This window comes from Ailuropoda melanoleuca, chromosome 6 (assembly GCF_002007445.2).
Source record: "Ailuropoda melanoleuca isolate Jingjing chromosome 6, ASM200744v2, whole genome shotgun sequence".
NCBI lineage: Eukaryota > Metazoa > Chordata > Mammalia > Carnivora > Ursidae > Ailuropoda > Ailuropoda melanoleuca.
Window position 1 is genome coordinate 31,129,264 of NC_048223.1, and position 144,179 is coordinate 31,273,442.

At 42.5% G+C, this 144,179-nt stretch overlaps 2 protein-coding genes across 4 annotated transcripts in view; one reads left to right on the top strand and one right to left on the bottom strand.

The window, feature by feature from the left end:
* Positions 1 to 16,654: 16,654 nt before the first annotated feature.
* Positions 16,655 to 107,777, top strand: TGFBR2 (transforming growth factor beta receptor 2). 3 transcript variants are annotated; one of them, XM_034662118.1, is made up of 8 exons: positions 16,655 to 17,029; positions 41,483 to 41,949; positions 53,481 to 53,649; positions 58,430 to 58,620; positions 85,506 to 86,305; positions 87,977 to 88,118; positions 102,204 to 102,331; positions 105,062 to 107,777. In XM_034662118.1, the coding sequence occupies exons 2-8, from the start codon at positions 41,796 to 41,798 to the stop codon at positions 105,239 to 105,241; spliced, it is 1,764 nt and encodes a 587-aa protein (XP_034518009.1). In that variant the 5' UTR covers positions 16,655 to 17,029; positions 41,483 to 41,795; the 3' UTR covers positions 105,242 to 107,777. The 3 variants fall into 3 exon arrangements, with proteins under 3 accessions (XP_034518009.1, XP_034518010.1, XP_034518012.1); XM_034662119.1 differs by lacking the exon at positions 41,483 to 41,949; XM_034662121.1 differs by lacking the exons at positions 16,655 to 17,029; positions 41,483 to 41,949 and adding an exon at positions 46,197 to 47,273.
* A 28,393-nt stretch (positions 107,778 to 136,170) lies between these two features.
* GADL1 (glutamate decarboxylase like 1) overlaps positions 136,171 to 144,179 on the bottom strand; it is a 142,989-nt gene continuing 134,980 nt past the window's right edge. The window contains exon 14 of the mRNA XM_034661767.1: positions 136,171 to 137,184. Within this exon, the coding sequence (XP_034517658.1) occupies positions 137,011 to 137,184 (174 nt within the window). The 3' untranslated portion in view covers positions 136,171 to 137,010. The remainder of the gene's footprint in view (positions 137,185 to 144,179) is intronic.

Genomic DNA, 144,179 nt, shown 5'->3' on the forward strand with positions numbered 1-144,179 from the left:
TCTCCCAACAAATCCCTAATTTTTTGAAAGGCAGATCCCCCAAATAAACTGAATTTAAGTCTTCTTGAACTCTTTGTAAGATCTCCCCAGAAATTGTTGCCAGGTTTCAGTAATTCCTTCAACAAATACAATACCAATATCTTAAATCTTCAAATTTCCGCCTTCATCAGGAAAAATAAACCTCATAATTACACATGCATGTGTGTGGATATGTGTGTGGGTATGTGTATACATGCTTAGAGGCAAAAGAATAGATTTCCTCACAAAAATTTTATTTCTGCGAGAAAGAACAGAGCTCCGAGGATTATTGGATTTAAGTTTCCACAATGGATAGGAGGGTCATGATTTTAAAACCCCAGCCCTAACTGCAATGAAATGCTGATCTTGTTTCTCTTTGTTATGTAGGATTTGTATTTATGCCCAAATCATGATTTGACAGATACCCAAAGGGAAATTAATTGTACAGAGATAAAAATTTCATTTTTCTCTTTTTTAGGTTAATATTCACACTTCACTTCCTAAAATTCTTAAATGGTTTATAGCCAAGCAATACAAAATTAGATATAGAATTATAATACTTTAAGAATGTAACTAAAAAGGAGAGCAAGTAATAAATGCTATTATTATAGCCGGATAATGCAGGCTAGAGTCTGTATTTACACAATTTGCAATGTGATCTTTTATTTCGAATAGGTTTTAATTTAAAATGTAATTAAGATTATATCAGTAAGGACTTTTTATATTATGTGCAATAGAAAGCCCAACTCAAATATAATGAAAGAATGTATTGACTCACAAGATTGGAAAGTTCAGAATTAAGGCAGGCTTTCCGTTTGGTTTGACCCAAAAAATCACAATATCATCAGGTCTCATTTCCCTTCCATTCCTTCAGCTTTTCCCTCCTTTGTGCTTTCATCTCCTCCTTAGGCTGGCTTCCCTCATGCTTCCCTCATGATAGGAAGATGGCTGCTAGCGGTTTCCAGATCTCCCTCCTGACTTCTTCACTTGTGGGTAAGGGATACTACTTTTCCCCAACCCAAGAATTAAAGGTGTTAAGCTTTGCATTGTATCATCCTTCATCATATTACGATCTCTAAAACTATAAATGTGACAAGGAAGTTAGAATTATCTTGATGGACCTGGGCCAGTTGTGACCTCTAGAGCCAGAGGCCTGGTCAATCTCACATGAACCTTATGCCTGCTCTGCAGGGTAAAGGGGATGGAACAAATTTTCGAAAGGCCATTAGAATATCCATTACCAAAGAAGATAAAAAAACCATATTTCTAAGGTGAACTATTTGCTTGTCTTATCGTCATGTCTAGTCATATAAAACCGTGACAATACATTTCCCAGCACTGAAAAGACTCACAGATGTAATGTTATAAAACTTACCTATAAGGAAATTACAGTGTAGGAGAGGGGCTAGTGAAGTGGCCAATAAATGTACTACTGTGTGGTAAGTACTGTGAGCATCAGAAAGAGTCTTGGAGTTACGTTGTTGGTAACAACATCCTCAAATGCAAAAGCCACGTTGTGTATGTTAACTCAGGAGTGAGGTTTTCTCTTGTTATCACTAGAATCAGACCTGCACACTCATGAACTATTTCTCATTTATATACACTGAAGAACCTAAAAATTAAATGCTTGAAGATGCATTGAGTACAACAGACTAATAAATATCGCATTCAAATACCTGCAAAGAAAAGCTTAAAGTTGGTGCTATTTTGACAGTAAATTATATATATAATATACATATTATATATTATATGTATGTGTCATATATGTTTTTAAAATATTATATATTATATATATACACACATATACATAAATTTAACATTTGTTAAAGTTTTGTAAGTTATAGTTTTCACAGACATTACCATACTTCATTCCTAAGGAAACATAGAGAGTGAGATAAGGCCCTTTAATTAAACTTTTATTTTAAGATGATTATAGATTCATATGCAGATATAAGATATTATACAGAGAGATTCCATGTACTATAAATCCAGCTTTCCATCAATGGTAACATTGCAAAACTATAGTACAGTATTTCAACCATGATATTGACAATGATGCCATCAAGATACAGAACATTGTTTCACCTCGAGGTTCCCTCATGTTCCTTCTTTATTAGCCACACCCATTCCCTACTACCTTACACTCTCTTCAACACCTGGCAACAGCTCGTTTTTTCTATTTTTGTTATTTTAGGAATGTTACATAAATGGAAGCATACAGTATGTAACTCTTTGCAATGGGCTTTATTCACTGGTGTAATTCTCTGGGTATGCATCCTGACTACCAGGTGTACCAGTAGTTCATTCCTTTTTATTGCTGAGTACTAGTCTATGGTGTCAATGTATCACAATTTATTTAATCATTCACCTGTTGAAAGATATCGGTGCTATTTCCACTTTGGGGCTATTATGAGTAAATCTACTGTAAACATTCTTGTCCATTTTTTTTTGTGAACAAATATCTTCATTTTTATGGGATAAATGCTGAGAAGTGGCATTGTTCAGTTATACAGTAGTTGCATATTTAATTATTTAAGAAACTGCCACATTGTTTTCCGAAGTGGTCATACCATTTTACATTCCCTCCAGAAATGTATAAGTGATCCAATTCCTCCATATCCACACCAGCATTTGATGGTGTCCTTATTTTTTATTTTTGCTATACTTATAAGTATGTAGTGATAGATCATTGTGCATTGTGGCTTTAATCTGTAGTTCCCCAATGACTATTGATGTTGAACATGTTTTTATGTGCTTATGTGCCATCCATAGGTCTTCCTTGGTGAAACGTCTTCTCATTTTGTTTGCCCGTGACCTAATTGCTTTGTACTGTTGAATTTTGAGAATTTTTAATATATTCTAGACGGTTGTTATTTATCAGATATGTGGATTGCAAATATTTTAACTCACCTGTAGTTTGTTTGTTTTCTTAAAGGGTCTTTCATAGAGCAGACATTTTAATTTTGATGAATTCTAATTTATCAATTCTTTTCTTCTATGGATGGGCCTTTGTTCTCAAGACTAAGAACGCTCAGCTCGAGCCAGATCCCAAAGATTTCTCCTCCTATGCTTACTTTCCTAAACTTCTTACAGTTTTACTTTCTACGTGTAAATCTGTGATCCATTTTGAATTGATTTTTGCATAAGATAGAAGAGTTAGGTCAAAGTTTTGGTTGTTTGGTTTGGTTTTGGCTTTGATTTTTACATATGGGGGTCTACATGTTCAAGCACCAAATTTTGAAAAGGCTAGCTTCTCTCCATTGAATTTCTTTTGTATCTCTGCCAAACCTCACTTGGACTCATTTATATGGGTCAATGTCTAGGTTCTGTTTCACTGATCTATGTGTGTCTCTCTCTGCCACTACCACACAGTCTTACTACAGCTTAAACTCAGGTAGACTGAGTCCTCTCACTCTATTATTTTTTTCAAAGTTGGTTTAGGTATTTAAGTTTCTTTGCCTTTCCATGTGCATTTTAGAACAATTTTTTTCTTTTAGAATATTTTTCCTATATCAACAAAAAATCATGCTAGTATTTTGATAGGAACTGATTGAAACTTGTGTATCAGTTTAAAGAGAATTGACATCTTCACTCTTTTGTGTATTACACTCAGTGGGTCTGGTACATCTCTCCATGTATTTGGGGCTCTCCTGATTTCTTTCATCTATGTATGGTTTTTAGCATACAAGTTCTGTACGTGTTTTGTTAAATTTCCCCCAAGTGTTTCATTTTTGAACTATGTAACAGGCATTGTAGTTTTCATTTCAGTGTCTGTATGTTCATTGCTAGTATATAGAAATACTATTGATATTTATATGTTTATCTTCTATCTTGTGACCTTGACACTTATTATTTCTAGGAAATGTCTTTGTGGTTTTGCTGGGATTTTCTATGTAAACAATCATGTCATCTGAAAATAGGAACAGTAGTTTCTATCATTTACTCTAATTCTCTGGTTCATTCCTCTGTCTTCTATAATCTGCTGTTGAGCCCATTGAATGAGTTTTTTATTCAGTTGTTATATTTTTCAGTCTTAAATTTCCATATAGTTCTTCTTTATATTTTCTCTTTTTTTTTCTTTGCTGATTTTTTCTGTTTTTTCATTTATTTTTAAGCATATTCCTTGTTGCTTATTGAAGTATTTTTATCGTGGCTGCTTTAAAATCTTTGGTATAATTGTAATATTACCATTATCCTAGTGTTGGCATTTGTTGATTCTCTTTTTTCATTCAGTTTGAGATCTTCCTGTTTCTTGGTATGAGTGATATGTAGGAACCTAGAGTTTTTAAATTATGTTATAAAACCCTGGCTCTCATTTAAATCCTTATTTAATCTTTATTTAAATCCTTATTTAAATGTGTTGTTGTTGTTGTTGTGTGTGTGCGCGCGTGTGTGTGTGCTTTGTTTTCAATACAGCTCCAGTAGGTTGAGGGGCACCATGCTGTTACTAACAGCTAGAAGTCAGAGTCCAGGCTGCCAAACTGACCTCCACTGACACCTGACTGCGGGGTGGGGAGATTCTCATTGCTGGTTGCAGGCAGGAGTCCCAGCTCCCATGTGGCATCTAGTGACATGGTAGTTGAGGTGACCTTATTACTCCTGGGAACTGTAAAAGCTCTGAATCTCCAAGAGCTCTCTCAGCACCACCCCACTGGGGATGGGAAGAGACACTTTATCACCACAGGATGGGGGTAGCAGTTTAGGCTTTCTACATGGTCTCCACTGACAGCACAAAAGCAGGAAGGAGCAAAATGGGGCTGTCTACTGGACAAAAGTCCTGTCTTTCTACTTGGCCTTCTCTAACACCACCTTGGTGGGAGGTGTTGGGGTCCCTCATTCCAACTTCACAAGCATAGAAGTCTATGATCCCTATTTGGTCTTTGTCAGCATGGCTGGGGCTGGAGCCACAATATTTTGTGTGATATTTTGATGGAGTACAGCAATTACTGTCTAAAATTTGTCTGTCTTGATAGATTGTCTCTTTACCACTCTTTTGGCTAAAGAGAGGAGGCTTTGGTTGGAGGGTTTGTTTTTGTTTTGTTTTGTTTTTTTATCTTACTTATTGCTGTTTACAGGTTGTGGGCATCTTCAGCTCCAAATATGAGCTTTATGGGGGTGGGGGAGGGGTTAGGGAAGAGGGGAGATAAGAATTAGGAAATTCACCATGTGGTTCCTCAGGTTCAAGGTCCTTAGATGGTCTTAGTTCTCTCCACCTTCCATAGTTTTCCTATGTTTCTTACATATAGTGTCCAAGGTTTTTAGAAGTACTTATCTGGAGGAATAGGGAAAAGTAGATCTGTGCCATCTTCTGTGAAGTGGAAATCTGATGTGATTATCAACTTGACTTCAAACTTGAAATCAATCAGGCTCAGCAATGTTGGATAAATTGCTCAGGGTCTCCCAGTTAGAAGCTGGAGGATCAGAAAAAGGGTCAAGAATAAAGACTCTAGAGTGAGATGGATTGGGTCTGGTTCTGAGATCTATCACTCACTCTAAATATTATTAGTAAGTTTTTTTTTAAATCAAAAACCCCTTTGAAAGTCTGCTGAAAGCTATGAGCCCCTCTTTTGAACAACACATTTATGTCAATTCCAACAAAATTCGGCACATCGTGGTAAATTCCATGAATTCCAGATTAAGATCTCCTGTTTTGGAGAAAAGTATACAGTAGGTTTGCATAGAGGGAAGAGAGAGGCCACATTTATGAAGAAGCAGCAAAGAATCACATTCCAAAAGCTCATTCACTGGTTCAAGAGCTGACCTCAGGATCAGAAGGGTCTGAGGCCATGGAGCGAGGAGAGAGCAACCTTGGGGGCATCATGTGAGTGCCAAGAGCAGGGGTTAAACTGGATGGCATCCCCCTCCCCCCACTCTCCAGGGCTCTACTGTCCACCCCACACCCCGACTCCCTCAGGGATGACTGTCCTGGACAGGCAGGCCCCCTGGGCTCCTCTCTGTGTGAAGATGCTGCCCGCTAGTTTTCATCCACCATGCTGCATGGTCTGTAGTAATGTTCCCAGGTCACTTCTGTCCCCTTCTGGAACCTGGACTTCGAGGGTGGACTTAGGCATATCAGTATACCCTCTGCCAGGTTCAGAGGTGAGAGCCCAGTGTAGAGATGTGGAAGTCAGCCAAAAAGAGAATTTAAGAAGTCCCTGAGGAAGAGAAGAAAGAACAGGCAGGTAACCAATCTGTGTTGTGGTCTCTACTGGCTGTGCAGCCTCGGGTCAAGTCACTCGTGTCTTGGAATGTCGCTTTCATCCTCTGCAAAATGGAGTTAACAACTCCTGCCCTGTCTACATGACACGGTTTCCACGAGACACAAATAAGATCGTGTGTGTGCAGCCTCTCCGTAAATTGGAAAATGCTACACCAATATTATTTCTAGGTCTGACTAGAGACGGTACACTTCACCCAGAAGTAGGATTTAATGTCCAGAATTGTTATTTTTCTGTAAAAGATATTTACGTAAAGGACCTGATTTGAAAACCTATAAAAGTTCTATGGTAAGGCCACAATCTAGTTTTCTTTACTTGGAGAAAAATGTCCTAGGGAATACGGGGTGTTCTCCATAAAAGAAGCAAATACGTTTCATGGGAGCAGATGGCTGAGATGAAAAAAAAGGAGAGCATAATAAAAGGTGTCTATAAAATCAGTCAAATAAAACATTAAGTGTTGGGAAAATAGGCCAATGTTTTAATTGTCTTTCAGGAGTTTATTTTGTGTGTAGCGGCAAAATGATAATGATAAATTTCAAAGGCAGCCACTCTGAAATACTTCCTCTGGCTTCCTAAAGAACTAGGAGTGTTCTGATAGCCTTTAGGTGAGGAATGAGTGCACGGAACAGATGGTTTGATGTTATTATGACTTGGAGATAAGCATTTACCATGGCAATTCTAAACAAGAACTGGTCCGTCTATTGTCAACTTCAGGAAGGAGGCAACCCTTTGAAATGCCTAAAGGCACAAGTGGCACATGCTTTTCCAATGATTCCGTGAGTTAATAATTAATAACCTCTTGAGACTTTCGCAAATGATTATGCAAGAGCACATACCACACTGTGAATTCTTCACCCCTGATACACTAAAGCGTAAGTGTTTTGTTACCAAATATTCTTTGCAAGCGTCTTTAGCAGTTAATCTAAAGCTTCTGTGTTTATGAAACTGCTGTGAACTGACTCAAGTCGTTTTGTCATTGCCAAATATTTGCTTCTGGTTGGTAGATGGGAGAAGTTAGAGATGGGGTGAGAACTCGAGGTCTCCCCAGATCCTTGCTGCCAGGTAACATTTAACAGTGGAAGTAAGTCTCAGATTGCAGTCAGCTACACATACATGTATTTATTAAGCAAACCAACGTTGGTCTCCTCGGCGGAAAGGTAAAGACTCTGCTTTCTGTCCTTTCACACACCCTGAAAGTATTTTGCAGGACATAGTCACTCCAGGAAAATGTGACAATGTTTTGGCAGTAGGGTTCAGTTAATCTGAGATCAAGGGTCAGATTCTTCCAATAGTGGCCAAACACAGGATACTGGGTTAGACTGGGGCTCCCTCCTTTAAGCCAATTTATATATCTTGAACAGCAATCATTTGGCCAATGAAAACTCATTTCTGACCTCCATTATGACACTTAACAAACCTTCTGGAATTGATCTAAGATGCGGGCAGTCCTTTGATAAGAGCCTCCTAGATGCTACCATTACTCTCAAAATACTTATCTTTGACTAGGGTACAAATGTCTTACCAGAAAATCTCAAATATTCATTGAATCTAATTAGCACACATGCATATTACATGCTCTAAGATGTGTAATACCGTGGGATCAAAGTACAAATTAAATGTAGCTCTTAATATGGTTATATCATTTTTTTCTCAAACCAACTAAATAAATCCACCTTAAGGTATAATTTTTTAAGTCAATGAACCAATACTGTTAAGTGATTTTGTACTTTTGTGAAATGAGCAATTAAAACAGTTTGTTGTAATTAAAGCAATAACTTACATTTGATTAAGTGTCTAATTTTCAAGTCTTACAATTCAGTTAATAGCTACTTATTCAACTGAATGATTTTGGAGCTGAGCAAATAATGTTAAAACGAGACTGAAGTTATCCAGCATTTCAGCAATTTTGTTGCAATTTTCTTTTTTTTTAAACTTGAAAATTAGAGATGAACACTTACCAGGATGAAATTGATGAATGTAACTGTCAAAAACATAAATCTTCTTGGGGCGCCTGGGTGGCTCAGTTGGTTAAGCTTCTGCCTTAGGCCTGGGTCATGATCTCAGGGTCCTGGGATCAAGCCCCATGCTGTGCCAGGCTCTGAGCAGGCTCCCTGTTCCTCCCTTTCCCTCTGCCCCTCCCCCTGCTCATGCTATCTCTCTCTCTTGCTCTTTTTCTCTCTCTCAAATAAATAAACAAATTCTTAAAGAAAAATCTCTTGGGAAGTAAAAACCTGTTTTCATTTATTTGTACCGTTTTCACTTACAGGAAGCATTTCTCAACATTTTAAGAAGTTTATGCTGGTGTTTACATTCCATGGCAAGCATTTCTAGCCTCATTGGGAAGCCAGGCATTGAGGGGGTTACAGATTTTATTTTCCAGCTCCCCAGTCTGCAGCATCTCAGTTCTTGAATGTTATGTATTGTGTTTATTCATTGAATCATCTCATAATTCACAGGATTTATTGAGCAACAAGCATGGATCATGCATATAGGAAGCTAAAGGTGTGAAAAACAAAGTCCCCACCTCATGAATGTCACAGTCAGGTGGGAGGAGCTGAGGGCTCACTATGCAATGGCAGCAGATGACAAAGTGGTTTAGTGCCTGGGCTCTGCAGCTGATCTCCGCTGGGCTGGAATTCTGGCTCTGTTGTTACTTAATCTCTTTGTGGTTCGGTATCCACACATATAAAGTGAATATAATAATACTACCTACCTCATAGGATTGTTGTGAGGACTACAAGCATTTATTTATATATAAAAAAAAAAACAGAACAGTGGTAGCACAGAGTAACAGATGTGCAGGACAGCCCGTGTTGGTTACAGTTAATCGAGCGTGGATGCTTTAGGACCCAGCTTCTGCAAGGATACCCTTCTGCTTCATCCCATCTCAGTACAGACACCAGCTTCTGCCAAATGGAGCTCTTTTTTATCTTTCTTATCCGTTGATTTCCCTCCATTCCCATGCTCCTTTGGCTCAGATGTGTTATTTCGCACTTGTTTTCCTGCCATAGTCTTAAATCCTCAGATGCATCCTTCAGACTTTCTAATCACTATTTTGAAAATCCTATCTGATTAGCTTTGATCATCTCCTTCCCCTGATCAAAATCTCCTTCAATGTCTTTTATCACCTGAAATATGAAATACAAACTTTTTAGTCTGACATGAAAAAAAGGTCTTCTCAAACCTGAGGTTTTCCTGGGCACACTCTTGGGCTTTGAGATTCCCTGTTAATGTGTAAAAATAGATAACTATTAAAATGAAATCACAAAACTTTGGTACATTACACGTTTGAAATGTCTAATCATTACAAACACACGTGAATATGTATTTCTTTATGAATACAAATACATAAAAATATAATTGTGTGATTTGCAAGATAATTGGAGAAATCATACAGTTCTTAATTCATCATTGATGTGGTTCTGCATTTGGTACACAGATTGACAGCCATGTGGTGACTGGAACATCTCCTTCTTTCCATTTCATTAGCGGACTTCTCCCTATTAATTAGAAATAATTTTGACTGGAACTAACAATTTATATAATATCAGTTTATGATGTCTCGCGATTATGCAATCACCTTGATTCTGGGATCACCTTGCTGACTCTATGCCCTCTGGCATTTGCTAGGGCTGGAAAGTCCAAGATGGCTTCTTCATTCACGTGTCTGGCGCCTCAACCAGGAAGACTGGAAGATCTGGTGGCTGGCTGGGTATCTCATTGTTCATAAGGCCTCTCCTGTGGCTCATGGGGGCCTCCTCACAGCATTATGGTTGTAGTATATTCAGACTTCTCACCTGGTAACTGGTTTCTGAGAGAAGTCTCTCCTTGAGACCAGTCCTAGAACAGGCACTGTATCATTTCTACTGTGTTGCATTGGTGAAAGCATGTTATAAAGCTAGACCAGATTCCGGGAGAGAGGAAAGAGAAAATAGGCTCCATCTCATCTCTTGATGTGAGAAGCAACTGTAAGTCAGTGCGGGAAGGAAGGCATCACAGCCCTCAGTAGAGACTGTCTACCAGACTCGGATAACGTCCAGGTGGGGTGATTACTTGCACTGGTTTGGCGGTTCTACCCTGGGATACTTTCGGCCTCCCGTCATTGTTGAGAGCCGTTTATATCAGCTCTAACTGCTTGACCCTCCCCCAATCCTGTTCAAACGTAGGAAACAGGAGTGGGTAGAGTGGCTTTCCTTGGAAAACAACCTTTCCCACAAGCCCCAATCTGATTTCTTCTTACATTTCCTTACCCAGAATTGGATTACATATCAACCCTCAAATAAGGATGGACTCTTTCCTTAAGATATGGTTAAATTCATCTCCTAAACAAAATTAGACTCTGATAGCAAAATAGGAAGGGGAAGAATGAATTTTGTGCAAGCAAGCAATGGTGTTGGCCATATTCTGTAATTGTATATACAACCAAGTTTGTAGATAATACCAAAAATCTAAATTAGAGCTGCATTGCCCTCCTTTTCTCCAGCCCCATGACAAATCCCATGATAGTTTTTGCCTGTAAGAATCCTTTGCCTCTAGCAGAAGGGACTCCACACTCACAAGGCAAAGAACATGACTTCAGGGAAGGGTGCAGAATGGAGGCCAACAAATAGAATCTTAAACTCCCTTCAAATCTAGACTCTGGGCATTCTGAAGTCTTTGCATTTCCCTACCCCTCTACGCTCATGTTTCTCCTTGTCTTTGTGCGTCTGAAACACCTTTCCTCATGCCTTCACCTGATCATGCTTCAGGATTCAGCTCAAAAGACACTTCTGCCTGGCAGCCTTCTCTCACCATCAGGCTTCTTCATGGCCTCTAGTGCCCGCCCCTGAGGTACCCTTATCACCATTGTGACAATCATATTATCAGACTTATTCATGTTATTTGTCTCCTTATCTCTGTTTCACATTAGATCATAAGGACAGCGTAATGCCCTTCAATTAAGGCCCGGATTACATTTTCTGAGCTCTCATGTTTTCAGTGCTTAACACAGTATTTGGTCATAGTAGAGGATCAAATGCTGGTGGAATGCATAAACAGATGGACGGAGGGTTGAAATTCTATCCTGAAGGCAATGGGAAACCATTGGATAATTTTAAATGTGATTGTTATTCTTGCGTTTTCGGAGGGGACTATTTGGTCGCAGTGAAGGATGTAGTGGGCTGTGATAACACTAGAGAGGCAAGCAGATGAAGAAACTGAAGGAATCCTCTGTGAAGTAACAAGAGACAGAGCTAAAACATGTCAGTGGAGGGATGAGAACAGCACAGACTCAAAGATATGTAGAAAGTAAATAGACCCCAATGCCTACTTAGCACAGGTGGGTAAAATAGAAGCAAACTCTTAGCTGATCTTTAATGTTTCTGGATCGGGTTACCCAGTGGGGATAGAGCCATTTCTGGATATGGGGAATGTACCAAGGGGACATACATTTTGGAGCCCAATTTTAGAATAATGAGTATGTACAATGCCAGAGGAACCCATGAAGAGTCGAGTAAGCGATTGGAATAATGGTAGCCTCGGTGAGAAATTAGAGCTTGATGATTAGATTTGGAAATCATCATGTATCAGCACAGCCATAGAAACAGATGTGCTCCCAGGAAGGATGGGAGGGGCAGAGAACAGAATTGGTAAGGACTAGCATCTGACTAGTGAGTGGAGGAAAATAAACCTGTTAAGATATTGAGAAAGAACAGCTACCTAGACAAGTGAGCAGGAAATGGGGCGTACTAGTCTGCTAGCAGCCATAACCAAATACCACAGACTGGGTGGCTTAAACAACAGAAATTTATTTCTCACGGTTCTGGAGGCTGGAAGTTCAAGATCAAGGTGTTGGTGGTTTGGTTTCTCCAGAGGCCTCTCTTCTTGGCTTGCAGGTGACTGCCTTCCACTGTCTTCATATGGCCTATTCCCTGTGTGCACACGTCTGCCTCCCTGGCATCCCTTTCTCTACTTGTGAGGATGTCAGTCACACTAGGTGAGGGCCCTAACCTTATGAGCTCATTTAACATTCAGTGTCTCTTTAAAGTTCCTAGCTTCAAATATAATCGTATTGTAGGTTCGGGTTTCAACATACGAATTTGGGGGGGTATTATTCAGTCCAGAACACAGGAACGCAAAAGCAACATGAAAGTCAAAGAAGAGAGAATGCCAAGGAAGAGAGGTGAGCATGTGAGTAGTATCCAAGGCAATAGAGAAAGAAGGCAGGTTAACCACTGATTGGAACGTGCCCATTTGAAGACAAGATGTGAGCTAAGCCAAAGAACTTTCCAATGGAGAGGTGACTGCCAAGGGTTGATTAACGAGTAAGAGATGAGGAAGTAGTGATAGTAAAGGGTGGCTCTATTCAACCCTTAGTCACTCAAAGTACTGTGGTGATTGGGCTGGTCCCGTGGTTAGGATCAACTCCGGGATCGACTTACTCTAGAATGCAGACTCTGGAGCTAGAGACAGGCCTGTGTTGAAACCTGGGCTCTGTCCCTCACTAGCTATGTGACCTTTGCCAACTACTTAATCTCTGTAATCCTCAGTTTCTTCACCCATAAAGCGAAGCTTAGAATAGTACAGCGAGGACGTGCTCCCTAATGTTAACAAGTGATTAACTTTGGGTGAGAAAGTGAACGATCTTTATTTTCTGCCTTTGGCTTATCTGTATTTCAGATTTTTTTCTACCTGCAGTTACCATATATTATTTCTGTAATCTAAAACAAAGCTATGTTTTCTCCAAAAGAAACTATTCATGCTTTCTCTAAACCTGTGTTATAATTGCAGGTTTTATCAATATCTGTAAAGAATTGGAAACAAGGGGATGGATTAGAAAAACAGATAGGCTCATTTTTTCCCCCTTTATCGAAGACAGGAAACATTGCATTGATTACTGTCGGGTGCCATGTGTGGTTCAAAGTTGAAGAGGGCATAACCCATGCTTCTAAGGACCTTACAATTGGTGGGGTAGGATTCCAGAAACCAATGAATAATTATAACGTACTCCAGGTCAGAATGGAATAAACATTAAAAAAGAGGTTAAATAAACTAAATGCTCCTCCGGTTCTCCTTGGGAGAGAAGGGATCAGTTTAAGCGGGAGGAATCACAAACTGTTTCCTGGAGGAGCTAAGGGGTGTATGACTCTGAAGGGGTGTTCCCCACACATTCCTTATTGTCTCAGTGCTCATTGGTCTGGTTCACAATAGAAGAAAATTGGTCAAGAGCTGAGAGCGGAGAATGCAGAATGCTTGATTTATATGGAGAGGAGGCTCCTCCCCTTCAACTGCTTTGGTTGCCAGTAACCTCAACAGCTGCATGTCAAGAAGTTCAGGGGAGTAGAAAGTTCTTGCCTCATCACAACTGGAAAATGCAGGGCCTAAATTAACTACATTTTGATTCAGTCCAATTGTTTTGTGTGTATGTGTGTTCCGAGTTCGTAAAGCTGGAAATATGCAGACACTCAAGCTGTTTAACTTTGGTTTGACTTGGTTTTTATTGTTTTTCAACTTGGTGAGGGCCTCAAAATGACTCTCTTTGTTTTTTAAGTCCCGAGTTGAGCTTTTAATTTTTGTTTCTATCTGCAAACAGCCCAGTTTTTGCATACGTATATTAGTTGAAAATCATATTGAGTCAAATATACAACTCTGTGTGAAAACAATGTTTTTATGGAGAGTATCAGGTTTCTCTTTCAGCGAGAATCCCAAAAGGAAGGTCATATCGACAAATTTTTAAGATCGCCAAATTGCAATGTGTGTGAGTTTACATGTCTCTGATTTCATTGTGACGGCTTCTAAAGGATGAGTTTGCACTTGGCGGTGCTGACTTCAGACTCTCAGTTTCACAGGAGATTGGGGATTAAATCAGAAATGTTAAAGGTAAACAAAATTAAAATCAACATTCGTGATACATGATGACAAAGACCACCAGTTAAATACCCTGCCATGGAATTGAATATCTCAAACCTGGCCTCTAACAGTGAAAAACATCTGTCTTTGGAATAAGTATGGAAAAGAAAGCCTTTGGAATCCCTTGGGCATTTTTATTTGCCTCTCAGTGTGTTTTGGGGAGTAAGGAAGTATATGTATGCTACCCAGAGGAACTTGGGCAAATTTAGAAAAAAGAAAAAAGAAAAAAAACCCACACACTTCTCCTTTTTAAAGAAAAGGAAGTAATAGTGACATCACCCTCAGCTAAAATCTAGCCTGTTTACAACACAGTTTAGTAGGTAAGAGAATGCCTTCTCCAGAGTTGTGAAATAGTGAGGATGATAAAGTCCAATTTTCTTCTGAATCTTTATTACTTCATTCTTTCCTTCATCCAACAGATATTTATTAAACATCTATTATGTGCTAGGTACTAAGGATACAACAGCGAGTGGAGGGAAAAATTTTACTTTTTCAAATTTCGAAAAATTTGAACTTGAGTGGAGGAGAGGAATAGAAGTGAAAGAATGCCACAAAATAATCTTAAAACCACAGCTGTAGTGAGTGCTAAAAATGAGAAGCATAAGGTGCCAAGAGAACCTATAATATAAAAGATCTATTCAGGGAGGTCAGAGAAAGCTTGTCCATCAAGGAAGTTAGGACTGACCCAAGCAAGACCAGGAGTTGGCTGGGTGACGAGGAAAGGAAGGACAGAGAAAGGGAAGAGTGCCCTGGGGAAGGTTCTGTGCAGGAGGAAGAGTGGGTATGCTCTATGAATTTTGAGAAGGCTCTCAGCAGGAGAGAAAGAGAAGCCTGATGAAAGGTTACCGGAGAGGAAGGGCATTGAAGGATCTGGTTTCTAACCTCTATCTCAAGAGCAGTGGGAAGCCATTGAATGAATTTAATCAGAGGGTTGGTATAATTAGGTTTCCATTTTGAAAAATGGACTTTAGCTCTGAGTTGAGAAAGTGGGTGACAGGGTCCAGAATTGGCCATGACTGGGGATGGGTGGTTGGGAGACTTCCGCCCTAGGGATGGCAGTGGCAGAAATGGCAAGAATCAGACTTTGAACAGAACTTTGGCTCCACGGCTAAAGTGGCTCCCGCTTTGGGGAGGCTGTTTGGTAAGCAAGAAGATGGCCAGCGCTCCTGATTTCCCTGCCCTTCCGGCATCCTGAACACAAAAGCTGGGAAGCAGTCTTTTCCTAAGAGACATTCAGAGGCAGCCTCAGTATTGGGGGGACCAATGGCAACCAGACATAAGGATTCAGGATCAAGCAAATGAAAGCTTAGATCGACAGGGAAGTTTCTGGAGTTGGGTTTCTGGGGAAAGATATTTGCTTTTCTTCCCAGTGAGCCTGGCCACCTGCCTCTGCAAAGAATCTTTCTTTCAGATAGAGGAAGTTCATTGTGTAACCTGCTGGAAGATCTCCTGGCCTGGGAACTACACAGAATCAAAGTCTTTGAGAGTTGGAAGCAAGATGAGCATACAATTCCCTACCCAACCAAGACGCATGGGAAAGAAAAAGGGGGTTCTTTAATAACTAAACTTCGAAGGTGTACGCCAGGATCTTTGAATGCAGACTTGATCACCCTAGCAAGAAGGGAGGGTTGAAAGTCTATCCTGTCCTTCTGCCCTTGTTTCCCCTTCCGCAGAGGAGAAGCTAAGGATTGTCTCTCTTCACAGGCAGTATTGGAATGCAAACCCCGGCACTGAGCTGACTCCCAGGCCACTTTTCTATTTACATTTTCTGCCACACTGGATACATTCGCAACATAAAATGTCCCACCACTAATCACACTGCGACGGCTGCTCATTGACACTGAACTGAGGCATCCCCAGGAAGAGGCAATTCCAAAAGGGTGGCAGCACTCCAGAGCCCATCACCAGTGCCGCACCTTGGACGTCCTGGATCAGAATCCGCAATTTCATAAGGTACTCAGGTGGTCCATATGCACAGTAAAGTTTGAGAACGAAAACTTCCGGACTTGGACCTACAGTAAGCAAAACATGTTACAATGTGGCGGTGTGTGCCTAGGTAACCGAAACCAAAGTTTAGTGAGGCAACACTTGTTATTTGATTTGAACCAAACATGTGCTCCCACCTCCATTTCAGCCTCCGCGGTGGGTCAGGCATTGGGAGTTGGAAAACACAATTCTGGAGCACCTGGGAACAATGCAAAGAAGGCTGCGGGGAGGCGGAAGATGCTCGGTGGGGGTGCCCTGGGAAGTGTATACACTCTGCGTGCTCAGCGCCTTTCTGAAACGCGTGCCCTCAGTCACGCCGGGGTAAATACTTCGAGCCAGGAACTCCTGAGGGCGGCGGGGGCAGCTGAAAGTTTGCCAAAGCCCTCGGAGGGGCCGGTCTCGGGGACATGATTGGCAGCCGGGAGAGAGAGGAGGGCTGGAAGCCGAGTGGAGGGAGAAAGCTCTCCGGCGGCGAGAGGTCCTGCCCAGCTGTTGGCGAGGAGTTTCCTGTTTCCCCCGCGGCGCCCGGGTGAAGTTGAGTGAGTCACTCGCGCGCACCGACCGAAGACACCCCCGCGCGCGCGCTCGCCAGGGGCAGGAGCCGGCCTCCTGCGCAGCTCCCCTCGGCCGCCGGGGGCCTCCCCGCCGCCCCGCCGGCCTCCAGGCCCCCGTCGGCTGCCGAGCGGCGCCACATCTGGCCCGCGCATCTGCCCGGCCGGCCGGCGCGGGGTCCCGAGAGGGCGCGGCGCGGAGGCGCAGCCGGGGCTCCGGGAGGCGCCGTCCGCTGCGCTCGGGGCTCGGTCTATGACGAGCGGCGGGGGCTGCCATGGGTCGGGGGCTGCTCAGGGGCCTGTGGCCGCTGCACATCGTCCTGTGGACGCGCATCGCCAGCACGATCCCGCCGCAAGTTCAGAAGTCGGGTGAGTGGCCCCCAGGCGGGCTCGGCGGGGCGCCGGGGGTCCCCCGCTGCGCTTGACAGTCGGCCCCGGGCGCCCAGCGCTCGGGCGGAAACGGGAAAGTTCCCTCGGCGGCACCCACGCAGCCCGGCTCCCCGAGGCGCCGGGGTGTGAGTTTCTCTTTCAAAGGAGGAGGAAAGTTACAGGGGAAGGGGCGCGGAGCACGTCGGGCCCCCTTTGTGCGGGCAGGAAAGGCGTTGTGCCGGTCGCGTTCGAGGCGAGCCCCCACCCCCGGAAAGGGAAGTTTGAGAAGTTGCTTGGGTATCTGAAGGAGGCTGGGGAGCCGCGGCCCGGAGCGGAGGCCGCCGAGGCCGCCACAGCAGCTGGCGCACCTGGGGTCGCCGCGGCCCGGGGCGATGCTGTGTGCCCACCCAGGTCTCGGCCAGCCAGCCCCTTCAGTGGCTGGTGATTCCAGCCTGGGCTCCGGGGAGGCGCCGCACGTTCCCCCAGGCCGGCTTCTTGGCCCGGAGTCGCAGCATGAAAGTTTCAAGCAACGAGGCAATTTCCAAAAGAAAGTTATCTGGCTCCACCGATGGCTGGGCGTGGGTGGGGAAGGGAGCGGGGATTGTCAGGTGGCAGGCGGGGAATTATTAACTTGTTGCCTACTAGGTGCTAAGTAAGTGCTGGGTGCTGGAGATGTTGCCCGGAGCTAGACAGCCCTGCCTTCCCGGAGGTGATGGTTCTCTGCAAGTGTCCTTTGAGGGAAACGGAAAGGTTAAATTCGTAACTGTCCCTGAGCTCCCCATCTCTGGAGGTTTTCAGAGGTGAAAAATGCAGGAATTGAGTTCTTAATTATTTGTTATGGAAAGTACCGAACCCCTGAGACCTTCAAAGTTATTTTTTGGCAGCAGTGATCCACATAACTGAGTATCTGCAGCTGGGGTCTGGGTTAACTGAGCACTTGGACCTTGAGGGCCTCAGCTTCCTCATCTGTAAAATGGTTAGATTTGGACTTTACATCCCCTTCATCCGTGTCATCTTGTCGCTCTCTTCCCCCTTTGGTGACTTGGAGATGCCCTGATAGCCCACATCACCCTGAGGCAATGGCTTTATGTACCAAAGGCCATGGACAGGCTTACCTTTAGGTTTGTCTAGAAGAAATAAGCACCAGGTTCTAAATGGTACCTTTCAGAGTATTTGAAGTGGATTGAGACATTTTTTAAATGATGTTTCTTATTGAAAGTGGCATGGAGATGGGAGTTTTGAATGGAATGAGGAAGAAGCACTGCTGTAAAAAAAAATCCTAACACAAATTTGAGTTTAATAAAGTCCTAGTGTTTCATTCTTGGATGTTTTCCTACGTTGCAGTACCAGCATGTTCAAGTGTCTCTGATTATACTCCAAACACTGAAAAACTGAGTTATATGTCGTTAATAAAGGTTTTAAATGGCACCCTTAATTTTCGGAGTATGTTAAAAAGCATTAAAACTGTTGTTTCAGGTTACGAAAGAAGGAAATCAGCAGATGCTGATTTCGTTAGATTTTGTTTACAAGGATAAGATTTATGAATTTTCAAATTCCAGACTCAGTAGTTCATGAGTCAGTTTCTTTTCATCTATATACACATTTCTAAACAATTAGCTTAAAAGCCTAGTGGCTTTTTATTTGGGCTATTGAACAGCTTTTAAAAAACCCAAAGATTTCATATTTTGATGGAATTAAAGTTTCCAAATTTGAACTAAAGAATCATTTCGGAATTTGCATTCATTTGAAATTAAATTTTCAAAGACACTAGAAGGTCCAAGGTAGCCACAATGAAAACGAGAAACCTACTTCCCCTTCCATTTTAATTTTTCCATGTTAAGTAACTTGTTTCAGGATTTTTCTAAAATAACTGGTAAACCCTCAAGATATTTTTCAAAATATCTTCCTGTGTGATAAGATATGAGGAAATGAGATGGCTAACAGCATCCTATTAGGCCCCTTAAAAAAGTCCATCTTCAGTAGATTGATAAGTGGGCAAAGGATTTCAGTATAAGAACAAACTTTACCAAGAAATGTACTTAAAGCCTTAAAAATTTTCTTGTTTTGTTTTGTTTTGTAGATCCACCCTTCCTAAATGCCCCAAATTAAGTAATTACTCTTTAGGGGAAAATCTTAAATGTCAGAAAACTTTTCAGATCTGAAAAATGTGACTATTACTTTTCAAATACCTAACAAGAGATTTCTGTTGAGGACTCAGTGTTGGTAAAAGTGTCATACAGATAAGCTTCTTTCCTAAAATCATGTTAATGATGTGCTTTTTTTTTTTTTTTTTTTTTTTTTTTTTTTTTTTTGTCAAGGTCAGAGACTAGAGATCACTAGGCCCAGAATGTGATCTTTGGTCTATTGCTTTTCAAAAAACACATTTTTACCTCCTCGGCCCCTTCCTTTAATAACACCTTATTTTTCACCAGTTATGGTCTATACAAAATACTCATCCTATTTTGGATTTATTGCCTTTTCTCAAGGTAGCACCCCATGGTGATGCGTCCTCATTATTGTCTGTGTAGCTACCTTAAATGCTCATGGTTTCCATTTTAGTTTGCCAATCCTTAGTTATCGACAAAATTTTAAAATTTTTCTTTATTTTTTAACACCATTTTCCCAATTAAAAATGACACTCCATTGCTTTTTACAGCGGCCATTACTCATTCGTCCTTTTCAGCGTATTTATAGAGCATCTCTTGTACCAGGCAGGTGGCTCTGCTGTAGACAATATCCCGAATGAATAAGACAGTTTAATGCATGGGAGGGTGTTAAAGGCAAAGACAAGGACACATAGTTTAACCCTGTGTACTTGGGGCATAAATGAATACTGGGGGTTTATTTTCTAGATCCCCTTTTCAAAAGTGTCTTGGTTGTTGAATGTACTTAGAAGGGTGCAAGTTGAATGTTTTTTCTCTTGTGGCATTTTTCAGCCCTTCTGAATGTCTTTCTTTTCATTGATTTGTTCTTTTCTATGCCCACCATGATGTAGGCCCCCACTTGGGCCACCCTAGTCCTTCTGTAGCCAGCGTAGTGGACCCAATGTGCCCCTCCAGTCTTTTGAGGAGAGGCTTCGAGATACAACCTTTGGAATGGAGGCCTCCTGGGTTCCAGATGCACCTTCCATTTTACTGGCTGTGTAAGGGGACTCAGTCCCCTTCCTTCTCTAACCCCCAAACCCATTTGCAAATAGGGATTATGGAGTTATGGTGAAGAGTAAATGAAATAATGCTTTCAAGTGCTTAGCACAGTGCCTGCAACATAGTAAGTGCTCAGTAAATACCAGCTTTCATTATTATTATTAACTCCTTAGTCAGGCCTCTATAGGGTCCTTCATGACCGGGTTGCCATTTGATTCTGAGACTTCATATCCCACCAAGGCTTACACATTTCTGGTGTATCCTTGTCATCCTGCATACACATTCCCTGAGCAGGTTAGGCCTTTTAGTGCCTTTGTTCAAGCTGCTATCTGTCTGGAACTCCTACTACCTGAAAAGAATAATTTTCCCTTGTCTTTCAGACTTAACTCAAGTGTCATCTGCTTAAGGAAACCTGTTTGAATGCCCGTGGTTGAGCTAAACGTCCCCTCCTGGGGACAGGCCTCTCTCTTAGCTCGTAACAATAGCCAAAATTATATCTGTATGCGACTCCCTTGCCAATCAAGCCTCTCAAAGGCAGGATGTGTATCTTATTAATTTCTCCATACCCAGGGTCTCCGGAAGGACCTGACACATCACCTAGCACCCAGGAAATGTTGAGCTGAGCTGCTGGTACCATCCAGGGCAAGCATTTTAACACCCAGGCAGTCCTTGCTCTGAATGGTCAAATCTTCCTTTTAGTTAGAATGGTCTTGGCTCTGATCTAAGTGGGCAGTTCGGCTGTTTTTATAGCATGTAATTGGTGGGGTTTTTTAATTATTACCCTGAAGAGATATGGAAAAAAGATGCTTCAACTTCTGACAAACATGCTGGAAAGTTCTCATCCAGTCCTTTTAGCTATAGATTTTGAACTGGTATAAGGCATTCTAAGCCATTCCAAAACTTTAGGGTTTCACCAAAGAAATTTTCCAGTAAATACTGAAGTCTCTCTCTCTCTCTCTCTTTTTTCTCTAGAAGTTTGTCAAAAGGAGACTTTCGTTAAAAATGAAGTGCTGAAATCTAAATTTAGCTTTTAAGTTTCTTTTTTCATCAGGGTTTGATGTTTTGGTTTATAAGCGGTGAAGCAGAGTTGGTGGAAGGGAAGTGTAGGCCTGTAGCAGCTTCTGTCAGCCGCAGAGCAGTGTGGACATTATTTAGGTCTGATGCAAACCACCACAACAGTTCAAAATAGGGTGCAGAGGAAACGTACTTCCTGGCTAGAGCATGGCATTATTTAGCCAATTTCCACATGAAAGCATAACTCTCTCACCTTGTTAGCTTCTGCCCTTCAGCTCCTCACGTGCAGTTAACACATGATTTTCAGTGGAACTGACTTAGCAGATAGGCATTCGCAGGAAGAATGTTCGCGACGTATTTTGTGCTACCTCTTTTTCACGTCATATTTTGCTCCCCAGGTCCCTGTTGCTTCTGACTGTGGCAATACGGTGATTCTCCTTCCTTGCCTGGCATGTCAGAAGGGTTTAGCATGCCGAGCAGGCACATGGGCTCATCTCAGGGAGAAGTGGGGAGAAGGGAAACTAACATTTGAAAATCTGCTCTGAGCCAGCTGCTTGACATTACTTATCTAATTTAATCTTCAGAAGAAGCCTGCAAGATAAGTTTTATTATCTTTATTTATAAATGGGGAAGATGGGAGTCTGCTCAGGGTCACGTGAGGTTTGCCCGTGTTGTACGCGCGTGTGCGCGTGCCTTCTCAGCTTGCCCTGCTTGCATTCTGCTAGGCTCTGTTACTCTGTGAGTACATACGTTGAGACGAAAGTTACGGAGCGGGGTAAAGAGTCGTCGTGTTTGAGAAGGGGAAACTTACCATCTGATACCATCAAGTCAGCGCTCCTGAATTCACGATTTGCTTTGCTTGCATGATCTGCCTCCTTCCTGACTATCTCTGTACCATAGAAAATCAAGATAAGGCCATCTCTTTACAAGGAAGCTCTACTCTTCCTAGTCTGATCACGGAGTCCTGGTGGCAGGACCCACCTCATGTGACCCATAGTTCAACCACGTACTGCAGTTGGGCAAGCACCGTTCTCAAAACTGTGTATCATACAGCTCAAATTCCAGGCACGTAGCACCAGCCTCTGTATACAGACCTCCAACAACTGTTGGTGAAGGCAAAAGAACGGAATTTACCCAACATAACAAAGGTGGATGATTTGACTTTTGAGGTTCCACTAATTTGAAAACTTGTGGGTGGTGAAGGTTCTTCTCCTCATGATAGGATCTGGCCTTTTACTTGTTGTGATCAGCTTTTTAGGTCTTGGCCCTCAAAATGAAGCTACTGCCTCCTTAGATGTAGTCAACTCAGGATCTCCCCGTTAGGCTTTTAAGGGTTTCCTAGCATCTTTCTTTTGTATACAGGGCTGAAGCTGAGGTCATTGGAATGGGTTTAGCTGCAGAGTAAGTGCCCGGGACTCCCGAGGATGTAGGTGGGAAAGGCTGTCTGCTGTCAAGACACGTAGCTCCCTTTCTCTCTCTTCCTTTCTTTCCTTTCTTTTTCCTTTCTTTCCTTTCCTTTCCTCCTTTCCTTCCCTTCCTTTCCTTCTTTTTCTTCCTTCCCTCCTTCTTCTATTTTCTTTCTTCTTTTATGATGAGAATCCCCCCCCCCCACAATTTTTTCAGCTCAATTAAAATATAGGCCTAGTATACGGGCAAAAGGGACCTCTTCCCTGGGTCTTAGAGAGCACTGCATTTGGTCTTCTCAAGTCAGACCCTTGTCCATGGGGTGAGAAGACTCTGGGCCTCTGAGTCCAGACCCCTCTCTTTTGTAGATCACATTTCAGGTACCCGGGAACCACTCTTCACTGTCCAAATAGCCTTGGGTTAGCTTTTATACAGACTATATGGACCTTTGGGTACCTCTGTGCATCTAAGGGGTGGCTAAGGGGGAGCTGCGTATATGTGGGGTGTGTGCTGGGATGTGTTACAATTTAGTGTCCATGCATATCTTACAAGGCCCCACTTGATACAGGATGGAGCAGACAGTGGAAAGAGGAAGGCATATTATTGGCCAGTCCTGGGACAGTGGTTACCCAAAACACCCCATTCTAGAAAGGGACTTGAATATTTCAAGAGTTTTGCAAATATACTTGGTTTTCCAAAGTGTTATGAAGATACATTTGTCAGTCAAGATAGGACAAAACCTATTTTATGGAACAGTTTCTCTACTTGATTTATGACTTCCGCTATTTTGATCTATGGTACGTGGGCCTCCATTGGTCCTCACCCTGGGTCTTCCAGAGCCAGGGATGCATCTGGCATCAACAGCATTCCTTTGCAGAGGTGTGGGGCACCAGGTTAGGTTTTGTTGATTGCGTTGTGTTTTCCCTGGAGAGACTGGTCATTAATGAAAAAGCGAAGCGTCTGTAATCATAACGTTGCTATCTTCTTTGTGAAATTCAGTTTTTCATAGTTTGTATTTTCTTGAAGGAAACCTTCATTCTATTAATTTGACTTGTTCTGTCTGCTTTTTCACTTACACATTTCTTTAAAGATCTCCCAGTGCTCTAGTGGCATTCCCTCCATGTATTAGGAACACTAGGGCAAGGTGAAACTTCCCTGGATGTTTTTTTCTACTATTGTAAATATTTATTTGAGTGATCCATGGCCTTCTCAAGCCTCTGTAAGGAAAACACGAACATTCGAACAGTGTTAAGAAGTAAAAAACCCATGGGGCGCCTGGGTGGCACAGCAGTTAAGCGTCTGCCTTTGGCTCAGGGCGTGATCCCGGCGTTATGGGATCGAGACCCACATCAGGCTCCTCCATTATGAGCCTGCTTCTTCCTCTCCCACTCCCCCTGCTTGTGTTCCCTCTCTCGCTGGCTGTCTCTATCTCTGTCGAATAAATAAATAAAATCTTTAAAAAAAAAAAAAGAAGTAAAAAGCCCTTCTGATACTATAAAAGGTATAGGATTGTCAAAACTATGCATTTTAGAGAGCCAGGGAGTTGGCAGAACAAACATGATCGGAGGGAAATATGGCGTCAGGTGCATACTTTGAGCATGTGCCAGAGCAGGTCTTATCTGTGAAAGCTGTAAATCATTATAGAAGATTCACTGATGTTGGAGGAAACTCACTCTCCTGCTTTGTGGGTGACTACTGGTCACCCTAAAATTCTGTGAAACGTTGCTACGTAGGGAAATTGAATTGGCCTCATGATCCCTGTGAGTGGTGTCCTTCTCTTGAGGAAGCTTGATTCATGAGTCTTCACAGACAGGTTTCCCAGTAATATATGGAGCCCACTTATCGAGCTCTTGCTGCTGCCTGAATCATGCTGAGCAAGGCATCTCTGTTAGTTAACCTTTAAAACAACTCCATCAGGTGGATTTTATAATGCTTATTTAAGTCCTTTTTAGTTTAGAAAACTTAGCAAAGGCTACCCAGTTAGCACATGCTTATGCTGGGGTTGGAACCAAGATGGTCTGGTCTAGGGACCTCGCCTCTGATTGTTTTATTATATACTATACTGAGACGAGGCTGCCTTAATTGACATAAACCGTTCTCTATTGTAGCATGGGTGGTGGGGGAACATAGGGGTCAAGAAAACTATTGGTAATATCCAACATATTTCTAATGCTTTAATGTTTTTCATTTATTATCCCATTTAATTTCTTTAGCTAAATAAAATAACGTTTGGTTCGTACACCAAGTAATCAAACATCATGCCTGTCTTGTGTTGACCTCACTGGGAAAATGAAATGTATACATCAGTTGATGAATCGTGGAATATTTATGCCATCAAAGAGTTTTTAGGTATTCTGTGCAAAATCAGCGCTTTATTTGGAAGGAGTGGGGGAATTCAAGGGTGCGTAAATATGTGGGGGATATATATGGTATGCCAAGGTAGATTCACCATGAGGTGAATGGAATGTAATTTTCAAGGCTTATCCCTGGTATAGACCCATCTCCTGGGTCTGGAAGGGAGACTGGCAGTGTGGTTAGTGAGTGTCAGTCAAGTCCAAGAGTATTTAAGAAATTTTTCAGTGCCTTGAATGTCATAGCTCACCATATAAAAGAAAGTTGATAGAGGTTTTCCCAAATTTAGAGGCAACTCGGAACATTTATAGGATATCACTTAAAATGAAGGATGAAGCTAAAACTTTTTCCAAGCTATTCACAAATAAGTTACAAATTCTGATCAACAATTCTAGAGGAAAGACTGAATTATTTTTCTATTCTCTCTGTAGAAAATATTACAAAATATCATTGGAAGAGGCGATCAAAGAGTATGAAATCAAAAAAGATAGTAAAAATATTTCAGAGGTACGTCAGGCAGTTAATTAATAAAAATAATTATTTCTTTTTAAATTTTATGTTTGTGGTATTTGTAGCTTTTTAAAATTTGCAGTTTTTAAGATGGCATTTTAAATTCTAAATATTCACTTTCATGCCTGAATTTCTATTCTTACTTTTATATTCTTTTTCTTAAAGAGTGCCGCTGAAATTTAAAAGCTTCAGCTTTCGCAAGACCCGACTCTATGTTTAATGGTAGGATTTGCTTCTTGGCCTAGAAAATAAATAAAAAGGCTTCTCCTCTACCCCCACCCCCATACAGAGACTGAAGTCTGCATTGTTACATCACCAAACCCAAACTTTTTTTTTCCAGGTCTGGCTAAACCCTTGATTATTTTCCTAGTTTAGAGGTCCCATGCCAAGTAGAGAAGAAGTTGTAAATATGTAATTATCACAGAACCTTGATCTTGAATGAAACCCAGATCCGACCCTTGGTTTGAGATGAGGACTTTGCCTGGGAGAAAGGTGGTGAAGACAAAAACATGGTATATTGTCAACCGAGGTGTCTGGGTGATCTAGCCAAGTCCCTTGGCCCCGCTAGTTCTCCTTTTTTATTCTAGGTGCAGTGGCAAGAATTGGACTAGAGGAGATTTTCAGTTTCTTTCTGTCCTGAAATGTTTCATTTTGTAGCTTAATGGAGGAAGCCATTGAAGCTGACTTAAAAACATAATCCTTAACTAATCGAAGTAGAAAACTCAAAAGTGGTAACAGGTGAGAACGGACACATACCTCAAGCCTCCACTTGGAGTTTGTTGGAGATGATTACTATTGAAAAAAGAAAAAGAAACCATAGTTAGTTGGAAACTTTCCTGGCACAGGTGCCCGAGCACCCACCCTGACTGAATAGCATATTTACGTGAGCTGGCAGTTCTTCCTTGCTGAAGCAAAGGCTTACTTGGTTTTGGTGGTAATACCATTTCTCTTTCGTTAATTATGGGGTTCTCATTCTCCCTTTCCTCCGAATTGGTTGAAGTGTCTGTGAAGGTTTTTTCCTGAGGAAGAGAATTATGAAATGCTTTGCTATGTCTAGGAAAAGCAAGTCCTAAAGGAGCTTCTGTGTTTTTTGGGAAAAGAAAGGAAACTCGTCTGAATATAATTAGTCTTCTCTTGCCTTTCAAAGATTTCTCCACCACTTTTCTTAAAATATTCTCAGAAAAGACAGAATTTGCTACAGAGTGGCAGATTGCAGACTGCTTTTTTAGGCAGGGGACTAGCTATGAGCCCCATAATTGCATTTCTGTATGGCCTGCATACACCAGTTAGCACAGCAAAGGAATCTTCTAACTATTGCTTTGAATGACTCTTGTTACTACATATCACTTTCACGCTTTGTTCTCTAAAACCCATTGTATTGGGGGAAAACGATGATAAAATTTGACCTCAACTATGTGAAAAGGAAAAACAACAACTACAACAACGAGCAGTCACATTTTGCGTTCACTATTCTGGAATCCCCAAAAATCACATTGTTGTAAAATAATTTCTAACAATCTCAGCCCTTCCTGGGCACTCTTTTATTCTTACGGTTTCTATTACAGTTAATGATATAATTTGTATTGCCTCTCTTATCATCACCTATTTATTTATTCCAAGGAGCCCCAAACCAGCCAGTCTTTTCCTTTTCACTGTTTTCTGTTTTCCATCATCTCCAGCAGGCCCTGCGTGTTCTACCGTCTCACCCTTTCACGAGCCTCATTTAACACCTACCTATCATGAGTTATATCATGTGCATTGAGGTTCAAATCTGGAACTCAAGCATTCTGACCCCCAAACGATGCTTTTTTTTTTTTTAAAGATTTTGTTTATTTATTCGACAGAGATAGAGACAGCCAGTGAGAGAGGGAACACAAGCAGGGGGAGTGGGAGAGGAAGAAGCAGGCTCCCTGCGGAGGAGCCTGATGTGGGGCTTGATCCTAGAACGCTGGGATCACGCCCTGAGCCGAAGGCAGACGCTTAACGACTGAGCCACCCAGGCACCCCCCAAACGATGCTTTTATATCATCCTCTGATAACAGTAGCTGAGGATGTCCTACTACCTTGCTCCTCAAAGGGGGGGTCCAGAGACCAGCGGCATCAGCATCACTGGGAATTACAGGAAAGGCAGAATGTTGGGCGTGCTCAGAATCAGCATTTTAACAGGATCCCCAGGTGATTTGTGCAGCTATGCCCCGACGATTGAGAAGTCTGCAATAGCTCCAGTAGCATTAAAGCATTTGCCACAAAGGAATCGAAGGCTCTGCCGTGGTGTCGGGGGATCAAATCAGACTTGTTTCCATCCCTGAGGAACAGAAGGATTCCAGGGAGAGTAGCTTCTAGATTGATGAGGGTGTTTTGACTCCTCCCTAGCTCCCAGGCCCCCTTTTAACTGTATGTAACTAACACACTGAGGCTAGCAGAAGCAAACGCTCTGACAGCAAGTCAAGTCAATTAGTGAGTCAGCGTTACCCTGTCTGTTTACCCAAAACATCTTCCATGGCTCATTCCCTTGACCAACAACAGTAGATCATAGAGATCCGTTTCCCTGCATTTAACACGTTTGCTCATTAGGCATTTAATCATAGCCCGCCTTGACATTTGTAGGCCTTAATGAAGAGCTATTATACCTTGGCATTTCTTAAAGTACGTAGCACTGTGCTGTATACAAAGTATGTACCCAGTAAATGCATGAATGAATGTCAGGTTCTTCAGGACATGGTTCTACTCTTCAGCATTAAGAAAAAAAAAAAAAAAAAAAAATTTTGCCTTGAGAAACTTATTTGGTTGATGCCGAGTGAGAACTCACTCAATTTTTCTTGACTCCGTCAACATGTATTTTAGTCTGTTCTGAGAATGCCACCAATGGCTTTTTTCAGTAATTGGCATTTTATTCACCGTAAGGCAATTTTTTGCACCTCAGTTACTTTTGTCTTTAAGAATTATTGGTCTCTGGCAGTTATAGCAATCAGTTCTCACACCTCTTTCTGATTTTTTTCAAATAATTTTATTTCCTAATTTTTTTTTTCCTTTTGACATTCTAACTGTACCTGGCAAAAAACAAAACAAAAAACAGAAAAAAACTTTCCGTAGAAACCTGTGTCTCATGTTGCTGCCTTTTGCATCAAATCTCAACTTATTCATCAGAATAACTGTAAATCTTATTAGCTAGACTCTTGTAATCAGACACATTTTTACAAGAGGAACCTAGTTACATGAAATGCATAATCATTTGGTTTCGTTTTTACTCCTAAATCGTGCTACCACAACGCAAGTCTGGACTCGTGTTTTCTGTCCTCTGTGAGAAGCTCATTGGTTTCTGCCCGTGGATACCCTTCGTCCCTTTTCTCTTTAACACACATGCAGGGCCATCAGTTAAATCTTCGCCCCAGACGTCATTTTGAATTGGTGGCTTCTGGATCTTCTCTGTGGATCCTAGGTGATTGCTTACATGGCCCTTACTTTCTATTTGAGGTCAGGGGCCGGGTCAGTATCTTTGGTTCCTAAGAGGCACCGATGGGTCACAGGACCGGGTTGCTGATTCCATGCATGAGTGAGGCCAGGCCTCTCCCCCATTGCCCTTTCTGCTCTTGCGCATGCCTCAGGCCCTGGTTCCATTTGAACTAAGCGTCCTCACACATCCTTTGCTCTTCGATTTTCTAACTGGGGGCTGTTCTGCTTCTCCCAATTTTCCCATTCTTTCTCCGTGCGCTATGATATCTCCACCACGCTGAAATAATGCCTGATCAAATGCCATTTCTTTCTTGGGTCTTCAGTTAGTTATCCCAGTCAGATTTCCCTTCTTTTTCTTCTTCACCAGCCTTACTAACAGGCCTGGCTCCCACAACTCAGCTGGCTTTGGCCACCAGGCTACCTGCGGCTGTATATGTGTGCTCCTTATTATAATGAAAATTCTTGGAGGGAGAATCTTCTGTCTGGTTCTTCCCTAGCACTCACTGTGCATTCTCACTGAAATATTGTTGCTGTTTAGAATTCATTACTTTTAAAGGCCAGGGAAACTGCTTATAAATCCAAGATGGGATGATAGGAGACACACACACACACACACACACACACACATATATATACTTATATATTTATATTTATGTATTCATATATAGATTTGTATATGTGTATTTTTTTCTAGACTGTTTACCTTCTCACCACCAAGTGTGTCATCAGGGGGTTTGTCATTTATAATAAAGCCACCTTGAGGGAACCATGGGCTTGTGGGAAATTTCGAATGGTCTGAGACGTGTAAGTTGCTCTTCGCAGGGGAGGTTCCCTCTGCCTTCATCTTTAGCTTCTGTGAATTTGGGGGAGCTGCAGTCTGTGGGTGTTAAGGCCTGCTGCTTTTCCACCCGTCACAGACTGCCTTTGATTCATTTATCCTCTTGTGTGTGAATCTTTTGTAGAGGACCCAACGTGTTACGACTTCAGGCGCCAGGAAAAGTCATAAAGTAAATCCTATTATCTGACTCAGAACAATTTTTTGCCACTCCTGCCTTTCATTTTTTATGAATTGTAGGTCATCTTCCATCATTGGGATAGTTGGAGAAGGGGCAGATGAACGAAGGGGTCTGGTGCAATGGAGAGAGTCTGAAAACACCCTTCTACCCGGCTGAGGGAGGACATCCCCTATTGCAAAGATGACTTCGGGTTTTGACAGCACAGCTTCCAGACATGGCTCCTTCCCCTCTTCCAGCCAGATTGTCACTTATGGAGCCCCTCCTCCAGGGAAATTGGGGAGCTGCCCCTGACTTCATAACATTACTTAGGCATGGACTAACAATACCCTACCTGCTCTAGCTAGGGGAAAAGATGACATAAGAATTATGTCTTAATATTCTGTGGCACTTAGGGGCAGTGGTTGAACTAGAATACTCTTAGTTTGATGTATTGTTGATTAGCTTTCACAACTGCTGAGAACATTTCTCTTTCAAGATTTCGATGATGGTGTCGGTGAGGATGTTTGTGGCCATTACATAATCACTTACGCAGCACTGGGCAAAGCATTTGGTCAAACTCAAGAGTGTCTCCTGTTCCCAGTTTATTAATGAGATACTTATGGTATCTTCAGGGCCAAGGAAGGAACTAGTTTCTTAATACTTCCATTTTGCTTCTTGACTAGCTGTTGGAACTGCAGTTACTTCTGCTCCAAGCTTACTGGCTTTGTTACTTACTCCTCAAGGTATAAGTCCTTCTTAAAAGCAATTGACTACATGTTAGATGTCTGGCTTATTCATCTTCTGCCAGTCGAAACAGTTTTGTTCTTCTCTCTCTATTTTTATTCAGACATTCATCTTTAAATTCCGGGAAAGGAATCTTAACCTTGACCTCTGATACAATGTACTGTTTTTATTACGATCAGCACTTTAATAAAATTTATGTTAAAGTGAGTCATGATGAGCATTTTATAATCACATAATTATCAAATCACTATGTTGTACACATGAAGCTAATATAATATTGTATGCCAAGGGTACTGCAATTAATAATAATAATAATACTAATAAAAGAGAGTCTTTAGACGGAGCCCCTGAAAATCTTGGGAAAATCTGATTGACCCAATGTCACTTCTTCCCATGTTACACGGAATGACCGTGGAGCCCACTTTGGTCCTTTGCTCTCTGAATGGAAGTGCCTTGAAGTTAAGACCAGATGAATGGGTCCGAGGTGGTAGTTGATGGTCGTGCTGGCTGAAAGCAGCCACTTGTGTGCCTTTTATCAGCAGTGACCAGGGCTGCAGTGGAAGGTCCTGATTTTCGTGAACATTCCTGCCCACAGCCCTCTCTGGCACATATCTCTTGGGAACATATAAAACGTCCTTTGTTGTTAAAATGGCTGTTAAATGAATATGAAAAGCACAACAAACATCGTAAAAATAGTCATTTGCTGGCTTGTCCAGGCAGATAAAAAACTAGTGTCAGGAAAACAGAAAAGAACAGGGATTTGAATAACTTTATTCTTTTTGAGGCTTATGGGGGAAAGAGCGCCGGTGGGAAAAAAGTCTAGTGTGATAACTCTGAAGGAAACATGTTGACCATGTCTGGCTATAACAATTTTTTTAATAACCCCTTATGTTCATAGAGTACTTTATGTAAAGCTGTTTCACTGGATGTCATATTTAATTTTGGAAACAATTCTCTGAGTGGCTCTAATTACCCTGTTTTACAGATAATTCAGAAACAGAAGCCCAGAGAGATGAAAGCATCTGAGACATTGTAAAGCATCATAAATTTGCGTTTCTGTCATTTTGCCATTTTTTGGTCTTCGTACTCCCCTTGCTGCTTAATTTTCTTTTTTTTAAAAANTTTTTAATGATTTTTTTTATTATATTATGTTAATCACCATACAGTACATCCCCGGATTGCGATGTAAAGTTCGATGCTTCATTAGTTGTGTATAACACCCAGTGCACCATGCAATACGTGCCCTCCTTACTACCCATCACCAGACTATCCCATTCCCCCACCACCCTCCCCTCTGAAGTCTTCAGTTTGTTTCTCATAGTCCATAGTCTCTCATGTTTCATTCCCCCTTCTGATTACCCCCCTTTTCTTTATCCCTTTCTTCCCCTACCGATCATCCTAGTTCTTATGTTCCATAGATGAGAGAAATCATATGATAATTGTCTTTCTCTGCTTGACTTATTTCACTTAGCATTATCTCCTCCAGTGCCGTCCATGTTGCAGCAAATGTTGAGAATTCGTTCTTTCTGATAGCTGAGTAATATTCCATTGTATATATGGACCACAGCTTCTTAATCCAGTCATCTGTTGAAGGGCATCTCGGCTCCTTCCATGATTTGGCTATTGTGGACAATGCAGCTATGAACATTGGGGTGCATATGGCCCTTCTCTTTACTACGTCTGTATCTTTGGGGTAAACACCCAGTAGTGCAATGGCTGGGTCATAGGGTAGTTCAATTTTTAACTTTTTAAGGGACCTCCACACTGTTTTCCAGAGTGGCTGTACCAACTTGCATTCCCACCAACAATGTAGGAGGGATCCCCTTTCTCCACATCCTCTCCAACAATTGTTGTTTCTTGCCTTGTCTATCTTTGCCATTCTAACTGGCGTAAGGTGGTATCTCAGTGTGGTTTTGATTTGAATTTCCCTGATGGCTAATGATTTTGAACATTTTTTCATGTGTCTGTTAGCCATTTGTATGTCTTCATTGGAAAAGTGTCTGTTCATATCTTCTGCCCATTTTATGATTTGTTTATTTGTTTCTCGTGTATTGAGTTTGAGAAGTTCTTTGTAGATCTTGGATACCAGTCCTTTATCTGTGGTGTCCTTTGCAAATATATTCTCCCATTCCGTGGGCTGTCTCTTAGTTTTTTTGACTGTTTCCTTGGCTGTGCAGAAGCTCTTTATCCTGATAAAGTCCCATAAGTTCATTTTATCTTTTATTTCTCTTGCCTTTGGAGATGTGTCGTGAAAAAGGTTGCTCTGGCCGATGTCATAGAAGTTGTTGCCTATGTTCTCCTCTAGAATTTTGATGGATTCCTGTCTCACATTGAGGTCTTTCATCCATTTGGAGTTTATTTTTGTGTATGGTGTGAGAGAGTGGTCAAGTTTCATTCTTTTGCATGTAGCTGTCCAATTCCCAGCACCATTTATTGAAGAGACTGTCTTTTTTCCACCGGAAGTTTTTTCCTGCTTTATCAAAGATTAGTTGCCCTGCTTAATTTTCTAAGTAAACGTAAGACAAACTCTATGGTCCCATCGTGTTTGTATATTTCCGTAGCTAACTTGTAGGACAGGGGACTGTCGGGTTGATGTCAGAAGCCTTGTTCTTTGCCTCAGAAATCGGAAACCATATTTAGGACAGGAGAATTCCTTCCTTCAAGACACACTTCTCTGAGGGCTTTGTCCTCCAGTCTTACTAGAGTTCAAGCTATGTAATGAGTCATTTTTCTTTTTCTCCTTTTCTTGTGGGGCAGTTTTTCTTTTAAAACACTATGCGGTCGGCCTTCTTGAGGGTTATGTCATTCCTGCCAACAGACACAGGTTGCCATTTATAAAAGACTATGGCTGTTGCCATAGTCCTGTCGTTTTGCTCTGCTCCAGAGTTTCAAGGTCCTTCATATAATCAGGGAGAAGGGCGTCTTTACACAGGAAGGGTGTGTTTTCGCCATGTAGGCCTGGAGGTCAAGTGTCGTCTTTGGCTTCCTTTCCCAGAACTTCCTAAAGATGAATGTCTGAATAAAGATACGGAGAAGAACAAGATTGTTTTGACTGGCAGAACACAAGAAACACAGGCATCTAGTATTTATTTAAATTACTTTTATATAAAAGAACTTGTATCTTGAGGAGTAGCAAAGCCTTCTTATTTGACTGACATTTTCAAAGGCTATGGTAAAGAATCACCTTGACGAGCAGAAACTGATTCTCTTTGCCAGCCACACAAAGCTAACTGATACTCCTGCTTGCCTGCAAGTTGTTCAATAAAATGCCATTTCCCCAACAACATACAAAGAGAAGTTGAGTCATGATATCGTTTACTTCATTTGGGTTAAGGAAACACGTTAACTCAGTTCCCACAGTATGTAGTATGGACTTCTTTCTCCTCTTTTCCAGCATCATTCATCAGGATGATTTTTCCCAGTGGACTTGGGACTAAAGATTATTCTGATCCTTCTGCCTCCGTGAAAATTTCCTAGAAGAGATCAGCTTCTTTAAGGAATGACTGGGTTCGTGAATTTATATGAGAAGTGGAGAGATCTTCAAATTAGATTTCAGTGTTACCTTTTTACGTACTTCTTATTTAAAAGGGATGCCATGGTAAATCTTCTAGAAGACTGCCTTTTATACAATCCTTTAAAAAATGGTAATTTGTACATACTGTTCCCTGTTAAGGCAGATGTAATTATACTTAGAGAAATATTCAAACTTTGAACATTTCAGAGATAGTCCTTCTTCAGATCTGGTACAGATGTGGTGCTTAATATATATCTGTTAAATGGAATAAGAAAGAAAAAAAATCAGAGACGAGGAAGAGAAATTAAATTGTAGGACTATATTGGCTTAAAAGTTATTTTTTTGTGTTATATCTATTTAGCCTTGTGATTTTCTGAAGGAAAAGCTTATCCACAACTGTTAACTGTGATCCGAGGAACTATTTATCTTACTAATTTCATTGGTAGTTTATCTAAAGGGAGATACACTTTTTTACGTTGGACTTTTTTGAAGTCACTATTCATTTTGCCATGTGGGGTCAAAGCCCTTTAAAAATTCAGCTTTCTCAGGAAACCTGCTTCTCAGGTCTTCAGGCAAGTCTTCCTTCAAACTCACTGTGCCCTTGGCGATTGGCAAAGGATTTCCACCCTTGAAGAAGATAGGAATTTGTAAAACTCCTACTAAAAAATTAATCTAAAAATGACCTTCCAGGGAGAATTGGTACAATAGCAACCAAATGCCGTGGCAGCAACTATGTTGATGATCCCTGCCTCATCCCAAAGCATTATTAGAGTTTGAGTCACATAAGAAAATCATTGGGGGGGGGGCGCCACGGTGGCTCAGTCGGTTAACAGTCTGCCTTCAGCTCAGGTCATGATCTCAGGGTCCTGGGATGGAGCTCCACGTCGGGCTCCCTGCTCGGCAGGAGTCTGCTTCTCCCTCTGCCTCTGCTTGTTGTGCTCCCTCTCTTTCTCTCAAATAAATAATAATAAAAAAAAAATCTTAAGAAAAAAAAAGAAAATCACTTGGGTTGGGCTTCACCCTACCTGTATCCATTGATAAAAACGTTCTCTTATAACGCGGTTTGCGACTTAGCTAGCAACCAGGCCAACCTGGGAAACATGGTCTGTAGGCCTGCCCTCCTGTCTCTGGGACTGCCCCCTATCTCTAACCCCTGACTTTGTTCCTATTTAGTTCTTTGCTCCATACAGAATAAATCCTTTTATTTATTTTTTCCACTTCTGGCTACACATAAGAATCGTTTGGGGAGCTTTTAAAATCATCCAGTACCCCAGCCAAACCCCCGAAGGTCTGATTCATTCCCCCTGGGGCGGGGCCCTGGCATCAATATTATTTCAAAAGATCCCCAGATAGTTCTTTTGTGGAACCCAGGTTGAGGAACGCTGATGGCTACAAATGGAGAATCTGAACAGAGAGGTCAGGCTATTCACTTAATGTCCTGCAGCGAAACAGTACCATTGATTAGGGTCAGACTGCCCCATATTCTGACTCTAAATCCAGTATAACAAGTAAGAGCAAGGCTTTGTTATAGAACTGTGGGAGAATCAAAATCTCTTTCCTTCTGGAAACTGGGGCTAACTACCATCTAAAAGCCTGTCTCACAGTACAGGTGGTTGAAAATCAAGGCCAGAGAAACTGGAGCACGGTGGCGTGGATTGCAGGTGGGGGACTACCCATAGGAGCAAAGAGTTGACCTGGCTTGGACAGGCTGGGCACCCCTCCATGGTACCATCCATTGTCCATGCATCAGCAGCTGTGTCTCTGCACTTGCTTCAGGGAAACTGAGGCATAACTGGGGAAATGCCTGCTTGGGAGGCACACCCACCAGCCACACAGGAGATGTCCAGCTCTCCCAGGCCGCAGCACACTCACTGTCAGTACACTCACTGTCTTGGCCTATCCTCATGGAAGATGGCAGACACCACATCCTTGGAGAAGCCATTTTCTGAGTCCCTCTCCAGTCAGAATAACGCCTACAGCTGCTGGCAGAGGTACTGAGTTCTTTCTGAGGCCTGGGCAGACCGCCCTGGGGATGGGAGATCTTGTGGGGAGGTAGAATGCTGGGGGTGAGGAGGGCAGAAGGAGTTAACATACCATAGAGTTTCTGATAAGGGGTTGTTCGGCAGAAAGGTAATCAGACTATGGGGGCCTTACATACCAGGCCGTGTTGTGTGGGCTTAATTCTCTGAGTCACTGGCAAATGGTAAGTAGGGACACGGCATAATAGAGCCATCGCAAGGCCAGGAGTTTGTGATGTGAAGACTGTGAATGCCTTTCTTCTTTGCCCCCAGTGGTTGCCTCTGCAGTTAGCGGAGGGCAGGGGCGCCCATCGCATCCTGCCTATGCACCCGGTCGGCGCCTGAGCCCTTCTGGCTTCTGATCCCACGTGAGGGCTAGGGGTCCACCGAGAGCACCTCATGATTTTTCAAAACGACCGTTCCTTCATTGTACCGCAAAAGATATATGGGGAAGCTCTTAAGTGTCCCAGAACTTCTAATATCTCCACTTTCTCTTAGGTTCTATGTAGATCTCACTCCATACAAAGTCGTCTGCTGACTCCTCTGGAATGAGGTGTGAACAAACCAAACAAGGGCACAGATTCATTAATTCCAAGGGGATGCTTTCTTTTGCCGGGGCCTCGCTCATAGACATTTTCCTGACATGTTCACACCCCAAGTATCTCCAACATATGCTTCATACTTTTAGAAATCTGAAGAATTTAGAGTTTCAGTTGGGTAGAGCCTCAATGGAATACTTTTATTATATCTAATGCCATTTTAATGGGCTTGAGACTAGGAAGGTTGGGTTGATTGGACAACATATATAAACCATTGCAAGGAATTTACTAGAGTGGAGAACGATGCCAATAGCCCAGAACTGTGGTATTTAGGGAGCTTTTTACTTTGTAATCACCATGACAACATCGGGACAAATTCTGTACCCTCTTAGAGAGCAGCACCGTTTACTAGAACTTTCTGCAGCGGTGACAGTATCGTCTATCTGTGCCGTCCACTGTGCTAACCATTTGTCACATGTGGCTTGAAATGTGGCAGGTGCAACTAAGGAACTGAGTTTAAAACATTATTTTATTTCAGTTACACTTAAATATATGTGGCCACACGTGGCTATTGGCTACCCCAAGGGACAGAACAGTTATAGAAGATCCTTAAAATCCTCCTTCTCTTCAAGTCCTCTGAAGGAGCACAGTCAGGTAATTTCTTAGCACCTGTAGTCCTAGTGGGACCAATGACATTATTTATATCTTTCCATCCCTGTACTTGAGAACTGTAGGCTGTTTCTGTCCCGGACACATGGTTTTCTAATGTTTATGGAAATACTCTTCAGTAGTACACTTTAATTATAATACTTTGTTCTGGGAGGATCCAGCCAGGCCTCTTTTATCATCTGTGTTTTTAGTTTTAATCTTAAAAGGGCTGTAAAAATAGTATTGTCTTGCAAGAAAAAAAAAATAGGCGTTAAGTCGATGCCCATGGAGCACTAGGCATTATAAAACATTCAAACGTCTCCTGGAAATATTGGATAAAGAGGCAGGTAGAAGTCTCCAAGGAGAGAACTTGCCCTGGAGGAATGCTTTTAATTAGATTTAGCTTCCCTCAGAAGAGTCTAGCAAAGTGGCTTTCCCTGAGGGCATCGGGATTTTCCCCTGTGAATAAATTCTCTTCCCCATCAGTGGGTCATCTCTCTACTATGTTCTTCTAGAAACTCACCCTTACTTGACATGCCGTGACTTAAACCCTCCAGAAAACCTTGGAAGAGAAGCCAGTATTTTCTTCTAAAATGCTAATTTCCTTGCTTTGGGCTTATGTAGGCTTTGACTGGAAACTTAATCTGTGTGCCTCGGCTCTGCATTATGTTTCAGTCATTGAAATGGGGCTTAATAAGAATTACTTGATACCCAGGAGTCAGATGAGCCTCGCTTTTTTTTTTTTTTAAACAGTCTTTTATCTTCGGCACAGGGATTTGCATTTTGAGAGGTTGTGCCAGCTGACTTGAGCCCCCACAGGTTTCAGCTTGTTGCAAACCGAGTTTGGTCCATTCTTCTCACTTCTGGAACCTTCTGTTGCTGCCACTCATGGTTTATGGGTTTCCTGGGGAACTCTAGTCCTAGTCCCTAATTGTCTTCTGTCCCTACCTCAGCAATAAATACTACAGTCATTTCCTACATCACGCATCCCTTAAGGAGTCAGGATGCAACGTTAATTACAAAGGCCATTCAAGCCAGTAGGCAAGTCTCTTCCCCTTGGGACTTCTATTCTGGCTCTGTCCTATTTCTCCTTCCGTGTCCCTTCTAGCTTCTGATTTCAGAGCTCCCTGGAAGCTGAGGAGCCCAGGTCTTTTAGGATTTCTTCAGATGGGTGTTGCCCAATAGAACATTCTACTGTGACGGAAATGTTCTAAATCTCTTCTGGTGACACGTGGCTCCTAAGCACTTGAAAATGGCTAGTGTTACTTGAAACTGAATATGTGATTTTATTTTACTTCAGTTGTTTGTGTTTATTAATTACATTATTTAAATTTAAATTTAGAAAGCCATGTGTACTTCTGGCTACCATATTACACATATTACATATTACACATATCACACAGCACAGCGCCAGACCCTTGGCTTCAGAACAATGTGCCTCGACAGAAGCACCTTCTCTTGAGTGCCCCGTGTTCTTCCACCTTCGGGAACCAGCCCCTCTCAGGAAAGAAGCTCTCCTCACTTCTGAACTGACTTCTTTATACTGCTAATTTTGATTCACGGAAACTTGAGCTTTTTATTTTTATTTTGTCAGACGCCCCACAGACTGTTCACACTCTCCACACCTGGGTTCAACATGCCTTTTTTTTTTTTTTTCCTATTGTCTTATTTCCTCTGGGAGCATATCTTTATTCCTTGTCCAACAACTGCAAATATGCATTATTATTTGTTTTGTTTTTGTTTTTGTTTTTTTTTAAGATTTTATTTATTTATTTGACAGAGAGAGAGACAGCCAGTGAGAGAGGGAACACAAGCAGGGGGAGTGGGAGAGGAAGAAGCAGGCTCTCAGCAGAGCAGGGAACGCGATGCGGGGCTCGATCCCAGGACTCTGGGATCACGCCCTGAGCTGAAGGCAGATGCTTAATGACTGAGCCACCCAGGCGCCCCTATTATTTGTTTTTTTACAAGTAAGAATTTGTCAGAAAGGCAGATGTTTTCTCTAGGAACCTAAGAAAGGACTATGAAACATGGCATCGCAGGACAGAGGGAAATGGAAAACTGGAAACAAGTGTTTATTGTGTGCCAACTAGCACGTGCCAGGCAACGTTGAAGATTCTAGAGTATAGTAGTGAACTAAACAAAGTCCATTATGCCCAAGCTAGCAAACAGGATTCTACTAATACATAGGGGATGATGAGGGCAGGGTGAGGGGGCAGAGACTGATGATGAGTGTAATTGTAGAAAGGGTTGTCATAATCTTATCTGGAGAAGGCATCTATCTGAGGTAAGAATATTCTAGCTGGAGGGAATAGCAAGTCCAAATGTCCTAAAACCAGAGTGTGCTTGTTACCTCTTCACACCGTCTCCACATCCCCATGGTCTCTCATCTTTACTTGTCTTTTTTTTTTACATTTATAGATACACATTTTTACATTGGACTCCTCAAGACACGGAGCCAGTCAGCAACCCAATTGCTGTTGGTAAAAAGGTTAGATTCAAATGGATGAGGGACCATGCAGTGTAGTCCAGATGTGCTTTCTTGGTCACCACAAGGGCCATGCAGCATTTTAACACGTCTCGGCTCTCATTCCAGCACTAGGTAGATTCCAGCACTGGGGAGATTGAATGAATCAGATTATTTGAGTGGGGGTGGGGGACAAATCCAAGGGGCAGAAGTTCTCTGCCTGTGAGAGCTTGTACGAAAAGTCTTCTGAAGAACTAGAAGGTGTTGTCATTTTGACCTCCCAAAGACAATTCAAAACATTTCGAAGTTTGAGTTACTTATTCCTCACTTAGCCCTAGTAATGAATGTTTTTTTCGTATGCAAATATGGCTGTTCACAGAGATGGAAGGAGCCCACTGTATTCCAGTACTCAGTGGCTAGAACAAGGGAACTCGAGCTGTGGGTGTGGCTCATATTTTCTGTTTTGGAACGACTACTGGAGTCTATCTTGACTCATCCACGGCTTGTTGACAATGAAATCACCATCCTCAAGTAAATTCTCTCTTCTCACCAACTTCAGCGATATTATCACGGCATGGAAGGCGGTTGACTTTTTACTCAGTGGAGGATAGCATCTCACAAATGGCAGCTCCTCTACTTACGAAAGCGCTTTCTGCTGTTTACTGCAAATAACATTAAGGTCATGACAGTGATGAGTAATGCCCAGGAAAGGCATAAATCCGCCTCACACTTTCTCATCCAACTGCACTGTGAGAAAACAAGCAAAGTTGCCCAGTTTAAGGGCAGATTCTCAGATTTCATTTCAAATTTCCTACCCTTTGTTGTCCCTTCTTGAAGGCTTCACAATGCTTAAAACGTGTTTCTTTTTTATTTCACTTCCTCTGCTTGAAAAACATGAAGGGGAGGTTTCAAAGTGTTTGGTGTTATCTTAGAAACCAAAGTGAATCTGAATGTGCCTTTTAGTTCTCTTATGCCAACTAGGCAAGGGTAGTTTGGCTGCTACTAGTCAGTTAAAAGTCTCCCCCAATTCTTTTAGAAGTAGATCGCAGTTTTAATATGCTAAAACTATACCAGGAGTGGTTTTTACTTTTATTTCCTTAAAATTGACTGTATTTCTTCGCCTTAATTTTTACTTTAGGGAAAACCAGCCTTAAATAGATGGCATCGTAGAAGGAGCTCAATTTTGAATTTTTGGCTTTTAATTCAACATTTATTGAGCCCCTATTTGGTACAGACCCTGGGCCGAGGCTATCCACCTTGGAACAAGACAGGTGATGGTCTTACAGCCTGCTGTCGGCCAACCTCAGCAAGTTATTTTAAACACTTCCCTCTTCTGTAAAATGGAAGCAGTAATGCTAATCTTCCATAGTTACTTGTCAGACATAATCAAGGTATAGATCAAGTAATAGGATGTTTTTGTACAATCATACATGTTATTATTACTTATCGTTCAAGCTGAGCCCAGAAATGGGTTCAGAGTAAACAGAGATGTTTCTAATGCTAGAGTTGTTTTTTTAAACTGCTAAAGTGAATGTCTGTGCTCTAAACCAGAATTTCCTCCACATCCCCCATAAAATTAGAGGAAATGCCTCCAAGGGCTGTGTGGAAAGTGATCCTTTGTCATCTGACATAATTTTCCTTCCTTCCAAACTCAGGACGCACGAATATTTGTTTCTTGCAAGATAGATCAGCGGCGGTGATCAGGTTTAAACCTGAGTGTTAACAGTGGATGTGAACTTCCCAAAGTTGCAAAGAGTGGGCTTCTCGATGAGCAGGGAAAACAACACTTAAATCAGACTGCTTGATAGTCCTGAAGCCATTTTTCTTATGAGCTGAGACATAGCATCTCATCCTGTTGAACCGGGGCTTCAAGGTCAATGCTAGGCAAGTTTGGACAATTCAGCTCTCTGGACTTTTGGGGGTTGAATTGTGAGTATTTTCCAAAATGAAAGGGATTCGAAGATCATCATGTTCAGCCCACCCGTTTGGTCAGAGGATGGACACAGAGAGTGGTTGAGTAGCTTTCCGCAGAACCCCGAGCCAGCTCACGGTTCATCCAGAGCCTTCTCTGCTGCAGGCTGCTTCTCCTGTACCCAGCGTGAATTCTCCTCCAGTGGAAATTGTATGGCAATATCACATAATTAATTTTTACATGAGTAAATGGCTTCAAGGAAGAAGAGATTAAGGAATATTGCTTTCCATATATCCGAATGGCACAGAACGCTTCTTAACTAGATCCTTAAAAAATGTAGTCCAATTGTTGCTCAGATTCTTCTCCGACTTTCTCATCAGCTGCGAATCACATTGTACTGGTTTTATTTCCATGAGCAAGAAGGCCAAACATAACTTCATTTCAACATTTTAGAATTCCATAATCTTCAGGCGCCTCGGTGCCTCCCCATGTCTGCTTGTCAAACTCACTAATTTTATTAGCCTGTTGCCAGATAACACACGACGCGCCTCAAAGCCAAGGCGGGTCAGCTCTCCCTGGTCAATGTTGTGCAAGAGTCAGCAGAAGATTCGAAAATCCAACTCGATCCTCAAGTTACTGCCTATTTGCAGACCTAAGCTGCTTATGAACAATATTTTAAGCCAGCTGCTGTGGCTCTAGAAGGGTGTTTAAAGACCCCGGGCACTCTTGGGAACTTGAATATCATAGTGGTTGATTCCATTATATCTCTTTGAAAGCTTTGGAGTGTGGTGGTAACAGAAAGTTACTATATTTCAGTTCGCCTATTTACTCAAATTTCCTGAAATATTTTGTGGAAGTCATCAAACTGCTGCATTCCGTTGATGAGTAGGAATAGAGCTACCAAACTCTTAATTATCTTGTCATGCCTTTCCTGTAATTTTCTTTTGCGAGAGAGCGTTGCATGCCATGTTACTTTTCTTTTTTTTTTAAAAAAAGATTTTATTTATTCATTTGAGAGAGAGAGAGAGAGACAGCCAGTGAGAGAGGGAACATAAGCAGGGGGAGTGGGAGAGGAAGAAGCAGGCTCCCAGGGGAGGAGCCTGATGCGGGGCTTGATCCCAGAACGCTGGGATCACGCTCTGAGCCGAAGGCAGACGCTTAACGACTGAGCCACCCAGGCGCCACCCGTGTTACTTTTCTAACCAGAGTGCTTGTGTGGCACTTTTTATTGTCCAGATGATTTTCACATGGACTTCAAGCATGCTCTCTCTTCATCGTGACCCTAGAAAGTACCATTTCAAAGATAAGAAATGGGGCTTCCAAGAGGTTAAGTGGTTTGCCTCGGGTCCCACGGCTCTAATTAACAGCAGAACTTGAAGTCCAAAGTCTTTGACTTTAAAACCGTTGGACTTCACCAAGCTGCTTGCATTATATATGTCTCCCCAAATAAGTGAAATAATTACAAGGAACCAAAGCACTTTTCTAAGAAACATGCTGCTCCCCTGTCCCACCTGCCCCCCTCTCCCAACTCCTTCTGGCTACACTCCCGTGTCTTTGCCTCCTGTTGGAGGGAATGTAAAGTTCTGCTCGGGAACCTTCACATGGGGATGGCTATGCACTGCTAGTATCAGGAGGGCTGAGGGTTTTCTGTGACCCGTGACTTTGTTTCTCATTAGCTGTCTCTCATTGACCTCGGATAGTTATTTCACCTCTTTGACCCTTAATTTCCCCATCGATAAAATGGCGATGACAAAATCATATGGTGGTCGTGATGAGTAAATGAAATGATCGTTACAACACTTGGTATTGGACTAGGCATTTGGTCTGGATTCAATAGATGGTGTAGAAATAACTATTATTATTACTATTATTATTATCCCATGTAGATCTGATTTCTAAAGTAGAAAATTTTCCTTTTCCTTGAACTGAAATGTGAGTGTCCACATTAGTGAATCAAATACATATTGGAAAATATCCATATTAGAGAGTTATACATGAATTTTTGCATTCTGGTTAAACTTCCAATACTGGAAGAGAGAACTGAATGGACATGTTAAAGAATCATTAATGGTAAAAATTCAGATGGCCACAGGGGCCGGACAAGGGATAGGAGATGCGAGGGAGTAGCAGGGAGTGCAAACGTACGGGTCGTCGTGTCACCTGAAGAGCCCACTGCCCCTTGCCAGCAGACTGCAGCCTGTTGTCAGGGGACCCTGTAGGCCTGCTGCTGCCACTTCTTTTTATTTTCTTAACTGGAGTTGGAAATCTAGCTTTTCATGTGAAATTTCCTCATTTCTAAACTTGGGTCACATGTTCAAAAGAAAAAAGTTTAGGCCAAACAGAGCACATCTGGGGACTGTACATGGCTCATGCAGTCCCTGTTCCAGTGTCTCCCAGCCTCGTCCCCTCCCAGGTTACTTGGTGGTCAGAAACCAAGCCTCTGGGACCCCACCCCTTCAAGAAGTACTTCGCCTGAGTGCTATTCTATTCCGCGCCTTTTTCCAGAGCGGGAATATGGGAATCATCTGCTTTGACCAGTATTTTCACATGCTTAATACAACTGTCATTGAAAAACCTCTCAGGCACCAAGCACGCACCAGGGTGCTGCAGCACATTGTGAAGAGAAGGGGAGAAAGCCTCTACAGAGAAATTTCTAAATGAACATCCCGATCTCACGGGAAAATGATATGCAGGCCAGATGCCTTGCTTCGTGGAAGCAAATGGCTCATCTCAAGTGCCTATTTTTCTGATTCTCTAATATCTCTTACCTTAAAAAAAAAAAAAAAAAAACTTCCCAGATTTTCTATTAGTTTTGGAATTTGGCATTAGTTTGCCTCAGCACTTCAAGATAAAGTATTGTTTAAATCTTAAATGAATAACTTCATTAAAAAGCACATCTTCATGAAGAGCCTTTCCGCTTCCAAGGTTCTTTCGATAAAAATCATTTTTGTGCATTTTTTTTTTTTTTTTTGGTTCCCTGCAGGAGCGTCAGCATCTTGAGGAAAAAGGATTATGTCTTATACTATCCGCCCTTGCCATCACAGTTGAGTATGAGGCCACTCACAGAGCAGACACGTAACGCATGTTGGTTTATGTCGGCTAATTTTTCTGGTAACAAATTATTTGAGCTGAATTGGAATGCGATAGCACTCCGTAAATCGTGTGCTCCTTATCTTGCCTCTATCGGGCTATTTACCAGCACTGTTTCAACGGTCACCAAGGAGTTAGTTAATCATATTGACTTGCAGTAATCTCGGTCTTTTTGCTTGTTGCTACAGTATACCATTCAAGTTGTATCAACTCAGAATTGTTTTCTCGGTTACTTTTTTTGAGTTTACTCAATTATTTTATATAAAGTACCAACCTGCATTTCCCAAGCACTTCCCAGCAGAAAAACAGTTATTATTTTGACAGTATGTGAAATAGTGCCAAATTGAACTTCTTTGCTTGGTGCAGTATCCCATTTGTATTGATGTGGCTGAATTTTTTCAACTTGTTTCCTCTTCTCCTCGGCCCCAGCCCCTGCATGCTCCCGGTGTTGGCTCATCTCAAAGTCTTTACGGCGAAGTTTTGCCAGATAAACACACCGTGAAAATCAGCTCTCTCAATGATAAACTAAAACTGTCACGTATGGACGGTGGTATTTGTTGCCAACTGCTCACCCCTGCCCAGCTTTCTGGGGGCTGTTTTTGTACTAGATCCATATTAAAGACGAAGGAGGATGATTGAGAGAGCTAAAAGTTTTTCAGCTCTTTGAATATGGCGAAAATGCTAGTATTCTGAAATACTGCCTTTGGCAATAATATAGATATTTCCATCTGCAAGAGTCATTTCAAATGTTTGGGTTTTGTCACCTGATATATGACCTGATTCTGGGACATATATCCCAAAAAAAAGAAAGCAAATTCAGCAAGTGTTGGGAGAACTCAAGCTGCACTTCATCCTCAGCGATCCAAGAAATTCAGGGCTAAGCAAGAAAACAGAGTGTGTATATTGGGAGCTATTTGGAGCTCTAGGGGCTGGGGAGTGTTCAATTGAGAAGTTTGCAATTGAAACCCCAGCTCAGTTATTTTATGTTTGTCTCTAGAAAATGCCAATTACTTTTCCATTCAGGTACAGCTTGTTTTATTCTATATATGGCTTTTAAAAATTTCCTTGCTTATCAAATCTTAAAAATCCTCTTTTAAAGACACAGTCAAGTTTTCCATTTAAAGTACCCTTTTGGATGAATCCCTTTGAAATGTACCTTAATCTTTTAATTTACTTGTTTGCTGAGTACAAATTTCTATGTTTGTTTACGCAGTTTCCTTAAAGCAATCCATAGTGAGCAACTCAACTCATTTTAGCCAAAAAGGCTAAATTCCTCAGTTGAAGGAGTCAAAGACAGAGGAAACACACACACACACACACACACACACACACACACACACACACCCCTCCTCTCCAATTCATTCTCAGTTACCTATGTTTGAGTGAAGTTTATTAGGATGGTTGACAGCTGTCCAGAGTCATTAGTTTATTTGCCAGCCCCCGACTTTTGAGTTTTTCAACCAGGCCTTGAGTTTATTCTGTTCATTTCTTGAGTAGAATATTTCTGTTATGAGAGTAGGTGGGCAAAATCTGAGATTCTGTTGTTGGCCCTTGTGCTTCTGCGGGGACTTAATCTCTGCCTTCTCAACTCTCCTTGCCTTTGTACATCTCATTGGGGTCAAGCCAGTCGTATGACCAGCGTACACACCAGAACATCCGTATGCCCCCCAGCCTTCCCATCTGTAAAATGCAGGAAGCCTATTTGTTGGATGATTTTCTGTTCAGAGATCTCGTCTCTGCATGCCTCATTCTGCTCAGCCTCTCCTGGTTTGAGCAATGTTCTCAGTTCAGAGTGCCCATTTTGTCCTTCCCCTGCCTCTCAAAGCCACCCATTCTTCAAGGACAGGCTCCTCCTTGAAACTGGGTGTCCCTGTAGCAGCTCTCTCTCCTTTCCTGACCTCATGCTTGCATGTAAAGGCAAGTAGCTTACATTTGATAATTCTGCTTCTCCAACTAGAATGTAAGCTGCAAGAGGGGCGGGGACCAAGCTGAGGTGTGTTTTAAATCTCTTACTCTGTGGAGAATATCCCAGACCCTTGACAAGTCCTTAACTGTTGACCATGTGGCAGGCAATTTTGGTGTGAAAATATCTTTTCTATTAGGTTTTGACTGGAATGATTTTTCAGCCATTTCAAAAAGAGGTTTTAGAGTATTGATTAGGTCATCCTTGGGAGGTTTTTAAAAAGTGTTATTATTACAGAACATTTGCATGAAGAGAGGAATTGTGTTCAGGCTACTTTTCTCTATTTCTCTCCCCCTGGTCTCCAGGTTAACTCCGTGATGGCTTCATACTGATCCTGCTGCCCCAGAGACCATGTGGGACCCTCACTTGAAGGAAAGCCCACCTCCCCTGCTCTCGAGATGTTTATAATTACTTAGACAATGAGGGTTCAAACTCTTTTAAAACTAAGAAAGAACATACTACATTGTGTTAGAATTTCCAGGTATGCCATAGAGAAGAAAGTATTCCTGAAGTATCTTTTGACTTAATCGCGAGGTGTTTTTTGTTTGCTTATAGTAATTGGCCAAAGTATTTCAGTCACTTGGAAATATCTTCCTTTCGTGAAGAATCATGAAGGGACTCCTCTGAGGCTGATTGACTTGCTGCTTTGTTCTGGAGGGGAGGACGTGTGTGACGGGCCCATACACTTGTCCCACCTGGTCTCGGGGGCCATGGTGTGTTTGTTGCCAGCATCATAGACCATGGCGGCTGTCTGCCAGATGGTTGCCTCAGTGTCTGACTCTGAAATGCCAACTGCAATTAAAAACCTTCTTTCAGAGAACAAGTCTTTCAATTCTGGGTCCATATGGTGATCAGAGCCTCTGGGCCTGTGATCGTTTAAGAGGCCAGACTCAAGAGAAAAGCAGATGGAAAGAACTGTAAGATGAAACAGGCCTGTAAAAAAAGGTGAGGAATAGTATTTAATTTTGCTGGATCCAGCATGAGGGGAGAAAGGGAAATAATGGCCAGTCAAAAACTGGGGTCCCGCCTTCCCACTTAACACATGAACCAGCAGCATGGACATCACCCAGGAATGGTCTCAACTCCTACCTGTAATGCTGTTTAATGAGGCCTTGGCCAGGTTACAGGACCGAGTTCTTCCATTAAACATTAACCTGGGTGTTGCTGTGAAGGTCCTTTGCAGATGTGATTAACAACTGCAATCGGTTGACTTAAAGTAAAGGAAGCTACCCCCAGTGATGTGACTGGGCCTCTTCCAATCACTTGGAAGGCCTTGGGAGCAGAAAGGTCCCCCCCCCCACCCGGAGAAGACATTTCTGTCCAACACTGCCGCATTCATTCCTGCCCGAGTTTCCAGCCTTCTGGCCTGCCCTATAAATTTCAGACTGGCCAGCCCCCCTATTGCATGAGCCAATACACTACCCCACACCTGTGAGTTAAACGTATTCCCAAAAGCTTTGTGTCCCTCTTAACATCTGAGAAGTACGGCTGAGAAACATACTGAGTTCTGTTCTCCAGTCACCATGGATTATTCTTTGAGATGCAGCACGTAGTTGTATCAGTGTTCGTGGTCCTGCTCTGAAATATATGGCACGAAGCAAGACAGCCACAGGTGTTTGTAGAATAAATGAACTCTTAGGTGCCCCCCAAAACACAGCACTAAATCACAGTAGGTAGATGCATGAACTCAAAGGTACGTGAATGCCTTTCTGGCAAAGGGTTTAAGATTATTTGTGGAGTCTTGAGATTTTTACCTAATAGTTCGGTTAATAGTTGATATCATTCCAAAGATAACGGACTAAGAATGTGTATCCAAAATTCCTTATATTTGTCTGCAGTAAATCTAAGCCTTAGTAGGCTGCTCATCTCTGACCTTCAAAGAGAGCAGTACTTTTCCAGAAATAGACACAGCTAAGCATTGACTTAATTCATATTCTCAAGACCTGGAACTTGTGTCTCCAGGCAATGAGTTTGGGGAAAATGTGCCCTAAAATGAGGAAGGCAGCATGCCCTAGCCTGAAGGGCTTGATATTACTCACAGGTTTGTTTGAAGAGAAGTGAAATATCATGTACCATGTGATCCCATCATATGCTGAAAGAAGCTGTCCATGCTCACTTCCTTCAGTGAATGACTTTCTAGGTGAGAGACACTCTTAATAGAGCCTGTTTCTGGGGGACATTATGAATAGCTAATTGGCCCGTCATGGGTAGAAAATCCCCGAGGATGGTCAGCTGCGCACAGAGGGCCTAGAGACACTAAAATAATTGCCTTAATATGAAAACATGTTAACTAAAGACGCGGGAGAGTAATTTAACCTGAATTGGAAGTAATTTTGAAGTTGGTTAGGGTTTACTCTGGGGTTAATTAGATGGCTTTTGTTGTGCTGTTTAGGGTCATATCTTTGTCCCTGGCTATTCACATATATCTGTGAATATATTATTCTTCATGACTTAGGCTTCACGCACATTATTAAACATAAGATGTTTGTTACCCGAGGTCCCAATGGTAACTTCTTTTCCCGTGAATTGGAATGCATAGATGTAACCGTGCCTACAGTAAATAGCCATCACCACCCTTCCTGCCCCCAGGAACCCTCCACCCCACTCTCAGTAGAGGTATTTACTTAGGGTGTCATCTGTGACCCTAGAGGACACTGGGTTAGTTCCTGGATTCTTCAGTGGGGGCTTATGGGTCTTCAGGGAGTCTGTAAGTCAGCCCTCCGGAATCAGGAGCAAAACTTTGTATGTTATGTGTCTCGGTCCCTTCTCCCTAGTGTGACTCCATGGAGTTTTTATCAAAATTAGGTGACCTCCAACAAGGCTTAATGGTAGCTTTGCCCTTTACACTTCACCCTATCCTGCCAACACACATATTCATAAGGGAGAATCCTGGCTTAAAGCAGAGGCTGGCCACTGCTGACTGGCTTGAGTTGTCAAGGCGGGGCGCCTCCTGAGGTCAATTAGTTAGGGAGTGGCTGGCTGGGGAAGAGAGGGGGGAAATGATAGTGAATATGCCCTAGGTAAAGGCTTTCAAATTTTTCAAAAACAAAACAAAACAAAAAGCCAATTAAGCCGGCCACTGCCAAGTTGGTCAATTTACCATAATAGAGAGAAAAATGAGGCCTCCTCACTGGGTACTTAGGACGTGATATGTGATAACTTGCATACTTTAACTGGCACACAGTAGGTGCTGAATGTGTATGAGCTCCCACTGTATGCCGTCTCCTCCTCCACAGGCTTGTGACTCCAAGTGTGGAGTGAAGTTGGCTGTTTGCCTTTTTCCCAGAGTTCATTGCAAAGGTCTTCTCTTCCTGGGTCTGGCTGTAGGCAGCGGGCGTCATACACCTGCCCGTCTCCAGGGGCCCCATTTGCAGACTGCGGTCTGAGTGACGCCCCCAGAGCTGTGCAGCTTGGTGGCCCTTCTCTATTCTTTTTTTTTTTTTTTCTTTTTCGATGGCCCTCTTTTGTGTCTTCACTGTTGATTGTGTTTTGTAGGCATCAGATCTAAACCACTTATACTTGTCAACACGTCCGTGGCCGCCACTGTGGCTTCCAACAGCAGACTCTCTGTTGGCACTTCTCTCCTCTCACTCCTAACTCCTCTAGCTTTTCTCACACTTCTTAACTTGTGTTAGAAAAGCATTGGCCAGGGGCGCCTGGGTGGCTCAGCCATTAAGTGTCTGCCTTCGGCTCAGGTCATGTTCCCAGGGTCCTGGGATCAAGCCCCGCATTGGGCTTCCTGCTTGGTGGGAAGCCTGCTTCTCCCTCTCACACTCCCCCTGCTTGTGTTCCCTCTCTCGCTGTCTCTGTCAAATAAATAAATAAAAATCTTTAAAAAAGAAAGAAAGAAAGAAAGAAAGAAAGAAAGAAAGAAAGAAAGAAAAAAAGAAAAAGAAAAAGAAAAAGAAAAAGAAAAAGAAAAAGAAAAAGAAAAAGAAAAAGAAAGAAAAAGAAAAAGAAAAAGAAAAAGAAAAAGAAAGAGAGAAAGAAAAGCATTGGCCAGCCCAGCAAAGGACTTCTTTCCATCTGAGATGTAAAAGGGTTCATCACATGGCTTTCGGGCCCTGTTTTTCTCAAGGAAACTCCTTTCAGATTTATTGAAGGGCTGTTCCTTCACTGTCACAGAAATTGTGTGTGTGTGCGTGTGTGTGCACGTGTGTGTGGGGGGGTGGGGGGGCTGATTTTTTGTTTTCTAGCCAGTCCTATTGTTTTTACCTCATTTCAGGTCAGTGTTCTCTGCCTTGAGTGCACGTTAGAATATCTGGGTAGCTTCAAAAAATTCTGATGCTCACACTACCATCCAGAATAATTAAATCAGTGTATCTGGAAGTGGGACTCAGACCCCATTATTTTTTAAACCTCCCTAGGTGATTGATTCTAACATGGCCTCAAAGTTGGTAACTACTAGTACAGGCTAAAATCCTAAAATGAGAGAAGGCTGAGTTCCACTTCATAGAGGCTTGATTTTATATTTAAAAACAACAAAAGCTTCCTAACCAGCAAATACATGTTTGTTTGTGTGAAACATACGCTATACCAAAAAAAAAAAAAAAGAAAGAAAGAAAGAAAGAAAGAAAAATTTACATAAACAAAACATGACCCAGATTTTTGTTGTTTTACCCATGTCTTATAGAGAAACCTAAAGGGTTAAATTAGTTCCTTCACAAATAGATCCAAATCTAACTATTGTAGAAAAAATATATATATTCATTGTTGTGTTAGTCCCAGATTGAACACAAAGTTCAGAGAGCATTTTGGCCTGTATTTTTAGCTTAGCATAGAGCTCTTGGTCTGGGAGACAAATTTCAAAATAGTTTGTTGCCTAAAAATACACTTCCTGAAATGAACTTGAGGCCTGAGAGGGATGAATGTTTTTTTTTTTTTTATCTTCTATATTTAATGTTACCACAAGAAAGCAAATCTCAAATTTATATATGTTTGTATTTTTAGAGACCCAGGAAACAGGTGCTATGCCCAAGCATCAAGGAGGGTTTCGTGGCAAAGTGTGGATGGCAGAAATCAAAAATTCACGGGACGGGGAGAGACCGTGGGAGGGCATTGAAGTCCTTTGTCTGGCTTTAGGCAGGAGCGTACTTGACACAGGGAGGAGAGGAGGAGGCTGTCCTCCAGCCTTTCCAAGGGAGAAACACACCTCCCAGCTTCCTAATAGCCAGTGGCTGGTCCACTCCTACAGGGGTCTAGGTGCATAATCTTTCTTAGTCTAGCCTGTAAGTGTCTCTGAGCTCATGTTTGTGGACCAAATGCCTCATAGCCTTGTCATACTTCACTTGACTCTCCAAACTCATCTGTTCAATTTCCACTTTTGCCAATAAAAATGGATCTCTTGGAGGAAGAAGATGGGGAAGGCAATGTTACACCTTTGTTAATGGTCTCTCAACACATAGCACATGTTTTGCTAAGAATGATCTGTCTTTAGTATGGTATGGTTGACTGTGAATGAATATTGCATTACCACCCTCCCCATCTCAGTGAAGAAGTTTTATATCCTTTCCCACTTGGTGTAAAGAACCAAATGTGAACTTCTTATATTCAGTCCTTGTGAATTCACTATTCGTTCACTCATTCAACAAAGACTTTGGGGTACCTTCTACGGAGTGGGTCCTCTTCTTGGCACTAGAGACCTGGTATGTAAACAAGGCAGACAAAAGCTCGCGGAGCTTGCATTTTTGTGGATAGATTATAAACAAGTAAGTGAGTGAGATAGTTGTGCAGGAGATAAAACAGAATCCTGTGGTAGTTACTTGTGGGCTGCTTTAGATTGAGGAGGTGACATTAACGGGAAACCACAAAGGTGACCAAGGGAATAGCAAGTGAAAGCTTCTGGGGAGGAAGGAACTCGTCTTCTTCCGGGGAAGGCCCATGTGTCCCAAAAGGTAATGAGTAAGGAGTAAATGGGTTGGTGGTGGGGGATGACATCAGAGAGGCGAGGGGAGCAGACTCTCAGGGTGGAACTCAGCTTTTCCTCACCTGCAGGACTCCAGTGCTCTGAGCCTCACCGATGTTTGGGATTCTGTCTCAGAGACAGTCAGTGTTGGTTAATCACGTAATTTCCCTCAAGGCAATAGGGCGAAATTAGAACCAGTCTCTTGCAAAGAAGGCCCTTAGAGCTCTTCTGCACGTCAAGAGAATGAAGGCAGAGCCTTGCCTCACCCAGTGTCTCCTCTGAGTTGGCCAACACCCTTCTGCACTGCACAGCTCCTCTCCATTGTGACCTGTCTCTGCCCATTTGGGTGGTGACTCTTGTCAGGATCCCATATTCTCTGTGCTTCTCTCTATTTGGGTTACCCTACCCTCATCTATTTCCTCGTCTGTCTACTCAACTAAGTGATAATTTCCTTAAGGTAGCATTCTCTGTGCTCCTAGCACCCAGCACTATGCAGTGGACCAATCCGATGGATGTTTCTTGATTGAACAATTGTGTTTGGATTTAGAGTGCCTCACAGTAATCACTGACAAAAGCAAGAAGTTACTCAGACCTCCCCCCCCAACCCCAGCCACACCCCCCTGCAATGGCTTTCATTACAAATTGCCTACATGAAGGAAATTCTAATCTGAGGTGAAGGTATTATTTTGGTTGATTTGAAATTGCATAACATCATCAGGAATTCATTGGCAGGCTGCCTAGCAGGGAGATAACTGATTTAATGTCTTTCTTTTCCCTCCCCAGTTAATAATGACATGATGGTCACTGACAACAATGGTGTCATCAAATTTCCACAATTGTGTAAATTTTGCGATGTGAGATCTTCCACCTGTGACAATCAGAAATCCTGCGTGAGCAACTGCAGCATTACATCCATCTGTGAGAAGCCACATGAAGTCTGTCTGGCGGTCTGGTAAGGTGGCCTTTGAAAATCCCGCTTTTCCCCCTTTTGTAAGTGATGCACGCTGTGGTATATAGAGTCAAGGCTGTCTCCATGCCCTCTCACACATCCCTTTCCTTCAGGCCATCTCTCTTTCAATGATTACATGTAATTTCTGGAGATATTCTGTAATGCTCAGATACACACACCCGTGTGCATCTATATATATGTGCGTGTGACGGTACATAAGATGACCTTTAATATTTACAATAAATTCGGGGCCCCATCCTTGTATGAAGGAGAGAGACATTTGCCACTTGTTTTAATTGACATCTGCTTGGTACCCCAAAGTGACACCAGGAGCTGTGTTCTTCTGAGACATCTCAGTCTTGTTCTGTGGAAGGAGAGGAGAGGAAAGGTTGGCTGTTGGAAGAGGAAAGTCTTTGTCAAAAAAAGGGAAGCTTTTTGGAGATCCAGAAAAACAACCCATTGTTTACTCAGAAGCCCTGGCCGGGTCACTCAGCACCACAGGCTACATGCAACATCTTTTTGGATCAATACTGCGTATTTCTCTTAGATCACATTCCCTCAATATTCTCTGTGTCTCTTTCTCTCTCTCTCTCCCTCCATATTACCTCCATATTCTCTCTCTCTCTCTCCTTCCCTTCCTGTCCCTCTCCCTCTCATTCCCCCACCGTAACACACACACACACACACACACACACACACACACACATATACGTGGTGTTCACAAATCCTTTGATTCCTTCATAGTTACAGATTGGGAGTATGAGCAAGAGATAAAAGGAAAAAAGAGATTAAACGAGCCCCCATTTTATAAAAATGTATAAATTCATTAATGAAATATAACATTTGCAGACTTATTCTGATGTTTTGAATTTATCAGCCAACTTTTTTTTTTTTTAAGTAACCTATGTGTCTCCTGGCCAATTGGCAAATGAGAATATAAACCCAAATCTCCCCCGTCCCCCGCACTTTGGGGGAAGAAGTCTTTTGACCACATATAGTTAGCCTTGATGATAGATCTGGAAAGCTTGGGATTTCCGTACGTACTGCAATGAGCTAGTTTCTTAAGCACTAACAGGCTGTTAACAGCAAAGAGTTTCGTGACGCTTTGCTGTACCTGCCAACTTCATTCAGGTCCTATTCTGAGCAGTGCTTTTGCAAAAGGGATTTTGACAAAGATGGCGTCCAGAGGCAAAGGGGCCAGTGTGATTGCAGGCTGAGGAAGTTTACGCTGTGAGGAATGACCAGTGGAATCAGACACAGCGAGTCCAGCAGAGAGAAGATATGGATGGGTTCTGTTGAGAGATGCTGGAAGGGCTCTCAAGTGGAAAATATAATAAACTTGTTCTGTGTCATTCTGAAGGGCAGAAAGAGTATCTGTAAAATTTACCAGGGGACAGACTTCAGTCTAAGTTTAAACATTTTCACAATCATGGTTTCCTAACAGCAAAGCAGGCTTCCTCCTCTGAGGAGTCAAAGTTCAGGAGACGCTGGGGGAGCACCCATCAAGTCTAGTGCAAGAAAGATTGAGACACCAGATTGGGTGACCTCAACGCTTCCTTCTTTGCTTCTGCTCTCTGCTGACCCTCTTTGCTTGAATATGCACCGCGGCATGGGAGCTTATTTCTGCTACCTCAGACAGCCTCATCTAGTAAAGACATTTGTTCTTGACCCCTCATACAAACCCCAGTGATTGAAGGTGAATCAAGTCTCTCTGGGATTCCAGTCTCTGGAATGAGGCGTTAGGTTACTCGCTGTCTCAGAAAATGGGAGCGTGTAGGGGAAAGGAAACCTCCCTGTCTCCTCACTGTTCCCACCAGGAAGAGTTAATACAGTGAAAGTTGTTTTTACCTGTCTCGGCAAAGATAAATACTCCTGTGGAGTGGAATGTCAGTATGGAGAAAGGGAAGTGAGAGGTGCCATGGCACACCTCACGGATGCCCCCTCAGCTCTGAGGTGCTTCCCCTCTCAGTAGCTGCTGAGGGATCACCCTGAGTCCCTCCAGGGGACTACGCCCCCTACCCCCGCTGACTGGAGCTTCTTCCCTCTTTGGGCCCCTCCTCAAGTTTGCTCCCTCCATAGGCAGCCAGCATCCCATGACTGGTTGATGCCAGGGTCCAAAATGGCTGGCCACTTCACCTCCTTCAGGACAGCTCTGACTGGCCATCTTAGCTTCACGGCTTCCGAGGGATCAGTGAGTCAGTTGCTGTGATCTGCACTGTGGTTCCAGCCCCATGGTGTGCGGTGCCGCTTCCCTTACAGAGGCCTCTCTGAAAACTTTCTGCACATAAATCACACAGCCTTAAGGTCTGTTTCCAGGGAACCCAAACGAAAGCGAGATGTGGAAACTGAAAGGCTCTACCCCGGTAGTACATTGCAATGCCTTTATTAGTCTTAGCATGCTTTTCATTCATTCACTGATTCGTTTGTTCATTTAAACTGATGGCAGTTGTGCACCCGTACCATGTCAAATGTCTAAGTCCTTTCCAAGGATTTGTGGAACCAGTATTAATTTTATTATCGTGGTTCTTTTGTGAGTGGATAGTGACAAACCTCTTCAATGGCTCAGAGCAAATGTTTCAGGATGAAGAAAAAGCCTGTATTTGGTTCATTGTATTTTCCCTTCCTATGCTCAACCGTATCCAAAGATATTTTGCAAAGTTGGCTCTGCCTCCCAGGGAGCTCTATTATAGGAGTGAGTGGAGAACGCAGGAAGTTCTAACTGAATTTACTCTCTGCAATTTTAGTCCTCTAAGCAGTGCGTGGGTGGAAGGCAAGAGGCTCTGGAAGAGCTGCCCAGTGGTTATAGAGCGGCTTTACCTCAGGGCTCACAGTTCCTTCCTCGTTCCTTTCTTTGGCCTCTAGAAGCTTCTTAAGGAAGAGACACCATGCTTTTACCTGGAGACACCGAAGACTCAGCATGCCTTCATTTTGTTATTCAAACCAGAAAACAGCCCTCCTTGGGCAAACACACACACACACACACACACACACACACACACCACTGTGGAGACAGGGAGGAAGGTGCTCTTGTTTCATGGCTGCCATTTTTGCCAAGACTTCCCAAGAGCTTTGTGGTTAAGGATAAGTGAATTTTTAAACAATACATAGTTTGTTATGTCATCATGCCAAGTGTCACGCAGTTCCCTGCTAGCCATGCTGGAATAAGGATTCCGATTGTGGTGCTTCCTTTACCAGTATAGACCTACTTAGCAAGGGCTCGCTCCTTTTGCACCCGCTGGAGTGTTAGTTCGAGAACCAGAACCTTTGGGCTCCTTCACCAAAGGCACGCATTTCTCTGCTGGAGCCAGCACTGGGTTGCACGGACGTCAGCCACATTGACTCCATTCCTAGTTGGACTGTTCCATCTGCACCCTCGCTTCTGCTCTTCTTATCCCCTTGTTGACCTCTTGTCCTTTAGTGTCTGGAATGAAGCACTACAGCGGCGGTGCCCTCAACGGGAATCTTTCCCTGTGCATGGGGCCTCACTTGTTTTCCAAGGGAAGGCTGTGCTTTCCCTGCTTCTTGCTTCCAGCCTGCCTCCCATTTTGCATGCTGCAAACAGTGAGCTTGGGGGGGGGGTTGGGGAGCGGCTGGTGAGTGTGAGCTGGCATGTGGGCGCCAGTGGACCCTCAACTGCAGGCACTCAGAATCCTTCCCAGGGAAGATGATGTTTGCAAAACTGGCCGCCATTCAGGCCTGACTAGCCCTTCCCTAGACTTCCCTCCAGATGCAGAGAGGACCATTCAAGACAACAGGTATTTTGTATCTGAAAAGGTCAGAGATGGGAGGAGAGAGGTCAGAGGAACTTTGGTGTTGGACAGAGTCATCCTAGATGGCAAGTTGACGAGAGAAGCAGACTGAAAGAGGCAGAGAATGATGCCCTTTTCCAAGGATGCCAGGCTTTTGTTTTGGCTTTTGCAATTATAATAGTGGGCATTTATCATGTCATTGTTAAACATATTGTAAACCTAGAGCCCACAGAGCACTTTCTACGGCCTCCTCCGTAAAGTGCCACATGAGAGCTTCTCGAGCCCTTAGCTCGGTTAGGCTTCAGATACATGAAGTGAAGGGATACTAAATGTGGAAGTAACTCGTCCATGACAGCATGAAAGATTACACTGAACCGTAAATGAAGAAAACCTTGCAGTTCTTTCCCATGTGTTTTCATTTTTCCCCCTTCCGTTCCTTTCTGTGAGTCGGGGAAATTGCCAGTGCTTCGTCTAGGAAGTGTGTTCCGTTCTGTCCGCACAGCCAGCCGCTGACATGGTATGTGCCCTCACACGGAGCTCTCCGGGGCCCAGCAAACAGACTCGAGGAACTGCCACCACGCTCCTGGGAATGCTCCTGGAGCACAGTTTAGTTAGACATGACCCGGATCCTGTGAGATAAACTGGGGATGCCATGTGAGCCTGGCAGGGTTTTCAGGATGGAAGGTTTAACCCTGAGGACCTCGCAGGCCTCGGTTTACCATGCCTTCCTGTCTCCTGGTTTAATTAAGACATAATGTGTAAGGTTCTCCAGCCGGACAGCCCCCAGGGAAAGCCTTCATGTTTATACTCATACATGGGTTTTGAGAACACACAATGGAAAAAGCGAAATGAGTAGAAAAAGCACAGGAGACTAAAGGACAACCTGTTAACGTGGCAGAACAGGAACCAGCTGCCATTGTTCGAACAGCTTTGGGAAGGAAAAGAGTTCAGATTGCTTTTCTGCCCAGGAGGTCGTATTTCTCCATTCTCCTTTTTTTCTCTTCTCTCCCCTGCCATGAACCTCTGCACCCTAGGAGAAAGAATGATGAGAACATAACACTGGAGACGCTTTGCCATGACCCCAAGGACACCTACCACGGAATCGTTCTCGAAGATTCTGCTTCTCCAAAGTGTATTATGAAGGAAAAAAAGGTGTTGGGCGAGACTTTCTTTATGTGTTCCTGTAGCTCCGACGAGTGCAATGACTACATCATCTTCTCGGAAGGTGAGTTTTCTTCCCTTGAGGGTCAGGAGCCCAGCTTCCTCTGTGTCTGTCTCTTGACCCTGGTTCGCAGACTCACACTCCGGCTTCTGGGACTGGAGAGGCAGCTTGCACCCTGTGGATTAGGAACCCAGTTACCGGGCGGGATGAGTTGCTTCACGAGTGACAGGGTTGGTTCTGGCCCACAGCCAGTCTGGCTTATAGGACCCACGTTATTATTCGCCTTCAACCGACAGCTGTGGTTTTCCACGCAGTCCCTGGAGTAGCAGCAGCCGCACCCGAGAAATTGCCAGCAACGCAGAACCTGGGGCCCCAGGCAAGACTATGGAAGCAGAAACTGTGGGTGCAGGCCCCGCAGTCCGTGTTTGGGCAAGCCCTGAAGGTGATTCGGATGCTGCCCGATTTTGAGAACTGCTGGTCTGGAGATGGGAGGAGGCTGTTAGATATCGGAGGGAGACTTACTTTGAATGAACTCCAGTGGATTTGTGGACCTGTTCTTGGGATTTTTCTGAAGGGTACTTGTTCACGGTCCCATCTGAGAGAAGAGCAGAGGGCAAGTAATAAGCCAGGGTTTACCCATGGAGGCAGAGAAAAGCGAGGTTCGATGCTAGCCTCCGTCTTTGGCGTTCAGGGATTCACTCAGCTTGAAAGGAGGGCACATGTTACTCCTTCAGTTTAAGATGCTATTCAGTGATTTGCAGTTATAAAATAGTGTATGTTCCTTATCAAAAATTCAAACAGTCCAACAGTCTGTAAAAATTTTTAAATGGAAGTCCGTGAACCTCAACCCCTCACTCCTGACCCAATAGATAATCAGTATGGATAGTTTATTGGATGCATACTTGTCTCTATCGTTCATTCATATTATCCCTCCTTACCTCCTTTCTTTCCCTGTTTCCTTCCTCTCTCCCTTCTTCCCTTCTTCAATCCATGTATCCATCCATCCATCTGCCCATCCATCTACCCATCTGTCCATCTGTCCATCTGTCTGTCCGTCCATCTCATACACTCATCCACCTTTCAATGCAAATAGTCGATCATACAGTAAATATTATTTGACAATATTTTTTTCACCCAACCGCTTTTACTCCTCCTTTTAAACAAGACAATGCATATGGATATACTACATGCCTCTTAATTATTGTCTAAAAATTCCATGGTTTGGATTATTTTCTCTGACTGATTTACCCATTCCCCTGTTGGTAGATTATTTAGTTGTCTCCATTTTTCCACCTAATGCTAATTGAATATCTTCATACAAATGTCTTGTACATTTGTGCTAATATTTCTGCAAAATAGGACTTGAATTTCATTTCTAGAAATGAAATTTTGAGTCAGAAGTTATACACATTTTAAATCTGAATAACCACTATTAAATTATTCTCCTCCTCACAAAGATAATCTGAGTATATGGATTTCCATGTCCCTTCTTTAACACTGGAGATCATAAGCCTTTTAATTTTGCCAGTCAGATAGTGAAAATAATATTCTCTTGGTTTTAGGAATGTAAATTCAGAGTCGGGAAAGATTATTTTAGCTCAAAGTAGGTCTGATTCAATAAAAAATTCTTTTAGAACACAAGCTCTGGGTATATACACTATCCCTGCTACTATGTATATCCCAACCGTGGAAAATGATGTCTCAGGCTTTGTGTTTGGTGCTCACCAGCACTGCTGACCCACCTTTTTCCCTCTCTGTGTCTTTCACCTACTGCCATTTCCCTGCTCTTTTTGTCCAGCCCCTTACCGATGTTAACCTCCCAGTGTACAAAGTCAGACGTGTTCATCTTGTCAGCACACCACTTTCTAAAATCACTCCTCCCTCCTATTTTCTCATCCTAAATACTCCATTTCTTTCATTTTTCTTACGTAATTTGAGTTAGGAGGGAAGATGTAACTGTATTAAATCACACTAAAGCATGGTAACACCTGCTATGCTGACTTAACATGTTAACTTTCCCCAAGTAGTTCACCTTTTCAAAGAACTCCCAGTTTAAGCCAAAGGAATTAATCTCTAATAGCAGAATATCCAAACAAGTTTATTACCATCCATGAAGCTTTTCTCTCCTTCTGCATACTGGCTTATCCACAGTGGAAAAGTTTATTTTGTCTAAGGGGACAAAAGTTAATAAATGGCCTGCAAGTTGGAGATATATATATATATCTCCTACTGTAAGCTCTTAAGATAGTCATGACTTTGACTTTCAGTGTATTTCAACTCAGGTGATAATCATGGGCCCATGTCTATATTTTCCCTCTTATTCATTATCAGACTACTTCTTTCCTTATGAGGCGGGGTAATCAGTATAAAGGCCGTTTCTCATTGTACAGCTCAGGAACTCCGGCACAGCTGACGCCTTGGTTGCCTGGATGACTTCAGAGTCTCCTAAAATGCTCCAGGGAATGTTTGCTTTTTCAACATCTCCCTTCTCTGCAGTGGGATAATTCCCCCACCAAAACACCCCATAATTAGCAATATTTGGGGACCCACTTCCTCTCTTATTGCCACCCTCTCTCCCTTACACCGAGGAATGAAATCTCTTGAAGCAATTTTTATTTCTCCACTCCGAGTCAAATAAGATGTCAAGCACAAACACTCTAAAGTGTTTTATGCTGTATTTTTATTAATACAGTACTCTGTTCTTGTTGCCAGATTTCTGATCGGCAAACACAGTGAATGATAATTACTTACGTCTTCCATTTTTTTTAAACATTTAAGAGAAGGGGTGCCTGGGTGGCTTAGTTGCTTAAAGCATCTGACTCTTGATTTCGGCTCAGGTCATGATCTCAGGGTCGTGGAATTGAGCCCCGCGTTGGGCTCCGTGCTCAGTGGGGGAGTCTGCTTGAGATGCTCTCTCTCCCTCCCCCTCTGTCCTTACCTCTCCCAGTCTCAATCTCTCTCTAAAATAATACATAATTTAAAAAAAAAATTAAGGGAAAAAGATGAGCCATGAGATTTTCTTTTTAAACGTGGGTCTTTATTTTCAGTGCTATTATTCGTAATAGCTGACGTTGAGAGAGAATGGATCCTCTCTCTTGCCAAAAGGCAGTGTGTAGAATTCTGAGAAGTCAGGGTCCGGACTCACCCAGACCTCAAGATTCCAGCTAGAAGAGCGGGTATTTGTGTTAGTCCTGATTGACAGCTTAGTGATAGCTATTCATCAGAGGAGACCTGTCAGGCTCCAGGACTGAGCTTAGCATGTGGGAAGAGGGACCCTGGAGCCAACAGCTGCTCTGTTTACTTGTAGATGACATAGCCACTTTGCAAAGACATTATGCAGTTATTGATCTCCCACTGAACTTTAAGAATCAAACACAACCCCTCAGTTGTATTCATTCCATCAATGGTTTCCAAGGGTAGTGAAGACCCTTCCTTTGCAGAGCCCTGAGCAAGATGAGTTTTGCTGTTTCCGGAAAGAGAGAAATAGTCTCTCGTAATCGGTCAAGAGTGAGAGCCCCAGATGGCTTTCCCCGCATTGAAGGCCCGCCCCGTTACTTACTAGCTTTGCCACCTTGGGCCAGTTACCCGCTGTCTCCCTGCTTCCATCCTCTCGTGTGTGAAGTGGAAATAAAAGGGCGGGATGGAGGTGTTGTGCCATTGTCAGGATTGACTAAACGGACGCATGCAGGGCATTTGCGTCCGTGCCCAGCCCAGCCTGAGGAGTCCCCGCTGGCTTTTAGTATTACGCGGGCTCTTTGTACAGGGCTTGGGACTTTTGTGTGAGCCGTGGACAGGACGGTGCAGCCTTGGTCTGCTCCGGCACTGAGCTCGTGTAGTTGAGTTTCGACGATGGTGTGCCGGCAGAGCATTCGGACCCTGCTGGGTGTCGGAGCCTCACCCTGCACACGCCTTCGCAGAGGCAAGGGGAGCATGTCAAGTTAGGATTTCTAATCACAGCTAACCACATCCCTGACATCGCCGGATGATATGACAAATGAGGCACCTTGTTCCTGTTTTGACTCAGAATCACAGCAGGAGGCAGCTAAATAAAACTGGAAAGACTCACAAGTGCTTCTCAGATCAGTGATGAGGGCAATCAAGCTGTCCTTGCTAGAGAGAGTCACTCCCTCTTCTTTTTCTCATCAGGAAGCTCACCTCGGCCACGTGCCCCTCTCACTGAATGGCCGTGCCACTGTCGACCCCCCCTAGTGCTAAGAGTGGGACCTATGGCCCGGGCTGGCTGTGGGGGGCAGGGGTCAAGAAGGTGATGCTGGGAGAGCCCGGCTCTATAGCCAGCACACAGTAGGTGCCTTCTGTCTTACTCCTTCCTCCCTGGGGAAGGGGAGCACTGTGCTGAGGAGTGCAACTCTTCTGAATGCTGAAAACCTTTCATACCCGAAGTCTTGGCTCACCAGCAGTGGCAGCCTTACCAGGGAGCTTATAAGATGTACGCAGCCTCCTGGGCCTATCACACCGGTATCTGCCCTAACAATGTGCTTGGTTATTTCTTTGCAGACTGAAGTATGAAAAGCACTGGTGTGAACTCACCCAGCTGGGCATGGAACCAGAGATGGGTCTTGATAAGTACACGCTGCTGACTTGCTGAGCTGATCAGCCCAAGAGGCACACGCTTGGCCTTCAACCTGGTCATTTGGAAATGAGCTAACGTTACCGTACTCAGTCCATTCATGTATTGCATAGCAGAACTCCCCAGTGAAATGTGGGTGTCTTCCAACAGTGATAGTAAAGGTCATGCTTTTATATACGCCACACACTTTCACTAGCAGATGCATGTAGATATCAAGCACCTTTTAGGTAACATTTCTTTGGTTTCCATGATAATGTTTATGTTAATTTGTCTGTGGGACTGTCCCCTAATATTTCCCGAAGCAAGAAGACATTTAGGAATGCTTTTAAGATGTGATTCTGAATCGGGTCTACCAAGGAGTTGTTTGGCAGTCCTGGGCAGCCCTGGCCAAGTAATAGAGTAACATTAAAAAGAGTTTGCCTGAATCAGTTTGTCCCTTAGTTGTCTGTTATGATCATCTGATGTACGTGGAAAGTGGGAAGGTGACTTATAGGAGCTTCCAGCAACCAGATGACTGGAACCTTGGCCATCCCACCTTTCCCCTTGACTTGGAGCTGAACTGCTCATTCCAGAAATCGAGAGGCACCATGGCTCTGCAAGAAAAGGGAAATAGCATTAAACTCAAGTCCTGAACTTTGAAAAGTCTGGTTTCAAGGCCAGAGACCCAGCCCCTTCCTTAACTGAAGAGCCAGCAAGCTGACACCTTGTCCAAGGCCCAGGCTGTGGAAATTCATAGAATAATTAGAACAGTAGCAGTGACGATCACTGCCCTTGGTTGAGAGTCTAAGTTGGATTGGTCATCTGTGCTAACCACTTGCAGATATGTTGTCTTGTGTCTTAGAGATATATATATATATATATATATATATATATATATTTATTTATTTATTTATTTATTTTAGAGAGGGGGGAGGGAGAGAAAGAGAGAGAGAGAATCCAAAGCAGACTCCCCACCTAGTGTGGAGCCCCAGGCAGGACTTGATCTTGCGACCCTGAGATCATGACCTGAACTGAAATCAAGAGTTGGACACTTAACTGACTGAGCCACCCAGGTGCCTAAGGGACTAGAACTAGGGTTCTAGTTTTTTCAGACATCATGTTTTAGCTTTTTTTTTTTTAATAGCTTTATTGAGGTATAATAGGCAAATACGATTGTAAGATGTTTAAAGTATAAACATACAGGGGCACCTGGGTGGCTCAATCAGTTAAGCATCTGCCTTTGGCTCAGGTCATGATCTCAGGGTCCTGGATAGAGCCCCGCATTGGGCTCTCCCTGCTCAGCGGGGAGCCTGCTTCTCTCTCTCCTGCTCCCCCTGCTTGTGTTCTCTCTGTCAAGTAAACAAATAAAATCTTAAGAAAAAGTATGCACATTCATTATGAAGGGATTCCTGTCATCTGGTTAATGACATCCATCACCTCACGTATTTATTTGTGTGTGTGAGAACATTTAAGCACATTTTAGCAAATTTCGATTCTACAAGACCATTATCAACTACACTCACCGTGTTTTACATTAGATCTTCTGACTTTATTCACCTTATAGCTGAACGTTTGTACCCTTTTGTCAACCTCTCTCTATTTTTCCCACCTTCCAGCCTCTGGCAACCACTTTTCTACTTTCTATGAGTTTGACTTTTTTTTTTTAAGAGTCCGCACATAAGTAATACCATGCCGTATTTATCTTCCTCTGTCTGGCTTATTTGACTTAGCCTAATGCCCTCAAGGTCCATCCATGTTGTTGTGAATGGTAGGATTCTCTTCCTTCCCATAGCTGAGTAATACTCCATTGTGTGTGTGTGTGTGTGTGTGTGGATTCCATATCTTTTTTATCCAGTCACCCATTCAAGGACACTTAGGTTGTTTCTATATCTCAGCTCTTGTGGATACTGCTGCAGCGAGTATGGGAGTGCAGATCGATCTTCGAGATCCTGTTTTTACTTTCTTTGGATATTTACTCTAAAGTGGGATTGCTGGATCATATGGTAGTTCTATTTTTAATTTTTTGAGGAGCCGCCATACCGTTTTCCCAGTGGCTGCACCCATGTACATCGGCACCAACAGGGCAAAAAAGTTTCCTTTGCTCTACTCCCTTGCCAAGGCTTGTTATCTCCTGCCTTTGGGGACTCATAATTTTTTTAATGCTGAAGTGAGTCCCATGAAATAAACTCATCTACACTTTTCATTTTACTTACAAAGAAATGGGTCTCCGGAGAGTGACTTGAGTTTCCCAAGATCTCACCGTTGGTTCTTTACCTTTTGCCCACAGAGAAGCAGAGAATCTTGTGTCTTCTTCGGGGAATGCCCTCACCCTTCCACAGTCAGGTCGGGTGGGGAGTGTAGGCTCTTGGTCAGGCTTACACCCGTGGCGGCGTGCACCCCTCGCCTCCGAGGCTGCCTGGTCTGTGGGCACAGGACTGGTTGCGGAACTACATACAGTACAGACCCACCACTCAGCAAGTCCTTGGCAAGAAATACAACTTAGGCTGACATTCTTCAAGCGCTAGTGACAAATGATGCTTCTAACACAAAGGATGACCAGCAAAATGCTCGTCTTCTGAGCAGCTCAGGGTCCCCCCCCCAGGAAGATGATCTGAGTGCAAATCCCCACTAAGCCACTTATAAACTATCCCTGAGTGAACCACTTCACCTCTGGTTTCCCCTCTGAAAAGTAGGGCTAGAAATCGTGCTTCTTCGGACAGGATTCTTGCGAGGATAAATGGCCTTATTCATGGAGGGGACTTAGAGTGGTCCGTGGCCCAGAGCAAGTGTTCCATAAACCTTGGCTGTAAATAGTTACTATTGCTCCCCTAGATTCAATGTCTTCTCGCTGGATTTAGCCAGATGAGCAAGGAGCTTTGAGGAGTGAAATCAGGGTGATATGCTCACTGTAAGGAATGCTGTTGGGGAAACGGTTGCATTTCTTGTTCTATCCGTGAGGAAGCCAGGAGAAATTTCTCACAGCTGTTCCCCTTAGAAAGAGAGTTTCCATCATGGGGTCCTGTTCGGGTCTGATCTTAAGGACACTCTGAAGCATATAGAGTAGAGGTCAGCAAACTTCTTTGCCAAAGGACCCATTAGTAAATATTTTTTGGCTTTGCAGCCCCTAGAGCCTCTCCCTGTCCCAGCTACTCAGCTCTGCCGTGGAAGCAGCCAGAGACGGCGTATAAACAACTGGATGCAGCTGTGTTCCAATAACACTTCATTTACAAAAACAGACTTCAACCCCTGACGTAGATCGGGCTTTTCGTGTATCCCCCTTCGGCACCAGCTCAGTCGTGCTTCTAGCGAGTACGTGCCTACTGACAACACCCCTGCTTGCCTTGTATCCCACATTTATCTTCCCGTTATCTTCATTGCACCCCCCTTTCACTTTTCTTGTCTTCCTTCCCTACTGTACCTATCTATTGGTTACATGAGATGGTTGTTGTTGTTGTTAAACAGGACGGAGCTCTCAGTAAATACATCAATTATATGTAGTCAACTTAGACACGAGGACTCTAGAAACCACTTCTGACTCCAGGTTCAGCCCATGTGGTTACACAGAGAAGCCGACCCTCCAAAGCAGGCTGCCGCCCAGTGTGCATGCGCTGCTGACATGCCGGCTACGTGCAGACTTCTGCAGTTAGCACGCCCTTGAACCTGAGAGGCTGAGAGGAGAGAGGCAAGGGCTCCCAGTAGCCACAGAGTTTCATTCCTTCCTCTCTCATTGTAGAATTTCTTTTAAATGAAAACAGCCTCTTTGGTTTGCAGGCCTCGCTCTGGCAGGAAGACAAATGATTTTTTTACAGTATCAGACGCGCGGTTTCCTGTCTATGTTTAACTTGCTAGCAGAACATCTCAGCCAGCTGGTTCCCCCTGGACCTATTGTGACCTTAATCACATGGCCTCACGCCATCCAGCAAACCCACCCTGTGTATCGATCACATGCCTCGCCACACTCTATTGACTCGTATTGGTTTCTGAGTCAGAGATGACCCAGGAGCGTGGCCCCCTTTCTCTTAAATCCTGCTTTGTGCTGGTTCTGTCCCAGCATCACAGAGCTGGCTTCTTGGGGGCAACACTTAGCTCTTGCGTGGAAGAAATGAGAAGAATAAATGGTGCTTTGGCGGCTCTGGGGCTTCTGGGTGTGCTGCCTTCGAACTGTGCAGTCGCTGCCCAAAATAGCAGGCTCGTCAGCTGTGCGTTTTTGTTTTAGGAGAAACAAACCAGATTGACTTTCCGGTCGAAATGCAGAAGAAAAAAGTTAAGTGTGGAAAGAGGGTTGTGAGGAGTTGTTAGAAGAGGAAGAAAATTATGGATGGAAGTCCCTCGTTTCATTCCTGGGAAGAGAAATCAGTTATTTGAGGTGATGACTCAGGGCTGAAGGGGCCTTGGGTTGTGAATGAGCTAGGTTAGAAAGCATTCTCTAAATCTGTCAATGCGACCCATGTCTGGCCAAGGAAATAACAAAGGTCGTACATGCCAGAGGGCATCGTGACTCAGTCGAGTGAAGCTTAGAACGTAGTTGTAGCGTCTCCAGGCAAACCAGCTCGCTTCTGTAGATTCTTTTTTTCCCCTAAGCTCCCCAGTAAACAAAATGCCCTGAGGCTACATGTGGTTGCCCGTTGTGACTCTTTCCACGCGGGAACGTCAGTTTAATGTGAATCATGGCAGAGTGGAATCCAGTAAGGGCACGATCTGTCTGGAATCCCCACCGCTGGATGGGAGTGACCAGTGAAACAGTTGGTCTGATAAGGGGGTACGTCTGCCGTCTCTCGTCACGCCCGTGACCACCTCCTCGTGGTCTACAAACAACACACGGATGGGTGATGGCAAAAAGGGTCCACGGAGACCCTTTTGCTACTTTATAGGTGTCCCGGTGTCCCACAGTGGAAAAACACCGGCGAGCTAGCTAACCACCATGAAATTGACTTTCATTTCCGCTCATACTAGACTCCAGGGGCCGTACTTACCACCACTTGGACGTCTGGCTGACATGCTTTTGTAAAACCTTTTCTGATCCTGAAATCACTCCTGCATGGTGCTAATTATGCAAAATATCAGATTTACCAGCCATCATTATACAGTCATTAAGAAGGAACCATTTTGTTTATCTTTTGCTAGAGAACAGCACGAAAACCAGTAAGTGGTTGGAGGGGAAGGCCACTTTGACTTAATTTAAAGGATAAATTGTTAAATATCCCAGTGTTGAGACCTTATCGTCATAGATCTACAGCTAGATTCTCTTGAGATTAGATTATGGAATGATTTACAGAGGAGTGGGGTCCCTCTGTTGTAACATTTCATCACTTCAAGGACATAATTCAAATTTTTACTTAAAAAAAAATACACCTCGTGTTGCCTCATTAGGGTATAGCTAGTTCCAGGGTCAAGAACAATTGATCCTAAAAGTAGGCATTAAAATTCCTTCCATTCCTTCTTTTTTCAGGTACCATCCTATTCAGAATACCTATTTCTCCCATCCAGCTGAAGTCATTGCTCTCTGCCTGGCTACACTTTGGAAACACCTGAGAATCTTTAAAAACTACTTATTAACTGGGTCTTAGGCCTGCAGTTTTAGAATTAATTGGCCTGAGGCCTGGTATCAGGATTTAAAACAAAACAAAACAAAACAAAAAACATCCCCAAGATATTCTAATATGCAGCCAATGTTGGGAACCACTGAACTCAAGACAGTTTGTTCTGCCAAATATTTTTATATTTTTCATCATGTTCCCTGCATAACCTGGAAAAGAATGGTAACAATTAGAGAATGACAACCACCACAGGAAGTAGCTGAAATCCAGCCTCCTAGGTTAGAGGAGAAGAACAACCAAACAAGAGAACTTTATTACCACATCCTTGAGGAATAAGAGGATTCTTTAATACAGGATGATATCGTGCTGTCCGTAACTTACAAGCAGTTACTTCCGAACAAGGCCACGTGCCTCACTGGGTGGAGGCATTTGAGGCTGTAGAACTGATGAAATTAGACATTCAGAGCAGGGGTATGTTAAGCCTCAACGTGTGATTGGAAGGTTGGATGGCAAATTTGGGGTGTCACTGTTTTGGCAAAGACAAGCCAAGGGAGGTGGTGTGCATAATTATAGGAGGTGAAGATCCTCAGGTAGGAGGATCTGAAACAAGCTATGGTTCACATGGAGGGCCGCAAGAGAAGTGAGGGTACGTTTCAAGCGGTCAAAGGGGAATCAATAGTGGGAATAATTAACATGCTTTTCTAAAGTGGTCTGGTCTCTCTGTTGGAGAAGATACTGAAATAACTTAATATATCTCTGCTTTCAGGTTTTGTGAGAGCATGAAGGGCCCCTAGACAGAGTAGAAGATGTCATCCGGACAGGCAGCCCAAAAAAGAATAGAAGACTCAGGGCAGGTAGGGGAGCCTAACAAAACCCAAGCTAAGTGGTCGGGCTGCAACTCTGTCGGTGGAGAAATAGGCATTCGTAAGACATGTAATCATTTCTTGGGCAAAGCCTGGCGTGATTTAGGCTCTCTATTAATGTTGGTTGCCCTCCAAAAGCCATAGCAACAAAAGTAGCAAGAATCTCTATCCCAGGGAGGAACATGAAAGATGGTAAGTGCAATGAAGGGAGCGCCTACTACAGTAGAAATAGAATCAGGGTTTTCATTGCCTGGAATGACCAGTGATATGAAACTTAACAGATTCATGGAAAGTCAGGCATAGAGGTGCAGAAGCTGGCTTGGCGTCTGTTCCTGTGATAAAGACCCAGGGGTTTACAAGTGAGTTAAGGTCATTTTGAATTCAGGGTGATCTGGCCGAGAGTATCAGAACAAAACAGAACCAACTGACCAACCAACAATAGTCTTCAACTGCACTCATCGGAAGGGGTGGTGAGAGTCCCAGTGTAATCTTTGCTACACAGGTTACATTCCAAGTATTGTGGTGAAACATGGAGAATCTGGAGTAGCAAGAATGATTTCAGAGAATAGATCATTTTGCACTTAGGTAAGGCAACTGGCTTTTGGTGGGTGTCTGTGATATGCTGGGCAGGCCGACTTTAGAGTCATACATAAATCTTTTGAGGAGTGATTGAAGGAAACAGAGATGTGCAACCTGAAAAGGAAGTGATTTAGGGAAACAGATGAAATGCTCAGCAAGCATTTAAGAGCTATCATCCATCCCCTAGAAGAAGAAGCCATTTTGTTGTCTTTCACTTTAGAAAACAGATAAAAACCAGTAAGTAGACGAGCAGGAAGGCCACATTTGATTTAATATAAAGAGTAAATTTGTAAATATCCCAGTGTTTAGACTTTATCCTAATAGATCTATAACTAGATCTATTGGGATTAGATTAGGGGATGATTTCCAGAGAAGTGTGGTCTCTCTGTCGTAACATTTCTGCCAGAGGTTTGATCTCAGGGATATTCCAGAAGAGGTTGTCATACCAGGCTGGACCACCTGTAAGGTACTTTTGTTGGAGAGAAGGGTAGGAAGGAAATAACGTAAGGTAGGCAATGGAATAGAATGCAAAGGCTAGGGAATGGCTTAGTTTTGAAATATGTGTAATTGCAATAAAGCAATCACAAGGGCAGGAGGGAAGACATCTTCCATCATTTTGGGAAAAATTATCCTCAAAGTCTGTCCAGAATGTCAAACAGTTCTGTCAATATTCTGGAAGCTAAATTCAATCTTGTATGCCCAGGGAGCTCCCTGTCCTTCTGTTGTTTAATTAAAATGATTTCTTATTGTTTGCCTGAATTTAGCTGTTTGCTTTTTGTTGAGACGATGGATGAGGAATCGTATGTCATTTTGCACTCCTGCCGCAGTTGGTTTCGTAAATTCTCATGGACCATTTTCTCATTGACTAGGACTGAATACAATTCTACTAGGGTTTTGCACACAGGTCCCCTACGAATTTTCTGTGTGAGAGGGAATCCCCTCTATGGCAGAGAACCAAGGAACTTGGCCCATGTTTGCTAAAGCCCCGCTTCTCAAACTCGACTGTGTAAATGAAGCAACTAGGGAACTTTGTAAAATGCAAGTTCTGATTCAGGAATTTAGGACAGGGCTGAGATTCTGCATTTCTTTTTTTTTTTTTAAGATTTTATTTATTATTTATTTGACAGAGATAGAGACAGCCAGCGAGAGAGGGAACACAAGCAGGGGGAGTGGGAGAGGAAGAAGCAGGCTCCTAGCGGAAGAGCCTGATGTGGGGCTCGATCCCATAACGCCGGGATCACGCCCTGAGCCGAAGGCAGACGCTTAACCGCTGTGCCACCCAGGTGCCCCGAGATTCTGCATTTCAAATAAGTACCCACATAATGCCTGCTGAGGTTGTTGGTCTGGGGAACACACTTTGGTTTGTTGGTTTTTATTTTTTTTTTATTTCAGTATAGTTGATATACAATGTTACGTTAGTTTCAGGCGTACAACTAGAGAACACACTTTGAGCATCAGGGTGCCAAGACATTCTGTCTCTATCATGCCACCAAAATTTTTACAAGACCCACGCTCTAGCCACTGAGCTATGGAGCCTTCTCGCCACCAAAATTTTTAAAAATGCAGAAAATGTTGATAAGATATTAGAAATCCCAAGTTAGGGAGCGTGTGTGTGTGTGTGTGTGTGTGTGTGTGTATAAAATATGGTGGTTTGGTGTGTGTATATGTGTATGTGGTGGGACAAGAACAAAAGAAAACTGATAAGGATATAGGATATAACAGAATCAAGAGAGACAATTTGTTGTGCTTCTTATGAAATCCTTTATCTCGCTGCCTAGGGATCCCAGTGCGTCCGTGCCTGAAGAGGGCTGTGGTTCTGTAATACTTGCTTTCCATGTTGAATGAACATACGTGAAACATATTCAGTAAATGTCTAGGAGATATCAGTATCTTTGGTTCACTTTAGTCATTTTCTTTCTTGTAACCGGGTCCAGCTTCATTAGGCATGTGGTTCAACTGAGTTATGTCCCTGGAAGGACGACATCCACACCAAAAAGCACATGCCTCCATTTCCCCAGGATAGCCAGACGACCTCTTGACTTCCCTAAATGAGCCTTCGACCTTCTAGTTGCTATTTCACTTCCAACTCTTAAAGTGTATGCTATCTTAAATTTATTTCCGACAAGGTGAGATATTGCTTCCCTTTTTCAAGGAAGAGAATCTTGCAGCTCAGATAGTCACGGGGAAAATGGGTTTTCTAAAAGCAGCGTTATCACTGGACATGATACAAAAGAGGCCAAGCAAGGCTGCAATCAAACCACAACCCAGGATTTTTTCTTTCTGGGTGGAAATCTGAAATCTGTGAAATATGTTATTATTGAGAATTATTTTTTGTTAGGGTTTATCCCAAAATAATACAAACATTTCTTGAGTGTTTTCTACCATAGAGAGCTTGACAAATATCTCTGATAAGCCTTATAAGAACCCAGTGAGGTTGGTCCTGGGTTGTCTTCATTATGCAGATGAGGAAGGAGAAGGAAGCAAAGCTAGATCTAAAAATCAGGGGCGCCCGGGTGGCTCAGTTGTTAAGCGTCTGCCTTTGGTTTAGTGCCTGATCCCAGGGTCCTGGGATCGAGCCCCACATCGGGCTCCCTGCTCCACTGGGAGCCTGCTTCTTCCTCTCCCACCCCCCCCCCTTTGTGTTCCCCTTCTCGCTGGCTGTCCCTCTCTCTGTCAAATAAATAAATAAATACATAAATAAAATCTTTAAAAATCAGATTCCCAAGTGTTTTAAAAACCACGTTATACTGCATCTAAATGTACAGAACATTTTCTGTAAATTTTTTGATCTCAGGATCTACTTTGTTTTTGGAGCTTCATATTGCCTGATAAAATGTTACTAGTTTGAATTTAGAGCTAGTTTTTTTTTTTTTAATTTCCCTGCAAACTGCCAGAAAAGTCAGCTTTTTAGTGTGCCTTGCAAAAGTCATGAAACTGGATCTCAGCACAATGTGGTGTCTAGAAATACCACGGCTGGGAGGTAAAGTAGCACGAAAGATACCAGTATGTCACTTAGTCCTGGAAGAATCGAGAAAATTCCCCTTCCAAGAGCAGCAGGGACTTCAGGGTTTTAACTGTAGTGGCTGCTTCAGAATATACTGCTAAATAGTTTAAGGGAAGTAAAGAGACCTTAAATCCCAGGCAGCAAACAACCCAGCATGGCAAAGAAAGATGACTCTGGGTTATATTGGGAGACTTGGGATAAAGATCCTCCAATAAGCTGTTTCAGCAAAATATACTTAGTGTTGATCTGTTTGGAAATAATAGTTTCTACTGAAAATAAGAGTACTTTTAACAACATGAAGTTCTTATCCTCCCGATACCTATATCATCGCTTACAAATATATTATTTCATCAGAAAAGAAGCCACATGTCAGTGAATCTGGTTATATAGCAGATGAGAGACATCTGGAGACCAAGAGTCACTGAGACCAGGTGAAAAGACCTCGCTAGAGGAAGCTGGAGAGTTATAAAATTCTTTATATCGTAACGCGGATTCCTCTGTTTTGTTTCACTATGCTGGTCAGGATCTCCAATTCATGTTCAGCAGAGATAGCTACGGTTGGCATCCTGTTCCTGTTTTTAAAAGAAATGCACATAGGGGTACCTGGGTGGCTCGCTAGGTTAAGCTTCTGACTCTCGGTTTCAGGTCAGGTCATGATGTCAGAGTTGTGAGATCAAACCCCCCATGTCGGGCTCTGTGCTTGGCGTGAAGTCTGCTTGAGATTCTCTCTCTGCCTCTACCCCTCCCCCTGCTCTCTCTCCCTCTGGCTCTCAAATAAATAAATAAATCTTTTTTAAAAAAAGAAATGCCTCTAACATTTCCCCATTAGAATACAGTTTGTTGAAGATCACTGGTATATATGCCTTATCAAGGTGTTTATGGTCATCATACACTTTCTCTGTGTCCACTGAATAGATCGCATAGTTTTTCTCCTAAAATTTATTAATGTGGTAAATGGTAGTGGGTCATTTTGTTTGATTTAGTGCTAAGAGATGCTTTCCTGGTAACATGGTCCTGCTGTCTTATCTTTGTTTTATGTCCTTTAATGGATTTGGCTTACTATTTATTTAGCATTATTTTTTTTAAATCGCTGTACATAAGTGAGATTGTTCAATAATCTTCTTTTCTCATACTCTCCTTATCTGCTTTCAATTGTACTTATTTTTGATTGTACTTATTTTCATAGAATGAATTGAGCCATGTTACATCTTTTTTCTGTTCTCTGAAAGAGTTTGTGTAAAATGGAAACGACCTGTTCCTTGCAAGTTTGTTAGCTGTCAGCTTCATCTGGGACTGGTATGTGTTTGGGGCTGTTGCTCAAATGTTTTGGGTTACTTTATTCCCCACTTTTTTTTATTTAAAAGCATTTTAAACTTGTAGAAAAGTCAAAAGGATTGTGCAGAGTACCCTTGTATACTTTTCCCTTTCTCAATATTTAGCCTGTGTTAACACTTTACCACACACTTGCTTCTCTCTACATACCTGTGTGTGTGTGTGTGTGTGTGTGTGTGTGTGCACGCACGTGTGTAGGCACACCTCTGTATAAATTATGGTCAGTATTCAAATTTCCCCAAAGCTGTGGAGTTACTGTTGTTTAAATTCAGGGTCCAGTCAAGCACTACCCACCGTATGTGGTTGTTTTGCCTTATCTCTGTGTTTCTTGTTTTTCATGACGTTGACTTGGAACAGGCCAGCTCATGTATTGTATTTTGGATTTGTCTGAGGGTTCCTGCTTTAATGAAATTCTTTGTGCTTATTGTGATGTAAATGACGTATAACATTACATTAGTTTCAGGTATACAACATAACGATTCACTGTATGTATATATTGCAAAGTGATCGCTGTAACAAGTCTATAACATCTGTCACCACACATGCTTACAAACATTTTTTTCTTGCGATGAGAACTTTAAGATTAACTCTCTTAGCAACTTTTAAAGATGCAATACAGGATTTTTAACCTGAGTCACTAGGCTGTACATTATATCCTCCAGACGTATTTTATAACTGGAAGTTTGTACCTTTCGACCATGTTCACGCATTTCTCCTACCTCTTAACCCCCACCTCTGGCAACCACCAGGCTCTGAATCTATAAGTTTAATTTTGTTTTTGTTTTTTGAGATTCCACATATAACTTACATGATAAAGTATTGGTCTTTCTCTGTGTGACTTATGTCACCTAGCATAATGCACTCAAGGTCCATCCATGTTGTCATAAATGGCAGGATTTCCTTCTTTTTCTGGCTGAATAATATCCTCTTCTCTGTGTATTTATATATTTATGTATATACATCATATTTTCTTTATCCATTCATCCATCGATGGATACTGAGGTTATTTCCATGTCTTGGCTACTGTAAATAATGCTACAGTGAACATGGGGGTGCATCTCTTTCTTTGGGAATAGTGATTTCATTCCTTCAGATTAATTAGATTCAGACTAAACGTTTTTGTAAGGATTCTTCCGGTGTTTTTATTGTAGGAAAGTTTGGGGAGGGGGATTGACAGTTCTGTAAAAATCAAATTCTGAGATGTGTATACAGACATGTTAATACCAAAGACTCTAATTTGACAGTAAAAGGCTTAAAAAAGAGAGAGAAAGGGAGAGAAAGAAAAAGTTAAGAAATTAGGAAAATGTTTACTCCTTCCATTTCTTTAATATTTATGAGCTTATTCATGTTTCATAGTTTTTCTTGGGTCAGTTTTGGTAAGTTACACGTATCTGTTTTTAGGACTTTGACCATTGTTGTCTAAGTCTTTAAATTTATTAGCAAAGGGTTGGTCATGATCCTTTGACTCTTTGCTATGCCTGTAACGATCCCCCCCGTGCCTTTGCTTTATTGCCTTAACAATCTCGCGGAGGTTTATGTATCATATTAGTCACACGATCAACGTGGGGTGTTGTTGATCCCCCTCTTGTGTCTTAGTTTCCTATTTCGCCGATTTCAACTTTTATCTTTACTGTCTCTTTCCTTCTATTTTTCTTTGGCTCTCTAGTCTTGCCCTCTTTCCAGGGCTCTTGTCTTCTTCTTTGTCCTCTGTTCTATGTTGAACCCTGTGCTGGCTGAAGGTCCCAATAGCCGCCATAATCATCCCTCTTCCGTGAAACTCCACCGCGCCGTCTACACCGCTACCTACCGCACAAGGCTTCTCTGCTTTCACCTCAGCTCGCTTCATGTAGCTTTTCCCAGTTTCCATTTCTAGGGCGTGGAAATAAATAATACCTATCTAGCAGGGTGGCTGCCAGAGTTCAAAATGATCCATGCAAAACAGTGTTTGGCATGAAGTAGCTGCTCAGTAAAATGAGTGGTGTGCTTTTTAACGTTATAATGAACAGTAGGACTTGAGACAGGAAGTCCCCCCACCCCCACCCCGCACCCCAGCCTATCTCTCTTTAGCAGTTTCCTTCTTTGGATCTCTGCCAGTTGCGTCTGTATCCTGTGGCTTTAGGTGGTATTGGCGTGTGAAAGCTTAGTGGTTAGACTGTCGCTGCCATCTTCAAGGATCTCTGGGTTGTCGTGCGGTGTTCGTGCGTATACCCACGTACAAAAGCGTGCGGGAAACAACCATCCCTGTCCCTTTCTATTGCTCGGATACATTAACATCTCAGTAAATTTGTGCCCCAAACTCCTTCATTAAGGAAGAATTGCCAAAATGACTTCAAATACTAAACGTAGGAGCCCATCTCTCAAATTCACCTACGGCGATTTGGCTTTTATCAAGATGTATTAACTGACCCACCTGTGGTTTTTTTACTGTGTTGGCCTTCATTTATTGTCTCTTTTACTGCCTGATTTTTTTTTTTTTTTGAAACTGTGAATTATATAGGTTCGGTTTGAAGTTCCTTTTAGTAACCGGTGTTGGATTTGGGCATAAGAAAGGACTTGGGAGAGGCTGGTAGCAACCTGTTTTCATCATCATTTGTGTGTGTGTGTGTGTGTGTGTGTGTGTGTGTGTGTGTGTTACTAGGCAACTTGCTTACTTTTAAATCACTCCAAAGGAGTGCATACCATGAAATTTCCCCTTGAGGCTTTTTGCCAGTTTGTATTTTTTTTAATGGCATACTAACATTTATCTTTGACCTCTGTCTTTAAAAAATATTTATTTATCAAGGCTCTGACATTTGCAAACAGTTCCTTATTTGCAACTAGGTCTGGCCTCTATATGTGGGGCACATTTTGTTGGAGATTTTCAGAATTACTAAATAGACTTCCGAGTTCATTGCTAGGGAGACAACTTGGTGGCGTGGAAAGAACAAAGGCTTTGGGGTCACTCAAACTTGGGGGAAACAGGCTCCCCTATTTGCCCTTGAATGATTTATCATAACTCTCAATTTCTCTTTCTTCCTTCCTCTCTCTTCCCTTCCCTGCCTCCCTTCTGTCTTTCTCTCCACATTCCAAGGTTTCTTGCAGCATCAATCGGGCCTCGAAAGGACCAATAGTGGTGCTTATATATTCAGACAAGGAAATTAATTTCTTAACCCCTAAGATGGGATGAATATCAGATGAGGTTACATATTTGATACATTTCTGGCACATAGTAGGGGTTCCAAAATACAGTTAGTTTTGTCTCCCCTTTCCTTTTCTCCCAAGAGCATCCAAAATAATATACTTAGCCCAGGAGCAAGGCATGGCCTCCATAATTATTCTTCTGATTTCTCTCTTTTGGAAAAAAAGCAAAAACAAAAACAAAAAAACCCTCTTTTCATTACAAAATAAAATACACATACAGGAAAGCACAGAAAACAAATGTCCTGCTTAGTGAATAATGCTAACATTCTTGTAACCCCTGCCAGTTCCAAAAAATATAACTTTGCCACATATCCCAGAAGTTGTTGCGTGTTCCTCAACTCAATCACAAAACCCTCCTTCCCTCCAGAGTTACCACTATTCTTTTATAATTATCACTTCCTGTGTTTTCTTAAATGGCTGTATCGTCCAAGTTTGCATCTGTAGGCACTCGCCTAGTCCTACCTATTATTATTGTTGTTATTATTTTGGTAATTTGATATACCTACGGTTTGGGTTACTCTGCTGCCCTCTCCACTTCCTTTTTTCCCCTTAGAGCACGTCTGTGGAAGAACCCCTCTAACCTGTACTACTTTACAGACTGGATTTTGCCAATTGCATTCATGGTGCAATTCGTTGCATTTCTCTGTCCCCTGTATTGTTTGCAAATTGGCAGCTGGCTCCCGAGGCTTCTTCAGACTCCGTTTAGATCTCTTTGGCAAGTCTATAGGTTGGATTATGCTCCTCCATCGATGATGATGATGTCTGACTATCTCTTGATTTGTAATAGGATGTTAGCATGGATGTTTGCTGCCTAGATTCGTTTAACTAATTAAGTGTTAAAAAAGGACCATCTATTTCTATCAACTCATTTTCATTTGTTAGCTGGAATCATTGCATAAGGAGATCCTTTCTTCAACTCTGCGGTTACCCAGTGCTATGGTTCTAATGAAAATGGCAGGATGCATGCTTCATGTTTCTCTGCATTTTATATTTTTCTATATAATGAGCTGACATCCTGTTATCCTCAAAAGTTGATAAATTTGTTTTTTAATCATTCTGATATCATAAGCTTAAGCATTCTTAATGGATCTCAGTGTATTGCTTTTTTTAAAATCTTCATTAAACTTCTCCATGTCCTATCTTGGCCAGTGAAAATCTCTTCAAGATGGCTCTTGGGTCCTTTTGTCATGACCTTCATCATCTTTCATCACTTCCTGTTATGTGGTATAACAAAATATTCCAAGCTCATTATTTCCATCCCCAGACCTAGAATTGGCTATTTTGCCAAGAAGCTCTGGTTTCTAATATTGGAAGTGTTCTATTGATGAGATTATTCCCCCCTCAGCGGGACCAAGAACCATAAACTTTCATAGGCAACTGAGTCCTAGTGAGGCTAAATGACTTGCCTTGGATTTCATGGTAACTAATGACAGATGCAGGGATAGGATCTCAGTCTCCTGGTTTCCAGTCTAGGGCTCCTTCCCTCATACCACATCCCAGGTACTCATGCTTACAGTGCCCACGTGCTATATGCAGGTTACAGGGAGACTGGCATGTAGGAAGCATGCACTTACCAAGAAGAGGTGAGCCTGCTGGTCCGTGGAATTTGGCCTTTGGAGGAAAGCTGTCAGCTCTGTACAGTTATTCCTCATCAGACTGATTCCTCAAATCTATTCATTCATTCACTCAACAAATTTGACTAGTCTCCTTATTTATGTGCCAAGCTCTGAGCAATCCGATGGTGAGCAAAAACCTGTCTCTCTAACAACGACAATTCTACTTTGGCTGTGCCAGAGAAAATTGGCAGGAAAATTGATTCTAGGGACAACTTTGATTTCATTTCCTAAGTAAACTTAGTAAACAAGAATATTGTAGAATCCACCAAGGGTCAATATCTTTCTCTGTAAAACAGGGCTACTAATAGAGCCCGACTTGGTTGTTAGAGAAATAAAGTGAGATGATGCTTCTAAAGTGAATTGCCCACTTCCATAAAGCACATTTTATGTTAGTTATCTTTATTATTGTTGGGATTTCAAAGGAGGGCTTCCCACCATTTTCCATTGCAGACCTCCCTTCATGCAGGACAGAAGGGACAGAAGCTCTGACAGAATTCAGAGTTGCCCCTGGGGGACAGAACACATCATGCCAGGAGGATCTGTTATTGGCACAAGCTTCCTCCCTCAGTAACTTCCCAGAGACACAGCCGAATCTCGGAATGTCTGCTCTAGGAAATCCTGGCAGAGACTAGACTTCTAGTGCCTTCCCTCTGTCAAGGGTTCTTCGCTTTTTTTGTGCATGTGCCATGGACTTCTTGGAAGTCTGGTGAACCCCGTGGACCCTTTCTCAAAGGGATGTTTTTAAGTGCATAAAATATAATACACGGGGTTTCAAAGAAAATTACTGAGACTGAAAAATAATTGTCAAATATTTAAAAAAATACATTTGTGATACAGTAATATGTGCTTCCGTAGTCATGCTTGAAATGACGAGATCTAGCATCAGATCTAAAACGTTGAAATGTCTAAGTGATGAGTATAAATGATATACCAAGGCATGTGCCACAAATGTAACATGGCATGAAAATATCTGTGGTTTCTACTGGTGACAAATCATAGCTACAGCTACTAATAGGACATGTTAAATTTAGCTAATGGTTGGAGAAAATAAAAAGATGTGATTTTTGCCCATTTACATTCACAGATCTACTGACTTCCACCCACGGAGGTCAGGCTAATAACTTTTGCTATTATACTGTAGAGCTTTACTTTTAAGAATCTTAGAGAAACTCTTCTTTGTAATCCTCTCCTCCCAGAACTTTACAGGCGTTCCCCGCTATCCAAAAGGAGAGCTTTCCTGTGAAAGCTCTTTCGCAAGCCAAAATGATGTAAAGCAAAGAAGCAATTACCATGAATTTATTTGGACACATTTTTGAGCATTCCCAGACCCGCCCCGCCAATAAGCACTTTTAGCTTTCCTGATACTGTGGGACACATCTTGCTAACAGATGCGCAAAATAAATCGAGATAAAGCACAGATGTTCCCAGAGTGCAAAGCCATGGCGGCTGGATGCTGGGACGCGGCTCTCAGGGAAGGAGTTTGGTGGGGCCAGTCTGGCCGCTGGGGTGTGCGCCGCCTTTGTTACAGCTCCCTGCAAAACACCGACTGCTGTTTTCTCCTTTTGCTTCCTTTCTTGGAAGGGACAATCCTCTTTGGCTCTCTTGCCGTTAGCAAAAACAGGTACTAAGGTCTTTTGTAAGAGCAAGTGACCTAACAGAAACTTAACAAGTGGAGAATACCTGTGTCTGACTCGATGTGACGAAACAAGGGAGCGCAATGTGAAGGTCAAGGCTCGAGCGCTAGTGACCTGACATCTAGGAAACCCTTTATGTCGAGATTCCGGTGGTTCAGCAGTTCTGTTTTGAGCATCCTGTGCTGTAGGCCCTGGGATAGACTCTGACAAAAGAGATTTTAGGGTTCTTCCTCATGTCAAACTTTTCGTCTCAGGCACATATTTTCGGGGTCACTACTCAACAGTTGTTCTTAGTTAGGAACCAAAGAGAATAGTCTGCACACCTAGAACATGCCCTTAGGGATGCATTAGCTAAGAATGGCCGGCATCACTTAGTCAATGGCCATAAAATCACCTAGCCTAGGCCCCAGTGAAGGCAACTAATTTAGCAAGTTGGGAGATTTTATTTATTTATTTTAAGATTTTACTTATTTATTTGACAGGGGGAGAGAGAGAGAACTAGTAGGCCGAGTGGCAGGCCAAGGGAGAAGCAGGCTCCTGGCTGAGCAGGGAGCCCACTGTGGGGCTCGATCCCAGGACCCTGGGATCATGACTTGAGCTGAAGGCAGACCATTTAATGACTGAGCCACCCAGGCACCCTAAATTGAGAGTTTATATAAAGTCATTCTTAATTGGCTGTCACCAATGTGAAGTGTAGGGACAACATGGCATGGGATTAAGGACAAGATGAATTGTCTGTCTCCAATCAGACAATTCATTTCTGTATGATTTTTGGGAAATCATTTAATCAGTCCCACCCTTAGCTTTCCTATCTGTGAAATGGGGCTTGTAATCATAGTAATATCTACCTCATAGGGTTTGTCTGTTGATCAAATACAAATATTATATAAAACTCTGAGCACATAGCCAGGCTCATACTAAGTATTTGATTTCTGAGTTTTTGTGTAATTGGGGTTGTCCAAAAGAAATACCTCCCATTAGTCTCTGAGTAAGGGAGATGCTAGCTTGTGCGTATACCTACAGCTGTTGGATTTTCTAGCAGCAGCCCAAGGGTTAACATTTCGAGAGGGTGTGGGTGGCTCCTGTTTAGATAAAACCACATCCCAAAGCTCCCTTTTAACCTGGGTTTGCTATTGTTAGGGTTTTTCACCACCTCTTTGAAGTTTCAAGATTGACAGCTGTTATTCAATAATTCCCGCCCCCCAAATTTTTACATGTAGGTTTTCAAAAAGAAATCACAGGAAATTTGAGGGGAAAGTAAAACTTTGGTTTCTGACATTGAACGGGGGGGATTTCTAGAATCTTCTTCACACATAAATTTCAGGGGATTTCTGTGTTTGTGTTTCCCTTACCTGAAAAAAATAGAAGTTAGCTAGGAAGACCCTTTTCATCCATAGCCAGGAATTACAAAATAAAATTATCAGTGATAAGTGAACAGTTCATTTGAACGTTTTGCTCTTTTTAACCCATTGAAGACACAGCCAAGTAATTATGCAATTAATATTTTTTATTTTCTAGTTATATTGTTGGCATATAATTGAAAAAGAATATTCACACTGGACCAGAGTGAAGTCTCCCCCCATTCTGCCAATGCCTTAGAGGTTGTTAAAACAAAGAACATCTATACAAGAGGGGCTGGCCAACCTTGTCTATGAAGGGGCAGGCAGTAAATATTTTAGGCTTTCTGGGCCAGATACCATCTCTGCTGCATGAACTTCTTCGTTTCTTTCTTTTTCTCAACAACTCTTTAAAACACAAACAAACATTTGTAGCATGTGGGGTGTACAAATAGTCTCTGGGGCCATGTTTTGCCAATCCTGCTTATAGAACATAAAACCATGTGAGGGCTCTTGTCCCGTGTAAGTCATCACCCACTCAGCTTCTGTAACCAACATTTGCTGAATACTGTAGGTGCCCCACCCTGAGCTAGGCGCTGGGGATAGCATGGTGATCAATACATGTAGATTTACCCTGTAGAGCTCGCTTTGTCTTGGGGGAAACAAGCTATGTGGGGATCAAACTGATTTATGATTATAAGGCATCTTGTGTGGTTAGACAAGTGGGTGCTTGAAGCAGACACATTCATGAGATACTTCAGATAATAGAAGTGGAATTAACTGGGAGGGAACCTTGTTTCCTGCTCTGACACCTCCTTCATCTGCCCCCTTAACCTTGCTCTCCAGGCTCGAACTTTGCTGAATGATGGGGACAGTCCATACTTGTCCACATGAACTCTTTGGTTTTGCAGTTCCAGTCCCCTCTGTCATTGTCCCATTGTCACTTCCACCCCCACTCTGACCACCTGTCCTTTGTCTCATTCACACCTCCTGGTGTGAGCAAGAATTTGGGTTTTCAAGAGTCAGTTACCATCTTGTTTCCTCTTTCCTATTCTTTTTAATGCACTAATAGATCTTTCCCCAAAATAGTGACTATTTTTCTTCTTGGTTGCTGAAACTCAGATGTTTTGAGTTTTTTAGTGCCAGCAAATAGACTTAAGAGCTAAGGTTTTCGTCCAGAAGATAGAGGCGGTGGAAGTTGGCGTTTCCACTTAGAACTGACCTTAGGACCAGGCAGTACGTCGTGTTAAACCTGAATAACCCTTCAAAATAAAAACCCAAACACCCAAACTGACACAGCACGAGCTTCATTTCTCACTGTGCTTTGTTAAGTGATGATATCAAATATGATCTAGGTAATGGGTTCTCCTCAAGAGGTTGTGGTTCTCTCCCTTACACCTGCACTATATTCTTATCACTGTATTCTCATCGAACACCTAGAGTAAGTGAAAACTGCCAATTGAACAGTTATAGATACTTTCTCTGAAATGATGTCCAGGTCCAGGTCATCCACCCCAATTTTTCCTTTCTGTTCCCTCGTGTAGGGCTGGTGGTTTGGGAAAATTGCTCTTCCTCAAATAGATCATTTATTTGTAGGTTTTAACGTAACATTCCTTCTAGCCGTCATTGACTTTTTTCCTCCTTCCATTGACCAACTCAAAGATAGTTCTTGCTGTTATGGTTCTCTATTTCTTTAAGCTTTTCTACATTTCACCAACGCGTGTAGACTGTAGCACACATTCAGCGCCTGTCCCAGATTGCCATATGTTACAATGTATCTGTGTACGTGTCCTAATCCTCTCCTTGGGTTATAACCTCTTTGAGGGCAAGGCCGTACCCATAGTAGGTACCCAGCGGTCTATGTTTAATGATCGAATCTAGCATCTGCTTTTTAATAGGTAGCTTTGAGGGAAAATGAATGACACATGAAAGCAGTAGGATTCTGGCATTCTTGCTCAGTGGAGAAGGGCTAGCCCAAAGCTCTCACTGAACCATAACCGCCTTTCACTATCTCCTGCCGCTGACTGTGTCCATCCATGTTTTTCTTCCCAAAAGGAAAACTGTTTAACCAGAGCCAGCCAAGGCCAGCACGTGAAGCAAAGTTAGACATACACGACATTATGTGTGGTCAGATAGCTGGGGCTATGGACTCTCCTCCATCACCCCACAGGACCTGCTTCAGTGGTCTAAATTAGAAACCTGGCTGCACTGCCTTCTTTGTACTCCTCTCACCTTTCCACAGTTGCTAGTAAGATTTCCTGTTCTATGAAACTGCAAATCACACACACATTGAAAAGAGGGTGTTGGGCACCTGGGTGGCTCAGTCAGGTAAGCGTCTGCTTTCAGCTAAGGTCATGATCCCAGAGTCCCAGGATCAAGTCCCACATCAGGCTCCCTGTTCGTCGGAGAGCCTGCTTCTCCCTCTGACCCTCTCCCCTCTCCCCTCTCGTGCTTTCTTTCTCTCACTCTCTCCCTCAAATAAAAAAATAAAACCTTTGGGGGAAGAAAAAGAGGAATATTGGGTGGATATGAGGTGACTGACTTCCAAAGAGATCCTTTTGCACAGACTCCTACCCCACCCTCTCCCCACCACTTGCTTAAGGGTGGCCTGGATGTCGGTCAGAACAGGACAAGCTAGAATATAGAAAAGAACAAAGACAATGGTAGAACTGTGACCATCTCTTCATTTTTACCCGATACCATCTACACAAGCGTTTTGGAGGCAGGCACTGTCATTCTTACTTTATTCCCGAAGCCTCCTGTAATGCCTTGGGCTTAGCTAACACTCTGTAAATGCTTTGTCCATTTATTCAACACTTACTGAGGACCTGATGTGTGCTCAGCACTGTTTCCAGTAGTGAAAAAGAAAGACATGGCCCCTGCCAGCGTGGAGTTGTCAGTCTGTTGAGGGTGGGTAAAGTAGGGAAAATAGGGAAAGACCCCATAACTGGAGTCATGGTGATTTAATTCAAATTGTGCCAAGTTGTCATGTAGGAAAAATGTAGAGTGTGATGAGAATATATAAAATAAAACACTTCCCCACGTTTTCCTAGATCTCCTTTAGAGAGTAACATCGAAGCTGAGGTTTCAGGGACGAATAGGAGACATTGAATAGGTGGCCAGGGGCAAGGAAGTCTAGACAGGTGCCTCCATCCCTGGAATAAAAAGTCACAATTTATTATCCACAAAATCTATGCAGGTGTTAAAAGCTCTAGATGCCTGAGGTGTGGACCCACTCTCTTACCCCACACACCCACTGAACCCAACTTCTTCTCTCCCTCCTTTTGTTTCCACATCAGAATATGCCACCAACAACCCTGACCTGTTGTTAGTCATATTCCAAGTGACAGGCATCAGCCTCCTACCACCACTGGGAATCGCCATAGCCGTCATCGTCACCTTCTACTGCTACCGGGTTCACCGGCAGCAGAAGCTGAGCCCGTCCTGGGAGACCAGCAAGCCGCGGAAGCTCATGGAGTTCAGCGAGCACCTGGCCATCATTCTGGAAGACGACCGCTCCGACATCAGCTCTACCTGCGCCAACAACATCAACCACAACACAGAGCTGCTGCCCATTGAGCTGGACACCCTGGTGGGGAAAGGTCGCTTTGCCGAGGTCTACAAGGCCAAGCTGAAGCAGAACACTTCAGAACAGTTCGAGACCGTGGCGGTCAAGATCTTCCCTTATGAGGAGTACGCCTCCTGGAAGACAGAGAAGGACATCTTCTCAGACATCAACCTGAAGCATGAGAACGTCCTGCAGTTCCTGACGGCCGAGGAGCGGAAGACAGAGCTGGGCAAGCAGTACTGGCTGATCACAGCCTTCCACGCCAAGGGCAACCTACAGGAGTACCTCACGCGGCACGTCATCAGCTGGGAGGACCTGCGCAAGCTGGGCAGCTCCCTTGCCCGGGGCATCGCTCACCTGCACAGCGACCATACCCTGTGCGGGAGGCCCAAGATGCCCATTGTGCACAGGGACCTCAAGAGCTCCAATATCCTCGTCAAGAACGACCTGACCTGCTGCCTGTGTGACTTTGGGCTTTCCCTGCGCCTCGACCCGACTCTGTCTGTGGATGACCTGGCCAACAGTGGGCAGGTAAGTTAGACCTGGATCCCCTTACTTGTGGGGGCCCACGCCACCTCTCCACCCATCTCTCATGTCTTTTGTCTCAAACAGCCCTACACTCTGGACACCTGTCTAGGGAATCTAGCCGAAGTCAAGAGTTGCCCCTGGGCATGGCCCACTCTCTCTTACCAGTCTCCTCCTGTTTCTGCCAAGCCCATCTAATTCAGGACATACAGTCTTCTCCTTGAGTTGGTCTTCATTTCTCTCCCATTTGCAAATTACTTTTCATTAATTCCAACACCATTCGTGCTTTGTCTCTATCTTTTTCCTCTCTTATGCTTCTACGCAAGCCTTCTGAGTCTGAACTATTGGTGGCTACCTTGTTGTCTTTTTACCTTTCTAGAAGGCAGTCTCCTTGTAGCCCAAATCCACATCCATTTGCTCACATCTAGCACAATGCCTTGAACAGCAAACGTGACCAATAAATATTTGAGTGAGTTGACAGACTGGGTGAATATATAATTCTGCAGTTCCTTTGAAGCATCTCACAGATGAAAACAGGAATCTGTTTGGATAAGGAGCTATTGGAAGGTCACTAGAGATTACCAAGCCATCCTTTATGAATGATGGCGGCCATGTCTTCACGCACTGGGAGCTTGATGTGGATTACAGTAGAATCTGGAAAGCACCATTGTTACCTCTAAGCAGGTGGGGCTATGTGCTTCTGAAGCATTTGGTTACTGCTCGATCTGGCCTCTTGGGTCAGGTCCAAGAGGTCCTGCACAGCCAGTGTTCAGATAAACATATTGAGTGAAATATGGACAGATTAATATGACAGGGAAATGAGTCAGGCACTGACCTATTGAGAAGAAAAATTTCTTCTGATACATACCATTAAGAAACATTCCTTGGGACAGTAATATCAATTCACCTGACCTTCCTTAGCTTCTTGAAAAGGTAGGACTTCATTGTTATTTTATGAAGCTATACGTGCAACAAAATCAAACATTTAAATGATCCCTTCCCTAGAAATAACTTCCTTCTTTTTTCCTATGTATACCAGTGTTTTCACGTTATCAGTCATTTTCCAAGCAAAACTACATGGCATACCCATCAAAATTATAAAATGATCTGGATTTGGTCTTCTACTGTAGAAATACTTTCATGCAGTTTAGTTTACTAGAGATTTTATGAAATTATACTACATTCTTGGCACACTAGAATGTACCATGGAGTAAGCAAAGAAGACTGAGACAGTCCTTAAGTGACCGAAACTAATGGCAATGATTCTTATTTTCCTCCATAAATCTTGGTGTTTGGGGAATGAGAAAATAGTCAATTTCCGAAAGCAGAAACAAAGATCTAAAGTATCACAGATGTCTCCCCCGTTATCTGTGAGGATGCTATTGTGTAATACAATGACATATCATGAAGCTAGATAAAGCAGTGCTGGGGTTTGGCATTTCCTTATTTTGGTATGCTTTGTTTATATTTTTAAAAGTGTTTTCAGGGAGAGAAAACCTATTTTTAAAAATAATTTCATAAGCTGTACCTTTCTTGGCCAGTCTCACGATTTAAAAGTGCACTGTGCTTTTCAGAGATCATTTGCATGTGTAGGGGACAAACAGCCCTGATATTTTTATAAAATAAAGATGCCGCTGGGCATGACACGATGGGCCTCAATGTCTATTATTGCTTTAGGTGGGAACTGCAAGATACATGGCTCCAGAAGTCCTAGAGTCCAGGATGAATCTGGAGAACGTTGAATCCTTTAAGCAGACGGATGTCTACTCCATGGCTCTGGTACTCTGGGAAATGACATCGCGCTGCAATGCGGTGGGAGGTATGTATGGACCACTGTCATGGTACAGGAGGTGACGCACCTTCAAAATGATGTCATGTTGCTTGCCTCAAGCATGATTCCAGGGGTACAACAGAGTTAACCCCACAGTGAGAGCTAGTTGAGATCTGTTAGTACACAGCCATTCCAGAATGACTGGGGATCATGCTTAAAAAGCCTAGATTTTTAAACTGAAAGCCCTGTTTGGAGCATAGAGCTTTTGTTCCCCCTTTTAGAAGTATAATTACTTTTCTCTTGACACATCACGCCATCGATATTTAAATATCTGGCAAGAGATGAACACTGATACAATTTATAAGAATTTGTTGTACTTATCAAATGGAAAATATTACTCAGGATAATATCTGATTTTGTTTGGTTTTCTATTTTAAGGTTTTTAAACCTTAAGAACTATAAGGTCCAGGTGGTGGATTTGGCTCAAAATTTATTCTCATGGAGATGACTTTCCTTTGTTGGGCAAAACAAGCAGAACTATTTGATATATTTGTTTAGCTTTATAAAAATCTAGTAGAGAGGTTATTAAGGAATGCCATGGTATTCTTCAGGGACATAGGTGGGATGCCATTGTTTCAGACAGTGTTGTCCCCTGGTCTCCGTTGCCATGAGAATGGCTCAGGTCTGCATTTCTGCCCTTTTTTCATTCTTCTCAGTAGTTTCCATGACGGTCTTTGCTCTCACCTTAGAAATTTATGCATCTCAGCTTGGTCCTGGCCAGCTGTTAAGTCAAGCCAAGCCAACTCCAGTTTTATTTTTAACTCTTTGTTTTGTAATATTTTTAGACTTACAGAACAGTGACAAAAATAGTATAGGGAGTTCCCATATAGTCTTCACCCAGCTTCCCCTACCGTGAACGCTTTACCTAAACCACAGCACAGCTATTGAAGACAGGCCATTCACATTGGCACGATTCTCTTACTTAGTCCGTAAAAGTTATTCATGTTTCCAAGCTCCCACTAATGTCCGTTTCTGGAGCAGAATCCAGCCCAGGATCCTATATTCCAGTTAACGTCCATGCCTCCTTAGTCTCCTTCAACTTGTGACAATTCCTCAGTCTATCTGTCTTTCATGACCTTGACACTCAGGAAGAAGTTAGACTAGGTATTTCACAGATGGTCTCTCATTTTGTGTTTCTCTGATGTTTTCTCGTGGTTAGATTGAGGTTGTGCATTTGGGGCAAGAAGAGCACAGCAATGATGCTTGCTCTCCTCGGCAGCTCATGGAGGGGGGCACAGGCTGTCAGGATGCCTGTTCAGTTTGTTCCCTGGGTTGGGGTGGTATCTACCAGGTTTCTCCCCTATGAAGATGCTATTTTTTTCCATTTGTAATTAAAACATATCTTAGAAGAAGGTAACTTGACCTGTTTGTAAAGATACTAAACACCTGTTTCGTCAGGATACGAGACTGGTTTCTTATCATAACTTTACCTGCTGATTTTAGGATCCGTCCATCACCCTTGTTGGCAACAATTATTATTGTAATGTTTGCCTATCAGTGATTTGCTGTTTTCTTATCCTTTCTACATGTATTAGTAGGTCTTCTGCTGTAAGGGAGAGCTGTCCTTTCTCTCACCACCCCCGCTATTTATTGTTTTCATTATGCATTTATATCAGTATGGAGCTGCGAATATTTATTTTATTCTATGGGTATCCAGTATCATCAATATTTAGTTTGTTGCTCAGATCGCCGCAGCTTTGGTCACTGGACCACACCACCCATGGGTAAAACATGGTGGATCAGCGTGGGCTGGCTCCGAGTCTTTATCCTGTTTAGAACTTAGAGGTTCCTTAGCGGACTCCCCAGGATGGGTCCAGGTCACTCTTTTCCACTGGAAACCTTACTGTCCCATCACCTATTTGCCTGGGTTCCTACATGGGGATAGCACTTCCTGATTGTCTTGCCTGAGTTTCTTTCCCGCCAGCACTTCCAAAACTAACTTGGCTTTTCCTTGCACAGTGAAATTTGTTTAACCAAGTTTCAGCCACCAAGAATAATTTTCTGCTTGAAAGCTTTGACAGTTCCAAAATGAATCCTTAGACTGGTATGAGTTGTGTAAGAGACGATGCTATTGTCACTGTCGGAATAAATTTACCTAGATTTCAGTATCTTTTCTATCCTTTCAAACCCGTTATTCTATAAACATGAGCTCGAGATTGTGGGTCTGTCTTTCCCTCTGTCAGCGCAGCCAGCTTATTAAGGCCCTACGTGAGCTCCCTGCTTTCATTGTTATCAATGACTGAAGCCCTTTCCTGTTGATATTTGCTGAGTGTGGAAGAATTTGGGCTAATGGGGAAGAACTGAGTTCACCAACTTTTACAAGGTCTAAAAACAGACACAGTACAAACAAGTTTTCCCAAGGAAGGAACAGGATCTCATTTGCTCAGCTAGTCTCAAAAAACCTTTCATAACCTTTAGGATAAGAACAGACGGCTTTGGGGGAACCGGAAAGAGGCCATCCCGGTTCTCATTTTGTTTGATCTTAAGCCCACAGTCCTGTTTCTCCCATCTCCGCTCAGGCTGCAGAAACCCAAGTTATTTATCTGTGCTCATTTTGGTCCCACTGAAAGCCCTTCAGTTGATTTAGTGTGTGAACTCACGTATTAAGGCCTTTCGTTAACCTTCTTTGGAAAGCATTGTTTTTTGGTTTAGGGATTTTTGGTTTGTTTTTGTGTTTTGTTTTTTGTGGTTTTTTGAGGGGGGATCTATCTTAAAAACATTAAAGACAGATTCTTAGCCTAGTCTTCATTTCAGAGACTTTTCTTCTATGTTTCAGGAGTCCCGTGGAAACAACATAAAGCCTGCAGATAAATGCACTCCCTCCCAGCTGTTGTAGATACATGGTTAGAAGGTCAGGTTTTGCCCTCAGGAAGTTCGTCACGTACTGATGACACAGACTTTTTTCTTTTTCTTTACCTTTTAAAAATGTACACATGCAGACACATTGCTTACCTTAAAAATAAAATGGATAATAATTCCCTCCAGTTGACATTAGGCTTTAATTTTGAAGATCTAAAACAGAGGACAGGATATAAAAAGGCTTTCCTTAAGCTTAAACCTTCTTTTCTGCAACCTGAAATATAACGTACATAATTACTATTTTTCATTGACAGCCTTGTTTCAAAAAAGGAAATGATGGAATATGAAGCTTCACCTAGTCTGATGACTTGTAGATTGAGATTTTATTTTGCAACACAGGTCAATTAATACTCCATCGGGTTTTATTCTGGGTAGCAAAATACCGCACTGAATGCAGTAGAATGCTAAGCATCAGGGGACAGTCTTGCAGGGAATGAGAAACCCCAGCTTTCCTGCCTTTAAGTGACTCCATTCTATTTTTGTGGTTGAGCCCAGACTCTTCACATGGATGCCAAACCTGAGCCCCGCTCACCTTTCTGGGCTCGTCTCCCCAGGCTCTAATGTCCGACGCTGCACGTCTTCTATGAATGTCTTCTAGGTCTCGACACTAGGCTGTGTCTCATGCCATTAACTGGGACTGAACTAGACTTTTGAACAGGCAGTGCAGTCCAGTTGTGACCAGTACAGCAGGAAGGTAAGGCAGGGGCGTGCGGCCCTGAAGGCCCACGTCGGCTGAGGAGAGCGAGTTGGTAGGGTCAGGCACGGGGGGTTAGGTCAGCGCTGGAAGGAAGGGGAAGACTCAGGAGTGTCCTCTGGCGTTACTTCTTGATCAGCCTGTCCTCTGGGCAGAGCGGCTCAAGGGGAACAGAGAAAGATAGAGTGCTACACTGGAGAAGTCGCTCTTAGCAGATGAGAAAATGCGAACAGAGGATCACAGCACTCTTCTGAAGTCAACTGGTACAGTGCCATTCGCTCCCAGGAGCTCAAGAGATGGGCTGTCATAAGTGAAGAGGGTGGCCGAAAGGGAAAGGCTTCCCGGTGGACGCAGGTGTGATAATGAAGAGAGCCACGAAGGAGGAGTAGCCCCCATGACCACACGCTTGCTTCATGGGTCTGCTCCTCCAGGCTACCAAGGACCCTGAAGTAAGCACTGTTATTAGCCGCATTTTACAGATGGGAGAACTAAGGTTTCAGGAGGTGAGCTGTGAGGCCAGGAATCAGAGCCCAGCTAGACAGGAATCAGACTCCAGCCCACTGACCCGAACGTTCCTAGGACACTGCCGGCCTGACCGGTGAAGGACATCTTAAGTAAAGAACAGCTTCCGTCACTATTATTATCATTATGGATTAAGCAGCCAGTGCTACTTTGTGCATCCTGGCCTTTAATTCGATGCCTTTCTGGAAGTAGCTGGCAAGACAGCCACACGCTTGAGGAATGTTCGATGATGGCCTCACTCGTGAAAGTCTCCAGGGATCGACATGGCTGTCTCCCCTGGATGCATCTCTGTTAGCCGAATGCCAAAGCTGTTCATTTCTGAGCATGTTACAGGCTCAGCGCCTTAAAGTCTGAGATAACTTTCTTACCCTTTTTTCTCTGAAGATCTATTTATTCATTCATTCCTTCCCTCAACAAATATTTATTGAGTACCAATTACATGGCAGGCATATTCAAAATGCTAGGGGCACAGCAGTGAAAAAATTAAAACAAACAAACAAAAAACCAGTCTCTGTCCTCAAGGGACAAGGAGTCTCTGAAGAGCTACTATTCTAGAAAGACAGGTAGTGAACAAATAGATACGTGATACACCACCGGGGGTGGGAGGAGGCGCATATGATGATTTTAGAAAGAAGAATAAAGAGTTAGGGACAGATTATGACAGAGGGCATTATTTCAGACACTTGGATCATCGGAAAGAACATGAAGGTCCAGAAAACAGGTCTCTCAGAGCTGTTCGAAGAAGGAGGTGATTAGTCTGTTGCTGTCTTGTAAAGAAGGAGGAAAGGCATGCAGTCGTCACTCAGCAAGGACAGACGCAGAGACTGGCTCTGTCTGACAAAGAAATCTCTGTCCAGCTTTCGGTTTGTTTGGCGTTCAGGCGAGTGTTTGTGGTGTGTGGGAGGCGGATGAAGGCGGGGACCCTTTGAGGGCCCCCTTTGGTGAGCACAGCAGGCCCAATATTCACATCCTCCCCAGCCAAACCCCAGCCAACACAGGCCCAGAAGCAAGCCGACTTCCAAATCCCTGGCCATTTAGGCCTTTGAATAGAAGCTGACACACAGCAGCCAGCCGAGCAAGCATTTAGCAAGACGAGAAGCATCGTCCCTGAGCGCAGACAGCTTGCCACAGCCTGGCAGGGCAGACAGAAGTGCGCACGAATCAAAAAGGAAGGAAAGAGAGACCAAAACAACAACAGCCACAACAACAACAGCAAAGAGGGGTGCGGGGAGAAGGGCAGAAGAGAGACAGGATAGAAGCGCTTCATTTTCCTGGGTTTCGGGGAGGAAAACCGGGAAGCAGACCTAAAACTCAGGGGCGCTGCTTCGGGAAACACCATCAGCAGCAGTGCCGCTCTGTTCAGTTGGCACTGCGTCGAAACAACAGCTGCTTTCCAGATGCTGCCTTCCAGAGACAGCACTGTGTGTCCCAGAGCCTTGCCCTCCGCCCGTGCGGAGCTGGGGGGGTGGGGGGCGCGGGGAGAGGCAAGCACGGCTTCCCTTCAGAGCCTCCGGACAGAAATTAAAAGAAGCTGCGAGGGTCTGGGAGGGCAGGCTGGCTGCCATCACGGAAAGGCTTTGGGGAAAGACTGCAGAAGGGGAGTTGGAAAGGAAGAGCAAGTTGTTCCCAATAAAGAAATTTCTTAGAAAAGAGGTTATTTGAGGCAGTCGGGGAGATGGGGAGGCGGTGGGCCTTGGTGCGCCTGGCCCGGGGAAGGCAGCCGGAGGGGGGGACAGAGACTGGGTTTGATCGAATAATTCTGTTGTGTGAGCATCTGTCTTGGGTTGGGGGCCTCAGAGCCTGGAACAAGAATTGAGCCTAAGTGGTTTATTTGGGAAGTGATCTCAGGAAATGCCAGTAAGGGAACCAGGAAGTGAGTCAGGAAAGGGAAGGAGGCCAAGAAATGTGTTATCAAGCAGGGCACCATTGAGGACAGCTGGAGCACGGTCCTGCCGGGGACCTCCGGGTGCAGAGTCAAACACACACCTCGGCATCACACCACCTGACTCACGAGGAAGCTGGGGGCTTACCTTCCAACCCCCATCCATCCGCGGTGGAAGGTAGCTCCCGATTTAGTTTGGGAGGGGGGACACAAGCTGCCCATCCTATTCCGCATGGTGTGGGGCCAGCAGGCATGGAAAGTTGTGTGGCCAGCTGTCTTCTAGGAGTAGACTGAGTCATGGTGGGGGAGCCCGCTCACCCCTCAATTTGCTTGCCCTAGAGTACTCCATAGAAGGGAGGCATTTGATCAAATGCACAAAGAGGACTCTAGAAAACTCTAGAAAACCATGCATGAACTCCATTGCCAACCCTGCCCTGATCTGGTGGCTCGTGACCTAAGTTGTGACAGGCTTATTTTTCCCCACCCCCACCCCCACCACCCCACTTGTTTCCCTAAACCCAAAATGGACGAATGTTTGGGTTTAATGTCGGTAAATAATAGTAGTTAAGGAGAGGGCTGCTCTTTGTAATGAGCGGGTTTTTGCATAACTCGTGTAGAAATTACAAACCATCACCATTCGATAGGTTCCATAAGCTTCCCCTTCTCAGAGTCATGCAGTGCGGAGGGGCTGGCCAAGGCAGGGAGGAACACATTTGTCACATCTGTGACAGGCGTGTTCCCACCTGGGGCTGCCCCAGCTGGGCCTGTTCTGCTTGGGGGTGAAAGAGCTCACTGAAATGCTTGAGGAGAGAGGAGAAAGCATGTAGGCTTCCTAAAAAGGCAAAACCATTTTCAGAGTAACGGTAATTTAGAATGCGATTCTGAGCGTTCTTCCCGGAATCCAGGGTACTCTCTGGCCTCTCTTTTCTCAACTGTGAAATGAAGTGTTGGATCACGTCTTTTGAGACTCTTCTTCAGCATTCTCTGTCTGACTCACTTGAAATGCTTAAACTATGCTTAATAACTTGTATTCAGTTCCTCTGTCAAGATGCAACTCCTATTCCCTGCAAAACATTTACAGCAATGCTGCTCCATGCGTGGTCTGTGGAAGGTGCTGGTCCTAGGGTGGGTTGTTCCAGATCTGGAACAGATACGATGGGACAGAGCGGCTGTTTTGTGACTTTAATAGCAACTCGGTGTTTCCCAAGACACCCGAGTAGCATTCATTTTTCTTGTGATTTGTTTCTGCAGTGTTTTACTAAAGCTACAGTCCCCAGTGAACTGGGAGGCAAAACACCTCATCTTTTATAAAAATATAGATTGAGAAGTGCTCATCGTAAACAGTAAGGAGAAAATTTAAGTCACCTTTAATCCCAGCATTCAGCCGAAGCCACTTTTGTGCAACTAGGAATGAGGAGTAGGGAGAAAGATTTACTTTTGCTGTATCCATTTGTTTAGTAATTTCGGAGTTTTAATCACATGCATTTTCTTTTTTCTTTTTTTTTTTTAAAGATTTTATTATTTAGGAGAGAGAAACAGAGATAGAGAGAGATACCACAAGCCAGGAAGAGAGGGAGAAGCAGGCTCCCCGCTGAGCAGGGAGCCCAATTTGGGACTTGATCCCAGGACCCTGGGACACTTAACCAAGTGAGTCACCCAGGCACTCCTCACACGCGTTTTCTAAAATAAAAATACTTTAAGCACCAGCGTAAAAAATAAGTAGATAAGGATAAAAGATAAATAGGGATAAAAGATATGTAATTTGGACCTAGCAGTTTTACCAGAGTGGATTTTGAAGTGTTTGATATCCTGTCCCAGGCAGGACCACCGGGGCCCACCTGGCTGGCAGAGGCCTCCTGCCCTCAACCACCTGCCCGGAGTTAAGGCCTCAACCCGGGTGTCTGTGGCCACCTCATTCTGCTCAGGCAAAGCAAATGTGCTCAGTATCCCGAAGGCCTCCAGGAGGAAACAGCCTCCAGCATAATGTCTGTCAGCAGTTGTTCTCTGCATTCTGGTGGAGGCCTGAGAGTGGCATTGCCTTAACAGCCACAAAAGGAAAAAAAAAACACAAAAAGTACTGCCTGACAGTGGTTTTCCTGACGGCCACCATCAGATATTAAAGCTCGTGACTGAGAGGCGCTCCCAAGCATGGGTCATCTTTACATTCTAGGGCATGACTAAAAAAATAGGTGGGAGTCGTATGTTTAAACTGAGGGCGAAGAGCAAAGAAAGAAGAATTACAAAAATCCGCAATAAGACAAAAAAGCCCACTTAGCTATGTTGGGAAATATATATTGTATAAATATGACATCCACTGGGAGTTGAAGAAAGGTCAGCTTAAAACATGCATACACTTTATTTTTTTTTATTATTTTTATATTTTTCTAAAGAGACAGCACAGGGGAGGGAGGGACAGAGGGAGAGAGAGAATCTTAAGCAGGCTCTATGCCCAGCACAGAGCCCAGGACGGGGCTCGATCTCAGGCCCCTGAGATCATGACCGGAGCTGAAATCAAGAGTCAAACGCTTAACCAACTTGAACTACCCAGGCGCCCCACTTATTTTTTTTTTAAACATGCACCTTGTTAAATCTCATCTCGGTTCCTCACCTGAAAGACTACTTCAGTGTTAAGGGATTGGGATGTGCCCGTTTGGGTCACATTAGGGTCACCCAGACTTGTCTAATTTAACCTTAGAAGGAGACTCATAGATTCACACTCTCCCAGCTCGACTCAGGGCCAGCCGCTTTCAGCCTGTCCTTGACCTCCCTTCCCTATGAAATCTCCCACAAGTCACAGATAGGAAGCAGGCCTCATACCCCTCAGGGATACTAGAGAATCTCACAACTTTCCAAGGTTTTAGGGAAAGTAGGAAGTAATTCAGTTAAAATTTTCTTTGCTCTGGGAAAGGACTACTGCCTTTGTCGTCCTTTCCAAAGGAGCATTCATTACTTTTCCTTTACGCAGAAAACAAACCCTTGCGTGATGCCCTATGCCGTCCTCTCTGAGCTTTTCCTCATTCCCCATGGAAACCTGCTTTGGTCCCCACAGAACTTACAAAATTAGATACTGTGCTTTCTGTGACTTTGAAGATTAGGACTGGGAATGAAATAAATTGGTCCTGGGTTATAACCTCAACTATGGAGATTTTTTTCTTTGTTGTGTAGGAATCTCAGCCATGAGATCAACACCTGGGATTGATTCTTTTTTTTTTTGTTTTTGTTTTTTTTAAAGTACAAAATTTCCTTTTTTTTTTTTTTAAATGTTTTTTTATTATATTATGTTAGTCACCTTACAGTACATCCCCGGATTCCGATGTAAAGTTCAATGCTCCATTAGTTGCATATAACACCCAGGTGCACCATGCAATACGTGCCCTCCTTACCACCCATCACCAGTCTATCCCATTCCCCCACCCCCCTCCCCTCTAAAGTCCTCAGTTTGTTTCTCATAGTCCATAGTCTCTCATGTTTCATTCCCCCTTCTGATTACCCCCCCTTTCTTTATCCCTTTCTTCCCCTACTGATCATCCTAGTTCTTATGTTCCATAGATGAGAGAAATCATATGATAATTGTCTTTCTCTGCTTGACTTATTTCACTTAGCATTATCTCCTCCAGTGCCGTCCATGTTGCAGCAAATGTTGAGAATTCGTTCTTTCTGATAGCTGAGTAATATTCCATTGTATATATGGACCACAGCTTCTTAATCCAGTCATCTGTTGAAGGGCATCTCGGCTCCTTCCATGATTTGGCTATTGTGGACAATGCAGCTATGAACATTGGGGTGCATATGGCCCTTCTCTTTACTACGTCTGTATCTTTGGGGTAAACACCCAGTAGTGCAATGGCTGGGTCATAGGGTAGTTCAATTTTTAACTTTTTAAGGGACCTCCACACTGTTTTCCAGAGTGGCTGTACCAACTTGCATTCCCACCAACAATGTAGGAGGGATCCCCTTTCTCCACATCCTCTCCAACAATTGTTGTTTCTTGCCTTGTCTATCTTTGCCATTCTAACTGGCGTAAGGTGGTATCTCAGTGTGGTTTTGATTTGAATTTCCCTGATGGCTAATGATTTTGAACATTTTTTCATGTGTCTGTTAGCCATTTGTATGTCTTCATTGGAAAAGTGTCTGTTCATATCTTCTGCCCATTTTATGATTTGTTTATTTGTTTCTCGTGTATTGAGTTTGAGAAGTTCTTTGTAGATCTTGGATACCAGTCCTTTATCTGTGGTGTCCTTTGCAAATATATTCTCCCATTCCGTGGGCTGTCTCTTAGTTTTTTTGACTGTTTCCTTGGCTGTGCAGAAGCTCTTTATCCTGATAAAGTCCCATAAGTTCATTTTATCTTTTGTTTCTCTTGCCTTTGGAGATGTGTCATGAAAACGGTTGCTCTGGCCGATGTCATAGAGGTTGTTGCCTATGTTCTCTAGAATTTTGATGGATTCCTGTCTCACATCGAGGTCTTTCATCCATTTGGAGTTTATTTTTGTGTATGGTGTGAGAGAGTGGTCAAGTTTCATTCCTTTGCATGTAGCTGTCCAATTTTCCCAGCACCATTTATTGAAGAGACTGTCTTTTTTCCACTGGATGTTTTTTCCCACCTGGGATTGATTCTGATCCCGCCATTTTCCTTCCCTGACAGTGGTCATCCCCTGCCCCTTTCTGAGCACCGGGCTATGGGAATTGTTGATGGGTTAGTACATTCCATTTCTCAAGAAGAGGCCCTATTAATGGGGCACCTGGGTGGCACAGCGGTTAAGCGTCTGCCTTCGGCTCAGGGCGTGATCCCGGCGTTACGGGATCGAGCCCCACATCAGGCTCCTCTGCTATGAGCCTGCTTCTTCCTCTCCCACTCCCCCTGCTTGTGTTCCCTCTCTCGCTGGCTGTCTCTATCTCTATCAAATAAATAAATAAAATCTTTAAAAAAAAAAAAAAAGAGGCCCTATTAAGGCTTCCTCAAAGTGGCTTTGCAACTAGGGTCAGATAGGGCCATTTAGCTGAGAGATTGACCTAAAGAGAAAGCACTTCCTTGGTGGCTGTCTTAGGCGAGCTTTACTAGAAGTAGTCTGACACAATGTGCAATGGTTTATTGAGGATAAGGTCTCAGGAGAAGACAGTAAGCAAAGCAGGAAGGGGAGGAGCTCAGCAAAGCTGCAGTTTCTAGAGAGTTCTAGCCTTGGCCTGATCTCATGGGGAACTCTACAGGGTGAATTGCACCATAGTCATCTCCCTTCAGAGGCAATTTATCATGGGCTGCAGGCTGCCTCTTGGGTGAAGCTTTCTGGAAATCTCCAGGCCAGGCAGCTCTCATCAGCCAAGGGAAGTCCTCCAGAGAAGGGCGAAGGTGTGAGCCCTCAGGACTCAACACCTGTGGCAGTTGGGGTCTGGTGCTCCTGGCTTGGTAAAGGGATCCGGGCAGGGAGCCAGTGACACCAGCTATGGCAGCCAAAACCAATGGAAATGGAGACTCTGTGGACTGATAGGTTATCTAAGGAGCACATTATATCATATACAAATTGTAACCCATTATATTGTATTAGAATATACATACCTCAAGTCATGGCGTAAGAAGGCATCATATTGTTCAATTAGATTAAATTACAGGATAAGTCTGGAGGGGAACAAGGAGGTCATCCAATTCAGCCCCTTCTGTTGGTAGAAGAGAAGAGCTAGGTCAGAGTAAACTGTACTGAGAACCAGCTCTGATTGTCAGTCCTCTGCTTTAGTTTGAATTCAACACAACTCCTATTTAGTGAATGCCTTGCTATGTATATGGCACAGTTTTAAACACTGAGCAGAGAATTGGAAGACACTAGACTCAGCATCCGCCTCGGACCTTAGGAATTTATAGTCTATAGAAGATAAGGGAATGGAAGAAAGAAATAAGACTATTATGCTGATCAAAGTTCAGATCTCACCCCTAGAACAGTAAGGATTAAGTGTTACGGCACTCGAGGGCAAAAGCGGACACACAGGAGGATGGTTTGTGCTTGTCTCAATGTGATGGGAGGCCTTCATCACAAATCTGAAAAAGACAATATCCGGGCCACTCTTCTATTTGGAGGGTGGGGGTGGGGTATCACAGAAGATGAAAATGCAAGTGGGTTCTGGGAAAGGAGAGAAAACAAATAAACCAATAAGAATAGGCCATCTGTTTTCAAAATGTGCCCCGAAAGCTTCTTCAGTTCTTAGCCTGGAAGGACAAATTATTGAAAGTTTTACTCATTGAACAAGATTATTTAGCTAAAGGCCCTACTCTCTGTGAAGAAGAATGTTGGATCTAGCCCATCGTCCCCTCCCAGCGCAGACACGTTTTAATACAGGAGTGTTTTCTATCTTTTAGGTGGTCCTGTGCCGTAGTGACATGTATGTTAACCCACCCACTTAAATTAGTGTCTTGTTTTCGTATTCACCTAGACTTTAAGCATTGCCACTTTGGACCCGATGGAAGACTCATTCACGCATGCGTTCATTACTCATCAAAGAATGTATTGCGAGCCTCCTGTGTAAGAGGTCCTGTCGGGGTGCTAGGGATACAAGAATGACAAAAGGGAGTCAGAACCTGTCCTCAGATGTTCACAGTCTTGTTAGATGAGACAAATAAACATGTGATTATATCAAAATATGATACAGACTAAAATAGAGCTCTGTCCGGGACACCCAGCCAGGAATGGCTGGGGGATATTCAAGGAAGTTTCTGTAAAGAGATTGACCTTAGTTGAAACCCGAAGCCCTAAAGAAGGGGCATATCATCCTCTCTTCTCTTCTTTGTCCCACGTGTCACTAAAGGAAAATTACCTTTTTAAATTTTGTTTGTTGATGTGTTGTTAATCTCTCTCCTCCATGATCCCAGTAAACAGCATTGCTCAACATTCATGTCATCATTGCTATGGTAAGGAGCCTTTATAGACATTGTTTTCTTTGCCTTTTTATTTTTTTTAAGTAGGCTCCACACCCATCATGGGGCTTGAACTCACAACCCTGAGATCAAGAGTCACATGCTCTACTGACTGAGCCAGCCAGCCACCCCAACATTTTTTTTTTCTTAATCAGTACTCCACATCAATTTTTTTCTTTCGTGGAAAAATACACACAATCTAAAACTCACCCTTTCAACCATTTTTAAGTGTAGAATTCACTAGCATTAAGTATATTCACAATGTTGTGCAATCATCACCATTATCTATTTCCAGAACTTTCTCATCCCCCTATAATTGAAACTCTGTACCCATTAAACAACAACCCTCCATCTCTTCATCCCCCAGTCCCTGGCAACCACTATTCTACTTCCTGTCTCTATGGATTAGTCAATTGTAGGTACCTCATAAATGCAATCATGCAGCATTTGTCCTCTTGTGACTGCCTAATTTCACTTCACATAACATTCTTAAGGTTTATCCATGTTGTAACATGTCAAAATTTCATTCCCTTTGAGGCTGGGTATCCCCATGAAGTTTACCACCACATATTAAAGCTGCTTATGTACTGGGGACCTCTGTAGGGCTACCAGCCATTGTAATACATAAGATTTTTCTGTCTCCCAAGAACCAATTTTGCCCCCTTGGGCCAACATCACCCCACTGACAATGCCTGCATTAAAATGTAACCTCAGGGGGCGCCTGAGTGACTCAGTCGGTTGAACATCTGAGTCTTGATTTCGGCTCAGGTCGTGATCTCAGGGTCGTGGGATCAAGCGCCGAGCAGGCTCTGAGCTCAGCATGGAGTCTACTTGTCCCTCTCCTTCTGCTCCTCTCCCCACTCGTGCTCTTTCTTTCTCTATCTCTAAAATAATTAATTAATCAATTAAAAAAATAAATAAAATGTAAGCTCAGTGACCTTGTGGGTCTTGTTCATCGTCTCCAGCTGTTAGCACAGGACCTAGCACATAGCAAGCCCTCAATGATTATCTGTTGAATATTTCTCAAGCTCTTCCCACAACCACTCCTTCCTTCTTATTTTAATCCACTATTCTTAAAAATTGCTCTCGGAGTAATCACAGATATATTTTGACGCTTAGTCCCTCAGGCTGCTCAGCCAGACCTCTCAACCTGCTCACATCCCCAGCTGTACATGCCTTTCTCAATGCCCCGTGTTCACCTGCTCTCTTTAACAGAAGTGAAAGATTACGAGCCTCCATTTGGTTCCAAGGTGCGGGAGCATCCTTGTGTTGAGAGCATGAAGGACAACGTGCTGAGAGACCGAGGGCGACCAGAAATTCCTAGCTCCTGGCTCAACCACCAGGTAAGGAGTGGCTGCTTGGAGGGGAGAAGAAGATTTATCTGAAGTAGCCTCCGAGGGTGGAGAGAATCTTAGGCTATTGGGCTTTAATCTGAGGGCAGGTCCTTTTGTGTTCTATGATCCTGTTAGGTTTTGTTTATAAAGAAAATTGCAGTCAAGTGGTGTGGACCTGTTGTTCTAAGCTCCAGCCAGCAGGTAGACACGCCATTCAAAGAGGACTTTCAAATAATCATTTGAAGGGCATTTGGCCCACTAGGCAAGCCTGCTTGTTTCTGGGTTAAAATATTTTGTTTGCAGCCTCTGCCCCTCACCCCCAAGCCTTGACATAGAGTGTTTATGTTTTGTTTCCTTCTGGGTTCCAAATATTTTCTCCTGGGAATCTTCAGCTCTAGAAGGAAACACTTAGCAGAGTGAGAAGAAAGAAAGCCAAGAGAAATAGGAAAGTGCAAGTGAACAAATAGGAAATGTGTCTGTAGGGAATATCTTCATGGCTGCTGCTTTTTTTTCCTCCCAAGAGATGGTAGGTAAGGCCATCTATGGAAGGACAGAGGTTCTGGACTTAACAGGGTGAGGGAGAACTATTCAAAGTCTTTGTCTGGGGGCATTTCGATGAGGGCAGTGGTCAGAGAAAAAGAAGAAAGTGGCAGGTGGCAGAGCCGAGAGGGCCGTGTGACATACCCAGGAGAGAGCATGAGGGAGGAATGAGAGGGAACAGTGTACCCCTATCCCACTGACATAGCTGATCTTTCTATGGAGTAAATTGTTTTATTGCCTCCCTTGGAAGAATTCCCTTATCCAGTGAAGGCTGGGGCTAAGTCATAGGTTTTCCTCAGGGCCAGGCAAATTGAGATAAGAAACAGAAACAACAAATCACGCACAATCAGGAAGACAGATGGAGCAGGAAGGCCGGTCTGTGCCAGTCCTGGCCTGGAGCCACTTGAGCAGACAGACCCTAATAAAGTCGGCGGAGAGAGCGTGAACCGGGCCACTGCAGCCCAGGGCTTCCCCTGGGTTTCGGGCAAAGCCTCTCTGACTGAAAATGCAAGACTGTTCTGTGTTAGCTCTGAACGCAGAAGGCCCTGGTGTTATTTCTCTCAGACTCTGTTGCCTCCTCCGCTGTACAGTTCTTGTAATGAAGCCATTATTCATGATGATCAAATTCTGGAAAGAATTTGCATAATACATTTTTTCTCTTTAATGAGATTTGTTGCCCTATTGATTTCAAGTTAATGCTTAATATTTAATTTAATTTACTGCCTGTAATTACAGTGCCAGAGTAAAATAAATGTTACTTGTGTACCAACAATACCACTCCACTCTTAACAGGCCATCAATCAATACCATCAATTAGGTGAATTATACAATTAATTCAACATCATGAATTCACTCACAGGTCGGGAAGGGAGGCAGAGGCTCCGAGGTGTGTTGGGCAAGTTATTGGTAGGAGATGTTGAATAGGAAAGTGCTGGGATCGATCCAGTCCACCTGGGCCACTTGTGAGAGGGATCACCAGTGACCACACAAGCCTCTTTAATTGCCAGGAGCATGCTCTAGCTCTGCCCACCTGGTTAACCCCCGCCTGCTTTAGTGCCAAAAATGGGCTTGAAATGATAAAAATACTTGCAATGCAAAATAAAAATTATGGCTGTGAGAGAAGACCATGGCCACCATACTGGGCAGCATTTACTGGCTGGGCCTTTTGAATGGGGCCTTCACGGGGTTGGACTAAACCCTCTGACATAGCCTAGAGTCTAGCACAGCTGACCTACAAGACAGTGGCTTCAAGAGTGCAGCCTGATGTTGCTGGGGGGCAGTGGGGCCCAGGGGACCACCCTTGGCAGCGGCTGGAAGCTGTCCACAGGACCTGTGACTTTACAAGATGAAACCAGACTAAAGCCTAGACTTCACACTGATCGTGGTATTTAATGCTGTTGAAATAGAAAAGTGTCTATGATTCCGACTATAAGATGCTACTCTAGAAAGGCAAACCCACAGAGACATTAAGTTCTGGGGCTCTAGGGGCTCAGGGAGGGAGGAAGAAGAAGGGGTGGTGGGGCACAGATGATTTTTAGGACCGGGAACTTACTCTGTGGGGTACTATAATGGTGCATACATGTCATTGTACATTTGTCAGAACCCCTAACATGTACCCCAATATAAACTGTGGACTTTGGTTCCTAGTGATGTGTCAGTGTTGGTTCGTTGATTGGAACAAATATACCACACAGATGAAAGATGTCCATGGTGGGGGAGGAAGTATATGGAAACCCTCTGTGCTTTCCACTCAATTTTGCTAAAAATTGAACCCAAAACCACCCTAAACAAGAAAACCAAAATGTGCCCTTAAAAAAAAAAAAATAGGAAAGGGTGACAGGGCATTAGGGGCCAGTCTTCATGGGAATTTTCCAGTATTGGGGATGCTCCAGAGGCCTACTGGAGGGGCCTTGTCGTGATCAGACGTGCTGGCTGCCCCTTTTACGACCTGTCGTGATCAAATGGCGCCCGGGAGCAAATGGGTACGGCAGGCTTCCAGGACAGTGCACGCCCCTTCGTTCCACAGACAAGCGGCCGCCCCTCCCCCGCCCCAGTGGGTGCTGAGGCGCGACGTGGGCATGCGCAGGCTCTTGGGCACCCAGCCTGCGCTGCAAGAGCAAGGGCAGTGGGCCAGCCTGCGTCCGTGGAGCCCTGCAGCGCGGCAGCTCAGGGCGTCTGTGCCTTCTCTCCCACCTGCAGGGCATCCAGACCGTGTGCGAAACTCTGACCGAGTGCTGGGACCACGACCCGGAGGCCCGGCTCACGGCCCAGTGCGTGGCGGAGCGCTTCAGCGAACTGGAGCACCTGGACAGGCTCTCAGGGAGGAGCTGCTCCGAGGAGAAGATTCCCGAAGATGGCTCGCTGAACACTACCAAATAGCTCTTCTGGGGCAGGCTGGCCTACGTCGAAAGAGGCTGCCCCTGTCACCAAAGAACAGAGGCAGCAGGAGGCTGCCCCTTAACCCGAACCAATGCTTCCTGGAAGCCCAGGGGGTCACTGCCCTCCCTGTAAGCCGGTGGGGAAGATCCACCAGCGGCAGGGAGTGGGTGACGTGAAGCATTCTATGCCTTTGACGTTGTCATAGGATAAGCTGTGTTAGCTCTTCCTCAGGAATTGAGACTGATTTTTTACAATAGCAATAACATTTGCACTTTATTAATGCCTGTATATAAATATGGAATAGCTATGTTTTATATATATCTATATATGTCTATATCTATATATATACAGCCATACTTTGGAAAGAGACAAGGAAAATAAAATCAAATATCCCAGGAAACTGGTTTGTTTGGAGAGCTCCGGAACCAGGCGCAGAAGGAAGGGATCCGTGACAGCATTAGCACTTGACAATCAACACGTGCGCTGGTTTTCTGCCCACACGAGGTGGGGGCTCTGCATTGGGAGAGGGGCTCCGAGTCTCTGAGCCTGCCGTGGCCACGCTGCACTTGCTTTTGCAAAATAATAATTCCCTTTGTGGGGGAGGGAGGGCTTTCTGGAGCCAATCATAGTCACACTGTTTGGGGACCGGATCCTGGGGTTCCTGTGTGCCACTGTGTCTGCTGGACTTTTCACTTGAGCTTCAAGCCCACCTCTGGTTTGTGAGCCAACTTCCTCAACCAGCTCAGAAACCCTGTCCCGTCTCCAAGAGCTTAAAAATTTAGAGCCCCATTTTTTTGCCTTTGCAGGCTTCACAGGCATAAAAATCAGGACCCAAGTTTCCCCACTTATGAAATTGCCACGTATTCTCCTAAGGAGAGATCATTCTTTCTTTTCTTCAATCGTCACTCCCTACCCCCCTGCCCCCAGAACTATGCTACTATACTCCCGTGCTACTATAAAAATTTGTTCCCTTTCCATAAAGGGAACAAGTCTCCCCTCTGGGTTCGTTGTGTTTAGTTTTTCATCAGGCTTGGTTTGGAGTCTAGCTTTCTATGCAAACACCAGTGGGTTTCATCTGTCTGGGCTCCTGAATGCTCAGGTACATTTTGGCCTAGTCAGAAGGATTTGAGCTCTCAGCATTGCCACGGTCAGAAGTGTTTCCTCAGGCACTCTGATCATGTGTTTTGCTTGGCCAGCATGGCGTTTGATAAAATTGAGTCACTTTTTAAATATTTGGAGATTTTGCAAAAAAAAAAAATCTGGATCCCACAAGCGAGGATAGATAGCTTTTCCCTCATCCACATTATTCACAAAACAAAGGTGTGGACACACTTATAAAGCTGCTTTACTTCTTGATGTAAACATTTGCATTTTCCACTGCCCACCCCACCCCAGTCTGGGAATTAAACCCACCCCTAACCAGGCCTCTTGTAAGAAATGTACTTCCCATCAATCCTTCTCTGGCGGTATGAGTTCGAGTCCCTCCCTCTTCCTGGTCTGGTGTTAAGATTTGAAGTTGGTCTTTTTTTGGGCTGAAAGGGACCCCTTCTGAGTGGTCCCAGGTCAGCCAAATCTATTTTTGTCTATATATGAAGAGCTTTCCCCCCACCCCTGCATTAGAGAGGGGAGCTCTTACCTAGAAATTTTTGCCACAGTTATCTTTCTCTCCACCATACCAGCCTTCCCGCCCTTTGCAGGATTTGCCAGCAAGGACTTGAATGTAGGACACGAGAGTCCCATCTGCAGTTAGGAAGTCCGTGTCCACATGGGCAAGAACAAAGAATGAGCTTTAATACTCCATAGGAACTCGTTAATCCACAAAGAGCTGTTAATGCTGCAGAAAACGTCATTTTCTAGAATGTTTTTGAAGCTACCTATTTTCAGCCAAATAGGAATATAAGAGGGCTGGCAGTGAGTACATCAGTTCCATTTGGATTTTGGAAGATCACATCTCTTTGAGGCTTAGCAGATATGCTGAGATTTGAAATTAGGTGAACCTCGTAGGCACCCTGCCCAGTGGGGGTGGGCTGAGAGAGTTTGGGACAGCTTGCCAGCAGTACCTTGCAAGTGCCCAGAAATTCCATGCACCTTAGGGTTTGTCGATGCTGTTCCAATAGCTGTTGCTCATCGACCTCTAGTGGTGAATTTCTAGAATACTGGTCCATTAATGGGATTTTCCGAGATTCGAAAGAGCTTTATCACTTCTGGGTGGTCATCAGCATAAACTGGAATGTAGTGTCAGATGATACAGTGGCTTGTTTTATTTCTTTTTTCTTTGTCAAGAAAAAGACCAAGGAATAACATTCTGTAGTTCCTAAAAATACTGATTTTTTTTTTTTACTCCTATACATAAAGGGTAACTTTTATTCTTCTATGGAACCCTTCAGCCGTACTCATGTATTAAAATAGGAATGTGAATGCTGTATACTCTTCTTATATCAAATGTCTCAAGCACTTATTTTCATTCTATGCATTGTTTGTCTTTTATATAAATAAAATGTTTATTAGATGGAATAAAGCAAAAATACTCAGGTCAGCTTCCTGCCTCCTGATCCCATTCATTGCAATTAAGCCATTTAACCTCAAAACTTGGTTACTCTACAGTTTAAGCAGGAAAATTCACAAGACAGATTCTCTCCAAATTTCCCATATCATCTCCTTCAATTGACAGTCTCAAGTCCTTTGAAAAAAAAAAAAAAGCAATCACAAAGACATCCATAATAGGAGATATACCAGATGCCATTGGTGGCCTGGGCATGAAGTCTCTACATCCCCCGGCCGCCATCTTGCCTGTCCTAGGAACTGCCTCCATCCACATGCCTGCTTCTTCCATGGCTTGGCACAGCCAACGCCGCTGTGAAGAGCTCTTGTCTGTTTCTTATATCTTCTTCCTTCACATAGCAGGTCGTTGACTATATCTTTTTGACTTCTGTTATGTGTCATGGTTCCTCCCTCTTCCTTTCTACTTAGCCACAGCATCCTACTTGGGGATTTTAATCAGTTTATCTGCATCACCAGATGAATGTGCCTTAGGCAGTTGGTTCCAGGTCATTGCTTGAAGGTTTTCTGGTAACAGTGTATAGGATTTGCTGCCCAAACTTTGGGCTACCTGTTTTGGAATCTGAGAGATTCTATGGTTTCTTCTAAGTTATCAGCTGAGTTCTAAATAGTTAAGATTCTAAATATCTAATGTAATAATGCTGAGGTTTAGAGACCTCAGCACTACTGATGTCCTGCATTGGATAATTCTTTGTTTGGGGTGTGGACCTGTCCCGTGCACTGCAGGCAGCGTTCCTGGCACCCACCCCACAGCTGTGACAACCAAAAATGTTATCAAACCTTGCCAAATCCCATGGGATGAAATTGCTCCCAGCTGAGAATCAGTGAACTAGATGATGTCATTCTGTACTATGTGGGCATGAGTTATGGTCCTATCTTAACTAGTAGGTTGGCAATTTCAGTGGTTACCTGCTCCTCCATTTACCAGCTATGTGACCTGGGTAAATTACTTAACCTATCCATGCCTCAGTTTAATTATATGTAAAATAGGATTTTACAGGCCTCATCTCATACAAGATACCATTGTGATAGGAATACATATAAAAGTTTTTGAAATTGTGTCTTGCACTTGGAAAGTCTGCAATGCATATTGGCCAACATTAAGTTGATTTAGTACACCAATGGTGGCTTTCACAAAGAGGTAGATTTTGAGGTGGACCCTAGAAAGCATTCACAACACAGAAGAGATCTAGGCACATGTTACAGGCCTGTAGAACGGGAGTGTTTCTGTCCTGTGTATTGACAGTCTGAGGAGAACTCTCATTCACTAGCTGCTGTGTCATCACATTTAATCCCCTACTAGCCCCCTGAGGTAGATATTGTGCCCATTTTACAGATAAGAAGTCACGCTGAGAGAACTCAAGAAAGAAGCCTAGGGTCTCACAGATGTAGGATCCGAGTGCAAGGCCAAGTTGTCCCAGAATTTAGAATAATTTGAAATCATAATTTGGAATCATGCTTGGTCTTTTTCTCCACCTCATATTGTTTCCTGAGGGAATTGGCCTGCCCAGTGGAATGAGAGACCACAGCTGAAATGATGAAATGTTCTATTCCATCTACGCCCGGCATGGTCATTGTTCTCATCTCCCCACCATGGATCTGTTGGCTCAGTGGAGGCAAAGAAAGGGCTTCTTCATCTCTATTGTCCTCTAGCTCCCCACTCACATGATAAATGTTGTCTAAAGCCTTGATGAGAACGATTGAAAGATGAATATGTGTGGACAGCGTTATCTAATGTGGGAAATGTACCCTGTTTCTTCAGATGACTTCAGATCATGCCAACCCTTAAAAACATGGTTTTCATGGGTCTATTTTTATTTTAACATGCAATGGGAAAAAAAAAAACTACCTTAAGCTTCGGGTTTCAAAAATATGAATCCATATTAATCATTAACATATATTGAGTATTCAGAAACATCAAACACTATTCTCTCTTTTACCTTCTTTATCTGCTTTAATCTTCACCACAAACCTTCGGGGTAGCCTTACCTCCATGTTAGCGATACACTGAGGCAAAGAGTGAGCCATTCCTAAGAGTCCCATAGTTAGCCATGGTGAGGCCAGCATTTGAACTGAAGCAATGAGATTCCAGAGCTCTCTCTCCCACCTTGAACACAAGATAAAGCTGGTGTAAGAGAGCATGGGGGGAGCCTCTGGCATGCTCCAGAGCCTGATTCGTTAGCCTAAAATATGGAAGAGGAAAATGCAGTTTGCACTGGAGGGGAGGGAGTTGGCCATAAGGGAGCCCAGGGAGAGAAAGTCATTCCTCAAAGGCACATGGACTCTGGGCTTCAGCCCAAGAGCTTCAGCCAAAACAGGAGCCAAGGTCTTCTGACCCCCTTCGCAGACTCCGTTTTGCCGGGGCTATTTCCGTGCTGGCTACTGCAAGGTCAGGAGCATTCCCGGTTGGCAGTAAGTCTCCAAGTGCCCTCAGCAGGGACGCGGTCTCTTGCACCAGTGCCTAGCTTTTGAATGCCCAGCAGGTCCTGTTTTGCGGCGGTGGTTTTGTTGTAAGCTCTCTTTGCAGATGACGGTGCGGTCCTGAGAGAAATCCCTTCCCTAGGTGACATTCAGGAAACTTTTCCTTGGAACTGGTGTGTCCACTCTTGTTCACAAAAGTCGCTGCAATTGGCATCTGCTCGTTCTGTTCATTTTCTTCCTGAAATAGGCCTTCTAATCGTCGCTTATCTCATTTCCAATTACTTTTTTTTTTTTTTTTTTACTTGAGTAATTATAGCTCCAGACTATGGGTTTGGGGCCACAGCTCCCAGGCATTTTGCAAACTGTGCTGATAAAGACGAGATTGTGAACTTTCCCACATGACAGGGCCTGCCAATCAGCCTCACACAGCGGAATTTCATTCTAGTACCCCTCCTGATCTTTGCTGCATGTAAAAATAACTTAATAGTCTTCCCATTCTAATTAAGCTAAAACTGCCTACACTGTGAAATGCTCGCTGTCTTTCACTCTATGCACATGCGCGCGGGCGCGCGCGCGCGCGCACACACACACACACACACAAGTGGTCCTTAAAGATCACTTTTGTATGCAATCACACGGTAAACAACAGAATAACGATAGCCCGTATGCCATCGGGTCATCAAAAAAGATAAAATGCCTTTGAATTTTCATGTTTTGTCTATCTATTCATAACAAAATCATTAAAATCGTGACCTCTAGAGCCAGACTCCTTTGGCTCAAATCCCAGCTCTGCCACCGACTAGCTATGTGACTTTATGCAAGCCTCTTAACTGTTTTATTCCTCTGGCTTCTTAATGCGTAAAATGGGGAAGTGATAGGAGGTACCTGGGGGAATGGTAAGAATTTTTACAAGAATAGGGTTCCTATTTTAAAAGCAGTTAGAACAGAGGTTGGTGCACATAAGCACTAGTTTTTAGGTTGATAATGATCATTTTTTGCATTCAACTCTAAAATGAAGCTCTGTTGTAATATTTTGCAGACATAGTGTTCCCCAAATTTGGGGACAAAATGGACTCTTGAGGAAAATGAGTCCTATTTATCTGTAACTGTGAGCAGCCCACCCCATATCCTGGAAGGGACTGTTTTCTTTTCTTTTTTTTTTTTTAATAATTTTTTTATTATATTATGTTAGTCACCATACAGTTAATCCTTGGTTTTTGATGTAAAGTTACATGATTCATTAGTTGCGTATAACACCCAGGGCACCATGCAATACGTGCCCTCCTTACTACCCATCGCCAGCCTATCCCATTCCCCCAACCCCCTCCCCTCTGAAGCCCTCAGTTTGTTTCTCAGAGTCCATGGAAGGGACTGTTTTCACTCAGTGTGCCTGGAGTGGCTGTGCTGGTAAATACAGGGCTCTGCAAGCCAGGCAATCTTGGGGTTTAGCCTAGCTTCACCATCCACCACCCTGTTCTCCTGTGACTTCAGTCTTTTGCTCTTGTGCCTCACCTGAGACCCCTCCGTGCCCTGCCTACGTTAGGAAGCTGGAGAAAAATCAAATGACACACTAAGTAAAAATACATGGGAAAAGCACTAGATATCACTGACACAAGATAGAATGTATTACCTTTTTTGGACATGGATAGATACACTGAAACTTGGCTAGAACATAAGATTCTTATTCATTAACATTATATATGCATATGGACGTCATCCTAGCAGCCCTACGAGGTAGGGATTATTTTCCCCATTTTGCAGTTAAGGAAATTGGGGTAAGTATCTCACGCAAGTTTACAGTTTGCACGCAGGCGCTCTCAGTACAATCCATCCACTCCTCCAAGCTGTTTTGTCCATATTTCCTTCCTTCATTCACCATACGGTAGCTGAATGCAAAGTCGTGTACCATCCGAAGTCTGCCTGAGTCTTGAAAGCAAGAAAGATGTGCTACCCGGTATTTTATATCAGTAGCTAGCACAGAGTGGAGCACATCCCAACTGTTGAACAATTTCCACGGAGGGAAGAAAAAAAGGCTCTTCGCCTTTAGAAGTTCACAATCCGACTGAGGAGACAGACATACAAATAAACAGTACACGATTGGGATGTCCTCACTGGTAATGCCTATTGGAATGATAGAGCTGAGGCCAAAAATGCCTAGGTTTTGCAGAGAAATTCCAGTGAGAACCTGACTGCTGTCCCATACCTGCCCATGTGGAAGTAATGCTCCAGCCACCATGGTGACCCTTGATAGGATGGCCTTGCTTCTTCAGTTCCTCTAGAACTCTCTCCCATGGGGATTATGTTTGTTCCCTAGGGCTGCTATAACATATTATCACAATCTGAACCAATAGAAACTCATTCCTCACAGTTCTGGAGTCTAGAAGTCCAAATTCAAGGTGTCAGCAAGACCTCAGTCCCTCTTAAGTCTCTAGGGAATACTCAGGATTAGATCCTATTGGCTCCAGGTGTTTCTTGGCAGTTCTTAGCTTATAGCCACAGCACTCCAATCTCCACCCCCATCTTCACATTACCTTTTTCTTTCCTTCTTTCTGTGTCTTATAAGGATGTTTGTCATTTGAGTTAGGGCCCACCTGGATAACCCAGGATGATCACATCTCAAGATTCTTAACTAAATTCCTTCTGCAAAGACCCGTTCTCCAAATAAGGTCACATTCACAGGTCTCGGGATCAGGACATGGATATATCTTTTGGGGGATCATCATTCAACCCAATACAGAGAATTAGCCAATTCCTCTGCTATAAATTCTTTCAGGATGAAAAGATTTCAAGTCCAAGACTCTCTCCTTTGGTCACTTGAGGCATTCCCAAAGAGGACTCTAACAGATTTACAGATTTTATTTAGTTTCATTTTCTATCTTAACACACACACACGCACACACACACACACACACACACACAAATGGTATGTTTATACTATACAATAATTAAAATATCACTTAAGGATTACCATTTATCTCAATGACTTCACATTCTTTTCATACACCAATCATTTTTCCAGCAACATATTCCTACAGAAATATGGAAATGTGATGAAGTTGGCATATCTTTTCCCACTCACCATACCTTCCTTGGATGCCATGCTGTGTATAACAGCCCCTGATACCATGTAGGGAACAATTCATGGTACTCCAACAACATTATGGAATTTCACACCAGTGCCAAACTTAGAAATAAACTATGACTATGTGAAAATATACATATGTCTTATTCCAATGTCCCATCTCATTCCTTTGGAACCCAGAAAGGGTGAGAATGAGAAGTTAGGTTCTAGCCTAAGTCCTGTTTCTCAATCCCTTAGCTCCATGACCTTGGGGATTCCAGTTATTATTCTAACATAGCAAATGACCATAAAACCTAGAGGCTTAAAGCAACCATTTTACTTTCCTCAAATTTTGTGGGTCTGGAATTTGGGAAAGCCTTGGGCTGGACAGATCTCTCTTGGTGTCTCTTCTGCCATTGAACTCCCATTTGAGTGGGGTTAGAATCATCTAATGGCCCAGCTGAGCTGGACATCCAAGATGCCTCACTTTGCAGTTAATGTTGGTTGTTGGCTGGGAGCTTAGTTGGGACAATCTTCTAGAACACCAAGAACACCTACACATGGCCCTTCCAGCTTCCAGTGTCAGAGCAATAGAGTTCTTAATGGCAGCTGGCTTCTTCTAGGGTGGATGTGCCAAGAGAACCAGGCAGAAACTGCATGGACATTTATGACATTTTCTTGGAAGTCTTAGAACATCACTTCTCCCACACTCTTGAACCAAGCAGTTACAAGTCACCCAAATTCAAAGGAAGGAGACAGGGCTTCAGACCTCTCAATGGCAGAACTGATGAAGCATTTTAGGAGATGCCTAAAAACCACCACGGGTACTTTATAGTAAGTGGGTCTCAGTGTCTCATTTGTAAAATGGAATTACATTCTCTCTAAGACTCCTCTAATACTTAGAGCCTATGAAGTACTTTCTTTTCATTATATCAATGTACTAATATTAATATTTATATTTCTTTTTTTATTAAAGAATTTCCTTATTTATTTGACAGAGAGAGAGGTAGTGAGAGAGAGAGAGACAGAGAGCACAAGCAGGGGGAGCTGCAGGCAGAGGGAGAGGGAGAAGCAGGATCCCCGCTGAGCAGGGAGTCTGAAGTGTGGGCTCAATCCCAGGACCCTGGGATCATGATGTGAGCCAAAGACAGAGGCTTAACCGACTGAGTCAATCAGGTGCCCCTAATATTTATATTTCATTTCCTTTCTTTTCTATTACAAAATAACCATATTACAGAAAATTAGGGGGGAAAAAGAGAGAAAAGTTTCCATTTCAATAGACTCCCTAGACTTGTATTTATTTTTAGAGCTGTTTTCTACCTGGGTGTTTTTGTGTCTGTGTGTGAGTGTGGTAAACTCACCTGTTCACCATTTTGGAATCTTTTTCTCAGAATGAAGCCAGAAGGACATTCTGGAATCTTATTTTTAAGAGGCACCAGATACCATTATAATTAAACATGCTATGTAGCAGTAAAATTTAATATCCTAATTGAATTGTAGTGGTTAGTAACCTCAGATTACAAATTCAGGCATGCAAGAAATGTCACATGTCTTATTTTTCTATAAATCTACTTAATTTTGATTCTGAGCCGCTATCCTGCTGGATTGGTAGGAAATTCAGCCCTTATTTTGGCGGCTTATTTCCCCACTAACTCTTGAGGCTTTACCATTGTTTAGAGTTTCCTGCAGTAAGAACAAGGAGCAAGGTGTTGGATAGTTCTGGTTCCCTGATTTCCCCCTGGCCTGCCCATTATCCCATTTGCTGGGTTTGTTCAGGTCTTCCTCCACTCCGGTCCCTTGTCTTGCTGGGGACTTGGTATTTTTCTTGGGAGAACTTGGGTGTCACGGGTCCAGATTTGCTTCCTGGTACACCTGGGCCACTCCCTTAAAACCCACCATATCCTCAGGTCCCTGCCCAGGAGCAATACTTGTAGTCACAGTCTATGAAGTGTGACATTTAATTATATATGAATTAAGCAGCCCTGGAATATTTATTGAGATTCAAGCGGCTATCTATCTGAGGAATGTATATTAACGTTATTTTATATAATATGTGTATCTCAAATGTAGGTGCTAAAGTATTTGAAAGTAAAGTGCAGACTACAATTCACTGTCTGAGGTTCTTTGCGGGTAATCCGCTTTCAATTTCCCAGAGCACCGGAACCCTTCAAGTTCCAGTGTGGAGCACTGGATACCTAGAAAGATAATGGTGGGGGTATTTAGCTGAAATCCTCCCAGCTTCTCAACCTCCACACTTGAACTTGCTTGGAACTGAATGGAATCAGCTGAAAATCTTCCAAAACCAGGCAGCAGTATATTTTCTTCAGCTTTTCCTAGTTGGGGGAAAGACCCTACTTCTGGAACAGAACTGGTTTTTCTAGAATGCCTCCTCACTCTACCTCCCCTTTGGACTATGCTGAGTCATGATTACCGGAAGGAGTGTCTCTGCTGTTGGCACAAACAGGACAGGAAAAAGCTGTTAATGTAGGCAATACCTTGTGGTTTTGTTTTATGAGACAAGTGTTTTGTTAACAATAAAGATACTGTGTTAGGAAATTAAATCATTCACACACTAGCACTGTGTAAAGACATTAAATCATTCACAAGTTATACATCTTCAGTAACTGATACTAAATGTGATTTCTTAAAATGCTAATACTCAGTTTAAATTCAAACATTGAACATTCAAAAATTCAACAGTCAATATTATAGAAGTGATTGAGTAAATCACAGTCAGAAGATAATCATTAGACAAATTATGAAGACTGCTGTACATAACCTAATATAAAGTTGAGAAGAATCAGGGAAAACAAACAATTTTTATCCTGTTTTAATTTTTTTTGTCTTTCACATGTATCTATGCTCATTAATTTATCATTCTTGCATTGATCTATTACAATGTTCTCATTTTCCATTTTCCAGGATTAGGAATATTGGTGTGATGAACACCTTTACATATGTTAACATTTATATGTTTTTCATTTCTTTAAGATAAATTACAAGAAGTTATGAATATTTTCATGGTTCTTGCCATCTCTGTCCAAATTATTTCCAGAATAATTGTGTGTCTTTTTATTCCCACCAACAATACATGAGAACACCAGCTTTACGTATTACCCCTTTTTTCTTACTGTAATATTCTGTGATTATACACCATTGTTGGTATTATTTTCATTTCTTCCATAGAAAGTTGAACTTTTTTCATTTTTGTTTAGAGATTGTAGTTCTGTCACTGAGAATTATCTGTCATGTCCTTCACATGTTTATCTTTACACCTAAATGATTTTATAAATTATATATATAAATTATATAAATTTTATAAATTATAATAGTTGCCACACTTTCCCAGCTTTTATCTCCCTTGTCATTTTGCTAATGTGTATTTAATATATCCAAATTTATGTATGGAGCTAAATCACTAAATCACTCACTCTATTTCCTTATGAATTCTCCTGCATTCAGATTTAGAAAATAACTGTCTTTCCAAAAATCCAACAAATAACCAATGTTATTTTCTCAAAGATTTTCCATGACACTCTCTTTTAATAATTATTTTAATAATTATTTATTTTTTCTAGAATGTATTTAGGTGTATGGCTTGGGCTAGAAGGAAAATCATTTGTATTTTTCTAATTGCCAAACAGATACCCCAACATCATGTAATGGAGGGATGCGGGTGAAAAACTCATTGATGATTGATGTGTGTTATTGCCTTCAGGACACAGTAGATTGGTCCTTGTAATAGAAATTACTTCTGGACTATTTTGCTCCATTATCCAAATTTCAGTGCAAGGCTTCTATAGATAATGTCACTTCTAACTAATGTTTAGAGTTTCCAAGTCCCAGAATTTTCTTCAACACCATGGCTTGCTGTTTGTTGTTGTTCTTCATGCTTTTTGTTGTTATTGTTGTTGTTGTTCTCATTCATTTTTTATTAGGAGAAGATTAAAACTTCAGCACATACCCTCTCTATATATGGTATAGGTCACAATCACTAAACAAACATGAAAAAAGCCCTATACCATATATAGAGACTTCATAAATGTGCTTTGTCATATTTGATTCAAACTTTAACCTTTCATTTAAAAAGAAATAAAATATAAATATATCACCACCATCTGGGTAACTATCCTTAGTTCCTAATCCCTACTGAGCTTCCCAGACCCCACCCTTATTATGGATTAAATGTCAATCCTTCCTGTCAACATGTGTACCTACAATCTGGAGTGATATCTTCTGTGCATGACTTTTTAAAATTTTCTGTAAGTTTACTTCTATATGTATTGTTCTACCACATTTTTTCTTTACTTAATATTATGTTTTTGAAATCTATCTCTGTTGATGTATATCTTGTTCATTTTAACTACCATGTAGTGCTTATCACATGTTAAAGTAATCAAACAAGAATGCAATTAGATTGAGGTGGCTTAATTGTCTTGGTAGCCTAGTAAGCAAACCAAAACTTAACCCAGAGTTAATTTCTATGAATGCTTCAAGGTTAAGAAGAACAACCAATGACAAACAGCAAACTAGTGTTTCCCAAACAATGCAGTCACTTAAGCTATCGCAAATCAAATAATTTCTTTGCTCCACTTCTGTGTCTTCTCTACCTCTTGCCCCTGTTAGTGGAATACTCCGAACAACTTTTTGTTTGGTGCTGCCCAGTTCAAAATGATAGTTGTTCAAATAAACTTCAAAATTTTATTTTATTTTTTTTGTCATAGTTTTATTTATTTTACCAACAAAGAAAGATAAAGAAAATATGTTAACATTAGTCAATCTGAGATGATGGAAACATGGCCATTTCTTTTTTTTTATTATAATAATTTTTTTTATTATATTAGTTAGTCACCATATATGCTTCAGTTTAGCTTTTAATACACATGAGTATACCACAATCTTTTCATTTACTTTGCTCAGAGACACTGGGGTTGTTTCCATTTTTTTTTTCCTTTCCTTTCTTTCTTTTTTTTTTTTTTTTACAATTACAAAGTGCTGAGTAGACAATGTTGATCAATTTTATTAGAAAAAGAAATGATCTCAAATTTAATTAAAAGAAGTAAAATAATTTAGATTATAAAATTCATCAGGAAGTATACATCATCAGAAAGTATACAGACTGAGCATTACTAGTAAAGAGATAGAATAAGGAAAAATTGCATAATTATGACCCCCTCCCCCAAAGTGAGAAAAAGTCAGCCAGTTTAAAGGCTAACAAAATATGTGTAGGATCTGTATGATAAAAACTAGAATAAAAGGATAAAAGGAATATAAAAGACTGTTGAGGAGGAAAACATTTTACTCTGTCCTTCAAAGTTCTTCTAGCTGGTCTAAGAAACAAATAGACATGAGACAGATTAACAAGTGAAAATCAAACAAAAGTTTAATAACATGTATGTCTCCCTTATACATGGGAAAGACCCAGGAAAACTGAGCACTCCCCAAAATGGCTGAAACAATCACCTTAAATACCTTCTCCAGCTAAAGACAAAAGCTGATAGTGGGGATGGGGAGTCAGTATGGGAAGTCCCCAAGTAAAGCAAGGTAAACACAGGTAAGGTTGTTATGCAGGTTAAGTCCTTGCTTTCTCCATAGATAAAGTTTTTGAGATTCAGAGCCATTCCATTCTTCCTGGTACAGAGGGAGAAATTGAGATTTCCCTTATACATGTAAATGTCTCTTACAAAAGTTTAACTTCTGTTTGATTTTCAGAGCTTTGCTTGTGTCTACAGTTTCTAAAAAATGACCAGTTTAGGGGCACCTGGGTGGCTCAGTCAGTTAAGTATATCTGGTCATGATCTCAGGGTCCTGTGATTGAGCCCCAGAGCCCTGAGCAGGGCTCCCTACTTAGTAGGGAATCTGCTTCTCCCTCTCCCTCTGCCCCTTCTCCCCCATTTTGTGCTCTCTCTCTATCTCTGTCTCATATAAATAAATGAAATCTTAAATTAAAAAAAGTCAAATTAAAATAATCAATAGGTCAAAAAGGCATACCTTGAAATGGGCAAAATTTACTCCCACAAGACCAAAATAATTGGAGCTTGTGATCATGAATTGGAAGACTCAGTGTTGTTAAGACATCATTATTCCCCAGTTTGAATTGGAGATTCAACACAATCCAATAAAAATCCTACCCCCGATTTTTTGTGAATATCAGCAAGAAGATTCTAAAATTTATATAGAAATGCAAAGGAACAGGACAACTCAAACAATTCTGAAAACAAACTAAGTTGAAGGGCACACTATCTAGTTTGAAGACATACTATAAAGCAATAGTCATCAGAATAACAGCCCAGAAATAGACTTTACAAGTGTAGGTAACTGATTTTTGATAATTAATGAGAAAATCTAGTAATATAAATAAAATCTTTTACCAACCCATAAAAACTTTTCCACAAAGGTAGAAAAGAAAAAAAAAGTTTTATTATTGAATAAGCATTAAATCAGAATGTGAAGTACATCTAAAGAGATTATAAAAACAGAAACAAATAACACCATTTTATATAGCAAAGAAGATACAATCCATTACATACATGTTAATTGTTTTTATCAAAAAGGAAAAATAAATCTTCTCATATCTCTACAACAAACAGAAAGTTACAACTTGGAGTCAAACCCTGAAGCTAAAACTCCCACTGTGACAGAGAGACAAGGTCATCCTTCTTGATCTTTGCATTTCAAAGAGATAGCCCATTATTCTCAGGAATGAAACCTCTGGAATGTAAAACTGGCAAGATGCTCATTTAGCTCTTAAAAGGACTAAAATGCATTAAAAAAAAAAGCAAGAATTTAAATTTTCATATTTTCTAAAGGAAACACTAAAGAAAAAGGAGAGCACAAGTTCTCTTCCTCTCTTGGCATGGGGAAGAATTTATTTATATTTGTATTTGTCCTAACACAGTGTACAAAGGCAATTCAATGGAGAAATGATAGTCCTTTCAACAAATGGTGTTAGAAAACCTGGGAGTCATTACGCAACGTAAATGAACCTCAATATATAACACACACTTTATACAAAAATTAACGCAAGATGTAGTGTTCTGTGATTCACTGTTTGCATATAACACCCAGTGCTCATTGCAATACATACCCTCCTTAATACCCTTTGTATTATCATTGCAACTTTCTGTGAATCTATAATTATTTCAAAATAAAAGTTTAAAAAAAATAAAAAATAATAATGCAAAATGGATCACAAATATAAATGGAAAATTGTAAAGCTTCTAGAAGAAAACAGGAGAAAAATCAGGGTGACTTTAAGTTTGACATTGAGCTTCTTTAAACATGACACCCAAGGCATGACCCATAAAAGAATAATTGACAAACTGCAATTGGTCAGAATTTAAGCTTCTCTTTTGTGGAAGAATTGGTAAGAGAATAAAAAGATAAATCAAGGGTTGGAAGAAAATATATTTTATAAGGATTTTATTTATTTATTTATTTGGGAGAGAGAGAGAGAAAGAGCACAAGCACAGGGGGGATCAGAAAGAGAGGGAGAGAGAGTGAAAAGTAGCCTCAAGCCAATTCTGCATTCAGCACAGAGCCTGACTCAGGGCTCAATCTCAGGACCCTGAGATCATGACCTGACCTGAAACCAAGTTGGATGCTCAACTGACTGAGCCACCCAGACGCCCCTGGAAGAAACTACTTTTAAATCATATAATCGTATTTATGAGAGAGTACTTGTATTCAGAGTATATAAAGAACACTTAACACACAACAATAACAAAACAAAAATCTGTTCTAAAAAATGGGCAAAAAACTGAACAGGAAATTCACCAAATAAAATAAAGGGATGACAAATAAGCATATACAAATGCTCAACATTACCAGTCATTAGGGAAATGCAAATTAAAACCACAGGGGCGCCTGGGTGGCACAGCAGTTAAGCGTCTGCCTTCGGCTCAGGGCATGATCCCGGCGTTGTGGGATCGAGCCCCACGTCAGGCTCCTCTGCTGTGAGCCTGCTTCTTCCTCTCCCACTCCCCCTGCTTGTTCCCTCTCTCGCTGGCTGTCTCTATCTCTGTCAAATAAATAAATAAAAATCTTAAAAAAAAAAAAAAACAACACAAAGACACGTCACTATGCAAGCAGTGGAATGGCTAATTGAAGAGATCAGAGTATGCCACCCTAAAATATGCCACTTTGGCCTAAAGGTAATTTCGAGCTGAAGGCAAGTAAGAAATAACAAGCACAGGAGGAACACTCAACCCTTCCCTTTCAGCCAGAAGCAGGGCATATTTTTCCCTTTTGTAAAGGACATATATCACACGAAATGATTTGAGTCTGTATTACAAACCTTACTGAAAAATCCTTACTCATTGTATATTTCCCAGTCACTTTCCCACCACTAACATTCCTCCCCCCAAAACTCTCTTTTCCTTTGTCTAAACTCTTCCTCACACTTTATCACCCTTTAATAAAATGGTATATAGGCCTCTGGGTCTAATGCTTCTTTGGGTTTTTACTTCTTTTCTATGAAGTCTCTATATGCATGCAAAATAAAACTTTCTCCTGTTAATCTGTCTTTTTTTCAATTAATTCACAAGTTCCAGTACTCAATAGAAGAGGGTAGGGGAAACTTTTTTACCCCTTCCTTATACACACACACACAAACCTGATATTACTAAGTGCTAGTAAGAATATTAAGCAACAAAAAGTTGCATACATTGCTAGTGGGATGTGAAATGGTATAGTCATTTTGGACAACAATTTAAGAGTTTCTTATAAAGCTAAATATATACTTACCGTACTACCTTGCAATCCCCTCCTGAGCATTTACTCGAGTGAGGTGAAAATTTATGTTCACACAAAAACCTGTATACACATATTTATAAAAGCTTTATTCATAACTGCCCCAAACTGGAAATAACCCAGATATCTTTCAACAGATAAATGGATCAACAAACTACGGTATGTGCATTCAAAGGATTACTACTCAGCGATAAAAATGCATGAACTATTGGTTAACGTAACAACATGGGTGAATCTGAGGTGCATTTTACCAAAAAAAATTGCTAGACCTTACATGCGACATTCATATGATTTCATTTATATGACATTATGGAAAAGGGAATAATATGAGGTCCTTGGTTGCCAAGGTTTGAAGGTAGAGGAACTGATGACAAAGGGACCACACAAGGAAATTTTAAGGGTGATGGAACTCTTCTCTACTACAGTTTCAGATACCTGACTATATGTATTTTTTCAAAACCCACAGAAAAATACACCACAAAGGATAACTTTTACTATATGCAAATTTTAAAAACTCAAGTAGGATGGCAGGGCAACATTAAAGAAAAAATTACTCTGGCCCTTGTTCAAATGGTAAGGGAGACTTGATTGAAGAATATTGAGATAAAAATACTTCAAAGGGGGAGAGATTAGGCTCAACTTTGATTCAGAAACAGCTATGGATTTATAGCCAATGAGCAGAGGGAGGGAGGTCAGTGGATAGAAAATTACTAAGAGGAGCCATCAAGGGTAGCAGGTTTCTTGCCTAGCTGACTTGGCAAATTTCATGCTAATGGCAAGTCAAGATAGACGTCAAAGGTGGGGGATGGAGAACTTGGTCAGATATCAAGTCAGGGAGTCTCTGTAAACCTACTTAGCGGATTCTTACTGAAATGAGACTCAGTAAGGACAAACACAGAAGTCCAAAGTCAAAGCCTCGTTGAGAAGAGGGCTCAGAAGGGTCTATCTAAAGTTTAGGCGAAGATCAATTCTTTGCCAGCAACCAGAAGAGAATGTAGACTATGAAAAATAAGCCTAATAATGTTGCAAATAAGTGACATAGCCTCACAAGGGGATGGCAGAAAAAGATACTAACCTAAGTGACTTTGGAGAATAAATTTTTGGCTGGATACTGTAAAGCTAAGGAAAAAAAGAACTGTTCGTAAATACCATACTCTAGTTGGTAAATTTGTTTCTTTCAGGGGCACCGTAATTCAGGTTTGCAATTCTGGAATTAATTTATGTGTATAATATAATTGAACAAATAACTAAATATATTATAACTAAAGAGAGCCAGATTTTTTACTGTTAGAGAATGAAGTTATACTAAGCAGAGCAGGGAATGCCTGAAAGAATGTTGGATTAGAACTGGTGATATCAGTGTGATTTAATATTTATACACACACTTATACACACATACATGAAGCATTCACATTATATATGTGTGTGTATGTAATATATATAAAGTGTGAGTGTGAGTGTACTTGGGCTAGGATACATGCATGTATTTCCCAGCTCTGTCTTCTGAGATGACCAAATGCAATAACACCCCAATTACAACCAGTACCCTTAGTGTCTACATATTGGTGTCTACCATTCTCCAATGAAAAGAGCCAGGGCTCCAAGGGGAAATGGCTAACTCTAGAGCTGAGTAATGAAAGATGAGCCAGGAGTGTCTGGTTGTGCCAAAGGGTAGGAAGTGCTTTAAATAGTGGGGGGGGGACACCTGGGTGGCTCAGTCCCTTTAGCATCTACCTTCGGCTCACGTCATGATTCCAGGGTCCTGAGATCTAGCCCCACGTCGGGCTCCCTGCTCAGCGGGGAGTCACTATTCCCTCTCCCTCTGCCCCTCTTCTTGTGCTCTCTCAAGTGCTCACTTTCTCTCTCAAATAAATAAATAAAATCTTTCAAAAAGAGAAAGAGAGAGATAGGAACTTGTCAAAACCTGTAAAACTCCCAGTGGTCAAAGCTGGGAAAGTTTGAGCATCAAGAAAAATAACAGTGGTTCCAGATTATGACTAAGAGAATAGAATGAATGTCTGTGAGTCCAGAGTGACCTAAGTACATGACTAAATAAACAAATGGGGGGAAAAGAGACAAACCTTTCTTACAAAAGAATTCCACCTAATAAATATAAAAGGCATGAGGGAAACAGAAAATCACTATTAGAACACCCAAGTAATAATTCTTGTAAGGCAACATGCACTGATGAATGATAAAATCAGTGGGTAAAACTTCAAAGAGAAACAGGACATGTGCCTAAGACTTAATGTATCTCCCCCAAAATATTTAGTAATCACTATTGGTGATTTTAACATATGTCGACAAATTCTTTGACACTCTCTTCTCCAGAAAATGGAGTTTAATTCTCTTCCTTTTGAGTGTTGCCTGGATTTTAAGTAACTTACATTTAAGGAATAGTATATGAAAAGGAAGAAAAGAGTCAGTTAGCAGTGGGAAAGCCTGGTAGACACCACTGTAACCAAATAATTGAGGTTAATGTCACTTGGAATAAAGCAGGGAACAACCCAGATGTCCAAATCTAGGACTAATTTTGTGCCATCATTGAAGCAAGGCCCTTCTGAGTATTCTACTTGGTGTCTGGTGAATCATAAGGTTTTCCAGTCTCGCAGATAGGAGGAGGCAGGCTCTGTGGAAGCACTGAGTACTGTTTCCTCTAAGCCTTTACGAGGGTTCTTTCTCCAGAGAGAGGTGGTTTCTTCACATGCACATGCTGATCGGTACTCTGTCAAAATCCTCAAGGGAGAAATTTCGTGGATCATAGATCTCCAGAATTTTCTGAAGCTTTTTCCTATCCAATGTGTTTGACCCTTGAGCAACACAGGGGTTAGTGTTGCTGAACCCCACACAGTTGAAAATCCCCCCACTATTTCTCATTCACCAAAAACCTAACTACTAACAGGCTACTGTTGACCAATAGCCTTCCCCATAACATAAACAGTCAACTAACATATTTTGTGTATGTATTGTAGACTGTATTCTTACAATAAAGTAAGCTGGAGAAAAGAAAATGTTAAGAAAATCAGATGAGAAAATACGTTTATCGTACTGGACCATGAAAAAAATCTGCATATGGAGTGTTCCCGGTGGTCGCATAGATCTGCCTCTTGTTCAACAGTGTTTGGACAGTTGACTGATGAACAGATAAAGAAGATGTGATATATATATATATATATATATATATATATATATATATATATCTCGAATAGAATACTAATCAACCATCAAAAAATGAAATCTTGCCATTTGCAACAATATGGATGGAGCTAGAGTATATTATGCTAATTAAAATAAGTCAATCAGAGAAAGACAAATACCATATGATCTCACTCATCTGTGGAATTTAAGGAAGAAAACAGATGAACATATAAGAAGGGGCAGAAAAAGGAGAGAGGGAAACAAACCGTAAGAGGCTCAACAACAGAGAACAAACTGAGAGTTGATGGAGAGAGGTAAGTGGGGGCTGGGCTAGATGGAAGTGAGGTAAGAGAGGTAAGTGGGGGCTGGGCTAGATGGATGAAGGGCATTAGGAGGGCACTCATTGTGACGAGCACTGGGTGTTGTATATAAGTGACAAATCACTGAATTCTTCTCCAGAAACCAATATTGCACTGTGCGTTAACTAACTAAAATTTAAACAAAAAAAAGAAAAAAAATCCTTCTGTATCTTGAAAACAAATAAATATTCTAATATTTTCTTCTAAAAAAAAAAGTGAGCAGAACAGATGCAGGGATGCCTCTTCTTCCAGTGTCCGACCACTCTCCAACCTCTTTTCCAGTCACAACCTCTGGAGACCATCTTCTGAGCCATCCTCTACCTTCTGGATCAGCCAACACAATTTTTGAGCTTACCTCTTTATTGCCAATCAACTCCAAGTTCCCAGATTGCTCAGAATTAATGCATTGAGGTGGAGGCCACCTCTCAGCTACTTGGTCAACCTCCATCTGCACCTCTAGGAGCCTCTGAAGCTCAGTGGCCCCGGAGGGGTCCTTCTGGCCACCACCTGGTGTCAGGGCTTCTGTTGAGCCTCTCCCTGGAGCCACTAGGCAGCTATCTAACCACCCTGGAACCTTCTCCCAACCCACGGACCAAATGGAAACAATAAAACTCTTTCAGAAAAAAAAAATCCCTTTATAAGTGGACCCCCGTAGTTCAAACCCGTATTGCTCAAGGTCAGCTGTAATCTGTCCCACCTTCTGGCTCCCCATCTCTCCCTTAACTAAGGAATTAGCCTCCTTAACTAAGGAGTTGGCTTAGCTAACTGAGCTCCACCTGGAATCCCTAACCTGGGCCGCACTGTAAAAACTCTCAGTAAGCTGTGGGTTCACCTCACTGGTTTCCTGTTTCACAGGAATCACTGTCCTTCATTGCCTGATGTCCAACGTCTTCAAAACTGTTGTTTCATATATTTCGTTCAGTTGTTTGGTTGTTCATACAGAAGCGTAAATCTGGTCCCTTGAACCATGTGAGCTCTTGAGGCCCCACTTCACCACTGAAACTCACAGGGATCAACTTTTCACCAAGTAGGAGACTGATATGTAATCTAACTCAATCTGGAATATGCTTGACTCCTTTCATCCAGAGCAACTATGGCTCAGTATTTGTTTAATTTTCAGGATTTAATGGTGATGTTAGATGGAAAAGACAGAGAAGGGATTTCAGGGACAATTACTCTTCAAATTAAGGAAAGTCATCAGCACTCAAGCTGACGATGGGGTCCAAAGTCATCAACACATACAGCTCTGAATTCAGGAAAACCTTTGATGAATATTCATCGGATCTTTTCTTATCTTGAAAATAAGAACCAAAGGCAACCCATGTAGCTATGATGCGACCCAAGACTGCAAGCCTTTCAATTGTCATTACAGCCGACAGCATCACACAACACTCGGCATGGAATTTGAGATCGGCCACAGCTGTACAAATGCCAGTCCTTGGTTTCTAATTGCCAGGCACTTTTTAGAAGATGGGTTGGCACTGGGGCTGGTAACCCAGTTTTCCTTCAGTTTTCATAAATAATAGCAATTTATGATTGTGAGCTTCTTTCCATTTTCTCAATTGTATCACATCACTGTTGCAAGCTATTTGCTTATCCCAAATCAGATTCACCCACTTTTTTTGCCAAACTAGCTCCGTTTTAAATTTCTCTGGGAATAACAGCCATTTTTTTTTTCATTTACCCGAAATTGAAGACTTGCATCAATCTTCCACAAATAGGACCTTCATTCATAGTAGTGCGCCCTGACTTTGGCCCTTTAGGATAGTACGATCTACACACACACACACACCACATACATTAAACTGCTGACTTGAAAAGGTGAAATTCAAACATCAGCTAGTGTGATCTCATTTAGAAGTCAGGCCTTCACAGCTCTAACTGTCAGGCTCTGTTAACTGCCTTCTTCCCCAAGGTTGTTATCTGGATTTTGTTATTTAGGCTTGACCTCTCCAGGATTCAATCCGTGCTTTTCCCAAGGTGAAGAGCGTGTTGATGCTTCCAAATCACTGCATTCTAGTTAAAATCTCCTCTTCCCTTCCTGGCCTTACAGAACCCAGACCTGCTGCCAGCACCTGACCAGCCAAGCCAGCCCCAGTCCTATAAGCACATGCCTTCAACCTATAACCGAGGCCTAGCCTATAACCACACACACACACACACACACACACACACACACGCACGCATGCACACACACACAGTCTAGGAGTAGAGCCTTCGCCTTAAATACGCCATTGAGATCTCATTTCCATGTTCTTGTAACACCAACCAGTACAGGAAGGGGACACTATTGCTACCGCATAAATATGCAAGATTAGGCACATGAGCGTTTTTCCAGTGGTTTATCTAGCCACGGGAAGGATGGAACAGACCCAAGTGCTGCATAATCTTATGTGTAATCCCCACAATCTGTTCTGCACCCTCGATTGTTCCCATGCGGAGATGCAATTCAGAAATTCCCACCTAGACTTTAGTATGTGGCTGCAACCATATTGGGCATCCAGAGCCTATAGATGGTGGAGAATCCCGAACGTATTTTTCCAATTTGTACATTAGATTAAGGGGAGCATGTGTGCTCTTGTCTGGCCTACCAGCAAGTCTCTACAATATGAATGTGAAATTTCCCTAAAAGCCGTGCAAGTTGGGTTGTGTAGTTCTTCCCGAAGGATGTGAGAAATACCAGAATTACCCACAGACTCCAGGGCAACAGCTAGTAATCACTGAGTTGAGGCTGTTGGTCTCAAGGTTCCTCTCTAGTGGAGAGGACTAGTTGACCCAAGTCTGGGAGGCCTTAGGGAAACATGTGTTTGGGTTTCTGAACACTCGCCCTAATCATTCAACCAAAAGCCCAACTCACGTGTTGATTTAGGGATGATATGAAAGATTTATTTTTAGACTTAATATGGGGTCTTGAGTGGGACATCAGGGTCCTGTTCTAAGAGCAGGGAGATGAGGAGGTCATGAAGTGCCCCAAAGCATGCACTGCTCATCTCCTTCTTCACCCAGTCTACTAGCGGCAGGGGACCCCACCTGCAGAGAGAGCAGCTGTGTTTCCACAATGGCGGCCTAACAACCTTCTGACCCCTTACTCTCCCACAGAATGCGATCTGCCCCAGGAAACCTTAAGGCTTCCAGATAACAGAATAAAAATTATTTAGGACTCAACATTCCGTTGAATGACAGATTGTAGCTATTCGTGTTGTACAGTTATCAGCGATCAGGCAGAATTGCAGAATATTGCAAATGAGAGCTAGTATTAGGCAGTGTCAGTGAAATGTTAACCAAACCATAACTTGTGATGCCCTAAGGTAGAAGTGATTTAGTCTCACCCTCTCATAAGGAAATATTTAGAAATCAAAAATTGTAAATTATACTTATTCCAGTAAGCACATTTGTCTGAGATAAGTCCAAAGTCATTTTTAAAAGGAAACTTCACTCTTTCTCTGCAGGAGCACGTATACCAACATGAACACTTGACATTTCAGCTCGTGGCATGTGTTTTAAGATTAACGGTGACTTGAGAGTTTTCTCTCAGGCACAGGTTAGTTGTTTCACATTTATGTATCCAAATGTCCCCTAAATAAAAACCCTATCTCTGAAGGAGCATTAAAGCCCTAACCGGCCAAACTTCCTTACTGTCACAATTATTTATTGAGCAAAAACTATGTCCTAAGCCCCCTGTGTATATCATAGTCTAATTTTTAAAGTGCACAGAGATATATAATTATAAATACACACAGTTTAAGAAAATTATGGAAGCTTATTTATATTAATGCAGATCCCCTTTTGGGGTATCTCTAAGAAACTGAGAATCAAGCTGAGATTTGAATTGTAGGCAGGAATTTCCCTATTAGGAGAAGGGGGGAATAGCATTCTAGGAAGAGAAAGTACTACATCCAAAAGTTTTGACACGCAGAATGGGAAGAATACTGACTTTTCCGGCTCTCAGCGGAGGGGAGGTAACACAACATTAAGTTGAAACTGTACGGGAGTTGGAAGGAGGCGAAGCCTTGGCAGCCCCTGGCAGAATCTGATCTTTATCCTGAGAATTGAAATCACTTGCCTCCGTGTAGCTTATAACCACCAGGACGGAGAACGAAGATGACTGTTGTCAACGCGATTTCAATGTTCATTTCAGGAGATTCTCGCTCAGAAAGTTAAGGCTGTAAATCAGTGAAACTCTACTGTTTGTTTTAGGAAATTCCTGCCGACTAATTTATCCAGACAAACATTTGACTCATCTCTCCCATCATGACCAAAGAGTGCTCACCTGCAGAAACAGCTTGCTTATCACACAACAGTTTATTTATTAAGACTTACATCGAGACTCTCACCTTGCTGCGCCCAAGAGCCCTAAACTATTCCATGATGAACTGTGTCCCAATCGGTTTGCCTTGGAGGAGCCTTCTGAAGCCACCCGAGCACAGACTTGAAACCTGCAAATATCTTCCTCCAACACCCGCCTTCTGAGACACCAAGACTCTTCCAAGCCAGGGCTCCCTGTACTCAGTAGAGCTAAGAAACTTAGCTTTGCTTGACCAACAGGTTTTCTGAAGGTCTTTGCAGAGTTGGCAGTGGTCAATCCTAAGAGCAAACAGAAAGCGAGAGATGGGATCGGTTTCGTGTTCTAATCTGGCTGCAGTTTGGTTAAGTAGATCGGACAAAGCCCAGAGCCAATGTGTGGATGCAGCAAGGGGGGTATTGCTACAGTCCAGAGGAGAGGCAAAAGAAGTTTGGAATTTGGATGAAACAATGAGGTTGAGTTAAATGGGTGGATCAGAGACATGTCTTGGAGGTAAATCCAATAAGGTTTGCTCATAGATTGGGCAGTGAGGGGGGAGAGAGAGGGAGACAAGGTATCAGGCATGAATTATACGTTTTGGTTTGCTCACTAGATAGAAACTGACGTCATTGACTGAGATGGAAACACAGGCAAAGAAACAGGTTTGAAGAGGAATGCAGGATTGGAGTAGGAAATCATGAGTCAGTTTTGGGCACGCGGAGTTTGAGTGAGACACCGAGGGGAGATGTCGAGTCGGCATTAACACAGTGGTCCTGGAACTCACAAAGGTCTGAAAACAAAGCAAGGACCAAATACTCAGAAAACACTTATTTTCACCTTCATGGTGGTCCCTGTAAAAATTTCTTAATATTTCTTAATATTCCAAGTCAAAAGCCTTCTCTACAGCCCTCCAACTTCAAAGGCAAGAAGCAGACAGGAAAGTTCCTGTATTCTGATCTGAGAAAGGCACCAAGACAGCATGATACAATGATAGCCCTCTCGACCAAGCTGGTTCTTGATGCTTTTGTTTGCCAAGTAACTGTGGGGTGCCAGGCACGGTCCGATTCCTAGGATTCACCCAAGACGACTCTTTCCTCTCCGTTATCAGCAAAATGAAGACGTTGATAGCCTGGGCTCTGGGGTGAGGTGGATTTATATCTGACCGTTGGATCTGCTACTCACTAGTTTGGTCATCTCGGAGAATTTTCTAACGCTATTTGAGCCTAACAATAATTCCCACCACGATGGCGTCTCAATGAGGACCGTGTGAATGTACTAGCTGGCCTAGCACTTGGCAGGTGGTACGGACTCGGCAAATGTTAGATATTGTTGCAATCATCTTTGGTTCTCCATGTTCGAGGTTTCTTAAACTTGTGGAATCTGACCACGAGAAACACTACACCTGTAGGACTAAGAGGTTAAAGACATGAGACACATTATTTTCTCTAATTTGGCCCTATTGCCCTCCACATACACCCCTCCATCCGCAGGCCTTTATTTTCAGGGTCTGGGTAGCCAGTGTTTCATTTAACAAGTCTCATACCAGTAAAGAAGGAAGTAGAAAACAGAATGAAGATGGAGAGCCCTCATTTTTCCCCGCATGTGACCCCAGTTGAACCTGGGGTTGTCTTTTGTGCTCTTAGGTGATTTTTCTCTGAAGACCTGCTCAAGTATTCCTTTACAGTAATGCTGCTATTTGAATTGGCTCCCTAAAGCCAGGAGCTTCCTGGAAAGGGAGGCTTTTTATGCATCCAGTTGGATTAAGCAAGGGTAATCCAATTTTTCTTGAACTAAACCATATAAAATAAATCTTAAACAAATTTGAAAAAATCAAACCATTTCTAATTTGTTGGAATGAATCCCCCCCCCATAAGATCAAGGTAGCACAAATGGAATGTGATCGAGGTAGGGAGACATAAAATTGCTTCAGACTGGAATCAGGCCAGTTCTAATTATATTAGGTGACTTCAGACTGGCTTAGGTTAAGAGAAATGAAGCTGGCCCTGAAGAGGTTAAATGGTATCTAAATATATATATATATATATTTCCCCCATCTCAAAATTGGCTCTAATTGAGTTATGGGGATTAAGACATTTCAAGGGGCTTAAGACATTTGCAGCAGGATTACGTAACTGTGAATGGGACAGAGCTGACTTGCTCAGCTTGAACCAGCTAGACCAGATTCCAGTGTAAACGGAATCAAACTTTATCAACTTAGGTTAATTTCTGAGCTGTCTGGAAAAGTCATGTTTTCAGTCACTGGTGTCACTCAAGGCATGTGCTACCGTGGCAAAATTGCGAGTTGCCTGCCAGTACCCATCCTCCTGCTTCTCTTTACCACTAACGAACTACTTCCGTGGTTGTGGGCAGCAACATAACCTGCTTTGAAAAAACCCACAAAAGGGGCGCCTGGGTGGCTCAGTCGGTTAAGCGTCTGCCTTCAGCTCAGGTCATGATCCCAGGGTCCGGGGATGGAGCCCCACTCTGGGAGTGGGAGCCTTCTTCTCCCTCTGCCCACTGCTCATTCTCTCTCTATCTCTCTCAAATAAATAAATAAAATCTTTTAAAAAAAATTAAAAAACAAAAAAACAGACCAAAAAAATACAAAATTTCTCATTCTTCCCTGAAAAGAAGGTGTGGCCAATGAAGGGGTGGTGGGTAGCTTCCGGGCAAGTTCCCTTCTATCTCTTGCTGCCTGAAATGTAGAGGAGATGGCTAGAGCCACAGTGCTCAGATGACACCCATGAGTAAAGCTTGATGATTGAATCCATCTCTAAAGATGGCAGAGCAAAATATGGAAGGCTCTGGGGTCTCTGACGACAGGGGGGAGGTACCATCCGTCTGTTACAAAAGCTGTCAGTGCCCTTTCCAAATCTCCTCAACATTCACCAATCCTGCTCAAGGCTTTGGTCAGAAGCACCTGCATTCTCTGCTTGAAGACCTCCCAGGCTCTGGAAGCATGATTAAGGTGGTCAGGGAACTAATGCTCCTGGGATCAGCTCTCATCCAATGAATTCACCAATGCACTAAATACGCCTCCTCCCACCCCCTCAGATGGGACATCTCTGAAGTACGGTCTACACTCTTTCCCAGAGGTCTTGGGCAGGCTTAGGCCTCCTTTGCCACAGCATTAATTTGCTCACTAATGTTCACTATCCTGGTTTCCTTCCCTTCTGTCACTCCACTACCTTCCGAACAGTGTTTCCTGGGATTACCAAGTGAACAGGCTGCTTGCTCTCAAATCCTTGTCCGTGTCTGCTCACGGGCTAACCAAATGTAAGGCGCCATCTCCAGATTATCTACGTTGGGACCTCTTTTGAACAGAGAAAAATAAACCCCTCCAGAGAAACCACAATTAATTGGATTTTCTGTTATACGCTGCTATAGCTCGTCGTCTTTGATCCAGTTAGCAATGAGATACACTTTTAACCTCAAATCCCTTTATGTTACTAGCTCTTTTTCCAGTGAAGAACCATTGTTAAAAATCAAAAGCCAAAAGCAGAATTTAAAAGTCTTTTGACTGAATAAAGCTCTGCTGACTGCTTGAAGAAATATTGAAAATTATATTTTAAATGCCTATATTTAGCAAAGAAAATTTCAGTGAATAAATGGCCTCTACATTGACAACTCTAAAGGAAATCTCAGTCTTCACTTGACCCATCCCCAGCATTTGATATAGTTGATCACTCCCTCCTTCCCCAAAAATGTTTCTTTACTGAGCCTGTGGGTTACCATTCTCTTAGTTGTTTCTCTGCCTCATTGGCCGATTCTTTTAAGACTTTATTGCTGGTCCTCTCCACCTTGAGCTGAAGTCCCAGGCCTCAGTCCTTGTCCTGCTTCTTCTTTATATCCCTGAACACTCTCTGGATGATGTCATCCAATCCCATAATTTGAAATAACATCCTATGTTGATGGCTATCAAATTAATAACTTTAGTGCCAAATTCCCCATGAAATTGAGACTCAAAAGTAATGACTTACATCTGATCTGGTTGGCTGGTGGAGACAATTCAAATTTTACATGACCAGAGCCAGGTAAAACTACTTTTTGGGGTCCTTACCCCAGCGATGGAATTCCTTTCTTATAGTTGCCCAGGATGAAAGTATAGGAAATTCTCCTGAATTCCTCATTTCTCCTGGAGCACTCGGCTTCATTGGTCAACCCTATCAACTCTGCATTTATTATTTTTTTTGTCTTGAAAGAGTGAGCGAGAGCATAAGCTGGGGCAGGGGGAGGAGATGGGCAGAGGGCAAGAGAAAGAGAGAGAATCCCAAGCAGGCTCCATGCTCAGCACGGAACCCAACATGGGGTTCCATCTCAGGACCCCAAGATCATGACCTGAGCTGAAATCAAGAGTCAGATGCCCAACTGACTGAGCCACCCAGGCGCCCCTCAGCTCTACATTTAAATGCCTCTATAATCTAGAATAGGACCTTTTTTCATCACTTCCCTCACTGGGACTCTGGTATAAACAAACTGTCATCATTTCTTATTTGAACTGTTGCAGTTGCCTCCCATTTGGTCTCCCTGATTCCATGCTTGCCCATAGACACCCTATTCTCCAAACAGTAATCAAAGTGATTCTTCTAAGATATAAGTTCAATCACCAATACCATGTTCAGATTCTCCAGTGTGTTTCTGTCTAAACCTAAGTCCCCACCCACAAGGCCCAGTGTACTGACTTCTGTGACTTTATCATCTGCCACTCACCTCGTGATTCCCTCTGCTCCAGCCTCACTTACCTCCATGTTGGTCCTTGAACATACCACAAATGCAGTTCCTCAAGCCTTTCACTTACCATACCGTCCATCAGGAATGCCCTTTCCCCAGATACCTACCTGACTCCCTCCCTTGCTTCCTTAGTCTCCCTTCAAATGTCACCTTATTAGAGAGGTCCCACCCCAATCAACTTTTCTCCAATAGCCCACCACTCTCTCCTTTCCATCCTCTTTCCCTTTATTCTCCTTGATTTTTCTTCAAAATACTTATCACCCCTTGACTTGTTACATATTTACTTGTGGATTGTCTGCCTCAACTAGACTGAAAGCCTCCAAAGAGCAGGGACTTTGTCTGCCTCATTCATTGCACATCTCTGGCACCTGGATAACTGCTTAGGACACCATAGGGACACCATCAATATGTTCATTGTGTGAATGAATTACAATTCACATTTTATCGAAAAACGATTCTTGATCATTCAGTCAAATACCTGATTGGGTGTGGAATATCCGAAGGAAGAAAGAATGGAATCTTCAAAGTGTCTGTTAACAGTTGTTCTCTTCATTCATCAAAGAACTATCATCTCTCAAGAAGAGGCCCAATGGGAGCTGACATGTGGCTATCTGGTTCCCAAGGCTTGGCCGCATGGAGGACTAAAAACTAAATATGAGGCAAATTCCACCTTTGTTAGAACTGCTTTTTCCATTTTATTCAAGGTGTTACCTCAAACACAGACAGCTTCCAACATGTTCCCTCGATTATTTAGCTAAAATGCCAGAGGGACTCAATTCACTTCTAAAATGTATTGAGACAACCCAGTAACGAGGAGATGACAGGAAAAGAAAAGTCAGTGACAGGAAGTGTGTGCTAATGTTGCTTTTTATTTCATGAAGCCAGAATTATTGCAAACATCAATTTCAGGCACATTTCATGTAGACATTAAAACAAAAAAGCAACAAGGTATGTAAAACATACACACGCACAAATAATTATCACTGGAGAAGAAAAAAATTAGGAGAAAAATTAAGATATTCTTTGACCAATGGAGATATTGAGAAACCACATATTCTAAAGTGAAAATATGGAATAAAAGCAAACAGTACACATCTGCTATTTACTCTTCAAAATTTAATCAACAAAAGTTAATGATATCGTATGAAAGGTTATCCAACACGCTAAGTCTAATACTTAATCGCTCCTCCATCTTCTGCCTTCCAAATCAGAGTTCTCATTAGAGTCACAATCTTACCTTGTTGAACTCTGCACCCACACCTCTGAATTTTGTTTATTTCTTAGTCTAATAGAGTTCTAGAAATCCAGGACCAGGATCAGAGATAGAATTATAACCATCCACTCCCAGGAGAAATGGAGGAGGTGTTTGCACTGAAAGGCCTCTAATTCCCAGATTCTCTGCCTAATATGAACCATTTTATAGACTACACTGACGTTTCAAAGCTTGAGAAAGGGAATGTTGTATAACCCTGGACTTCATTCTGGTTATTTCCTATAAGCAGAGAGCAAGATAAGAAATGGGCCCTTCACGCTGAAACAAGTACACAGTAAGAGACATCTACCTCTAATGTCTACTACAAGCTATGACACAAGTGCTTTGGGAAGTGAATTAGGGCTATTGCTTTGATTGAAAGGGCCATCCTACAAAGCGTTTGTCTTTATCCTTACTTCTAATTTAAGTAATTTAGAATAGATAATGGTCAATTTTAGCTTTTGAGAATAAACATTCAGCTGCATAAAAGATATATCTTTATAAAGTAAACATCTTTAATAGTCTCTCCCTTTAAACATAGTTTTGATGTACTTCTGATACCCCTAAATATTAGTGCTACAGATGCCACAGCCGTATCTTCAGACACTGGCTCAGGTCGCTGAAATATTAGGTATCTCTTTGCTGGAAAAATTATTATTGTTGTTATTATTCAGTCTTTAGAAGGTTTCTAAACCACTGGTTCTCAGATTTTTACCTTGCCTCAGAACCTTCTGGAAAGCCATTTAAAATATGTTGAGTTGCGCACCCAGAGTGTCTGATATGGTAGGTCCGGGGCGGGGCTGAGAATCCGTATTTTTAACGAGTTCCCAGGCAATGTTGATGCTGCTCGTCTAGGGACCACCATTTTGAGAGCCACTGTTGTCAACTATTAATTTATATGTTCTTTAAAGAGCAATGGAAGCTTAGAACGCAGGCCCTACGTGGTACTTACTAAACTCTCTTCAAGGCTGTGTCCTAAAGACAGGTCTTGAGAAAATCCCCTTTTCACTTCCTCCTTTACAGCGACAGTAGTGTCCAAGCAGCTAAAGAGTCCTTCCCACTAGTTGCTTAGCATTTCCGTTTGGCCACGCCAGGCCAGGGCGTCTTTCCTATTTCTCCCCAGAAGGGCTGCAGTGTCTGCTGTGTCCCCAGATGCCCTGGATCTGGAAGCCTCCCCAGGACAGGACCCATGCCTCTGGGGAACCAAATCCACAGCTACATGTCTCTCCCCAGTCGGTCTATCTCATCCAGGAGGAAGTCCATGTCCTCCCGGCTCACTTGAGGGCTGATCACCACCTGGCGGAAGAAGTTGACCTTCCCCCGGTGGGGCTGGTAGCCCAGCATCAGGCTCCCTTTCTTCATCATCCGCTCCTTAATGGTTGGGGCCACCTGCACGGGGCGAGAGGAGGGACGCAGTGAAAAGACCAGAGCACATTCCAGCAGCATTCCAACCAGTCACGTGATACCCACTGCCACTCACTGTGGATCCCACCCCCTCGCACACATCAAGGTCGGTGTTCATAATAATCTACTGACAACTCACATCATATGAAGACTGGGCCAAGGGCTTTAGATAAATATAATTCACTGAATCTTCACGGTAACTTCACAAGGGAGATACAAATATCCCCGCTTAGGGATGAAGAAGATGAGGTGCAAAGAGATTAGACAGTCTGAGGTCCCACGTTGGGAAAAAGTGAGTGAAAGAGCAGCAGCGTCAGTCCAGCACACACTTTGAAACCTAAATCATTATGCGGGGCTGTCTCCTTCAAAACAAATCAGGCTTAAAAGCGTCAAATGGTACATTCCCAACTTTGAACTAAAAAAATGGTCCAGCTCAGGAATTTTAAATAAAGAAAATTAGTCTTGGGTGGGGAAAAACACATACACAAAATAACAGCCTTGTGTTGACAGTTTACCAAGGAAAACACTAATACGGATATTATGCACAGTTCTGTTTTGAAGACTAATAGTTTATTAGTTTATTAATAGGATATGTGACACACAAACACTCTTATTAAGAGGTGTAAAGGTAGGAATGAAATAGGAAGCCGTGTTTTTTTAAAGATTTTATTTATTTATTTGACAGAGAGAGAGACAGCCAGCGAGAGAGGGAACACAAGCAGGGGGAGTGGGAGAGGAAGAAGCAGGCTCCCAGTGGAGGAGATGTGGGGCTCGATCCTGTAACTCCAGGATCACGCCCCGAGCCGAAGGCAGACGCTTAACGACTGAGCCACCCAGGTGCCCCAGGAAGCCCTATTTTAAAGATTTTCAGGTAACACGGGGAGAAGGGGACCTGATAATCCAAATGCACAAATTTTCCTAAAAGTTGAATGTTTGAGGAAATTAGTCCAATTTAAGGAACACCTGGGAACATCAGTCTGTTTTCATGTCGGGAGTATGACCACCCGAGAACTAGGTTACAAACTTAAAATAGTGAAGCAGATCTTTGAAACACCAAGTTAAAAAAATTAAGAGTGACCTCTTCCTGGCTTGGAAAGACAAGGAAAGGTTTTCCATTTTCCTTTTATTTTAACTCTTTCAAAATTTCTGAGCTTGTCCTATGTAAACATAAAATGAGAATAGAATGAGTTTCTGTCCTCATCTTCCCAGAAAGATGAGACTTAGTTAATCCAGAAGGGAAGAATACATACATAAGTGACACCAGCCATGGTGTGCTTTGAAATTCCTTAGGTGAAGGGCATGCATCCCAGTTCCCACCAGCCCGTCTCGGGGTGTCATCATCCCACACCTCTCTAGCTTTTAAACATACCTATGTTTTGCGAGATACCCCCCTAAAAACAAGCCAAACTACTTCATCTGACACTCAACATCATCTTGATCTGTTGCAAAGCTTATGGAAAAACTGGGTGTTTTCGACCTCTAGAGGTATTCTATGCCACAGAGCCATCTCAAGGGACGTGCGAGGATAATTTTAACTAAGTACTTTTTCCCCTTATGTACAAATTTTAGAATCTAAATCTTGCATAACATGGACTCCACTATGCCTACAACAGCAAAAACAAGCATCCAGTAAGCACAACCACATTGCCATTCTAGCAAAATACTGGAGTTCTCTCACCGCATAATGAGACATAGAAAGGAAAATCTATGAGCATAAAAGAAAAAAAAATGTAGAAAAAGATGAAATTAGAAGTCAAGTTAATGAAAAAATATAGACCATCAAGTTCTATAGATTTCTGGAAACATGTTACAAATTTTATTCTGAGCTCTTCAGAGATTAGAAAAGTAGGCTTAAATAATTATCTCCAATATCCTAGCAAAATTTAGTGACAAGTGTTCCATGGATGCAAAAAGGAAGCAAGGAGTAAGTCTCTACATACCTAAGCTCCATCCTTAGCTGTCTGAAACCCTTACATTTGAATGTTCCAAGCATCTGCTAAGTTTCCTTCCAAAGCTCTTTATTCAGGTATCAGTTATTATTGGAATCGTAAAAATCAAGTGAAATGATACATGAGCAAATGAAAGGTGAGTGCAAAAAGAGAGTGCTTTCCATAAAAACTAAGTTGAATTCTTTGGAAAGTCTGGATAAAGGGGGGACTGCTAAGCATCGCCGCAAGCTAGGTGTGGGAGGAGAACTGGAAAAGCCTTCGAGCAGATTCTATAGTCCAGACTGGTTCGTCACACAGATGGCCATACTGGTGCCAAGGCCTCACTCTGCTTACAGAAACTCCTGGCTGGAAGGGGCAGATGATTCCTGAGGAGTGTAGTTACCGTAAGAAGAGTAGAGGCCCTTTGATCATCAGACCTCTAACCAAGAAAAGCGTCACTTACTTTTGGAAAGCATTTAGAACTCCTCACTTGCTGGGAAAAAACAAACAAACAACAGCAACTTTCCACCGAAAGATGGGGAAATGAATGCACATAGATATCGTTTAAGTTAAAATGTTTCATCATGTGTGCATCACATTTTTTTCTAGGCTTATTGGCTTTAACTGACCGCTCCTCCTCCCCATGGGTAGGAGGGGTTCTGCTGCGAACATGGATGTGAAGGGCGCGTGTGCACATATGTGCATGTGTATGCTCTGTGTACGCACTATCACATGTAATTTAAACTTGCAACCCACCATTTCTCATGCACTGCTCTTGAAATCTTCCTACTTTGTCACAAAGCAACATGGAACCATGGTGTGACACAGGCTCATGGCAAAGGCACTTTGAATTCAGAGAACAAGTGGGCTCTTGAAGGTAAACTGAAGGTCTGAGAGAAAAACGGAAGAGTGCCATTGCTGATACACATAGGAAGACCCGGTTCACATAGGACAAATGTCTGGCCAGGAGAGTCACAGATTATCCATTGTAGAGTGCACGGAGTGCGGTTCTGCAAACTTTTTTTTTTTAATAAAAATTCCTTTCATATTCATCTCCATCTTCCTCTAGGTACCAGGGTATAACCGGCTCTGGATTATAGTCAGTTTTAAATTTAAACCAGGCGTGTGCTTGGCTCAAGCCTAATTTGCATTGTCTATTCCCGTTTACTTTTCAATAACCCTATTTCCCCCTCCCCAAATGATATTTTATGCCTTACCTTTGGAGACCATTAGAATTTCGATTCCAGCTCATAAAGTGTCAGAGGCTCACATGCGGCAATTATCAAAATGAATCTGTCAGGTTTGCATTTCTTGTAAGCAAATCAAAAATATTTTCTAATGGGAGCAAGAAAGATAAAAGAGGGCCCCTCGGACATTTTAATATAAAGATGGTTTGATCTTTAAAATTCTTGCTGTTGTGGAATGTGCTTCCATGGCGAAACTCATGGCATGGGAACCAAACTTCTAGGGCAAATTTTGCCCCTGACTTTCAAAAATTATAAATACATGACTACACATCTATGTGACTCAGAGAGCAAAGTAAGCAAGAGTTTAGCATGACAACACATATTTTATTTATCCATGAATATATGATTCATTCATAGAGGTGATTACTCCCAGGCAAGGGGGGAAGAGCTCTTTAATCTATGAATCCTTCATGGGAAAAGCAAGCCATAAGCCACACCAGGACTGATATTCATTAAATCTCTATCACAAATTACAATTGTCGTAGTAGTACCAGTTCTTCTTGTTGTTAACAAATATTTTACCAACGTTTTACAATTTGCAATGAGCTTTCACATATCTGATTTCCATGAACTCAGGTTAAAGCTTGTTTGAAAGGAACCCACGTTTACAATTTAGGGACCCAGAACGTTCTCATTAACAGCCCGCTTATCACATTTGCACCTAAATAATCAACCATTTTCTATTCCTAAAACTCCAGGCGCAATCCAGTGCTGGGTAACCTGGATATTCTCTTTTGCTGATCAAAGCAGAGAAACAGTCCTAATCCGACAGGATGGAATATTCACAGGGGAAAGAAAATATGCACAAACTAAATGTAAGTATCTGAATATCGCCCCTAAATGGAGCATGCATGGAGGAAAGCAATTTGGCAGGAGTGAGATTGCTTTCCAGCTCTCAATTATTTTGCTGCTGGTTTTCCTTCAAATTGTAAATCAAATTCTATTCGCATGCCTCAGTGCCCTGGTCCCTGCATCTTAAGTGGGGGAAGATCCTGACATTTCTATTTGGTTGCACAGAAACTTAATCGACACGTTTCTGTAGGATTGCTGTCCCCCCCCCCTTAAATTATGTTCCAGCAATGATTTAGTCATTTAAAGAGAATTTTGTTGTCACACTCCTGCAGCATAAAATAGCATTTGATACTTACAAGTTGCTTAAACTGAAGGGAAAAAAAACAAAACAAAACTCTCTCATTCTGGCCAAGTACAGTGATTTGATAACAAGTAACTGACCAGACACCAGCATAGCCTTTTATGAAAATAAAATTTTAATGTCCATAAAATGGTATTTCTTCTGAAATACGCATAACATATTTAAAGTTGACAACAACACATTTGTTTTCAATATGCAGAGTGTTTCTCAAACCTCTGTGAGGAAATATTTTTTCCAGTGCATTACAGAAATATTTTTGTGAACTATGATAAAAGTGAACTATTGATTGAAATTGAATTACTAAATAAAAATGAAATTAAAAAGACAATAATTACAACAAGCCCATTTTTTAAAAAAAATTTAAATTCAACAGCAGAGTTAATCTATTAAATTGTCATAGAAGTTTCCAAACGGTAGCCCTTGGGTTCCATATTTTTCTTATTGCAGACTGGTAATACTCAGTTTATGGATCTGCCTGGGGCTAGAGACCACATTTTGAGGACTGCTGCTCTGTTTTAACTCCCTTGGCTTCTTGTGGGTGTATAAAATTTTAGTTAAAATCTTGATATTATCTTGCATATTTATTTATGCTTATCGCCATGGTCTCCATACCCCTTTGAATGTAATCCATCATACCACGATCCCTTAATTTCCTAAATCATTTCCCCATTGTTAAATCTTGGACCTGCTTCAGTTACAATGGCATTTCAGTGAAACCATGGACCCAATCATGAAAACTCTAAATCAGTCCTTTAAAAGTTAGTCCAGAGATGATAATAGTAAGTGGTTCAAAATGGTCTAGACTTGAAGATCTATAGATAACTTTCCCCATTATTTGCTGTGCAGGTGAAATCAAGTCACATTTTTTTCACTCTCAGAATACGGAGCATCACAACACCTAGGGTGTCTGCGAAGACAAACCCATAATTAAAAGAGGGGATCCTTTTGCAACGAATTTGAGAGACAAACCCTAGATAAGCTTCTACTCTGACTCTAGTCAACAGTACCATTCAGAGCTTCTAATAAATCTAGACGGACTTGTGTTTTGCTAAATTCTCCCAGAAACCATGAACAAATCAATGCCCCGCAAACTCCAGGTTTTAGAGCTATCGTCTCAATTTAATTAATGTACATTTCATTTTTCCCCAAGGAAGGGAAGATTCTTTAGGGGTAGGTGGCTAAACTCATAATAATTTGCAGATATTATGGGTAGAGCATAAGGTGGGCAGGCTAATAAGCTGAAGAGTAAATTATGAGAGTTGTATTGTAATTAACATCTTGTTCTAAGATTATCTTGCCTAAAGAAACTTCTATTGAACGCAGAAAATGATCTACAATAATTTTCTCTATATAAAAAGTCACTTGGAAAGAGTTTTAAATTTCCCTATATCTACTCCGCTCATACCAAAGCTACACAGTTCCATGGATGGTTAAGCAAATAAACACTGAGAAAGGAATAAAATGGGGGCTCAATGCAGCTGCTATATTTTACTGTTATTTTAGATCTGAGGGGCAAACTACTCTTCTTTAAAGGGTCAGATAATAACTATTTCAGATTTTGTAAGCCATACAATCTCTGTTGCCAATACCCAACTCTGTCATCATAGCATGAAAGCAGCCCCGGACTATATGTACACAAACGAGCAAGGCTGTGTTCTAATAAAACTTTATTCAAGGACAATGACATTTAATACACGATTTTCACATATCAAGAAATACTAAGCTGCTCTTGATTATTTTTCAACCATTGCAAAATGTTAAACCCGTTCAGAGCTCCTAGACTAAACATAAATAGGTAATAAACTAGATTTGGTTTGGGGCATATGTATGGACTTCCTGGTCCACGCAGAAAGATACACTACGATATGTAAAATCTACCCCTTCAAAGGAAAAAGTACATAGAAAGTTCTGTTTATTGGGTTTTTTTTCAGAAATTCTACAGTGAGTCAGGAAATGCTAACAGTTTCCTGACCCTCCTTCTCCAGCCGAGCGTGAAACCAGTACACAGACTGGTAGACGGTCACCGCGACTTTCTTCCAGAAGTTATTTTCGAGCAATCACAAAAAATAATTTGCTTCGTATCTTCTTCCTAAATAATCTGGGTTCCCAGTAATTTGGGTTCAAATATAAAGCCTTCTCAGTACGAATATTATGCGCTTACCAAAACTCATAGAACTATGTACCTTAAGAGGTGAATTTTACCTGTGTGTAAATTTTGAAATGAATAAATCAATTCATTGAAAAAATAAAAGCCGGTCTAAGATGATAGGTAGCTATGTGAGAGAGCCCCAGTCTCCTCATCTCCAGGCAGGAGATGGTAATAGTATAGTACTCCTTCACACAACTGATAAAATATGGAATACGATATTACAGAGCAGCATGCAATGCTGTGAACAGGTGGTACACAATGGAGATAAGTATTCTTATTCAAGAAAAGTCCAGAACACAAATTCCGCAAAGGAAATGGAGCTCGAAATTGGGATGTCTCCTTCCAGTTCTCCCACTCCCTTCATGTCCTTAAGTAAATCACTTAATGTCTCTGTAGGCCTGAAATGAGAAGGGTCACTGTAACCACTTCTAGGTGCAAAAGATATAAAGCTATTTTGGATACAGTGGCACTTGAAGCTTTTCTTCGTGGTGAGGCTTTTTTTG

Excerpts from the sequence above, each read along its gene's own strand:
- TGFBR2 (XM_034662118.1), top strand. The coding sequence starts at position 41,796 with ATGTTCAGCCCACCCGTTTGGTCAGAGGATGGACACAGAGAGTGGTTG. Across the intron at positions 41,950-53,480 it reads ATTCTCCTCCAGTGGAAATT|TTAATAATGACATGATGGTC; the intron begins GTATGGCAATAT and ends TTCCCTCCCCAG. Across the intron at positions 102,332-105,061 it reads GCTCCTGGCTCAACCACCAG|GGCATCCAGACCGTGTGCGA; the intron begins GTAAGGAGTGGC and ends TCCCACCTGCAG.